This window comes from Grampus griseus, assembly GCF_964374135.1.
Source record: "Grampus griseus genome assembly, chromosome: 14".
Classification (NCBI taxonomy): domain Eukaryota; kingdom Metazoa; phylum Chordata; class Mammalia; order Artiodactyla; family Delphinidae; genus Grampus; species Grampus griseus.
In genome coordinates this window covers 31,868,841-32,011,352 of record NC_139008.1, presented here as the reverse complement: position 1 = coordinate 32,011,352, position 142,512 = coordinate 31,868,841, and the positions used below count along the sequence as shown (strand labels likewise).

Below are 142,512 nucleotides of genomic sequence, written 5' to 3'. Positions count from 1 at the left end.
CCTCAGTTTATCTGTAAAGTGGGAGTAATGATAGCACATTCCTTCATAGGCTGTTGCGAGGATGGAATTCACATGGGTAAAGTATTTATAACAGGGCCTGGCACACAGCAAGCACTCAACAAACAGTTGCCGATTTATGATTGTTTTTGTTGCCAGGGTGGGGCGGGCCACGGAGAAGCCCCTCAGCCTTCTAGAGACCCTGTCCTGGGCTCACTGTGTCGCTGACAATGCTCCAGACCTGGAGCCCTTGTGAGCAAGGACCAGAGCACTGCAGCCTCGCTGGCTCTGACCTTTGCGTCCAGCCAGCTTTCCTTCACCGACACTCTTTACGAGCTGCTTTTTAGCCACACGCTGTTGGGCAGAGGGGTTGTTTTCCAGGTCAGCTGACAGTGTGAAGTGTGAAAAGGTTAGAGTGTGGACGTGGGAGATGAGGTGTGTGTAATGGAAACGACGTGAGCTCCAGAGCGGGGTGGTGGTGTTCTGACCGCCATCTTCCCCCAATATGCATTCTGGAGTCATAATTCCTAAAGGGTAGACCAATCAGATGCTCTTCTTTCCAGAATATGCCTTGTGAATAGAGACCGTGATGGAGGAAAGTGCTTGGGGCGTAGGGTTACCCCATTTCTAAGGTAACGCCTTGAAGAAGGACGCTTTGCTTTTGTCCTAAATTTCCTGAGCTCTCTGGACCCTGTCCCTCTCAAGGTCTGGCTTTCCCAGCTTTTCCATCCTTTTGGTGTGAGAGTCCCCCTGTACACTGTCATATTTTTTAGTATATTTTAGCCATTGCTGGTTTCAGGGGCTTCCAACCAAGCCATCGGAACAGGCACAGGGCTGTGCAAGGTCAAAAGGTCTAGGAAAGCGTGCAGAAAGGATCAGACATTAGACGAGTGAATCCGTCATCAGAAGATCATCTCGGATTACCTGTTAGGGGCCTAAATCCAAGGGTCCTCATAAGAAGAGAAGACACAGACACAGAAGAGAAGAGCATGCAAAGATGGAGGCAGGGATTGGAGCAATGCGTCTACAAGGCAAGGAACGTCCAGGGTTGCCAACTGGAAGAGAAGCCTGTAACAGATCTTTCCCAAGAGCCTTCAGAGGGAGCCTGGCCCTGCCAACACCTTGATATTGGACTTCTAGGCTCTGGAACTGTGAGACTACACAATTCTGTTGTTCTAAGCCACCCAGTTTGTGCTGGTTTCTTACAACAGCCCAAGGAAACTCCTACACTTGTCTCAAGGAAGGGGAAAGGCTGTAGTACAACTTATGCTCCACAGCTCTCCGTGGGATCAGGCTGAAGCTGGAATTCCACCTGAGCCCTCTCTCATGCCGGCCTTCTCGCCTTCCCTGTCCTACTTTCCTCACTCCCTTTCCCGTTTCTCCTGGAAACCCTTGAAAAATCACTTGCATGTGAATTCCCATCTCTGGGTCTGCTTCTGGGAGAACCTGACCTGAGACATGGGGTAGGGGGCAGGGCTAAGATTGGCATCGAGGTTGCCTGACTCCAGAAAGCTGGAAGCACGTTTTAGAAGAGTCACTTTACTTTTCTGAACCACTTTTCAGAGTCAGACCCACCTGGGCCAGTCCCCTAGGAACTGAGTTACTGCAGGCAGGTGACTTCACATCTCTGAGCCTCAGTTTGCTGATCTGCAAAATGGGGCCAGTCTTGGTTTCTCCCTCTTAAGGCAGCCTGGAGAATTGGAGATGACGTGTGTGAGCGTGCTGCAGGCCCCCGACCCATGGGTGCTGTGTTCTGCACTGCTGGGTATGTCCAGACAGGTGTGAGTTCTCAGGCAAGGCAGCCTCATCCTGACTCAGTGCTCTTGAAGGAGAGCCGGCCGATGCGGACCTTCCGTGAGCCCTCTGCCGCTCTGGATTGATTAGATTTGGTTCGCCAGATGTTCCCAAGATAAAAGGAGCTGATGATGAGCCACATGGTCAAAGTGCCTTTGTAAGATCTGAAGCCTCACGGAGTATCGTCAGCTAAAAACGAGAAATTCTGAGTTGGAGAGAGGAAAAAAAAAAAAAAAGATCACAAAGGCTGGGAGCAGAATGAAAGGGGCCATCTGCATTCTGACTCTCCAACAAGAGCCCCCATTCCTGTTCGGGGGGGGTGCCTATAGGATGGGGGCACATTGCAGGGGAGAAGGCATTGGACCAGCCTATCCTGGTTCACCCAGAAAGAAGCCAACGCTCAGAGAGGACACCTGAACTCTCACAGGTGAGGGCCAGCTCCAGGTCTACTAGAGTCCAGAGCCCAGACTCTCAACCCATGTCTCCCTTAAGCTGCCCAGGGTCCCTCCTGGGCCCAATTCGGTGCTTTTCTCGCTCCCCCAGCCTATTCCCCATCTACCAAGTCCAGCATTTCAAACCACAATGTGTTCTAGGAAGTTCTTACTCAATACAGCCATGACCCCCAGAGGACTCTCAGGAACAAACAAGAAAGCATCTCTATGAGAGGAACCATGGGCATTCGTCAAGTCACCGCTTTCCTGAGTGTCGAGACCACGATTGCCCGCCTGGATGGTGGACTTCAAGGCACTCGGAGAAACAGGTAACTACAGCTCAGCTGGAGAGCTTCCTGGGGCTACAGATTGGGGGCGGGGCAGTTTGCAGGGGATATATTGGATATAAATCTCTGCACTTAACACTTAATTTTGCTATGAACCTAAAACTGCTCTAAAAAATAAAGTTTATTAATTTTTTCATGTTTTAAGAAAAGAAGGACGGAACAGGAGGGAAAGAAAAGAAAAGGGAAGGAAAGGATGTTGGGCACATGACTTAACCTGTCTGACCTCATCTATAAAATGGGTACAATACTTCACTCATAGCGTTGTTGTGGGAACTAAAAGCGATAAAACATATGAGATGCCTGGCACAGCCTCCATTCGTCCAGGAATTATTAAACAGGACATGGCTTCGCATTCCGCAGTTACTGTCCCTTACTCAGCTAGCAAAGATCAATCCCTGCCCAAGCTTGAAGAAAAGAGACATTTTAAATAAAATTAAATAGAAATCAGAGGGGAGACCCAAAGAAGCTGTTGGGCAGAGACAGTTGAAAAGCAGCTTAAAAATAATTTTAAAAATAAATAAATCAATCAAAGTAGCTAATCCTTCCCTGGGGAGATGGTGCATTCGCCTCCCCTGTGCCTCCCTCCACACTGGTCCTGCTATTCAGAGGATGTACCCCGATATCTGGATCCTGGTGATTCCACTGCCACCCTACAATAAGTGGTCAGATGCAGCAATCGGACACCTTGCTAGGAGACAGCCATAATCAGAAGAGGGAGGGAGCCTCACCAGGAAGAGAAGAGGCCATTCAAAGTCTTCCACCAGCATCCTGGGTCCTGGGGTAATCTGGGAAGAAGGAAAACAGAGCAGGCTTGGGACACTTGGAAATATTCATTATTCTCCCAAAGCCGGACACAGGAAAGAACAGGGTGACTTCTTAAGCTCATCTCAAAAGAGAACATTTTGATCCTGGTCTAAGTGTTTCACCAAAACCTCTTCTGCCCACAATGCACAGCGAGTGGGTGGGGTGTCAAGGGCCAGTTTCTCTGAAGTTACACCTTCCGCATGACATCTGGGGCAGTAGCGCCTCCAGAGGTGCTCCAAAGGTCTCCAGCCTCTCGTTCTTTCTGCAGAGTCCCCGATCACAGGTGCTCAGGAAAACAGTGAACCAGGCAGGCAAGGCCCCGCTGTCATGCATCTTACATGCTAGTGCAAGAGACAGATGATAAACACGGAGAAATTAAATAACAGGTCGTTCTGGAGAGCGACAGGCCTAGGAAGAAAATAAAACAGGTGTGTGATAGAGATCCTTGCGCAGATGGTAGGGGGCAACACAGGATGGGGCGGTGGGGAGAAGGCCTATCTGAGCAGGGAGCATTTAGACTGTGAACTTCAGAAGGAGCTGATCGTGGAGGTGGAAACCGGGCTGGGCACTGGCCTTCGGAGCCCAGGGGACACCAAAGCCTTGAGGCACCAACCAGCTGAGACCACCCGTTAGCTTCCTAACTGGGTACCACAAACTAGGGGGCTTCAACAACAGCAATTTCTTCTCTCACAGTTCTGGACAGCAGAGGTCTAAGATCAAGATGTCAGAAGGGTTGATTCCTGCAAGAGACTCTGAGGGACGCTCTGTCCTCTGCCTCTCTCCCGGCTCCTGGTGTGGCCAGCAATCTTTGGTGTCCCCTGGCTTGTAGACTGGTCACTCCAATCTCTGCCTCTGTCTTCAATCACCTTCTTCTCTCTGCATCCTCTCCTCTTTTTATTTATTTTTTTAATATTTATTTAATTTGTTTATTTATTTATTTTGGTTGCTTCGGGTCTTAGTTGCAGGCTCGTGGGATCTTCGTTGAGGCATGTGGGATCTTTTCATTGTGGTGCGCAGGCTTTTGTTGTGGCTTCTCTCTAGTTGTGGCGTGCGGGTTTTCTCTCTCTAGTTGTGGCACGCAGGCTCCAGAGTGCGTGGGCTCTGTAGTTTTGTGGCACGCGGGCTCTCTAGTTGAGGCGCGTGAGCTCAGTAGTTGTGGCGCACGGGCTTAGTTGCCCCGCGGCCTGTGGAAATCTTAGTTCCCCGACCAGGGATCAAACCTGTGCCCCCTGCATTGGAAGGCGGATTCTTTACCACTGGACCACCAGGGAAGTCCTCTTTTTATAAGGACACTTGTCATTGGATTCAGGGTCCACCCTAAATCCAAGATGATTACGTCTACAGAGACCGTATTTCCAAAGAAGGTCACATTCGGAGGTTTCAGGTGGATATGAATTTTTGGAGGATGCTTTTCAGATCACTACAGGTCCTTAATTGTGTGATTTTAACACAATTAAAAGGGTATCTGCAGTCTTGTGAGGGCCACAGCAGGCTGTGGGAGATATGAGAATTGGCTGGGTTATCCTTAAACAATTCGTAAGAACAGCAGCTGAGATACTTCACCGCATCCCTTTTTTCCATGCATCCAGGCCCAACATCTAATAGGCAGCAACAGAGGCTTACTCTAGGGTCACTCTGCTCACCCACGGCCAACCAGAAAAGCCAAGAAATTAGCAGCCCTGACCAATGACTGCGGGATTTGGTGTATAAATGCCCCAGCACCCACACCCTTTGGGTGAGACAACTCAGAGGCATGTGTTTTACACTGGTTCCAAGAGTTCCCCAATAAGACTAAACTCCAGGAAACGGGAAGCTTCATACTCAGCTGGGGCTGGAATATAAAATTATGCACCCACTTTGGAAAACAGTTTGACTGTTCTTTAAAAGATTAAACATAGTCACAAAAAGACCCAGCAATTCCATTCCTAGGTAGGTAGCCAAGAGACATGAAAATGTATGTCCACACAAAAACTTTACATGAATGTTCACAGCACCATTATTTATAACAGCCAAAAAGTAGAAACAACCCAAATGTCCATCCACTCATGAATGAATAAATAAATGTGGTCTCTCCATACCACGGAATGTTATTTTGCCATTAAAAAGGAATGAAGTACTTATAATAACTACTAATGGAGTATAACCTTTAAAAATTGTGAATCACTGTACCATACACTTATAACTTATATAGAATTGTACATCAACTATACTTCAATTAAAAAAGTATTCTCAGCCAGAGACATATGTTTAATCATATTGGAGTTTACCAACTCATGTTTTAAAAAATCACACTGGCAACTTAGAATAAATTAATTTGACAATTGATAAGACATCTCAAAAAAAAAAAAAAAGGAATGACGTACTAATACATGCTACAACACGGGTAAACCTTGGAAACATGCTCAGTGAAAGAAGCCAAGCACCAAAGAGTGCATTTTGTAGGATTCCATTTATATGAAATACCCCACAGAGGCAAATCCGCAGACAGAAAGTGGTTTGGCATTTGCCATGGGAGAGGGCAATGGAGAGTGAAACAAAACAGGACACTATGGTCCTTCCCCCGCCCCCATATCCTCCTGCCTTTTGTCTGTGGAAAAACCTTAGCCAAAGAACAAGTTTAATCAGAGAAGTGAGAGAAAGTAGAAGCAAAGAAAAACAGTCAAACAGGACGAAACGATAATAGTTTAGTCAGTAAGCAAAGTCAAGGACATTTAGTTCCCTCTCAAGGGCTACAGATAATATTCTGAGCCATATCCTGGGAGCTGTCTTATAGATACTGAAACCCTCACCAGGTGGAAGAAGTTAACTACATGATGACCAGGCTGTAGCCATGACATAAGCTGCCACAACTCCGAGAATTGGCCTCAAGGAAATGGGAACAAACCGACCCGGGGAACTGAAGGTTAACTGTATCTAAAACCATCAATATGGTGCTGGTCAAACAACCAATGACCAATTTCAAGATGACTGTCAGAGCTGACTGTGCTGTTTCTGCATGTAGCCCCCTCCCTCTGCCTATAAAAGCTCTTGCCCCCTGGTTGTCAGTGGGGGGGAGTTGGCCTTTGGACAGGACTCTGCACCTCCCCCAAGTTGCCGGCCTCCAAAATAAAGCAAACTTTACTTTCCACCAACTTTGCCTCTTTATTGGCTTTTGAGTGGCGAACAGAGGGACCCCACTTTCAGTTACAGGAGGATGCTGATGGGCACAGTGTTTGTTTTGGGGGTGATGAACATATTCTGGAATTAGACAGTGCTGATGGCTGTACAATGTTGTGAATATACGAAATCCACCAATTTGTACACTTTAAAACGGTGAACTTGACAGTATGTAGATTGTATCTTAGTTCATTCAGGCTGCTATAACCGCATACTACAGCCTGGGTAGCTTATAAACAACAGAAATTTATTTCTCACAGTTCTGGAGGCTGCAAGTCTGAGATCAGGGTGGCAGTGCGGTCAGGTCAGTGTGGCCTGTGTGACTGTCTTGTACCTCAATTGTCTTTTTCCCAAACATCCATTGATGATTCTTATCTGGATCAGTCAGCATTAAGGTGACTTTAAAGAGTGATTTTCTATTTCTACTCATCCTTCCTTCTATAGTTTCCCACTGCAGTTTTCCATCCACCACCCTTTTAAAAAGTCTTTTAGTTTCATTATGAACTCATGGAGTTTTTCACTGAAATAAAATTCACCATTCTAAAGTGAACAATTCAGTGGCATTTTGTACATTTACAGTGTTGTACAACCACGCCCTCTATCTAGTTTCAAGCCATTTTCATCACTCCCAAAGGAGACCCCGCACCCATGAAGCAGTTGCTCCCCATTTTTCCCTCTCCCCAGGCCCTGGCAACCACCAGTCTGCTTATGGTCTCTATGGATTTGCTTTTCTGGATGTTTCATTATACGTGGAATCATGCAGTACGTGTGTGGTCTTTTGTGTCTGGGACATTTCACTGAGTATCCTATTTTCAATGTCCATCCATGGTGTAAAATGTATCAGTACTTCCTTCCATGTTAAGGCTGGCTAATTTCCCCCTGTATGGATAGACCACATTTTATGTATCCATTTTCCAGTTGATGGACATTTAAGTTGTTTCTTTTTGCTACTATGAATAGTGATTTATGAACATTCGTGTACAAGCACTGGCCTGAATGTTTGTGTCACCCCCAAGAGGCCCTTCACCACAACCTGACCACGCTGGTACCCTGAACTCAGACTTCCAGCCTCCAGAATTGTAAGCATTTCTGTTGTTTATAAACCACCTACTCTATGGTATGCTGTTACAGCAGTTTCAATGGACTAAGACACATTTGTTTTGAGTACCTGTTTACATAGATTGCTTTTATTCAATGTGTCATGTTTTATTCTTGCCAATGAATATTCATTTAAAGGCTCATATTGTCCCACATTTGACCAGTGTAAGCCCCTGTGCACTTTCATTTTTAAATAAATTTCTAACCATAGAAGTGATATATGTTGCAGCCCTTTAAAAATTAAAACAAAGTCCTCTCAAACCTACCTTCATCCCAGCCCCTATCCTGAGAAGGCAACTTTCCAGATTTTTTCTGTGTATTTATATAATATGCACATATCCTGAGAAAACATATAATTTTTGAGTGTTTTCTGTTACTTAACTAATATTATACAGTATGTATGGCATCGTAACTGGCTTTTAAATTTTTTTTATTTTAATTTTACTGGAGTACAGTTGATTTACAATGTTGTGTTCGTTTCAGGTGTATAGCCAAGTGATTCAGTTATACATATATATTCATTCTTTTTTAGATTCTTTTCTCATATAGGTTATCACAGAATATTGAGTAGAGTTCCCTGTGCTATACAGTAGGTCCTTGTTGGTTATCTGTCCTACATATAGCTGTGTGTGTGTGTTCATCCCAAGCTCCTGATTTATGTAACTGGCTTTTAAAATTATTTATTTATTTTTTAAATTTTACTTTTTTGTTTTATTTTTATTACAGAGTACAAAATACACTGCATGCTACACAATACACTGCACAACCTTCTAGCAGCGGTAGATGAGCATAACTGAGTTATTTTTCATCAATCAGGAAAATGCTTTTTTTTTTTTTTTTTTGCTGTACTTGGGCTTCTCACTGCTGTGGCCTCTCCCGTTGCGGAACACAGGCTCCTGTCGCTCAGGCTCAGCGGCCATGGCTCACGGGCCCAGCCGCTTGGCGGCATGCGGGATCCTCCCAGACCGGGGCACGAACTCGGGTCCCCTGCATCGGCAGGCGGCCTCCCAACCACTGCGCCACCAGGGAAGCCCCAGGAAAATGCTTTCTTAATCAATGTTCTCCAAACCCTTTGGCACATAGTAACGATCAACTCCAGAGATGCGCCTATCTCTTTCCACCAAGTTCCACAGATACGAATAATGGGCAACCCTTTTTTCCTTGCCCCCCGTTAGTGAACCTGTGGATGCGTGCAGTGGCCATTCCCGGGATGAACAAGCACGCGGCCATGACGGCAACCCCGGGGAGAATCTCGAACCACATCGTGACACCATCACCAAGGCCAAACACTTCCTTCCAGGCCCCTTAAAGGTGACCTGGCTTAACTGGCTTTTTTTTGTGTGTGTGTGGTACGCGGGCCTCTCACTGTTGTGGCCTCTCCCGTTGCGGAGCACAGGCTCCAGACGCACAGGCTCAGCGGCCATGGCTCACGGGCCCAGCCGCTCCGCAGCATGTGGGATCTTCCCGGACTGGGGCACGAACCCATGTCCCCTGCATCGGCAGGCGGACTCTCAACCACTGCGCCACCAGGGAAGCCCTAACTGGCTTTTTAAAAATCTAACAATATATGACTTGGTAAAATTAGTGAAATTGGTGCGTTCTTTAAGATGAAGAGATACGCTCAGATCAGCTCAAGAAGCACAGGAAAGTCGTGCCTGGAACTTTCCACATTCTATTTCACTCATTCTCACAACAACGCTTCAAAGTAGGTATTATTATCAGTACTCGAGAAATTAGAAAATTAAGTTCAAAGAAGTAAAGTAACTTGCCCGAGTACCTAGCATGTGAAAAGCTCTCCACAATCACGCATCAAATGAGTGACTATGATTACGGAGTGGCCGAGCTGGGATTTGAACCCAGCTCCATCACACGCGACCGTCAGCTTGGTTTTTCTCAACGCAGTACCAGGAACCAGAGAGGCAATCACTGTGCATTTGTAGCAGCTGCTGTTAGAGGCTGGTGAGATGCGGGGGTGGGGAGGTGTAGAATTATAATCACCTGCTCTCAGCAGATCCAGGGGAAGAGCTTTCTCTCCAGGAGGACAAAATCTTCCAGGGCCGATTGGGAAAACGCATCAAGCATTTAGTAAACGCATGACCTTTGGAAACGGGGCTGCTCTGAATACCCGGGCTAATACTGATCACCTGATAGCAATTTCCTGCAAGCTGGTTTCTTATCACACATCTGGCAGGCCATCCGCTTTCCTCTGTTGCATACGTGATTTTTCATTAGCCCAGGCAGTGGGGGTGATGTACACTCCAGCATATGGGAGTTAGCCAGTAACCCTTGCATCGCCAAGCCTCGGGGGAGACTCTCAAAGGAAAAGACATGCCTGGGATGCTAGAAACGGCTTTTCACTCTAAGGCCCCATCCAACGCTGGGGCATATCAGAGACCTGGGTCTGCATCCCAGCTCTGCCACTCAGCAGCTGGCATTTTGAGCAAAGCACCTCACCTGTCTGAGCCTCAGGGGTGGTTGTGTATGTAACTGAGACTCAGGAACGCAGGGGGCGCTCTCCCCCTAATCTGCAAAGTTCTGCGAAGAAGAGCAGCTTTCCTTCCCCCTTATTCTGCGCATCTACTGCTGTGTTGCAAACTACCCCCAAATTTAGTGGCACAGACCATAATACTTTTGTTATGTTTATGGATTCTGTGGGCCAGGAATTCAGACGGAGCACAGTGGGGCTGGCTTGTCTCTGCACTACGATGTCTGGGAGTCTCAGCCGGGAGGACCCCCATAGCTGAGGTGACTCACACAGTTGAGGGCTGAAAAACTAGGTCTGGAGCATCCCTTCTAAGATATTTTCTATTATGGGTCAAATTACGTTCCCCCAAAAGATGTGTTCAAGTCCCAAACCTGTGAATGGGATCTTATTTGGAAATAGGGTCTTTGCAGGGTAAATAAGTGAAGATGAGGTCATACTGGTTTAGGTGGGCCCTAATCCAATGACTGGTGTCCTGAGAAGAGGAGGGGATTTGGACATAGACACAGAGGGAAGATGGCCATGTGAAGATGGAGGCAAATGTGTCACTGGAATGACTCGTCTACAAGTCAGGGGTCACCGGGAGTCACCAGACGCTAGGAGAAAGGCCAGAAAGGTATTACAAACTGCATGTGTCCCCCCCAAATTCATATATAGAAGACCTAACCCCTAGTGTGGCTGTATTTGGAGATGGGGCCTCTAAGAAAGTCATTAAGGTTAAATGAGGTCATAAGGATGGGGCCCTGATCTGATAGGATTAGTGTCCTTATAAGAGACACTAGAGAGCTTGCTCCGTCTCTCTATTCATGTACTCAGAGAAGAGGCCGTGTGAGGACACAGTGAGAAGGTGGCTGTCTGCAACCCAAGGGGCGATCCCCTCACCACAACCTGGTCATGCTAGCACCTTGATCTCAGACTTCCAGCCTCCAAAACTGTGAGAAAATAAATTTCAGTTGTTTAAGCCCCTCAATCTATGATAGTTTGTTACAGCAGCTCAATCTAATACAGAAGGATCCTTCCTGAGAGCCTTTGGAGAGAACCCAGCCCTGATGACACCTTGATTTTGAACTTCTGGCCTCCAGGACTGTGGTGAAAATAAATTCACCAAACTTGTGGTAATTTGTTACAGCAGCCATAAGAACCTTAATACAGTTCCATCATTCACATTTGCAGGGCCTGGCCGAATGGTGAACAATGGATTCAGCTGGACCTGTTGACCAGAGGGTCTACACCTGCCCGCCCCCTCAGACATGTCTGGGGCGTTTACCACCTGAATGAACTAGTATAAGCAATAATATAGTTGACCTGTGAACAACGCAGGGGTTAGGGGCACTGACCCTCTGCAGAATTGAAAATCCAAGTATAGGACCTACTGTATAGCACAGGGAACTCTGCTCAATATTCTATAATAACCTAAATGGGAAAATCATTTGAAAAAGAAAAAAAAAGAAAATCCAAATATAACTTTACAGCCTGCAGATTCAACAAACCACAGATTGTATAGTACCACAGTACCTGTTTAGTGAAAAAAATCCTCCTATAAATTGACCCATGATGCACAATTCAAACCCATGTTGTTCAAGGGTCAACTGTTATAGTTTATAGGTGCTCTTGTCATTTCTTGAGTGCTCACAGCATGCCGAGGATGATGCTAACTGCTTTACAAGCATTATTCTCTTTTCCTTTGTGGATACGGAGAAATCCTGCATAAGTTGCTGATGGGAACCAGCAGCTGCTCCTGCCTCCAAGGCACTCACAACCTGGTGGGGGAGTCACAGGTGCTCTGATGGAGACCGTAGAGAGGACTGGGAGGGCCCAGAGACTCATAGTCGTGAGCTGGAGGAGGGGGAATCAGGGAAGGCTTCCTGGAGGAGGTGACCCCCAAGTAGGTTTGCCACTCTGCCATAACTTAGTGTAGAGCCCTCATAGCACATCTGTTTTGGGCCTCATGAATGATGGAAGGGACAAAGTATCAGGAACCAAGGACTCCCCAGTTTCCTGCTTAAGGGAGGGTCCCGGAAACTGCTCCGTAACACTTCCCTTTACATCCCATTGGCTTAATCCCTTTGGTTTAACCCCATGTCCTTGCTATTGCAAGGGAGGCTGGGAAATAGTCTTTAATTTGAGGGAGGCGTGTGCCCAGCAAAAATATTATACAACTATAGGAGGAGAGGAGAATGGATACTGTCCGTGCCTCAGGGAGGAAAGGTTAACGGGGTCCAAGTGGAGAGTTTGAACTTGACGCTGAGGATGACAGGAAGCCTGGGATGACGTGAATTACCTCAACATCTCAGTGAGGAGCTACCCAGACCCCCAGCAGCTCTCTGTCCAGCTCCCTAACACATCCGGGCAGCCCAAAGATGGGCAGTGACATCACGTCTGCTTTTGTCTACCCTCTCTGCACACCCCGTGAGCACACATTCCTCTTTCCTTTCTTCTTTCATTTGACAAATTGAACTTTTTGAGCAGCTCCTATGCACCAGGGAGTGCCTGGGTGGGGAGAGGTGGCTTTTTTTTTTTTTTTTTTTTTTTTGGCCAGGGCCTGGGGATTGCGGGATCTTCGTTCCCTGACCAGGGATCGAACCTGGGCCCCCAGCAGTGGAAGCACAGAGTCCAAACCACTAGACCACCAGGGAATTCCCCGAGAAGCGGTTATTTTAAATAGGATGGTGTGGGAAGATCTCACTGAGAAGAGGATGATGCCTGAGCACAGGCCAGAAGGAGGTGAGGGAATGGAACAAGGCAGGTGGGTGTCCTGGAGAGAAGCCTCCCGGGTGAATAGGAGGGAGCAGAGTCGGGTATGAGATGGGGAGGGGATGACTGTGAGAATACTGACTTCCTTCTGTCCAAGGTGGGGGCCTCCAAGGGTTTGAACAGAGGAGGGACGTAATCTGACTTTTGTTTTTAAAAGATGGCTCTGCCTGCTTTATTCTCACAAGCTTTTAGACAAAAAACCCAGAGGTGTCTACACCACCTTCCTCGGTGCCCTCCTAGCACCCAGACATCCCCTGGGAACAACCCAACCAAGACTAGAACGGGGTCCCAAGATGCCCAGCCGGCTCCCCCTGTACTGTCCTGGGGAGTTCAAGAAACAATCTGTTTCCTTTAAAAACACTTATTTATGTTGCTTGCTCACTCTATTAACCACCCCCTCATGTTTTATCCATGAAACTGATGTTGACCCTCCGTATGTGCATGTAAATGGGTGCACATTTTACATCTGTGGTCCTATGTGCTTGGAAGCTTACTTGAAGTGCAACAGTTGTATCAGATTTCATTTCCTGTTAGACGCTAATTAACCTGAGGTTCTTCATTCGCCTGGTGTTGGAGACTTGACGAGTGGATGAATGAATGAAACGAGTACCAGCTATTATATTAATAAGTACTAAGAGCAGGGATAACGATAATTAGTATATAGCTAGTATGCTGGTTAACGGCACAGGCTCTAGAGCCCTACTACCCGGGTTCGAATCCAAGCCTTGCCACTTAGCTGGGTGACCTGGGGCGACCTAACGGCCCCCCTCTCGCAGACCCGTCCCACCCAGGCCGGCCACCCCATTAAACCAGGGCAGGTGAGAGCAGACCTGTGCAGGTGCGAAACTCACCTCCTCAGGGCTGCACCAGTCTGCCAGCGAGGCTGGCACGCATGCGCGATTCGGCAGATAGGCGTGGTCACGGGCGACGAGGAGGGACACACGCGCAGGGGGTGGGGCCGCGCCTGCGCAGGCTGCCTGCAATGGCGGCAGCTTGCGCACCGTGCTGAGCGTTTCGGTTGGGACTTCAGGCGGCGGCCGGCGGTGGGTAAGCCCGTGGGAGAGGCGGCGGCACGCGGAAGGGTGCAGGGAGCCTCCTGGCACCGAGCCTGGCCTTGAAGTGCGGGCTCCCACGGGCCTGAAGCCTAAGTCCCCACTCAGCCTCAGTTTCCCCTTCTAAGCCAGGGTGTTGGGAGGAGTCCATGCCTTCCTCTGGGTTTCCGTTCGCGGTCCACGCAGCCTCCTCGGTTTTGGATTAGGAAGGGAGGGTGATGCCCGAGCTGTGACTGCAGTTTGAGAGGGCAATGCTTAGCTCGCCAGCTGGAGTTAAGGGAGCGGCAAGACAGAGAGAACGAAGAGCCCCGAGGGTCGAGGACCCTGGAGCCCCTGACTACGGCTCCGCGCCGCGGCCAGGGCCAAATCTTTGCTCCACAGACCCGGGCCTCGGTGTCAGAATCCCTTCTACTTCCTGATTGTTGATGACCTTGTGACACCTGGCAGAGAGAAAGCCTGGGAGGCGGGGAGGCATTACAACCCCCAGATCCCAGCAAACTGCTTTTAGTGGGCACTCCTGACGGGGTTAGGATGACAACGTCTGCGTCTGGCCCCCACAGCCTTAAAGGAGCCAAGGACACTTGTCAGCTGCCCAAAGGAGGAAGCAGAGGTCCCATCTGCAGTCGGGGTGTCCTTTCCCTCCTCCCCAGTGAGAAGAGGGGACTGAAGCCCATCCAGCCCCAGCATTCCAGACAGAGACTGTGAGTCAGCTATTCCTAAATAGAGAAGCTATTGCCTTATTACATCTTCCAGCACATCAGTTAATAATTATTCTTATCAACACTATAATGATAATATTTTCTATTGTCATTTATTGAGCACTTACTATGTCCTGAACCCTGAAAATGATCATTGTCTCACTTAATCCTCACACAGACGCTGAGACAGGTACAAAGTGCTACTGCATTCCCAGAGGTCTGGTTCTAGGAAAAGCCCCTTAAAGGGAATCCACTTAACCTAGTACTCCATTGTAGAGTGCGTTTCCTGGGAGACCTGTGCAGGTTGGATTTTAAAATTGAAATTTCAACTAGAAATTAAGAATACGGGTTTGGCTTTTCTCAGTATTTAAGAAAATTTGGTATGCGGTTGCAGTATTTTCCCCCAGGACCTCTTTCAGTCCCTGGAGAGCCAGATCTGTCTTTAAAACGATTGGTCATGGTAGGTCTAAGCTGTATTTATACTGGATACTCTTCCTGGATCCATCCTAATTTTTCCAGTCCACATTGGTTGAGGACTTCTACCTGAGGGTCGAGCATTTCTTCTCCATTGTTTTCATTGACACCATGAAATCCTGCATCCATTTGCCAGATTCACAGGCTCACTTCACAAGCCGCTTGCTTTGTGCTGGCTTGTAGTGTTAGATAGGAAAGCCAGCCAGCAGGGGGCGACTCTTGTATAAAAATGTTTGTGTTGGTACAACTTTTGCTTCCCCGTGGAAAGTACTTAAATGTAGGCACTCCAGTTATGTGGACTCAGATTGTGGACAGCCTGGGTTATGACGATCCCATTTTCCAGTTGAAGACATGGAGGCCCGAGAGGTCTCATGACATGCGTGGGGCACACACGTAGTGCACGCACCCACCCAAGTAGGGACGGTTCCCGTAGGAGGTCAGGCGTTGTGGGCAGGTTTGGGTCAAGCATCTGAAACCAAGGATTTATTAACAATTGCTGCGGACCAAGGGCTCTGCTCAGCACTTAACACCCTTCCCTCACATATCTCCCCCCATCCCCCCACCTACTGCCAACCCTGCAAGGTGAGAATGTAGCTGAAGAAACGGGTCCAGAGAGGTGGAGTAATTTTCTCAAGGTCATGTAGCAAGGAGGTAGGAGACTGGGTTTATACCTGCTCTGCGCAGCATCACAGCTCAAGGATCTGTCTGCACGCGGCCGCTGCTGTTTAATGCTTTTTGATGAGGTGGAACATTTGGATGGAGGGAAAGCCTTCCTGTTTTTGACCACCTTGCCTCCAGCATGGTTTTCCAAATTTTAGTTACTGCTGTGTCGCCTTCATAATTTTTCCACATCTGTATATCACCTGTACAGTGATTCTCTTAGTTACTTTTCCTTTAAATCCACTCACTTTTTTTTTTTAATTTAAAAAGAAGGTTTAAAAACAAATGACATATGGGCAGCTGGGGCCAACTTCTAGTAGAAAAAGGTTATAGGGAAAACAACTTCTAAATGCAAAGCATAAATTGTGATTGAATACTGGTTTAGGAAAAACTAGCTGCAAAGGACGTTTGGGTGTCAAATGGAGAAAATTGATCATGAACTGGGTTTTAAATGGTATAAGGGAACCGTTCATTGTTTTAGGTCTGCTAATGGTCTTATGGTTATGTAGGAGCGTGTTCTTTGGAGACAGATGCTGAAGAATTATTTAGGGGTTAAATGGTGTGATGTCTAGAAGGTGCTCAGTTCAGGGGAGAAAAAACCTAGATAGATGGATTGATTGATCATGTGAAAAAGCATTAATGATCGTTGAATCTAAGCAGTGGGTATATGGCTGTTTATTATGCTATGCCCTCAACTTGCTATTTGAAAATTTTCATAATAAAAAAATTGGAAAAAATAAAAAAGGAAGGAAAACTTTATCAGTATAAATGGAAATGTAGATCTCTTACCATAAATAAACGATTACTATGAAAATGAACACAGTGAAAAACAAAATAAGTTCTAGCTGGATTCTGTTCCCTTGCCGAGGCTCTGAGACTTTCTCCTTCAGGAAGAATTAAGAGAGGATTGAAAAGGGAGCTCTCTGCCACCTGGCTGGGGTCGTTTGCACTGTTCCCCTCTGGGACCTGCTGTCCTGAGGACTTGCTCTCGCCTCTCAGGTGCTGCTGTCCCATGGTTGATGGGGAGCCCAGGCCATGGTTGCCGTCTCCCGCCCCAGCCATGGACGAGATCACCTTCAAAAGCGACACCGTGCTGTCAGACGTCCACCTCCATACCCCAAACCAGAGACACCTCATGGTGCGGCTGAGTGGCGTGGGGCAGCCCGGTAAGGTCCCTGCACCCCAGGGAGCCCATTGTGTTTCCTGCTTTCTCACAGAAAAGATTGGGAAGACTGGATTGTTTAGCTTATCCTCACACCACTTCTTAAGTGCCCTTGTTTCACTGAGCAAACCCCTGTGCTTTCCCGAGCACCTGCTCTGTGCCAGACCTGGACGCGATGCCGGGAAGGCAGAGGGAATGAGTCAAGCTCTGCCCTGGGGGAGGCCCCGATTCCAGTGCTCCCCCAGCCCACTGCCCCTACCCCCGGCTGACTCCTCCCACCAGGGCTCCCTGGTTTTTCTCCTGTACACACTCCCTCACTGCTCTCCCCAGCAGCGCAGGGGGTCCTTTGAAAAATACAAATCATACCACTGCCCTGATTTAGACCCTCCAGTGGCTTCCCTTGCTCTTAGAAGGAAATCAGAGCCCTCACTTTGGCCTGCGAGGCCCAGCTCCACCCAGCCCCTGCCCGTGTGTCCACACTTCTCTCTCCCGCCCTCTCTGCTCAGTGGCCACTTTCTGCCCCTTTCCGCCCCTCACACACTGCATGTACCTTCCTCTCTGAGCACCTTTGCTCTTGCTTTTCGCTCTGCCTAGAACGTTCATCCCTCCCTGGCCGCCCTCCCCAGCTCCGATCACTCTGTTGTATTTGCTTGTTGTTCTGGTGCAGTTCATAACTCCCCTTTCCCTCATGTCCCAGTTTGGATTCCTGGATTCAGGAAACTGAGGCTCAGAACAGATAAGCGAGTTGCCCCAGGGTCAGACAGTCGGGGGACGTGGAGGACTCTGGCCCAGGACACCCCCTGCCTTCAGCCCAACTCTCCCGGCACCCATACTCTTACCAAAGCCTGTCCCAGTGACTTTCTGGCCACCAGGTGGTAAGGGACACAGTATCCTTGTCCTCACTTCCAACCTTAAGGCTGAGCAGTGCGGTGAGGAGGGCAGAAGCGCAGGGGTTCAGTAGACCGGGTTTGAATCCTCAGCCACGCCCACAGCTGTGTGACCTTGGTCAGCTCTCGTAACCTCTGAGCCTCAGCCTCCACATCTGTAAAACAGAGTGACACTGGGACTTCTCTGGCAGTCTGTTGGTTAAGACACCGCACTTCCACTACAGGGGGTGTGGGTCCCATCCCTGGTCGGGAACCAAAATCCTGTAAGCCGTGTGGCGCAGCCAAAAAAATTTTTAAATAAAAAATAAAATAGAGTGACACTGCCACTTCCATAGCCGCTGGAAGGAGTAAATGCGGTCTTGTGGGCCGAGCGCCTGCAGCGCAGGTGCTCATCAGCGGGGCTGCACTGGAGGCTGCAGCGTCACAGCCGAATCAGACAGACCTTTGCTGCTGGTTTTATGATATTTCCACCTGGCCTTTGTTTTTTTTTTCTTTTCCATTATGGTCTATTTACCGGATATTGAATATAGTTCCCTGTGCTATATATACAGTAGGTCCTTGTCCTTTTTTTTTTTTTCCGCCTGGCCTTTAAAACTCTTCCCAGGTGGAAATTGAGGAAGGGAAATAGAAAAGGAGACGGTTTGGAAATATACTGCTTTTGTGTTTTGTCTTGCCTTTCAGTCTTCCTGTCCCAGTTCAAGCTTCTGTGGAACCAAGCCCCTCAGACAGACTCGGGGGCTGAGGGTGGCAATCACAGAGCCCATCACGCAGAGGCGACTTCTCCCGCCAGAAGCGGCTGCAGCAGTGAGGGAGTCTCCCTCCAGGCTGGGGCTGACGCCACCAGCCAGGAGGGGGTGGCAGCTCAGCTGGACGAGGATGGGGATTTGGACGTTGTGAGAAGACCACGGGCTGCCTCTCCCTCCAAGCCCTCGGGGCCTCCGAGAGACAAGGTACATCCCATGATTCTAACGCAGGAGGAAGATGACGTCCTGGGAGACGAAGCACGAGAGAGTGGCCCCTACGATGTCATCAAAATAGGTAATAAAGGGCTGCTCACCTGCCGCCAGGCGGCGCCACAGCGTCGGTCGGGGCGCAAGGCTGCTGAGCACGGGCCCATCCAGGCATCTCAGGGCAGGACAGGTTAGCAGAACCGGTGTCCAGACACTGGGAGCCAGTAGTGCCGCTGGCAGCAGGGGAGCTTGCCAAAGTGCTGTCGGGTCACCCTCCTGCTCCAGACTCTTCAGTGGCTCCCCATTGCCCTCGAGACACAGTCCACAGGCTCAGCATAGCTCCCGGGCCCCTGTGTGAGGTGGCTCCGCCCTCCTCTCCAGCCTCAACTCACACCAGCCTCACCCGCTCAGCCTCTGTGCGCTTTCTCCCTGCGCACCTCTGCTTCTGCCTCCTTCTCAGAGGGCTCGCTCCCTAACACATTCCTGATCGTACAAGTCCCAGCTTGGCCGTCCCCTGCTCCGGAAGCTTCAGTGCTGCTGCCTCCTGCATCAGTACTCTGATCCTACGTAGCATGCCAGGGTGTGGGTCGGGGTTGTTTGTGGAAGATTTGGCCCACAGGAGCCCGCAGCAGGGAGCCATGGCAGATTCTGGAGCTGGAGCAGGGCAGAGGGGGAGGGAGGGGGAGGGAGATCCAGAGTTAACCTGGAGGAGTGTGTGGGCCCATCAGATGGGCTGGGAGCTAGAAGCTGGGGGCGTGGGGGGTGGAGGAGGCAGGGATGCAGTGGCAGGAGAGGTGGGGTGGAAGGAGGTTTCAGCAGGCACTCAGGCAGGGCTCAGAGGGTCCATGCCCGGGTGTAGGGGCAGGCAGAGGGCTTTGGTGAGTCGGGGATTTTGATGTCTGGAAATGCCAGGAGTGGAGAGCAGCCAGGTCAAGAAGGAAGCCAGCCACGATGAGGCACCTGTAGTGCTTTGATGTTCACCTTCATCACCTCACATAGTCTTCTCAGCTTCTCTGAGGGGTGCTACAAATGAGGAAGTGACGAGCCCAAGGCCGTGCCGTTTGGGGGCAGGGAGGAAGGTTCTGAGTCCGTGTGATCCGTCTCCACAGCCAGGGCTCTGGCCATCCCCAGCACTGCTGTGATGTGAGTCAGTTCACTGAGATGCAGGGTCCTGGATGGTGCCTGAGGTCCCAGGTAAAGGCCTCCCCCAGCACTGGCCTGGGTTGCGCATATGGGGTCCACTGTTCTGTCCCAGACGGAACAGCAGCTCTGATAGCCGTGTGGTCATCCGTTCAGCAGACGGTTACCGAGGGCCTGCTGGGTACCAGGCAGGCTGGTTCTAGACCACCCTGGTGGGGACCCTACCCTGTTTTCTGTGGATTACCTCTGGTCCTCATGGCCTTTCCAGGGATGAGTATTCCCATTTCACAGAGGAGGGAACTGAGGCTCAGAGAGGTTGAGGAACTTGCCCAAGATCACACGGCTAGTCAGTGGCAGAGCCTTGACTCACACTCAGGTCCATCTGACACCACAGCCCATGTTTCTTACCCATGTCACGTGATCAGAACATTGGAAAGTGTTATTCTTGGGGGTCGATGACTGCTCCTTTCCCTCAGCCGTCACTTAACTGGCCTCCCTGAGGAGGGGAGCAGCAGACTTCACAGCGAGCTGTTTGGCCTCCAGGGCGCATGTTTAATGTTCCGGGAATTTCCCATCCTGCAAGCTGAGAACAAAGTCCCACAGGGCAGGGTAGGGTCAGTGCGCCGCCAGCTCTGCCTCGCTGTGAAGCCCCATCTCACAGCGCCTGGAAGTTCGCCCTCCTTTTCGGCTCACTGTCGCTCGGTCCCTACCTGCCCTGAGGGAGGAGAATAGAAAGGTCATTGAATACCTGAGCTTAAGCAGTAACTCCTAACTATTCCATCCGCAGCTGTACACTCACATCTGTAAAATGTGGCACAGGGGAGGGGGTCCTGGTCTCAGGATCCTGTAGAGCTCCTCCACCCCTCACAAGCCAGGGGACCCTGGACAAGTATCCTGCCCACCCAGAGCCTCAAGTTTTTGGACCTATGAAAGGGGGTCGGGGAAGCTGCCCTCCCTGGGTTTTGGTGGTGATTTCATAAATACTGCCCCGTAAGTGCTCCTGCAGGGCCTGGTGCAGAGCAGGTGCTGAGCAGGTGTCCCTCCCCTGGCCACCCTGTTCCTCCCATTCGTAAGCCCAGCCTTTTTTTAAGGTTATAGACCCATTTGAGAAACTGATTAAAATCAAATTCTCTTAGCGGGAGGAGAATGTGTTTTCCAGACTACTTCCAGGGATTGTCAAAAATCTAAAGTTTATCCACGAACCTGCTAGGAATCCACAGACCCAAGGTTCAAAGTAAATTATGATCATTTTCCCCATTTTATAGATAAACTGGGATGCAAAGAGAACTCAGAGGAGGCAGGGCTAGAACCTGGGCTGTCAGATCCCGAGTCACGTGCCTTTTCCATTGGCCTGTGACTTGGGCAAGTACGTTAACCTCTCAGAGTTCAGTTTTCTTGTCAGTAAAATGGGTATGGTCTCTGGTTGTGGGGAACTGAGAGAGATGGCACATGTAGAGTTCTTAACACAGTGCTTGGTGCGTAGTAGGTGCTCAAAAAACATGAGCTGCCGTCAGCTTTCATTCCAGGGGACGATCTGAGCGTGGAGGAGGGAGACGGACTGAGGAGGAGAGTCTGGGTTCCTGCAGGTCTAGAGACAGTCCTGGTAGGGGCAGGGTACAGCTCAGATACAAAGACTGTCTGTCTAAGCCCATTTGCCAACCCTGGAGTTTCTCGTGTGTTCCTCAGGCTGGGCTTTTATGTTCTTAAGACGCCACTGGAATTGTTTAAATATAAAGTGTGACTTTCCCCTGGGGCAGGAGCTCCCTGCCCTTGACCCTGTTTAGGGAGGCCATTGAGCCCATGAATGAGGTGATGTTATTTCTGTATCTTGTAAAGGAGCAAACTGTGGCTCTGGTGCTGAGAAGTTCAGTGACTCACGCCACCGGCCAGACTGCGTGACTGAGCCTGGCTCACACGCAGGTCTTTCTGAGCTCAGTCCATGTTCTCACTCAAGGGAAGCTGAGCACCCCTTAAATGCAGCTGGAGGCAAAACTTAAGTCCACGGGCCCCCTCGGAGAAAAGACCGGGCATAGACGACCGAGGTCCCCGTGGGAGGGCACCCCTGGCTCAGCCAGGCAAACTGGAAGGAGACAAAGAAAGATGGGAGGAGGGGAGACGCGTGCCCCAGCCGGGGGCCAGTGGGCCAGGGACAGTGTGCCGTGGGGCTGCAGCGGGGGGCCAGTGGGTCAGGGACAGTGTGCCGTGGGGCTGCAGAGACTGGGCAAGAGGGATGGGCAGGATGGGGGAAGCTGACACTGAGGGTCCAGAGCAGGGCTGGAAAGCAAGGAGACCTCTTCTCTCAGGCACGTGCACACTCACACAGACACAGACACACACCCCTTCAGCCTTGCTGTCCCCTCCCCCCGCCATCCCCACTCCCTGCTCCCGGTTTGAGGTGAGCCTGGGGTTTGATGTGAACTAGTCTGCCGTGCGTGTGTTGTGGTGTTTTGATGGCCGTCACCATATCTCGTATCTTGCTTAAAGATACGAGAGCCGGTTCTTATTTAACAGGAAAAACGTTTGCCATCATTCCCTTTTCTCCTTGATCTCATAGTTCTGTTCTCCACCTCCCCCCCAACAACCAGCACCAGATTTTGTCCTAATGTATTTTGTGCTTGAGAATACTCCCTAACATACTTATTTTTCATCTAAAAAGGATATAATCTGAAACTTATTTTGTTAACTTCTAGTGTGGTTCTGAGTGTAAGAAAGTATTTTGGAATGAGTTGTGATTATTATTCCCATACAGTTGATCAAAAGAACGTAAATATATTATGATCGTAACATGCAGTTACTGAACATGAAAAAGTGGAGTGTGGGGTATGTGTGTTTGATTAAGTTGGGCCAAGTCCTCCTGTGACCCGAGTCTCCGAGCTGCGGGCACAGAGACCCAGGGATCTGAATGAGAGTGACGCTCACACGCCCCCTCCTGACTGTAGCCTGGCCTGTGTTTCTGCTGCCTCCCCCGCACCCCGTCTGTCTCTGTTCTATCCATCCCCGTTTTCACGGTGGCCCTTTCTCTCTCGGTTTCCGTCCCGTGCAGAGCACACCATGGCCACCCCCCTGGAGGATGTTGGCAAGCAGGTGGGTAGGTCCCGTCCGCTTCCCACGGCCCTGAAGGGTCTCTCGGGAGCCGCAGGCCACCTTTGTTCCTGGTCCCTCTCCCCTCCAGGTGTGGCGGGGCGCCCTGTTCCTGGCGGACTACATCCTGTCCCAGCGGGACCTCTTCCAGGGTCGCACGGTGCTGGAGCTCGGGGCGGGCACCGGGCTGGCCAGCATCCTCGCGGCCACCATGGCGCAGACCGTCTACTGTACAGGTAACGCCCCGCCGTCTCACGCTGAGGGGGAGTAGGCTCTTCACAGGGCGTGTGCTGACTAGATAAAAAGTGAGGCGGGAAACTGGACACTGGACCTTGGCTGCTCTCGCCTTTGCCCTCCTCTTTCACTGGTTTTCTCCACCCTTCGTTGTTTTCTCAGCAGCGTGAGGATGACCCAGCAGGACCGGCAGGTGCAGGACCAGTGGTTTTGCTGGTACCTCTGTTCACAGCCCCTCAAAAGAGTAAACATCTCAGAAAACCATGAGGAATATGCCTCTCATACGGCTTAAAAACAAGCTTCTTTTTTTTTCCGATTATGGAAATCTTGCCTACTCTCTGTGGAAAATTTGTAGAACAGCAAATAACATTTCCTCATAATTTTACATTTCCCATATAAATTCAAGAATATGCAGTTCATTGCATGCCCACTACGTGCCAGACACAGTTCCAGATGCAGGAGACCCAGGAGTGAATGAAACAGATCAAGTCGCTGTTGATCTGATCAAGTTTTAGAATCTATTTTTTAACGTTCGTATATATATTTTTTACAAGTTTTTCCTTTTCCTTTGTGTGTACCTATTCCCAAACAATAGCTAAAGTCAAACTGTATATATTCAGTGCTGTATCCTGCCAAAAATGTCAAAAAAGGGAAAAAGCATTTTCCACTGTCGTTAAAAATTACTTATAAATGACTTTCAATGACCAGGTAATGTTTTGTCCCTTTTTTTTTAACCATTCTTATATTACTGGACATTTTGGCTGTTTTCGTATGTTGTGTTTTGTTTGCATTTGTCTGTTGCACTGCAACAAATACCTTTGTGCCTCATTGTCTGATAATCCTTAAACTAGATTCCTCGAAGTGGGTGGGACCTTTCTTAAGCTTTTGATACTTATGGTCAAATGATTGCTTTTTAAATTTTTTATTTTGAAATAATATTAGGTACACATAGAAGTTGCCAAACTAGTATCGAAAGTGCCATGTACCCTTCACCCAGCTCCCCCGGTGGTAACATCTTCTACACCATAGTTTGGGGATCACACCAGCAAATTGACACAGTGCAGTACTGTCAGTTACACTCCAGATTTGCCAACGTGCTTTTTTAGGGAGAGTATACCAGTTTATAAGAAAGTACAATAGTATCTTATCAGGTAATTATTGTTAGTGTCATTATGTTTTAAATCTTCGATATCTGCTAGGCAGGAAGTGGTGCTGCTGACGTGCTTTGCGTTTCGTCGATTCCTAGTTGACGTTTTCGTGGCGCACGTCTTTTGCTTCTGAGCTAGGAAAGGGGAAGCTAGGGGTGGCCTGGGAGTCGGGCGTACTTTTCAGATACCCTGCGTAAGCCACCCTGTTTACGCCTCCTTGACGATTCAGTGTAAATCGCCAGTGAACTTCTCAAGAGACAAGCTGTAAAGCAACAGTGCCTAGCACCTGACAACAGCATCTAATCAAGTTATCTTACCCCTGAGAGAGATTTACTGGAGAGGAAGAGAGCTTGCATCCTGTCAGCACATTCCAGTTAGTAGAGCCTCTTCATGAGCATCAGCGCCTTTAATCTCACAGTGACCCTGGGCAGTCGCCGGGGAGCCTGTCACCATCCCCTCCATCCAAGTGGGCAGGGTAAGGCTGAGGTCAGGGGGCTGGGCGAAGGTCACATACATGGCCGCTGGCTCACAGCACGGTGCCTCTCATCATGTGGGGGGCTCAGGCTGTTTTCTGTGGAGCAGGGTTCTGTGGGCTCCCTCGGGGGCTGGCCAAGGGGTGGAGGCGGGGGCAGCCCCAGGGCTCTGGGTCTCCCACCGCCGCTCAGCCATCGCTGCTCCTCTCGTATGTGCTTGGTGTGTTAGAATCCCGCACAAGATCTGTTTTGACAAAAAGTACCATAAAGGCTTAAAAACTGCTGACCCAGTCCTGTGTTGTCAGGCACATACATCAGTATTCTCTTTACCCAGTGGCCCAGGAGAAGGGACAGGTGCGGCCCTTCGGTGAGCAGAGTCCCACACACACACGTCCCCGGCTCTGCATGGTCCCTGAGGTGGAAACGATGGTCCAGTCCCGGGAGGTCTGCAGTGGGCGGGCGAATGCCATTCACAAGACCCCCTGTGCCCTCCATATGCATGCTCTCCTAATGGGAAGTTAATTTTGGCAAAGCACTTCCCCCACTGCCGTCAAGAATACACTGTGCTACAACTCAGATCTGCTCGAGTGACAGGAACCCCCATCTCATCAGAGCAGCAGGTGGCTCGGGAGACGTGATGGCAGGACGGTGAGTCAGGCACCAGGGTGCCTGCCTCCAGCCTGCCTGAATGTGCTCTGTCTCCACCGATCACATCCAAATGCCCTCCTGGCTCCAGTCAGTTTTCTGGGGTGTCAAAGAGCGAGGCTTGTTGGAGTCAGAGACACCTGGGTTCAAATCCCAGCCCTGGCTCTGCCCAGCCACGTGGCTGCCAGAGTCGCTTTGCCTGTGACGGGACCGTGACACCAGCTCAGGTTCATTAGAAATATGGAGGGTGGATTCGGGAAGTGTGTGCATGTGTCATATGCTCTAAAGATGCTGGGAGTTCTCACCCTTCCCTGGAATGCAGAGTCTGTCCCCACCAGGACAGTCTTCTCTGTTTTAAGGCAGAGATCATTAGAAAGAGCCTTAAGGTGAACATATTTCATTTTAGTGTAAAACACGCAGGAGAAACTTTTGTTTCAATTTTGCACGTTTCTGCAGCCGTGCTGTTGGTACCAGCTCTCTCCAGGCAGAAGCACAAAGATAAAAGTGTCGTCACGGCCGGCACCTTATGACTTGCTCTTCTGTCTTTCCAGATGTCGGTGCAGATCTCTTGGCCATGTGCCAGCGAAACATTGCCCTTAACAGCCACCTGACTGCCGCTGGAGGTGAGGCCCAGAAGGTCCCCGCCCGGGAGGGAGGTTTCCCTGTTTCGCAGGTGAGACAGACACCCAGAACCACGACACTGGGAAGCGGGGTTCTCCCTGCATCCCTGGACACCCCGGTAGCGGAGGGAGCGGACGTCTCGCTTCGTGTCACTTCAGATGCTGGACGGCTCTGTCCTCGCCTCATCTCCTCCCACGCCCACAGCCACGTCCTACCTCAGCTCTCTCCTCCCTGCAGGTCGCAGGGCCCTACCTGGTCTCCCCAGCTCCTGTCTGAGCTGCCCAAGTGTCCAGAGCGACCTTTCTAAGATGCAGCCTGACCCCTTCACTCCCCACTGAGCATCTTCCGGGGGTGAAGTCCAAGCTCCTCCTCTGGCTCCAGACCTCCTGGTCTGGCCCTGGCCGGCTTTTCCTGTCTTCGTCCTGGCAGCCCCGCTGTCCAGCCCTGCATCCAGCGAGCCCTGGGCTCACTTCACATGCTCTCCCCTCTGCCCAGAGCGCCCCCGCCCTGTCGGCCTGACCATCAGATTCCTGCCCCGCCGCAGGAGTGAGCTGCCATGATGGAGGAGCTGCCCAGCCAGGCCTTCTGCTCCAAGCGCGATCTGGGGCGCTCTTCTGGGCTCCCACCGGGTCATCTGGCCCCCCAGGCGTCAGAGCCTTCAGAGGTTTCTCATTGCTCTCGGAGTACAGACCCAACTCCTTGGCCTCTCCGGACCCCGTGGGGCCTGGCCCTCGCCTGTCGGCAGCCCCTTCCCCACAGCGGCTCCCTCCGCTCTAGCCTGGCCTTGCTGGAGCTTCCATCCGCTTGGGGCCTTTGCTCTGCTCTCTCCTCCGGCCTGTTTCCTCTCCCTCTTCCCCCGTCTGTTCCTAATCATGCTCAGACGTCCAGGCAAGATCACAGTCCCCTTACAGGCTCTCCTTACACCTTGAACCATGGTATTTTGACATTTGTTTATGGGACTAGTTGATTGGCATCTGCCGCCCCACTAGACCACGTGCTCCGTGAGGTCAGGGCCCTGTCTGATCCCCTGTGTCATGTTTGTTGAATGCCCAGGGCACAGCAGGCTGTCAGCAGGCCTGGAAGGAAGGAGTGGTGTGAAGTGCCTTCTCAGAGCCTTCCCTGACGCCCATCGACACGAGAGCCCTGTCCTCCCGTGCACCTGGCGCGTCCTTTTCATAGCAGTGTCTGCTCCCTGCCTGTGTCCCAGGACAGGGACGTACCTCACGAATCTCTGCCCCCTGGGCCGACACCGGGCCTGATGCTTAGCACTCAACAAATGTGGGATGGATGGATCTTGGTGTGTAGTGGGAAGTTTTATCTTCTTTCCTAACTGTGTTCAGAGTTTGGGGAGTTCCACTTGTGTTTGTTTTGCAGGCGGTGTGATTAAGGTCAAGGAACTGGACTGGCTGAAAGACGATCTCTGCACAGGTGCGTGGCCTCCTCTGTCGTGTCCCAGTTGATTCATTGGTTCCTTGGGCTGCCCCCAGGCCATCAGCCCTGTGGCCTTGACCGCCCAGCAGCGTCCTAGCTCCGTTGGCTGAAGAGTGACAGCTGCCATTCTTGGTGCCGCATGTCAGGCACCCTGCACTCATTCTGTCATTCAGACTCACAGTATCACTGTCCAGTCGGTCCTAGAGTCCCCAGTTCCGGGGAAGACTGATGCTCAGAGAGGTTCAGTGCCTGCCCAGGGTCACAGGTACCTGGCAGGTCAGGGTGTGAACCCAAGTCTGGGACTCCAGGGCCTAGACCGTTTGCCTGCCAGGAAGCAGCTTCCCGCTTAGCACCCGTCCTCTGCCTGCAGCAGGGAGTCGGCCCCAGGGGTTCAGGGGCTGCTGGGTGGGGAACATTTCTAAATTTCTTATGCAGACTGTTTCAGACCTGCACCTTTGCTCTTTCTTTGTACAAGAACTTTTCTTTTCCCTGTCAGATGTCAGGTGAGGAAAATCATTGCTTGTTGAGTGCCTGTCACCTAGCAAGCACCTAGCACACTTGAGGTCCTTTGGTCTCCCCGACAGTCCTGTGAGGGAAGCATTGTTATGCCCATTCTAGTGCAAACACTGCAGCCCAGAGAGGTGAAGCACCTTTCCTGGGGTCACACAGCAAGTCCACGGGGGCAGGAATGCCATGGACGGAGGTGTAGATCGTTTTCTGCACAGGCTACTGGCCGAGTCAGCAGGTCAGACCCCCATGGATAACGTAGCCGCCCCGGCAGAAGGGGCACCTCCTTCCCTGAAGTTTTCCACGTGGGTGGCGGAGGCACTGGGATTCGGGGCTGCCTGGTGGCGCCCACTGCACCGAGCTTACCCGACCCCATTTCTTTTCCTGAAGCTTCTTTCAGTCTGTCTCGGTGAGAGCTGGTGGCCCGCAGAGAAAGGGCTGAACCCAAGGTGTCCTTCCCCTTTCACAGATCCCGAGGTCCCCTTCAGCTGGTCGGAGGAGGACATCTCCGACCTGTACGGCCACACCACCATCGTGCTCGCGGCCGAAGGTGAGGGCGCCTCCGCGGCACAGCCGGTGTCACCGCTCGTCGTCACGGGCCGGCTCCCACCACGGCTCCGTGCCGCTTTCATTCTGAGCGCTGTGGCTGTTATGTTTATCAGAGATTCCGTCCATGGGGCCCGCTGAGGACTCATTTCCTCTGATATTTGCCTGTTTTCTTCCCCGCAGTGTTTTACGACGATGACCTAACTGATGCTCTGTTTAAAACACTGTCCCGACTGGCTCACAGGTTGAAGAACGCCTCCACCGCCATCCTCTCTGTGGAAAAGAGGTGAGCTCCTCGCGGGGCCAGACTCTCACCTTCCAGATGCGTCCTCACTGGTGTCGTCCTCATCACTTGCTTATCCAGCACCTGCTGCGGCCGGGCCCGCTGGTCCTTTACACACGTGGCCTCGTTTAATCCGCTCACCAACCCCGTGTGCAGGCACTGCCATCCCCATCGCACAGCCGACGGGAGGAGGGCTGAGGCATCAGGGACCCGTCCAGGCTGTAGCTGGGCAGTGAGTGCGTCAGAGCCCAGACACATGTCCACTCTGCACCCCGGGCCTCTGCCCTCACCCTGACACAGAGCCCCTCCGGGGCGTTTCTGCCCGGATGTCCTGAAACGTTAGGGCTCTTGTTGATGGAGTGACCATGTTGTGATAGACTCAGTGCTGGGCCCCCTGCACACATTTTCCTCTAATTCTTGTGATAACCCACAGCTTTTCTGAAGGCAATTTAGAGTATATAGCAAAAGCCATAAACCCAAACACACTGATTTTTTTTTATTGGAGTATAATTGCTTTACAACGTTGCGTTAGTTTCTGCTGTACAGCAGAGTGAATCAGCTATGTGTATACATATATCCCCTCCCTCCCACCCCCCGCATCCCAGCCATCTAGGTCATCACAGAGCACTGTGCTGAGCTACTGTGCTGTACAGCAGCTCCCACTAGCTACCTGTTTTACACATGCGAACACACTGATTGACCCAGCAGTTCAGCATCTGGAACCGGCCCTGAGGAGGCGATCCCAGCCGTGCACGGAGCCGTCCAGATGGACACATCTGTTGCAGCGTTGTTTACACCGATGACCTCCAGGACCCCCTTCAGGGTCCACGTGACCAGTGGCAACGTGTGGACCCGATCACTCGGGTGGAATCTTGGGCACATGCCTTCCCCTCTCTGAGCCCCAGTCCCCACCTGAGCGGAGGCCGTAGCCGGCCCCACCTCCCAGGCTCTCCTGCAGATGCCAGAAGGCCGTGCACTGGCGCCCAGCATGCAGGAGGCGCTCAAAATCCAGTGCCGTGACGGGAGGGAGCCGCAGAGCCTCCGGTGGTGACAGGCAGTGTGTGTGTCGCGGCTTGTGCGCAGGCTGAACTTCACGCTGCGGCACCTGGAGGTCACGTGCGAGGCCTACGACCACTTCCGCTCATGCCTGCGGCGACTGGAGGGGCTGACCGGTGGGCGCCTGCGCTTCGCGGTGGAGCCGGTGGACGTTTCCTTCCCGCAGCTCTTGGTCTACGAGCGCATCCAGCAGCTGGTAGGTGTGCCCGCCCGCCCGAGGGCAGCTTGCTCTGGCGTGAGGCTGTCGGCTGGAGGAGGTCGTGAGCCAGCCTCCAGGTCCAGCCCGGCCCGCGCTCTCCCCGCTGACCCCGACGCTGGGCTCTCTCCAGGTCCAGGAGGGCCTGCCTGGCCAACGGTCACTTGGCCTTAGAGCACTTCCTCTTGCCGCGGGCAGTGCAGACTCCAGGGGAAGCGGGGGGGGGGGGGGGCGGGCATTGCGTGTGGGTTGCTCTTGACTGGGCTGAAGATCTTGACGCAGGAGCCCCAGTGCCGACGGCCACGTCTTCACTGTGAAAGTGTGTGGCCTCGTGGCCTAGGCGGGCTTGCCTGATGGCCGGTGGCCCATCTGACGGGGCAAGTGGGGTCCCATCACATAGGCCTCTGAGCAATAACCCCAATGACATGCTCTAGGTGCCGGCTGTCTCAGCGAGAGACAAGGTGAGTCCCAGCCAGGAAAGGGTGGGACTGAGGTTAATCACTTCCTATTACAGTTTTAAAACCAGCACTAGGGGGAAATCTGCAAAGTCAGAAGACCCTTTAAAATCCCTTAAACTTTGTAGGAGCTGGATTCATATAAGTCCCAAGGTCTTTCGTTCTCTTGGCCTCTTGTCTGCAGCCGCCCTTTGTCTGGGTCTTTGGAGACCCGGCCTGGCTCTTAGGAGGAGGGGCCTGCTCAGCTCGCCCCCCGGTCCCTTCCGCCAGCAAGCACGGCATTGCGTTCGTTCGTGTGTGGGGTTCCATGTGCGAGGAGGGCCTTCCCTTCATCGCTCCGCGGCCTCTGAGCTTCCCGGGCCCCTCCTAGTGAGGGTGCCAGGCTCCCACTAAGAACTTGGCGCGTTTTGTACCTTCTCCACCTACCAGCATTAAGAGGAGCATCACACAGACAAGAAATCAGCTCCTCACAAAATCCAGCAGCTGTGCTGCATGACTCCCAGAATGGAGAAGGTGTGCGACGTGTGGCCGTTCTGGTCCCTTTGACAGTGTGGCAGCCTCCTGCCTCTCAGATCAGTGCCAGGACTCAGCATCCAGCTCCGCCTCCACGGAGCCCAGAGCAATAAAAGCACCGGGAGAGGCTCCCTGCTCTCGCGGTAGCTTTCATGCTGCCCGTTTTTCGCGTCTTGTTTGGGGCTTCTCTTTTGCTGATTACGTCCCTTTATGAAATCGTGAAGTCTCATTTGCACATCTCGGAATCTCCCCCTCTCTCTGCTGCAGGAGCTCTGGAAGGTCTTTGTGGAACCAGTAACAGAACCCATCGTGTCTGCAGACACAGCTTCTGGACTGTTCTTGTGATGCTTCTAATAAAATTGAAAGCTCACAAAGTAATGTGCTTGAGATTTTATTGTTTAAAAAATACGGCAGGTGGGCCTTGTGTGACCCAATGCGGTTTTCTGCTTCCCGGCAGCAGCCAGAGAACGTGACTGCCCTAGGCTGGGAGTCCATTTGGTTGCATGTGGTTTTTGTGCTGCCGGCTTGGAGTAGGTGTTGCAGGGTGTTTGAGAGCTGCTTGGTCAAGTTGGGCGGTGTTCTCAGCTTGGTTCCGCTGGAGCTGATGACCTTACCCAGGTGCTTCCCTTGGAGCGGGGGCCCCAGGCTGCACCCATAGTCTTTTATGTTCTCTTCTAACTGCTTACAAATGAGTTTAATACCATCTTCACAGTTGCCGTAGTACCACCCCGCAAAATGGGGCACAGAAGCCTCCTTGCCTTCCACGCTGCGTGTGCCCTGTCCCTGTCCCTCTGCTGGGGGCCCCTTCAGAGAAGGAGGCAGGAGCTCCCAGACTGGACACCTCTGGCGGTGGCCCTTGTTTTATGTTTTAACCCTTTGTAACCAAAATTGGGTGTGCGTAGAACAAACATAAAAGCCACTTTTTTGGGCCCTGCAGCTGCCTAGGGTTGGGGTCCGCGCAGCCACCTGCCTCGCGGGCATTTCCCTTCCTCAGCCTGGCCTTGTTCCCCCTGTCCCCTCAGTCTCTCCACCATGCGCCACCTGTGCACTTGTTTGTCTGTCTGTCTGATTTTGATCTTTTTGTCTGTGCCTCTGCTGTATCTCACCCCCTCCTTCTTGCTCTCCCCCTTTACCTTGTCTCTTTATGCCCCTCCCACCCCCTCTCCCTCCTTCTCCTTCTTTCCAGTTAGGGTCCCTCCCACCCTCCCGGAGGCTCCATTTCCCCGCCTCGCTGCTCCTGCCCGCTTTCCACCAGGGGCCGGCATGCCCCTTCCCTGGCTGCCCCTGCAGCTGCAGCTCAGCTGCTCCTGCCCACGTCGCTTCTCCCCAGGCACAGGTCCGATTGCCAGGCCCGTCATACCCCCCACCCCGGTCATTGGCTTATCCTGACACCGTGGGCTAGGCTTTTGCAGGTCTCAGTTCATTTCATTTTCCCAACAACTCTAGGAAGTCAGCAGCCTGGTTAGACCCACTGAACAGTTGAGAAGACTAAGGCTCCAAAAGGGAAAAAGCTCCATGAGGTCAGGGACCCTGTTTGTCTCATATACCAGTGTATTCCCGGCACATGGTCCTGGCCCGAAGTAGGTACTCGGCACATGTTGTTGGTTTTTTTTTTTTTTTTTTGCGGTAGGCGGGCCTCTCACCGTTGTGGCCTCTCCCGTTGCAGAGCACAGGCTCCGGACACACAGGCTCAGCGGCCATGGCTCACGGGCCCAGCCGCTCCACGGCATGTGGGATCTTCCCGGACCGGGGCACGAACCTGTGTCCCCTGCATCAGCAGGTGGACTCTCATCCACTGTGCCACCAGGGGAGCCCTCGGCACATATTGTTGAATGAATCGTTAGTAGGAATTACTGCTTAGGATGGTGGTTTTCAGTTGTGGGCAGTTTTGCTTCCAGAGGCATTTGGCAAAGTTTGGAAACATTTTGGGTGGTCACCATTCGAGGAGATGGGCGCCACTGGCCAAGGAAGCTGCTAAACATCCTGTCCTGCACGGGAGCCCCCCCAACAAAGAATGCTCCAACCCAAAATGTCAGTGGTGCCAAGGTGGAGAAACCGTGACCTGGAAGAAGAGAATTAGCTACTTTAGGAAAGAAAAGTGGGCCTCCGCCGTACCTGCCATGAAAGCAGTGCAGGAGAATGAGTCCCAGCCCTTCCCTCTGGGAGTGGAAGGAAGTCTACACACATCATCTCTAAATCTTACAAAGATCCCGAGAGGAGGAAGTATCCCCATTTTAAATGTGAGAAATCTGGGACTTCCCTAGTGGTGCAACGGTTAAGACTCCATGCTTCCATTGCAGGGGGCATGGGTTCGATCCCTGGTCAGGAAACTAATATCCTGCATGCCACGTGGTGTGGCCAAAATAGATAGATAAATGTGAGAAATCTGAAGTGCAGAGAGGTTAAGCAGTTTGCGCACCATCACACAGCTGCCAAGTGGCAGAGTCGGGCTCCCAGCCCGGCCTGTGCTCTTCCCACATCCCCACAGTGCGGTGCCTGGACCGGCCGCACCGGCGCCAGTGGCATCACCTGGGAGCTTGTTAAACATGTAGCAGCAACACGAGCCCAGGCCGGAGTCAGATCTGCATTCTGACAAGACGCCGGGTGATTTGTGAACACAGTGGTTTGAGAGGCATAGCATTTGAGCTACTCCCACTTTCCAAGGTTCCTACACACACAAAAAAATCCCTGATAGACTCGCCATAATCAGGCATAATCCCCGATAGACTCGCCATAATCGTGCAGATCACGATGGGATTTATTAATAACAAGTCTTCGAAATAGAACCCCCCCCCAGACAGAGCCCCAGCTGGTGATGTATCAGCATTACCGGTGACATTTTCCTCGTGCTCCTGGGGACAGGCCTATAAATGTAATTGACACCAAGCAATAGAGTTTGTCACGCCTTTCACCTGGCGCGTTAGGGCAAGTGCTTTAATGTCCAAACCACTTGGCCTGAAAGCTTCCTCTAAGTGGAGCCTGGAATTAATCTTGATTCACTATAATTCAAGGCATCATCAGATTTTCACTTCTCAGAGTGGAAATGCACCCTTATCGCCGTGTTTTAAGGCTTTGCTCGAGCTTCTGTAAGCGCTTGTTTGGCAGTACTATTTCAGAATCATCAAACCATCAAGGTGTTCTGCTAGAGAATTAACCCAGGCCATTGGACTCAAATTTTTTTTTTTACATATTCTAACATTTTCAGAGGATATATGGCCCAGGGAGGGGACTTGACTTGGTGGTTCAAGCCTACACGGGAAAGATTTGGTAAAACCAACAAATAGTAACGCTGTGGGCCCAGCACTTCTCAGATTCTATGCACGTGAATCACCCAGTGGTTTGTTTTTTTTTTAAATTAATTTATTTATTTTTGGCCGCATTGGGTCTTCGTTGCTGCGTGCGGGCTTTCTCTAGTTGCGGCGAGCGGGGGGCTACTCTTCATTGAGGTGCATGGGCTTCTCATCACGGTGGCTTCTGTTGTCGCAGAGCATGGACTCTAGGCGCGCAGGCTTCAGTAGCTGTGGCTCGCAGACTCTAGAGCGCAGGCTCAGTAGTTGTGGCGCACGGGCTTAGTTGTTCTGCGGCGTGTGGGATCTTCCCGGACCAGGGCTCGAACCCGTGTCCCCTGCATTGACAGGCAGATTCTTAACCACTGCGCCACCAGGGAAGCCCCTTACCCAGGGTTTTGACAGACGCAGATGCTGACTCAGTCCCGGGTGGGGCTCGATGCTGCAATTTACCAGGCTCCCAGATGATGCTGGTGCAGGGACCACATTGTGAAGAGCAAGACTGTAATGTGTCATCCCTGGTTAAGGGCACAAACTTTGGGGTTGGGCAGACCTGGGTTTGATCCTGGATCTGCTACAGACCAGCCAGATGACCTTGGACAAACGACCTAGTCTCTCTGAGCCTCAGCTTCCGCATCTGTAAAATGGTAAGTCTCCCCCTCTTCATGGAGTTATTGTGAAGATGATACTAGATAATCTGAGTAAGATGCGCCGGGGAAGTTTTCAGTAGATTGCAGGTATTGTCCTAACGTAGAGTTGTTTGGTTTGGGAGCATCTTCAGTTTGTACACCGTGGCCTGGGTGATTTAAAGGTCTGGTTGTCTGTCATCATCGCCTGCTAGAGGAGTCACTGAGAGCCATCTCTACCTCTCTGTGTACATAAAACGGATCCTGGGAATTCCCAGGCAGTCCAGTGGTTAAGACTCGGTGCTTTCACTACTGTGGCCCGGGTTCAATTGCTGGTCGGGGAACTAAGATCTCACAAGCCACAGTGTACAGCCAGAAAAGAAAACAAAACAAAACAAAAAAAACCAGATCCTGTGTGTTACCTATCCTGCCACAATAGCTGGGCAGAGAGCAAATTTGAAAAGTCATACTGAACAGGCCTGCCTTAAGTTCCAGGCTCCGTGTTACACACAAAGGTCACTTTGGAGGACCTGAGTGGCTCTCAGAGGAATAGGCAAGTCACCCTCAACACCACTGGTGGGGGAGACCACTGCCTGGGGAAGCGATCTCAGGGTCCAGGTATCTCATACAGGGTGGAGCTGGAAGTGGGATGTCGTGTCTGCCCCATCCGAGGTGAAAACTAGTGCATGGGGCTGACCCTAAGTCGGCAGGCAGACCCTGGCCCTCCGTGACTCTGGTGTAAAGCATCCTGGTAGAAGCCCCAGCTTGCTGTGTCTCTGCATCAAGGTGACCTGTAGGCCTCTGGGCTCTGGGCTGCAGCAGCCGTACTGGGTACCTGGGCGCTGGTCCTCCCGATGGGATGACGACACTGTGCGTGCTATGCTCCCTGCCCTGCAGTCTTCTAGAAAGCTATGCAAGTGTGGTATTAGATCTCGGGAATGTGACTGCAAGGTCGAACCCACCTCGGCCAGTGCACGGGCTGAGGTGCTGAGCAGGTGGTCACACTGCAGACAGTGGAAGAAGGCAGGGGTTCACCCTTGGTCCCAGCTAGAACCCAGGACACCTCCCAGACTGTGCCGTTCCCCACCCAGGGTGGCAGCCCCGTGCCCCAAAGCAGGTGTCAGCCAGGACTTGGTGACCCAACACTGCTGAGTGGTTTTTCTCCACAACACTGGGGCAGCTAGCTGGTGGTTCTGAAATCCATGAACTATTCAGTGATGTTACAGTCTCTCTACCAACAGACTGAGAAATCAACCTGATGGTTTTGTGCATTTTAACCCTCTGTTAAAACCACAGGGAATTCCCTGGTGGTCCAGTGGGTAAGACTCCATGCTTTCAATGCAGAGGCCCGAGTTCAATCCCTGGTCAGGGAACTAGATCCCGCACGCATGCCGCAACTAAAAGATCCCTCATGCTGCAACTTAAGACCCAGCGCAGCCAAAATAAATAAATAAATATTTAAAAAATAAATAAAAATAAAACCACAAAGGGGCAGGGTCAGCCCCACAGACCAAAAAAAAAAAAAAAACCTGTGGGCTTGGGTGATGGAAGATGCCCTGGACGCTTGGGGGCAGCCCTGACCTCTGTCCCCACATGGACACTGTTCTCGTCAGAACAATCTGGCATCCAGTGAATGTGAGTTCTGTGCTGATAGGAAAAAAATCGATGGGATGATTGGAAAGAGCATAAGAATCAGAGGAAGAAACAGTACCACCATTGGTGATTAAACCTGTGGGAAATAAAGCTAAATGCAGTGCAGTGGACAAATAAATGAGTAGAAACACCAGTCTCTACTGATTGATAAATGCCTGGTCAAAATGGGTCTTGAATTGGTTTCCCATGGGAAACACTAGGTGATTTTAAGCAGCAGAGTTGTAATGATTAAAATCTAACTTTATTCTTAAGCTGCCGTATGTAGTAAAACCTTAATTAACTAGAACTCAATTCATTAAACCTGCTTCCCCATCACTTCCAAGGCTCAAGCCACTGGGAGAGTTAAGCATAGGAGGGAACTTGAAGAAGGATCACAGCACATCAACATCCTCCCCTAAGCACCTGGGCAGTGAGGAACCACCTAGAAAGATGATGACCTCAGGGGAGAAGAAAGCCTTGCTTCAAAACCAGGCCTGAGTACGATGCTGCTGTGGGAGCCCTGGAGTATCAAGGTAGTAAAAGCCAACTGTTCTGAACACTTTGGAGGTGTTAGCTCAGTAAATCCCCCGGCATGCACGTGAGGCAGGTAGTATCAACCCCACTTTATGGCTGGGTAAACTAAGGCATGGGGGCAGGCCAGGTAACCCTCCCAAGGTCACATAGGTGGTAAGCGATGGAGTCAGAAATTGAACCCAGGCAGTCTGGACCTAGAGTCTGAACACACCCACAGGCCATCCACCTCTCCAAGTAATCTGCCCACCACGGCACTGCTTATAAATGGCAACTCTAAGGTATGTGTTTCTACGTGGAAAGTTACACACTGCACCACGGGCTTGGGTTAATCCTGGGGCGTGGGATTGAGGAAGGAGTTGATAAGAGACTTTGCCTTTTGTACTGTGTACACCTACACCTGACCTTTGAACAGCACAGGTATGAACTGCCTGGGTCCACTTATTCTCGGATATTTTTCTATAGTAAATACTACAGAACCTCACAGTCCATGGTTGGTTGAATCCGTGGATGCGGCAGGACCGCGGATACCGAGTGCCGACTAGAAATTAATTATACTTGGATTAATTCCCACATTGTTCAAGGGTCAACTGTACTTTGTTTTTACAACCAGCGTGGGGTATTTTTGTGTTTTTCTTTTTTACTGCAAATAAAGATATAAACTCACACACGTGCACCCACGCGTGCGTGCACACACACACACACACACACACCCCCGCAAATGCTACCTCCACCAAGAGACACATTTGAATGCAAATGGGTCAAACCATGCTTTTGGAATGTGGCTCAGTAGCCAATCTCGGAAAATAAAATCAATTTTGACCCAAAGGCTCTAGAAAGACTTAGAGAAACAGTTACCCGTGTGGAGGCCAAATCATGCCTCAGGTGGCTCTGGGGCTGCAAGTCCCTGTGCTCCGTCCTCCTCCAGCTGAGACCCAGATGACAGTGACACAGAAGGAGAGGACTCGGGGCCATTTAATAAAGCTCCACGTTGTCCGGTTTTCCTGTTTGGGAACTTGGCATATCCAAGCCCAGGAGAGCATGGCCGCCGTCTGCGCTAAAGGCTGGAGTCGCGCCATAGATTTTATCCACATTTCTAGCCCATTACTTTTTCAAGGAGAGCCCTCACGGACATGGCAGCAAACTGAAGGTGGGCGTAAATCCAGCCACCACAGGGGGAGTGACTCAGACCTCTGAGCCTCTGCCCAGTGGCTGGAGAACTCTAATATAAGCGAGGCCCTCTGCAGAGAGCACAGAGGTTGTATTAGTTACCTATTCACTGCATAACAAAATACCCCCAACACTTAGAGGCTTAAAAGACAAACATTTATCCTCCTACAGTTTCTATGGTCAGGAATCTGGGTTTGGCTTAACTGGGTGCCTCTGTCCCAAGCTCTCTCACAAGGGGTTCAGTGCCTTTGCTCTATAGGACATTAACCAAATTTATGTCTAAAATGGCAACTTCATCTCACCATTTTCCCAACTTACTCTGAAAATCTCTGGTTTTCGTATCCTCTTTTGAACCAGCTCATCCTGCTTAGTCCCTCTTTAGTGAATTAAACAAGGTTCTGCAGCGTGCTTGCTATCAATTTGAAGAGAATTACCTTTTAATGCTTTGAGAATTATAACGTCCACGGGGTTGATAAGCGCTACGAAGAAAAGTAAAGCCATCTAGTAGAGCGTTAACGATGGGGGAGGTGATGGGGCGGGTCCTGAAGACAGAGGAGCCGGCAGTACAGAGAAAGGAACGGAGGAATGAACGAATGAATGAACCGCAAGGGAACCAGAGCTCTTCGTCCTCCTTGCTCTGCCCCAACCGGAGGTGAAGACGGGGGCTGGAACTACTTCTTAGAGCCTGCAGGTCCTTTTCTCCTCCCACCTCACCTCCAGGCCGGCTCCCCGGAGGACTCTCGCCGCGAGGTGGCGCCTCAGCCTCATGAATCGACAGCGGGAACTGCAGCGAGGAATCTAGGGCATAGTCATCTGTCCGCTTGGCCACTCCGCTCCCAAGTGGACCCTGGGAGTCACGAGGGACTCTCTACCCAACCTGCGCTACATTATCCGATGGCACATTAGTTCTGAGAGCCGCCAGGGCCTAGTTAGCCCCACACCCTAATTCAGATCAAACCCACGTTTATTAAGTACTTACTACTGCTCTCCTTTATCAGTACATCAACCCTGAACCCATTTTAGAGGTGGGTAAGCTGAGGCTCAAAGAGCACACGTAGGCTGTCCGAGGTCCCAGGACTCGGAAGTAACAAGGGTGGGATCTAAGCCCGGGTCTGCCTGGCTCTGTAGTCAGCATTCTTACAATTACCCCCTGCCCAGGGTGGGGACTGTTTGTCTGGAGGCAAGCAGGAGCCCTGTGGATCAGAGAGTTTGCTATGCTATTTTGCTGGGATAGATCCAAGGGTTTGATATGCGAGGAATGAGACACCTGCCTTAGGCTTTAGGAAGCAGTGCACACTGGAGCCATACAGGACCGTTTCTTTGGGGGCAGCAACGTCTGGATCAAGGAGTTAAGCTCACAAATGGGTTGCATGGGCAATTGTGGAGTTTCCAGCTTCCAGCTTACCAAGAAGAGAGCCTGGAGCTAATGGTTTGGATGCTGGGGCCAGGGACAAAAGGAACTGAGCTTTCCCCATACACCCTCTTCCACTGAAGGCTCCTGAAAGGCAATAAAGCCTGGTGGTTAGAGCATGGCACCAGGTGTCTGAACTGGGCTCAAGCCAGCCCTAAAACTCACTTCTCCAAGCCTCGGCATTTGTGTCTGTAAAAGGCTGTACTTGATAATGCATATAAAACACGCGGCACATGACCTGGTTCAGGAGAGATGCAAGAGCTGGTGGTCATCATCATTATCACTTGCATCACCACCGCCATCAGCATCATCGCCATCACTATTATTAATTGTTCACTGTTGCATTTCTACTAACTGCCTGTCTCAGTGGGGGATGGAAACTCCCCCAAGCAGCCGCCTTGCTCAACAGTTAACGATGCTAAAACAATCTCACTTGCCTAACCACTTCGCCTAAGTGTTATTTGACTGACAGGATGGGTTATTTTGGGGAGAAAAATAAATCATAGGAGCTCTTGAATGCACCATCCCTGAAAGGTTTCCATGACAACCCACACCTGGATGTTCCAGGGAGAAGGCAGCCATGTGGGGAAGAGTGAGAACTAAACTCGAGAGATGGGGAGGGGGTGTCCCCCCAGTCCTATTTTTCTGGCTGTGTTTGTACAGTAGGACTCTTTACATAGGTTCTCTCTTTTAAACCTCACCACAATCCTATAGGACTAAGTACTATTATTCTTACCCCCATTTTACAGATGAAGAAACTTCGACTCAGAGCGGTTAAAACTTGCCCAAGGTCGGTCTTGTCAAACTAGAGGAGTTATACTAGAGCAGGGTTTCTCAGCCGTGGCACTGTTGACTTTTTGGGCCAGATAACTCTTCGTTGGGGCCTGGCCTGTGCACTATTAGATGTTTAGCAGCATCTCTGGCTTCCACTCAATTGATGCCAGCACCTCCCTCCTCCCCTGGTCATGACAACCCAAACCGGCTCCAGACCATGGCCAGGTGTCCCAGCTGGTCACCCCCAGGCTAGGTTAATAGTCATTCCTGACACTTGTAGGGCGCTCTACATGTATAATGCTCTTTCACAGGACCTGTCTCATGGGATCACATGTAATCATGTAACTCTGAGGTCCTTAATGGCGAGGATCCTGGGATCCTGGGACCCAGGGTGTGAACCCAGTGGCCGAACTAGGGGAGGGACCTGGGAAATCAGGGTGAAACTCAACCGTCTAACCTCCTCACTGAGCAGACACATCTTGCAGTACCACCCCTTTTTATGGGCAGGGAAAGGAGGGTCAGAGAGGAGGGGGAGCCCCCAAGGATCCCGGGGCCTGTGAGCGGCAGTGCTGGGTGAGTGGTTTCCACTGTAACCTCTAAGGACTCCAGATCCCAAAGGTCACATTTGTTCAATAGGCTTGCCCAGCTCAGCTTGCTGTGCTGTATCACAGACTTGAGGACGGACTGAAGCAGCCTAGAGTCACGGGCACCCCACTCAGGACCCAGCGTGGCAGACGTCAGGCCCTCGGTCACACATAGGACCGTGGCATGGGGGGAGGGCTGTCACCTGCCTGCGGTTACAGAGGAGAGTGGAGGATATTTCAGTGAAAGTAGCTTTGGTTCGGTGGTCCTCATAAAGAGGGTGGGACCTCACGTGATGCGAACACTGATTTCCCAAGCTGTATGCACAAGCTACCACATTTAATCCTCTCAACACCCAGCGAGGAGAAATCATCATCCCCACTTAGAAAGCTGAGGCTCAGAGAGAGCCAGTGACAAGCTCAAGGTCACACAGCTGGGAAGTAACAACCGGTCTGGGACTGGAACCCTGGTGAATGCAGGTAAGGAGAGGCCCGGGAGCTGGCATGTCATCTGGTACCTTCCAGGCAAGGCTCTTCCCTCCACTGCCTGTGAATTCAGCAGGAGAATGAGTACTTGCGTGTACTTCATGTCTGCAAACTCCCAGGGACCCCCAAGATTCGTTTTCATGAAGACCTTTTCTGTGGGAAATGTATTTGAAACATCAGTCAACCAAGTGTCCGCTTTCCACAAACCCTGGATTTTTTTTTTAAATTTATTTATTTTTGGCTGCGTTGCTGCACGTGGGCTTTCTCTAGTTGCGGTGAGCAGTGCGGGGGCAGGTGGTGCTACTCTTCGTTGCGGCGCACGGGCTTCTCATTGCGGTGGCTTCTCTTGTTGTGGAGCACGGGCTCTAGGCGTGCAGCCTTCCGTAGTTGTGGCATGCGGGCTAGTAGTTGTGGCTCGCGGGCTCTAGAGCACAGGCTCAGTAGTTGTGGTGAACGGGCTTGGTTGCTACATGGCATGTGGGATCTTCTTGGACCAGGGATCAAACCTGCATTGGCAGGCAGACTCTTAACCACTGCGCCACCAGGGAAGCCTGGATCTTTATGGCCATGTTCAATTCAGGAAGAATAAAAAGTAAAAATGATACTGTTTCCTCTACTTTGTTTCAGTTCAATTAGACACATACTGAGCCCTGCTCTGTGCTCAGTAAGCCAGGCCGGCTTCTGCGTTCCCCAGGGGAATGCCGCTCTGCTTGCCCGTAGAAACCTTTTTATCATCCACCTTTCCTTCTCTATCTCACCACCCCACCCTGTACTGGGGTCTCCTGGGATCACTTCCCAGATAAAGCTATCAAATGCTGGTTCCAGGAGGAACCCACACGGACTGTGATGATTTGATGATGTTCATAATAATGGCTAATATCGTGGAGTGCTTACTGTGTGCCAACCATTCCACTATGTGCTCTGCAGACATTTCTCCCACTGAACACTCAGGGGACCCCAGTCATGCAGGCATCATCATCATCATCCCCATTTCACAGATGTGGAACTGAGGCTGGGAGAACTTAAGTTGTCTACGTAAAGTCATACTCCTCTTAACTGTCAGAGCCAGGATATGAACCCAGATCTCTGTTGAGATTGGCTGGGACCTGGGACCTGGGACCCTTAACCAGAGTGCTTGCACTTGCAGGAGCAACTAAAAATAACTGCATGCATGCGCGGTTGGGGCAATTAGGAACAATAAGGTACAAAAAGGCCACAAACCAACTGTCATTTCTGAGGTGCTGGGTGCAAAAGCAGCATACTACCCATGATCCCTGCACAGCACCACTAAGAAGGTGAGCAGAACACCTAAGGCCACACCCCTCTGGCCCAACCCACCGATCCACCCCTACCCTCACCTCATTTACAAAACCAGCTCCCAGGGCTTCCCGGGTGGCGCAGGGGTTGGGAGTCCGCCTTCCAGTGCAGGGGACACGGGTTCGAGCCCTGGTCCGGGAAGATCCCACATGCCGCAGAGCAACTAAGTCCAGGTGCCACAACTACTGAAGCCTGCGCGCCTAGAGCCTGTGCTCCGCAACAAGAGAAACCCACCGCAGTGAGAAGCCTGCGCACTGCAATGCAGACCCAACGCAGCCAAATAAATAAATACATACATACATACCTAAGAATTTCACAAAAAAAAATGAAACCAGCGCCCTCCTCAGGGAATGAGCAAGGGCACATGTTCCTTGGGGTTTTTTTGCTCCCTTGTGCTGCAGTCCCAACAAAGCCTGGCCTGAACTTCTTGTCTGACCTCTTATCAATTTCTATTGATTAAAGAGTCCAAGGACCCGAGTCAGTACCGAGGGGAGGATGAGGGGGAGAAATGACTTTGGAATTGCTGGTCCTGCGGGAAGTTGGTTCTCACTTTGGGTTTTCTCCTCCTCATTAGGGAGTTGTCAGGGCCAGGTATTAATAGAGTGCCTACTGCGTGCCAGGTACTGTCCTCAAAGACCTCAGGAAAGACCTAAATGCTTAGCTATTTTCTCCAGCAGTGGAGGTTAGGGGGCAGCCACACCCCTCCATCTGACCCCCAGACATGCCCTTGTATGTATCTGCCAAGAAGAATTGGGATGAATAGGAAGACGTCTCCAGCCACAGGAGGAAGGGACCTCGTACACAATACGTTCCTTCCATATTCTGGGAACGACATAAACATCACCTAGTACTAGGTTTCTCAGCTTCGGCACTGTTGACATTTGAGCACGATGATTGTTCTCAGGGGCTGCCTTGTGCATTTCCTGCCTCAGGGAAGCTCTGCAGGGCATGGGGCGGTGGGGGGCACTAGGGAATGACACAGTCCCCCTGATGTTTCAGCGTGGCCGGAGCTACCAGGGTAACTGCACTGTCGTGTCTCTTTCGGGCTGGCAGCTCTGAAGGGCCCAGACATCACAAAGGCAGCAGAATAAAGCATGTCTGTGACATAGCAGATGTGGCAACTGCTTCTGTTGGTTGTGGCACACCTCCCCACACTGTCCCCGTTTTACCTGTCCTTCAGGTAAGGAAAGTTGCAGGCAGCCCTGGGTCTTCCAGGAGCCCAGCACAAGGAACAAAATGTATGGGAATCAGTGCAAGGAAATCCCATCCAGGTTTGCATTCAGGCGTCCACTTATGTCCCAGCCTTCCAGGTGACCTCTGGCCATCATGGCTGACGTACCTGCTCCCACCCTGGGAACATCATCCTGTGTTTGCTTCTAAGAGTTTTATAGTTTTAAGACGTATTTAGGTCTTTGATCCATTATGAGTTAATTTTTTATATGGTGTGAAGTAAAGGTCCAACTTCATTCTTTTACATGTGGATCTTGTGGTAGATAGTTTAATTACCCAGTTTACAGATGAAAACACAGAGGCTGAGGAGGGGTAAATGACTTGTCCAGTGTCACATGGCCACTGGAAGGTGAAACTGGAAATCAATATCAAGTCCCAAACTGGTCCCCTTTCCCTTATACCCAAATGCCCTCTATGACACCCCTTTATTAGTTTGTGAGCAGGGAGCATGGAAAGCACAGACCTCAGAAATAAGGCACACATTTTAATCTGTCTCTGGGCAAGTTCATCCTCATCTCTGAGCCTCAGTTTCGTTTTCTGTACAGTGAGTTGCTGATTGCTGAGGGTCTTTCCTGCTCAGAGCCCCAAGAGCCTCAGGCTCCATTGTCCTCATTTCTCCTCTCAGGAGGTGCAGTGGGAACCCTCACAGGCAGAGCTGCTTTTCTGGCAGGAGTTCCCATCCTGGGCCTCAGCCAGCCTCTGGAAGACATTCTCAGCATCCCCTGGAAGACACCTGCAGCCCCACAGGAAAGCCTCAGAGCTGAGGAAAATGCAAGCAAAAAAAATGCTAACGCGAGCAGGGCTTTCTCTACCTGCTGACAGTTTTCTCCATAAGTGTTACAATGAAGCTATTTGAGAACCAGCTTGCAAAGCCCCTCGCTCTAAATATCCCTCTCACACCCTCCCTGAACCAGAAACAACGCGGCACCTCCTTGGATGCCCAGCACCAGGGCCTAACCCACAGCGGATGCTCCGTACACAGACGCATGAATGAATGAACAGATGAAGATGACTCCACACACTTTGTCTCCCCTGACTGCCTTAGACCAGGGCCTGGCAAACTTTTCTAAAAACGCCAGATGGTGAATATGTTTGGCTTCGCAGGCTGTGTGGTCTCTGTCGCCAGTAGTCCTCAGCTCTGCTGTGGTAGCACAAAGACAGCCACAGACATGCAGAAGTGGGTGGGAATGGCTGTGTTCCAGTAAAACTTTAGGCACAACGAAATTTGAATTTTACACAATTTTCTTGAGATACAAAATACTCTTCTTCTTTTGACTTTTTTCTACTATTAAAAATGTAAAACCTATTTTATAGCCTAGCTTGCAGGTCATATAAACAGATGGTGGGTTGCATTTGACTTAGACTTTTGCCTTTTGTTTTTCATTTTAAATATTTTTTTCTTAGCACAGAAGCAATATATATTCATTATAGAATAATTAGAAATTAGTGACATGCAGATAAAGTAAAATTATAATCATCCACAATTTCAACATAAAGAGGGAACAACTTCTGGGCATTTATTTTTTCAGCCTATCTGTCTATCATCTATCATCTATATTGGTGCTGTCCAGTGTGATAGCCACTAGCCATGTGTGACTATTTAACTTAAAACTAAAATTAGGGAATTCCCGGGCGGTCCAGTGGTTAGGATGCATGCTTTCACTGCCGAGGGCCCAGGTTTGATCCCTGGTTGGGGAAACTAAGATCCCACAAGTCGTGCGGCACAGCCTAAATTAATAAATAATAAAATTAGATAATATTTTAAAATTCAGTTTCTCATTCGACTAGTGACATGTCAAGTGTTCCGTACCTACCTATGGCTGGTGGCTACCATATTGAACAGCACAGATAAGAACATTTCCACCATCACAGAAAGTTCTATTGGATAGCACTGATTTATCTGTATCTATATAAATTTACCAAAAATAGAACAACACCAAATAAACTTTTTAGGTGAATATCTTTTACTCACTTAATATTTTGAGTCAACCATTCAACATCCAATACTATGTTTTATTCAATTCCATACCATTCAATATTCAACACCTATGCTTTATTGGAGGCATTCAGTATCATGTAACAGATGTCCCTTCCGAGTCCCTGTTGTACATTTAAGCTGTTTCCAGTTTTTTGCTACAAGAAACAAAGTGACAGTAAATCACTTTATCACTAAACTTATGCATCATTCATTGTTTTAGGATAAATTCATAGAGGTTTAACTGCTAGTTCAAAGGGTAAGCTCATTTTTAAGATTTTTTTAAATAGGAGTACTCAGTTTCTTTCCAGAAAGGCTTTGAACATTGATACTCCCAACAGCAATTTATGAAATTGTCCACTACCTTGAAACCTCCACAAATAATGGTTATTATAATAAAAACGAGGCCATTTTTGTAGATGAAATTTTCCATCTCTTTAATTTGCCTTTCTCTGACAAACTTTATTTCCTCCCATATTTACTGATCATTTTATTTCTTTGAGTGTGTCTTGGGCAATAAAAGGGATTACCTGTGTGGCTTAGGTTTTAAGGAAAAATTGCTCGATTTATACCCCAGGCCTCATAAAGTTCTGCAAGGTGACAGGATTAACATACCAAAGAGACTGGCAAAGCTCAGTTTTAGTAGAACTGTAGATCAATTATACTTTGTCTATTCCTTCGTATTACTCTTATTATTTCTTTGGGTCCCTACAGTCACAGACCACACTAGGGGGCAGGTGATTTGTTTGAGTTGGGTTTTTTTTAATATTTATTTATTTGGTTGCATGAGGTCTTAGTTGTGGCAGGTGGGCTCCTTAGTTGAAGTATGCATGTGGGATCTAGTTCCCTGACTAGGTATCGAACCCAGGCCCCTCGCATTAGGAGCGTGGAGTCTTATCCACTGCACCACCAGGGAAGTCCCTGTTTGGCGGTTTTAAAATGTATTTGTTTGCTTTATATTTATCTTAATTCCTAGGACTATAGTCCTGCTCACCTAATCAGAGATAGGGCAGCCTGGATTCATGGAAGGCAGGAAGGAAGGACCTCAGGGTTTTGCAAGATTCCAGCAGACTAAGGAAATAGTTACCTGATCATGCTGAGTGGGAAAACCCAAGCTGTATTCTTCCGTGGCCTTTTAAGTTCTGGAATCCCCATTCATCCATTCATTATGAGCACTTGGTCATCTCATGTTGTTCTGATGGGTAGTTTCTTGTGTTTTGATTTTACCATTGAATGAACGCATCCTCTTTCTAAATACCTTTAGAAAGCTACCGGGCTATCAGTCATTCACACTTTAGTATTAACTAGTTTTCATACAGCATTTTAATTTTTATAAAAGCACCTTTATCACATCTACCACCTCTCTTATGCCCATGAAGGAGGTACTATCACAGCTGTCTCCACTTACTATTGAGGAAATTGAGTATCAGGGAGGCGGAGTGACCTGCCCTAGATCGTGCAGAATGAACCATGGACTCCTAGTCCAGTGATCTTTGCATTGACCCCAGGATGCACTAGCTATTCGTCTTCCGGAGTTGATGGGCTAGGAGGTGTTAAGTGAATGGCAGCTCTTAGTGCAGAGAATGAGAGGGCCCTGAGCACCTGCAAGGGTAGGGGGGAGCACGTGAGGCGAGGCGGGGTGGGGTAGGGGGGTACGTGTAGGCGGGGGAGGGCCCGATGCTCTTTCCCCTCCCTTTCATACGGAACCTTGTCTGACTCTGAATCTAGGTTTCCAGAGCCCGGAATCCGGGCCGCAGGGTGCAGATGGGGCAGCTACACTAGCCCGCAGCCGCGAGGGTCCAGAAAATGGTCAGGGGGTAATTAAAGTCTAGGTGAAATCAAACTATAGAGCCACCCCGCTTTTAGAGACGGGCTCCCCACCCCACCCCACCCCCCATCAGATAGGCTTGGTGGGGGCTCCTCGCGGCAGCCGCCACAGCCCGGACCCTCGCTCCCGGCCCTCGCAGTCCCTCCTCCAGGCCCCCAGTTCTTCCGGCCCCGGAGGCCGGACTGTGCCCCCGTCCCTCCTTCCCCCTCCCTCCCGGGGGCGGTGGCCCGTGGCGGACGCGCTGATTGGCGGCGGTGCGAGCGAGGGCCGGAACCGGCAGCGCTGATTGGCCAGAGCCTCTCGGCGGAGCCACGGAGCCCGGCGAGTCGCTGGGGGAAGCTGGGCAGAGACCGGGAGGAACCGGAGCTCAGGGCGCGGATCCCTCAAGTCGGTGCCTGGCAGGTCGGAGTCCGAACGTTGAAGCAGGGGCCTGGAGGTAAGGACCTGGCGCCGGGTCGCGTGAGACGAGCCCTTCCGCGGGAGCTGAGACGGAATCCTTCGGCCCTGCCCCAGGGAGCAAAAACGGGGCATCTTCTCACAGAGACGGAGCCCTCATCTTCCCGAGACGCGGGTCCCCACCCCACCCCCCGAAAAGAGAGGGTCTCTCACCTCCCAGAGAGCAAAATAGTTTCCTTTTCCCTTCAGAAATGGGCCTTTCCTTCCTGGCCCCCAGCTCTAGAGATAGGATTCCTCTTCCTACTTTACCCCTTGGAATGGAACGTGCCCCCTCAAAGTGGGTTCCAGCCTCCCCAGGTTTCTAGGGCCCCTTGATCTCTTTGGAGACCCATGCCCCTTCCCCTTCCCTAAAAAACTAAGTTTGGATTCTTCTCCCCACCCAGCCTTCTCAGCTCATAGATAACAGTGTGTTTCCTCCAGGAGGGGAAATAAGCCCCTCCCTAAGAGAAGGATATCCCTCTCCAGAGATTCTGCATGTCACCCTCAAACGCGATACAGACCTCCCTGGGCCCCCCAACTCAGAAACTGGACTCTGCGATTTGCCTTCAGAGGTGGATGATTACCTACCTCCTCCCACCCCCCCATCCGTAAGAGAGAGACGACGGTTGGTTGCCTCAGACACCTCCACACTGAAGGCATTTGGGGGATTTCCCCTCTTTCTCCAGTCAAGATGTAACAGAAGGGGTTTTCATACTCAGAAACAGGGCCAGGGTCTGGTCACCAGTCTGCACCAGTCACCCACCTCAATCCACCCCTCTGTAACCCTTTTACACAAACCCCATCCCACTAACAACCCCCCCCCCCCCGCCCCCATCCACCACTCCCAGTCCCATCCTTCCCACCTAATTCCATCTCACCTTTCCTCACCCACCCTGGCCAGAGGTAAGGCCAGAGGATGAGGTTTAGTAAGACTGAAACTCTTAAAGCTGGGATCCTGAGCCTAGAGATCATTCCAGGAGCCTCCAAACTGCCAACAGAGATGGGCTCTGAGGCAGCAGGACCAGCAGGAACCACCCCCCGCCAACACACACACACACACACACACACACACACACACACACACACACACACACACACACACACACACACACACACAAAGCACTGTGTTCAGAATATCCTCCCCTGAGGCAGGCCAACCCCTCTTCTAGAGAAGACGGTGTCAGTGCAGACAGAAGGGCCCCAATTTGCTCCCTGGGGCTGCCCCTCCCCCAGCTCCTGTGGGCATTGCCTGGTGGAATTCCCTAGGCCCTTGGCCAGGGGAGATGCTGCAGGAACCATCCGTTGGGCTGGCTTCAGTGAAGCTGGACTAAGGGACACGATGTTGGTGACCTGAGCGGGGCTGGGCACCGCTGTAATCTGGCAGGCCAGGATGGGGGCGGGAGGCAGGGGAGACGAAGGCAAGGAGCTTTGCTTTGCTCTTTGGAGTTCACCCTAGAGGTGGAGTAGGAGAAGCGTGTGTCCTGGACGCCCAAAGAGGTCAGCCCTGGAGAGAGAAAAATGGCCCAGTCGGGAGTCCTTAGACCTCCCAGGGACTCCAGATCAAAGATCTTGCTCCTTCATTTGACAGTTGAGCAAAGAGAGGCACGAGGAGGGGAAGAGACTTGCTCAAGGTCACCTAGCCAGTGGGTAGCGAAGCTGGTCACAGCCTCTCCGGGACTCCTGGGCTGCCGGGGTCCTGGACACTACCTCTTGCCCTCATATTTAGAACCGGGACTTCTGGGCACTGTGGTCCCCACTTACCAGAGGTGGTACAGAGGCTCTGCCAATGTCACGCAGCTAGGAGCAGACCGAGCTGGAACCCAGCGCCGTCCCCCAACAAGCCACCTTGTAGATCCATTCCCAGGGCTTTGCACTTCACCACTCAGCCCTTGGGATCTTTGTATTGAGCCCGCTGCCCAGTCTAGGCTTGCCAGAATACAAATGGACTCGGGATAGCAAGTGAGATCAGTTGCAACAGTCTGGAGCCCACGCTGCTGCAGGAATATCTGCTGCAGGTGAGGCTTGCTCCAGGCACTTTGGGCAGAGCTCCCCCCAAGACCTGGAAGTCACGGCCCCTCCCTCCAGGGCCCCCCACCTCGATCCCTGCCTTTTCCCTCCGACCCCGAGTTCCCTGCCGCAATGTCGCGCCCCAGCTTAGAGCCTGCTCCTTTTCCTGAGGCATTGGATACCCACCAGCCCACTGGGTCAACAGCAACCAGGTCCCTACAAATGGGAGGGTCTTGAGGCAGAAACTCCCCCTGCCTCCAGCTAAGGGGTTGGCTATTGTGCTCCAATGTAGAGCAGGGATCCAAGTCCAAGGTGCCGAGGTGAAAGTTCAGAGTATGAGGGAGAACTGTAGTGCATGGGGGTTGAGAGATGGGTCTCTGAACCCCTCTTATCAGGGTCTAGAGCCCAAATCTGCTACTTAGTATGTTTCTTGGAGGAATTATTAAATTCTCTGTGACTCAGTTCCCTCAATGTCCTTATCAGGGTAAAATGAGTTAATCTTTGTAAAGTGCATGGCACAGGGCAAGTGGGTGGAAGCAGTGATTATGATTACAAGTCATAAAACCTCTAAACCTGGGTAGGGAGGTTGTGCTTTTAGGTAAAACTTATGACTCGCTGTGTAGATAATCTGTCAGGGGTAAAGGCAGCGAACAGTCAGCCCCTGTTTGGAGACAAGGGTGATGTCTTCCCAGAGAGACCGTACAGTATTTGGAATGCACCGCAGACCCTAAAGTCAGTTGGAGCCGGCAGTCTACTCCCATTACTGCTGACGGGGGACCTTGGGCAGGTCATCCAGCTCTCTGAGCCTCAGTTTCCTTATCTTTGAATTGGGTTTGTTGGGGGGTAGGCATCAGATAAGAGAGAGGTCTAGAGCAGGGTTTCTTATCCTCAGCAGTGTTGCCGTTTGGGACCGGATCATTCTTTGTTGCGGGGGGCAGGGGGCTGTCTTGTGCACTGTAGGCTGTCTAGCAGCATCCCTACCCTCTACCCAGTAAAGCCACTTGCAACCATTTCCATTTATGACAACTAAAATCATCTCCAAGCATTGTCAGATGTCCTCCCCCCTTGAGAACTGCTGATCTAATACAGGTGCCCCACTCATAGTGGATGATTGACATAAGAGAGCATCCTTCTCATTCAGGTTCCTCGTTCTGGTTTGTGCATCATGGAAGCGGTGTGTTCACCTGCTGAGCCTGCCGATATTGAGGGCAGTATTAACCCCTCACGTTTCAGCAGGAAAGTCTGGAGCACCTCCATGTATGTTACTGTAGGTTTCCCATTTTACAGGTGAGCAAACGGAGGCCCACAGAAGTGAAAGGACTCTTCTAAAGGCATTACCCCCTTCCCTGCTAGAAGTCGAAGAAACATCCATGCAAGAAACAGTTTTAGAAATCACGTAGTTCTGGGCCTTCTCAGATCCTTCGGCAGTCTCTTTCAGAATTTAAACTGCGTGCCCTTGGGCCCGGCCATCCCACTTCTAAGAATCTCCTGTAGAAATGCTCACACAAGCACACAGTAGAAGGCAGGAATGTTCGCCTAAGGGCTTGGCAATCCAAGATGGGAAGGGGTTCCATTACATGGGAATATAAGCCGTCTTTTTAGAAGAATGGGGGAGAGCTACATTCCTGACCTGGAAAGACCTCCAAGACATGATTTAGTGAAACACTAAAGTTACAGCATCAGTATATACAGTATTTTAGTAAGTATATGTAAATACATATAGGGAAGCAAGGAGCATGAAATGGGCCTGTGTGTCTGTGTATATACCTATACATATATATGTAAATGAATCTATCCAGGGGGAAGGAGACGAAAAGGAATCCTCTAGCCAGCTTCCTGTGCATTACAGATGAGCCAAGCACAGTCCCCAGAGGTTGAGGCTTGCTCAGGGTCCCTCAGCCAGGAAGGATGGCAGGGGGACTGTAGCCCGAGTTCTACAGCCCAGGCTGGGGCTCTTTCAGCTGCCTGGCCCCCAGGTCAGTGTGGCGGGCGGGGTCTGAGGACTGGACATTCCTGCACACCCTGGTCCCTCTCTCCTGGGAAGTGGTCAGGCCAGAAGCTGCCAGTGGCTGAAACTCAGGCCTTTGAGCTTCCTAAGAGTTCTGGGGCCAGGAGACAGGAATCTGAGGCCTCACGTCCACAGGCCGAGCCTCTGCCCTGGCCACAGCGGATTCTTTCTACCAGCATCCCAATGGGTCTTGAGGTCACACTGACCAGAGGGAGGGAGGGAGGGAGGGAGGGAGGAAGGAAGGAAGGAAGGAAGAAGGAAGGAAGGAAGGAAGGAAGGAAGAGGGAGGGAGGGAGGCAATGGTAGAACCTACCTCTGGGTTACTCTGAGGATTAGCTGAAACCCTGTTCAAACACCTGGTACCTGGTCCCCCTTAAGTAATGTGAGCGCTGGCTCTCTCCATCTCTGTCTGCTTGCCAGCCCCCCTTGCCAGGATGCAGGGGAAAAAAGCCTCGTGGGAGCCTGAGGGCTTCAAGAACGCCCAGGCTGAATCACCAACCCCCCTCCCTCCACTGCATCCCTGCAGAAAGTCCGGGAGGGGTTTCTATAGGTGTCTGCACTCCTCCCTCTCCCTTGTGTCTGACTAGCCCAGGCGTCTCAGGCATTAAATTGTCTTACCCATCCCCGGAATGGCATAACGGGATATGGCCTCTAGTCACACATTCTTTCCATAGTGGGCTCGACTCCCCAAGGGCAAATTGCCCTCCTTCTTCAAAAGCTCTCTCCCTGACCCTCCCTGGCCCCAGCCTGGAGATCGATTTTTCCTCGGAACTCCCAGCACTTACATCTGAGGCCTCCTTGGGTCCATGACTGTTTGCTGTCTTTTCTCCCCTTCCGTATCCCTGGGGAGTAGAGAGCATACAGTCAGGTCTCATTCCCTCCTGTCCCAAGTACAGAGCACCTTTCCTGGCACACAGTAGAGACTGGACGAGCATTTATTGTGCAATACATATAGCATAAAATTTGCCATTTTAATCATTTTAAAGTGTACACTTCAGTGACACTAAGTACATTCACAGTGTTGTGCATCTCTCGCCACTCTCTAGTTCCAGAACTCCTTTATCACCTCGAAAGGAACCCTTGTCACTCTCCCTTCCCCCAGCCCCTGGCGACCACTAATCTCTTTTTTGATTCAATAGATTTGTCTATTCTGAATATTTCATATAAATGGCATCATCCAATATGTGGCCTGTTGGGTCTGGCTTCTCCACGTTGTAGCACGTATCAGTACTTCGTTCCTTTTTATGGCTAAATAGTATTCTGTTGCATGGCTATACCACAGTTTGTTTATCCATCTGTCAGTCGATGGACATTTGGGTTTCCAACTTTTGACAGTTGTAAGTGCTGCAGCTCTGGGCATGTATGTACAGCTTTCGGTTCCCAGATCTGTCTTCAATTCTTTGGGAAGTGGAACTGCTGGGTCATATAGTAATTTTTTGCTTAACCTTTTGAGGAGATGCCAGACTACACCATTTTACATTCCCACCAGCAATGTGTGAGGGTTCCCATTTTTCCACATTTTTATCAACACGTTATTTTCTGATTACTGTTATTACGATGTATTATTGTCATCCTCGTGGATGTGAAGGGGTGTCTCATTGTGGTTTTGATTTGCGTTTCTCTGACGATTAGTGAAGCTGAGCATCTTTTCATGTGCTGGTTGGCCATGTGTATGTCTTCTTTGGAGAAAGGTTCATTCAAGTCCTTTGCCCATTTTTGAATTGGGTCGTTTGTCTTTTTGTTGCTGTTGTAAGACTTCTTTATATACCTAAGTATATCTTTGTGTTGCCATTTCCTCTTGCATTTAAACATTTGCTCAGCTCCTGGGGGTCAGGCACTGTCTTGTGACCTCGGGATGTCAAGGTGACTACAATATAGTTCCTGCCCAAAAGGGGCTCCCAGTTTATTTATTTATTTTTATTAATTTTTATTGGAGTATAGTTACTTTGTGTTAGTTTCTACTGTACAGCAAAGTGAATCCGCTATACGTGTACATATATCCCCTCTTTTTGGGATTTCCTTCCCGTTTAGATCACAAGGGGCTCCCAGTTTAGAGCAAAGTTTCTTGACAGCACTAGTGCCGTTGCTGGGGTGCGTTTGGGGGTGCTGTCCCTGCACTATAGGATGTTTAGCAGTATTTCTGGGTTTTACTCCACTCGGTGACAGTAGCATACTTCCCCCCAAGCTGTCACAACCAAAAATGTCTCCAGACATTGCCAAATGTCCCCTGGGGGGCCACTTGTCCCCTGGCTGAGAATCATTGGTTTAGAGGCTTAGACAGTTGTGTGTATCTACAACTTCAGTCATATCTCTTGTGCCTAACAGGGTACATAGTGGGCATTCAGGACTTATTTGTTGGATGTTGGATGGGGGGATGGATGGATGGATGCATGGATGAAATAATGAATGCAATTTACAGGGTTTGGACATGTGCCTGAAACTCTACTATGTGAAACAAAACACTCTTCTTCCGACTGGAATATTCTACCCCTTTCTGCCTAGCGCAATGGTTCTCACACTTGAGCATCAGAATCCCCTGGAGGGTGTGTTAAAACAAAGATTGAAGGGCCCCACCACCAGAATTGCGGTCCCACCACCAGAATTACGTTGAATCACTGCCCCCCAGAATGCTCCCAACCCAGTTTCCACGTCCCTTGGGAACCCTGCACCAGACTTCTCCCACCTCCGCCAGCCTGTCCATCCTCAGAGGTCTCACAGCTTAACTGCCAGCATCTCCCACTTGGGTGCTAACATTTATTGCTTTGGACTGTCAGCAACATGCTGGACATCTGTCGCTCAGCCACTGCATTGAGAATTCCTTCAAAGCCGGAACCCACCATGTCCTAGCACCCCTAGAACCCTGCTACCCAAGTGTGGTCCAGTGCCCAGCAGCATGACATCACTGGGGAACTGGTTAGAAATTCAGGCTCTTGGGACCCCGTCAGGCCTACAAAATGCAGTCTGCATTTTAACACTATCCTGGTGGGATGGGGGGTTCATGTGCACATTCGAGTAGTTTGGGAAGCCTGTCCTAGGCCGTCTCTATAACCCTCACAACTCAGAGCTAATCCCTTGCAACTTCGCTGATGTGTTATATTGACAGCATCTGTTACACTGTACATGGTGTCTGGGCTGGAACATCATTAGCGCGTTACTGGCCATTCATCTCTTTGCCTGATGTATTTTATCTCTTGGAATGGCTAAACTGACCTTGCTTTACCCACTGGAAAACCGGAGGGGCAGCGTCTCGCTCAAGATCAAATGAAGACCGTGAGGCAGAACAGAGAGACGGCCATCCATTCCTTAGAGGGGAGCAGTTGAAGCACCATGGTGGTGACACATGAAAATATGGGGTGGGAGGGCAGCATTCTGAGGCTACTAGGTTTGCTTTTCAAACGTGGAGAGCTGGGAGATGATTCAAAAGTAGGCCAAAAACAGGGGCTGAAGTGCTATCTTGCCATTTATTCAACAAGTATTTATTGAGTACTTCGTAGATGCCAGACATCGGCATCACGTGTGTGGTATTAACAAGGAATACGAGGTCTCCCTCTTAGTGGCTTCTGTCTAGGTGGGCAGTCTAGCCATCTGCATTCATTCATTCCTGTGAGTGTGCCCATTTATTGCACAACTTCCATGTGTCCTGACAGAACTAGTGGTGTGTGTGTGTGTGCATGGTGAGGGAGAGATGAACACCCAGCTACTACACCAGAGGATCTTCTAGGCTAGCTGTCAGGGGACAGGCCTATAAACAACCGTTCAGAGAGATGAGTGCCAAGTGTGTGTGTGGGAGCGGATAGTGGTCAGAGCTCAGAGAAGGAAGAGGTTCCCTGTCCCTGGGGACGCTGGGAAGGAAATTTCAGGGGGAAAAGTCAGAAAAGCCAGGAAAGATATTCTCAACAGATAGAACATGAACGGGGGCTCAGAGACTTCATGGAAAACTGTTAAAAGAAAATCTTCAGGAAAAAGGTGCCGGGGGGTGGGTGTGGGGGGAATAAAATCATGGTTCCAAATACAGATGCAAAAACAAACACTTGTCAGTGATTTTAGTAAGCTCACTCAATGAGAGAACCAAGCAGATGTTGGAACTGGTTCAAAGGAAAAGTCAAATAAAGCACAATTGTCTACCGAGTCAAGGAATGCTTAAATGCATTACAAATGGAGACAAAATAAAATGGTTGGACAAGACAGAATTGGCTTCTCTTTCAGATTCCTACAACTTACAAAGAGTTGAAAAAAATAGCTCGAAGATAATGAACAGGGCTAGAATCAGATATCTTAAAAGTTTGTGTTGTATGTAAACGATGCATAGTTTTCCATTGAGATGCAATTTTTTTTTCTATAAAACCAATGTTCAGAGGATGGGGGAGGCATATGGTGGAGCCCACCCAGGGTGGATGGGCGAGGAGAGGGAAGCTGCAGGGGGGCCAGATCATGGACAGCCTGGTGACCCTAGGTAATGAGTTCAGACTTGACCTAGAGACTCCTGGGGAACCTGGAAGGGTTTTAAACAAGGAGGTGACCTGATTTGATTAGCACTTGAGCAATATCCTTCTGGAAGATTCGTGGAGAGTGGACTGGTTGTAGAAGGAGCAGACAGAGAAGCCTGTTAAAAGATGAGATGGTGGGGGCTTCACATAGAGTAGGGCTCGGCAAATATTTTCTTTCAAGGGCAGGTAGTAAATATTTGAGGCTTTGTGGGCCACACAGTTACGATCGCAACTGCTCAAACTGTACCGTGAAATTTAAATGAATGGACGAATCTGTGTGCTAATAAAACTTTATCTACAAAAACAGGCTGGGGGGCCAGATGCCCCCCCCACCACAGTTTGTCAACCCCTCATCTAGAGCAGCGTCAGAGAGGCTAGAGCTGTCCATGGTTTTGACAGGCCTCCTGCATCCCTTCCTCGAGATGTTTAGAGGCCATTGGCAGCTGTTGGTGGGAGTCCAGGGACACTGCTCCCCTCCCTTTGAGTGTGGGTTCCCTGAGGGAATCAGACGATCCCTGGGGTGGATCACTGGCCTTCTAGCAAAAGCTTTCAGGACCTCGAAGCTCCTTCAGGGCAAGATTGGCCAAACAGCCTCTTAAAGCAGCCAAAAGAGCAAGCCGTCACCTCAGCAGGGCTTTCCTGCGTAAGATCAGAGTCTGCCTCCCCTCTTTGCCCAGAGCTGTAAATAGCTCTCTGCTGGCTTTGCAAGTGCCATTCTGGGGACAGGCTGGAAATGAGCACACCAAGGAGCATTTGTGCAAATTACTGCCTGCATGCGAATTTGCATGCTTGGCATCCTGCCCCAGCCCTAAGTGCACAGTCCTCCCAGGGGCTGAAAGCAAAACTCAAAGAAGAGCCACACACAGAAGAGCATGGACGTTCTGACCTGGGGACAGCGTCCAGGAGCGATCCAGGGTTCGGCTGCCAGGGTAATGATAAGCTAGAGGGACAAGAGGAAACATTCAGAGGACCCTGGACGGAGTTTCAACTCAGGCTCTGCCCATCCGAACGCAATGACCCATAAACAGTGGCAACTCATATTTGCTGAGAATTTGGTGGGTGCTAGGGCTATTCTGAGGGTTTTATGTGTATTTTGTTCGTCCCATTGCTCACAACAACCTAACGAGGAAAGACTGATCAGGTTACAGAGGTAGAAAATGGAGGCTCAGAATGGATGACTGACTCCCGGGCTCTCATAGTAAAAGCAGCAAGTCTAGAGAGAAACCCAGGCTTACAGACCCCGACCCCTATTGTCTAACACTAAGCCACACGGATGCCTCTGGGTATGCCCACTGCTCTTGCTGGCCTCAGTTTACTCATCCATCAATAGGAATAATAATGTCTTATCCCTTGATGATCACAGCAGAGTTTGGGAGGACCAGCTGCCACAGCAAATGAGAAAGCATGGTTCGAAAGTCAAAAATGCTGAATAAAGCTGGTGGTGGGTGGAGAAAGCCCAAAGCACTTCCAGCAGCAGCCGCCCACCAGCAACTCGGATCATTTGCGTAATTGATAGATTCGACCCTGTGCAACCCCTCAATGTCCTGCTGTGGGCTTGGGGTGGGGTCTGTTTCTTAGACCCTCCTATGGGGTCAAGGAAGAAGTCCTGTATTTGGAAAGCAGCTGTGTTGCTGGCCCCCTGAGTGCCCTGGAGGTTGTGACTTCTGGGTCTCAGTTTGTTCATCTGTAAAATGCCCACAATACTGCCCTTTGAAACAGCGTATGGGTGGTTATTAGATTGGATGATAAGGGTGAGTGGTTGAATGCTTTCTACCTGCCAGGCACTGGGCTCTATTTGGATTATCTCATTTAATGCTCTCAATAGTTCAGATGGGGTTGACCTTTCTGTGGACATGGAAACAGAATCAGAGAGTTTTAAGTTTCTTGGCCAAGTTCACAGAGGTAGGAAGGGCCAGAAACTGGACATGTGAGACATAATTCAGTCTATAGCAAGACTACTATAAATTGTGTTGCCATGAACATTCTAGAACAAAGTGTTTTAGACTCCACCAGCAGTGTGTATGAGGGTTCCACTTTCTCCATACCCTTTCCAGCTCCAGCACCTCGACTTGCTATTATATTTTAACCATTCCAGGGGGTGTGTAGTTGTGGGGGGTTTTTTTGTTTGTTTGTTTTATTTTTGGCTTCATTGGGTCTTCGTTGCTGTGCACGGGCTTTCTCTAGTTGCGGCGAGCGGGGGCTACTCTTCGTTGCAGTGCGCAGGCTTCTCATTGCAGTGGCTTCTCTTGTTGCATGCAGAGCACGGGCTCTACGCACGCGGGCTCAGTAGTTGTGGCTCGCGGGCTCTAGAACACAGGCTCAGTAGTTGTGGAGCATTGGCTTAGTTGCTTCGTGACATGTGGGATCTTCCTGGACCAGGGCTCGAACCCGTGTCCCCTGCTAACCACTGTGCCACCAGGTAAGCCCCTGTAGTTGTTTTAAAAATTTCTCTACTAACTGAATTCTATCACCTTTTCTATATGTCTGTTGACCATTTGAAGTTTCTATTTTATGAAGTGCCTGTTAAGATCTCTTGTCCATTTTTCTTTTCTTTTCTTTTTTTTTTTTTTGCGGTACACAGACCTCTCACTGTTGTGGCCTCTCCCGTTGCGGAGCACAGGCTCCGGACGCGCAGGCTCAGCGGCCATGGCTCACGGGCCCAGCCGCTCAGCAGCATGTGGGATTTTCTGGGACCGGGGCATGAACCCGTGTCCCCTGCATCGGCAGGCGGACTCTCAACCACTGTGCCACCAGGGAAGCCCTCTTGTCTATTTTCTTTTTCTTATAGCTTTGGACTTGTCTATTTTCTTTTTCTTATAGCTTTGTAGGAGTTGTTTAATCATGCTGGATAGTGAACCCTTTGCCAGTTATATGTTATGTATATTCTACTCTGTGGCGTGACTTTAGTTTTCAATGGTGACTTTCGGTTATTGGAATTTTTAATTTTTACATATTTCATATTCATCTTTTTTCATGGTTGAGGCTTTTTGTGTTCTATTTAAGAAATTTAAAGTCATTCATATTGCCCCTTCAATTTTCTAGTAGCTTTCACATTTTGCGTTTCATATTTATCTCTATAGTCTGCCTGGGGTTGACTTTTAGGTATCGAATGAGGCAGGATCATTATAAATTTTTCTTTCCATGTGGATAATCCCATTGACCCAATATCACTGACTCTTTATAGGAAATCAAGCATTCATATAAGTGTAAGTCTGTTTTTCTGTTCTCTATTTCATTTGTGAAGTGTGTTTCTTTGCCCCACGCCACATTGTCTTAACCACTGTAGCCTTAGAATATGATGGAACATTCCAGATTGCCTCTAAAGAGGCTGAACCAATCAACACTTTTACTAACAATTCAATAACGGTATAATTTATGGATGTATGATCCTAAGCATAGACACAGCTTAAAGAAGTTTACAGTTTTATAAGTGACCAGACATGACCCAAATAATTATACAACAGAGGTGTCCTGTAAATGGGGTGCCACAAAGAGGGAGGTATGTGGGGCTGAGTGTGCATGGGGTGGGCAGGGGCTTGGGGGAGGTTTCATCTGGTGGGAGAGAGATCAGGGAAGGCTTCCCAGAGGAGGTGTGTCATGAATCAAAATTGAGGGTTAGTAGGAATTAAGAAATCAGAAACAAGGGAAAAGCATTGGAGGCAGTGGGAACAGCAATTGCAAAGTTGCTCTGGCACAGAAACCTACACAGGATGGACACTAGATCCAAGTGGCAGAACCTAGAGAGAAGGGGAAGTTGCGGTATGTGAAGGTGGGAAAGGTCAGAGGATCCAGACCTCAAGGCTTTTGAACCACATTCAAGAGCTGGTTTTTATACCAAGAACAACTACCCTAAGAAAAGAACAGGAATCTTCCAGATTAAGGGCAGTTCCAAGCACCTTCTCAGTGCAGCTAGAGTTGCTTCTTTGCAGGAGAATCTGTGTGACAACCTCTGTAGTAACACATGGGTCCTATAGCCTCATCCCACAGTTCCTGGCACTGAGCGTCTGGGTTTTCCTGGAAGTGACAGTTTTTCCTTGCAGGCAGCCCGAGTTCTGCCGGCAGCAGCATCTGCCCAGCTCCATATCAGGTCTGGAACCCTTCTCTCCCCAGCCTGGAGAGTGTATCCTGCCTGCTGGGCATTTGTGGGATGCCAGGCCCTGCGCCATGGACTTGAGCCATTCCTCTTCATTCATCATCATCTCTACTCATCACCCCACAGATGAGAAAACAGCAGCTCAGAGAGCTCAAGTCACTTGCCTAAGACTACACAGCTTCCAAGGGGCAAACATGACAGTTTTCAGCTCTCTATGAATTTTATTTTCTAAACTTAAATGGTACTTTTTCTTCCTTTTCAAAATAGTGGGTGAGATTCTTCAGGAATTTCACCTGCAAAGTTCCAACACTGAGTCTGGATTTTAAAATATCCCCAGATCTGTGCCCTGAACTGAACCGATGAATACCCAGGCCTAAGACCCCTCATTCTGCCCTTGGCACTGCTTTTTCAATTTGGTAGCCAGCATGGGGTTTTGGTTCTTTCTGCACTGAGTAGAATAATTGAGAAGGTTTTAATACGTCAAGATATATGTCTGCTGGGGTTTTACAGAACTGGGGGAGGGGGAGAGAGCTATATCTACACCAGCACTTAAAATCTCATCAAATGGGTCCGTCCCTGTTTCAGGATGGGAAATCCAGACAGGGCCGACAAGATTGATGATGTTTTCATGAATCTGGGCATCTGTTGTGTTCCTTGTGGGTTTTCAAGGCAGGAATTTGCTGGCAAGAGAATGAAGAAGCCAGGAGCGTCAGAGAGGTCTCAGAGCCTGGAGAGATGGTATAGTTTTGGAACAAGGACTGGCTTTCCCCTCCACAGTGGGGTATGCTGGGGGGTGGGGGTGGGAACAACTACGGATTTCCCTTATTCCCTCCCTTTGCAAGCCGCGCTCCCCGTATTGGCTGACACTTCTGTTTACTGAGCACCTTCTGTGCACGGCAGTGCGCTGAGTGCTGCAATTACCCTCTCTTGGGACCCCATAACAACCCTGGGACGGGATTTCAGACCCATTTTACAGATGAGGAGCTATTAACAAAACTTGCACCAACTCCCAGAAACTGACTGCGGGAGTTGGGATTTGAACTGAGTCACCTGACCTGCTGCATTAGTCTGTCAGTGGTCAGGAATCCCCTTGGGGCAGACATAGTTTTGATTGGCATTTCTCTGTTAATTAGCGATGTTGAGCATCTTTTCATGTGCCTGTTTAAGAGTAGGGGATTTCCAGTGGGGCAGTTGTGGCCCCACAGGGGACCTTTGGCAAGGTCTGAAAACATTTTGGGTTGTCACAGCTGGTGGAGGGGATAGTACTGGCATTTAGTAGGCAGAGGCCAGGGACGCTGTTAACATCCTGCAGTGCACAGGACAGCCCCCAACCCACATACAGCAAAAAATTGGCTGGCCCAAAAAGTCTATAGTGCTGAGGCTGGGAGACCCTGCTTGAGAGCACGCCTTTTCCACCCCCTTTCGAAGGTTTTCTTGGGAAGTTTCTGTAAGGGGACGCCTCTCTCTCTGACACATTGTGCCTTGGGACTGGTTCTTACCGGGTCTCTGGGTGTTTCTTCTGCTAGGATGGCATGGCCTAGGCTCTGCATTGGAGTCAGTAAAATGCTTTAGATAACATCCAAGAAGGAGGTGGCAGCTGACCTCGTGATGTTCAGCTCAAGATGGGTTGTTGGTTTTTTTTTGGCTGTATGGTGCGGCTTGCGGGATCTTAGTTCCCCGACCAGGGATTGAACCCGGGCCTCCTCCTGCCGTGGAAGCGCCAAGCCCTAACCACTGGACCGCCAGGGAATTCCCACAATTTTAAAACCCACCATTCTGGATCCAGGGCATTTCCAGTACTGCCAGTTCACCCCTGTGTTGGTAGGGGGTTAAGAGAAAAATCCCCCCATGGGGGCCTGAAACTCAGGATACTTGCCATATTATATTCTTTTCCTTCTCGTGGGAACGCAGCACATGAATGCATTCATGGTGAAGCTACTAAACACGTGTGCCCGGGGTCACCGCACGTGTCCGGGTGAGATCCTGCGTGTTTATCCTGGGGGATGAGCAGCTGTGCAAACTCTCGCCTTTTGTGTGGGGTTTTGCTACGTTGCCCAACTGAACAGTGGAACACTTGGGCAAGTTAGTTAGCCTCTGTGCCTCTTCTGTAAAATGGGGTTAATAATCACATCTGATGAGGCATCAGACAGATTGCTTGTCTTCTCTGAGCCTTGTTTTTTTGCTCTGTTAAATGGGAGGGTTGGACAAGATCTCTGAGGTCTTTATCCAGCTCTGAAAGTTTTATATTTGAGATGCCCAGTTGCCACTGCCACTTTGCTAAAAGAAGAGCTTCCGGTGGAATAGTGGACTTGGCCGTGACAGGTGCACCCCGAAGGCTGAGCCATCCCTGGAGTAACTTTAGAAAGCTGGTCTCGGCCCATGTCCGGTCAGGCACTCACGGGCAGAGAAGGAAAAGGAAACTCGAGGAGGCCACCTCATCCTGACAGAGTTCCAACTGGGGGCTCTCGGGGGTGAGTCCCCCAGAGCTCCATGCCCCCTTCCCCACACACACGCTGTGCATCCCCAACCTCCTTCCGGCTCCCCACGTATTTCCTCACATGAACACAAGGCCCAGTAGACGGTGTTCTGTGGGAGCCGCTGAGCCCGGGAGCCGAGCTGGTACCAGGAACACCGGCATCCAGCCTTGTCTGACCAGAGCCCATATCTCCGTGAGCTCTTTTTTCTGCATCTCTTCAGATCTGTGAAATGAAGAGTCCCAGGTTTGCTTGGGGATGTCCTTTGGAAAGAAGAATGGCATGTCGACGCCACATGGTTATTGGGGAAAGTTGCTGAGTCTACAAGACATCTCTGCACTTGATAGGCATTGGATGAGAGACAGGAGAACTCCTCAGAGATTTCTGTTGAAAGACCAGAACGAGAGGCAGATGGTTCATAGTGGCTGCGATAAGAGGCCGGTGACTTGGTGTACTTTTCATTTTCTGCAGGAGCCAAATGGTGGTAGAGATTGCATTTCTCCGCACCTGTAGAATCGCCCCATAGCAGCATGCTCGTGAAAGCCAGGCAGCCAGACAGATATGGGTTCAAACCCCAACTGTCAACTTATTCGATACAAGAAGGGGGGTGAGTTTTACTTAACCTTCTGTGAATCTGTCCCCCCACCCGCAAAATGGCTCTGCCGTTGCGTCGCGAGCTGTTTAACTGCATCAGTGATCAGAGAGGAGAGGTAAAGCCTGGCCCACGAAAGGGCGCTTCAGATTTCTTTGCCTGGGTTCTCTTATCCACTAGATGGGAAGACGTCTTCCACGTGATGGAGCGGTGTTTTGTCTCAAAACAAACAGCACTCGTGGTGACAGAGAGACACAGGGTAGTTACTGGTGATAACCAAGCGGAGCAGTTTGCCCCAGGACACCCGTCGTTCCTTGGACAGTGGACCCGGGGCAGTGGACAGTCCAACAGGGCACAGAATCTCAGAACCTGGGACCAGGAGGAATCTCTGAGCTGATCCAGTCTAACCGTGATGCTTGAAACTCCTCTCCTGCATCCTAGATGAGAAGACGCCCAGCCTCTGGAGTCGAACCCACTCCAACACGAGGAGCTTCCTTAGTTATTGGCCTGAAATCTGCCCGTCCTGGTTATTTCTCTCTCGTTTTGTGACTTACCCAAGACGGCAGCCATCGCACAAGGCACAGCCGGCACATGAACCCAGGTCTCTGTGCTCAGCTCGTGCCCATAGCCCCCATGTTATTCGGGATCCTATTGCGGCCTTCTGTTCTGCCCAGGTTTCTGGGCACACAGCAGGGCTGGTGTGACTGTGCAGGGGGACTCCCGGGGAGAAGGCTGCTCTCTACCTTGAGAACTCTTGGGAATTTTGGGAGTCAGCAATCTGACTGTGTCCCTGAGACCTGGTCAGCCCTTCTCATCTGCAGGTGCTGACCGGCTGATGGGACTGTCACAGGAGAGACGGGGGAGTGTTCCCAGCAACCGGGTGCGCTGGGGGCAGACCTAAGGAACACTGGTCTTGGATGGCTTGTCCCAGCTGACCCAAGGCCACCTACTTCCCCAGGAGAAAGCTGCCTAGGTTGAGGAATCATTTGTTCTCGCTCTTTTTTTTTTTTTTTGGCCTCACAAAGCTGCAAGATCTCAGCTCCCCAGCCAGGGATCGAACCCTGGCCCTGGCAGTGAAAGCACTGAGTCCCAACCACTGGACCACCAGGGAATTCCCAATCATTTGTTGATTTTAGTTTTTCCTCCTACAAAGTCAGCATGCTGCCCCCGTTCCCAGAGGTGTCCACATCCCAAGGACTTAGCAACATTCAACACATAAATTATATTTCATGTCCATGATGAAACAGAGGTGAAGAGGAGCTTGCATTCCAGGGCAGGGAGGCGAATGCATCAATGAACAAATGGGAAACTGTGAAGGGCCTCAACGAACATAAAATTTGGCAGGGTGAAGTAGTGGAGTCTGGATGCCCTCTCTGAAAGTGTGATTTCTGAGCTGTGGAACGTGCCACCCATTCAGAGACAGTGAAGTATGTTGGCCGGGGCCGGGGGGGGGGCGGGGGGGGCAGGGCTCTGTACAGGAAGTGCACGCAGGACCCAGGTCCAGGGACTTTGAGGTTGTAATGAGAAGGTTGCGTTTTATTGTCTTTGCAATCAAACACCATTGGTAGGCTATTAACCAGGGAGTGACATTGGTCTGTTTTGGCTGCCCCATGGAATGTGGATTGAACAGGGCCCCAGGGAAAGCTGCTGTGACTTGGAGGTGGCTTGGATTCGGGTGGAAACAGAGAGAGAGGATGTCCTGGAAATGTCTGGAATGATGTCAGGACCTGAGGGAGTGGCATCAGTGCCTGGGTTCAGATCCCAGCCCGAGTGATGAGCATACGAGCTTGAGCCTTCCTTTCCTCGTGTGTAAATTTTAAATGGGAGGAGCTGACAGTTTGTGAGTTGGAGGTGATGAGAACAGTGCCTATCTGTCGTGACTCAGAAACATTCATTGAGAGGATGCTGTCGTAACAAAGTATCACAAACTGGGTGTCTTGAAACAACAGAAATTTATTCTCTCACGGTGCTGGAGGCCCGAAGTCCAAAATCAAGGTGTCAGCAGGGCCACGCTCCCTCTGGAGGCGCGAGGCCTCCGGCTCGGTCTGCCCGAGGGAGAATGGAAGCAGCTGAGTCCACAGCCGGGAGGTACCTTCAGTCCCCTCCCCCCAGGGCCCCTACAGGCGACCCCATCATGGTCTCTGAGCGAGGAGAGCCAAGAGGTAGGCAAAATGGGACAGTGTCCCAGATAGATCTTCTCTCCCTAGAACCACCTGAGAAATGAGGTGTGCCCAGGTTTGAAGGAAACTGAGGTTCAAAGAGATGGCACTAAGCAGATATTGACTAGAAGAGCCAATATTTGAATTGCAGCATCGTGACATAGGGCTTGTGTACTTTCCTTCCGCCCTTCCTCACCAGGGCTCTCCCTCCATCACACTAGCTCCAAAAGTGCTGAGACGTGGACAGAGCCTCTCAAACTGAGTGTGGTTAATACAACAATTGATCATTCTCTTCCCCACTTCTGTGGGTTGGCTGGGCTCAGCTGGGCGGTTCTGGCTGTGGGTCTCTCATACAGTGGTGGGTCAGGTGCAGACGGGATGGGAGTCATCCCAAGACTTGACTGGGCTGGGTGTCCAAAGCACTACTTCCCTCCCAGGCCTGGCCCTGTGGTGCTTCTGGCCTTTCTCTCTGCACAGCTCTCAGCCTCCAGAACCTCTCCCTGTGACTTGGGCTTCTCATGCATGGCTCGGAAGTCTCAGAGAAGTCCGTTTGCTTCCATGGAGGCTGCTTCCAAGAGGTAGGAAGAGGATCTGCCTGGAACTGGCACAGCATCACTTCCGCCATATTGTTTTGGTTTGTTTCCTGGAGGCTCCATTAAGATATAATTCACATGCCATACAATTCTCACATTCATTTCACAATTCAATGAGTTTGGGAATATTACGTTATTAGTGTTTTTTAATTGTGGTAAAATATATATAATGTGAAATTTGACATTTTAGACAGTTTTAAAAGTACAACTCAGTGACATTAATTACATTCACATTGCTGTGCAACCACCACCACTATCTAGTTCCAAATCCTTTTCATCCCCCCCAAACAGAAACTCTGTAACCAATAAGCAATAATTCCCTTTTCTCTCCTCCCCCCAGCAACTGGTAACCTCTAATCAACTTTTTGTCTTTATGAATTTGCCTATTCTAGACATTTCAAATAAGTGGAATCATATACTATCTGTCCTTTACTTGACTCCTTTCACTGAGCATGATGTTTTCAAGGTTCATCCATGTCGTAGCATGTATGAGTACTCCATTCTTTTTTATGGCTGATTCATATTCTGTTGTATAGATAGACCATATTTTCTTTATCCATTTATCTGTTGATGGGCACTTGGGTTGTTTCCACTTTTTAACTACTGTGAATAGTGCTGCTATGAGCACTGGTTTACAAGTATCTGTTTGAGTTGCTGCTTTCAGTTCTTTGGGGTATTTACCTAGGCGTGGAATTGCTGGGTCGTATGGTAATTCTCTGTGTACCTTTTGAAGAAACAGCCAAACTGTTCTCCCTAACGTGCCATGCTGTTTTGGTCAAAGTAGCCACAGTAGCCTTTCCAGATTCAATAGGTTGTAGAGACAGACCCCTACCTCCTGAGGGCGGAGCAAGGTCACAGAGACAGGATGTGCAGCAGGGGAGATACTGCAGTAGCACCTTTGCAACAAGCAAACTGCTGCACGGACGGGGCATTGATCAGTCCATTTATTCATTCCTTCAGTGAATATTTATTGATGTTGTCTGTGCCAGGTGCTGTGCCATGGTGGGGATACAGGGCATCCAGTGTGTGGTTCTTGCCATCTCAGAGCTTACAGTTACTTGGAGAGAGTCCTGAACTAAAATTATGCAATTGATTTTGGAGGAAGGGACCTGGGTTTTCTTGATATTCCTTTTCTCCTTCCTTTCACCCTTTTTTATGTTTTAAATTGTTATGATCATCTTTAAAAAAATTTTTTTATTAGAGTATAATTGATTTACAAATCAGTACACCTGATTTACAGGTGTATGGCAAAGTGAGTCAGTTATACATACACACATATCCACTCTTTTTTTAGATTCTTTTCCATATAGGTCACTACAGAGTACCGAGTAGAGTTCCCTGTGCTATACAGAGGTCCTTATTAGTTATCTTCTCCTTCCTTTTACCTTTTTTAAAATGGATGAATAGCTTAATATGGCAAACTGCACTAAACTTAACATATGGCTCCATGAGTCTTCACCTATGTAAACACACACGGGACCAGCACCCAGATCACAATACGGACCATTCCCAGCCCCCAGAAAGTTCCCTCGTGCCCCTTCCCAGTTAATAACCCCCAGAGGGTAACCGCTGTTTGACATCTATCAGCAGAGATTAGCTTTGTCTGTTTTTGAACTTCATCTGAATGGGATCTGCAGGAGATGCCCTTTGGTGTCGGGCATCTCCCTCCTGCTTGTGAAACCCTGCAATTAATGCTTTAGTTAAAAGCTGCAGTAGGGCTGTGAGCGCGTGCAGTAGTGAGACAGAACCAAATCTGGGGAGAATCATATCAATACTGACAACAGAAGAGCTTGCTTCTGTTATTTATTATGCTTGCATTGGCAAGCATAATAAATGCCTGCGAAGCATTTATTATGTGCCAAGCCCTGCATGAAATTATAATGGGGGCAGAAGTCAGAAGGCCATGGGCTCTGGGACAGTTCCCAACGGGGTTGGACTCCCACCTCTGCTGTTTATCATCGGGTGTGACTCTGGGCAGTTTACTTTAATCTCTCTGTGCCTTCGTTTCCCCTTTTGTAAAATTAGAATGACCATTGCTGTATCATGTCACATATCTCAGTGATCAAAATAGACACGAAGCTCTGTATTTAGGGAGCTCGAATCCTTATGGGGATGTGGGGAAGATAGACAGCTTTTTTTAAAATTGAAGCATATTTGATATACAATATTGTCTTCATTTCAGGTGTACAGCATACTGATTTGGGTTTTTTGCAGATTATGTTCCATTATAGGTTGTTACAAGCTATTGGGTATAATTTCCTGTGCTATACAGTAAATCCTTGTTCCTTATCTCTTTTATGTATAGTAGTTTGTATCTGTTAATCCCATACTCCTCCTAATTTATCTCTCCCCTGCTCCCTTTCCCTTTTGGTAACCATAAATTAGTTTTCTATGTCTGTGAGTCTGTTTCTGTTTTGTATATAGACTCATATTATTTTTTAGATTCCACATATAAGTGACATCATATAGTATTTTTCTTTCTCGGTCTGACTTTACTAACATAATATTCTCTAGGTCTATCCATGTTGCTGCAAGTGGCATTATTTCATTCTTTTTTTATGGCTGAGGAATATTCAATTGTGTGTGTGTGTGTGTGTGTGTGTAGACTGCAAATGCTGGCTCTGGAGAAACACGCACCTCCAGTGCTGCCTACGTGTTAGCAGGAAAGGAAACAGCGTCTGCTGCAAAGAGTGGCTCCACCAAACCAGGGTTTTCGCACTTTCTCTAAAGACTGCACTCTGGACGTGGATGCACATGGGTCACTGTTGTGTCGTTAGGAAGATAGGACCGATCCGTGGTTTCAAGGCTTGGAAAGCCTAGATCAGCGTTCAGCAAACTTTTTCCGCAAAGGGCCAGATGGTCAATATTTTCTGCAGTGTGGCCGTGTGATTTCTGTTGCAGCTACACAGCTGCCTTTGTAGTGCTTTGTAGTAGCCACAGTGGCCGGAAATGAACGAGCAGATCTTCATTTGCAAAAATCACGCAACTGGCCACACTGTGCAGACTCATAGCTTAGAATTTGAATCCCTGGGCAGCCAAGCCTCAGAACATCCTCTTTCCTGGCCTTCCAGGAATTCTGGGCTTCCTGACTCCAAGCTTCCCTTTCCTCCTATGTCTTGGGATGAGTCGAGAAATTTCACTTTGTGTTGACCACAGGTGCCCTGAGCTCCTTGACTGTGCTGACCTACTTTCAACTTTCAAGCATTTACAACTGGGATTGGAATCCGGTTTGACCTGGTTCAATGCCAGGAAACAAACGTCCCTTTTAGAGTCCATTTGAAAGCTCACCTCCTCCTCCCACATCTTCAGAAACCAAATCGAACACAGAGATCAATGTTCCAGTGTCTGTGAGGCTCTCTGTTAATGCCGTGTCAATTTATTCAATACTTGTTTTCCTGTAATTAAATGTCTAGACACATTTTGCTGCCATCAGCTGAGGCTACCCTAGCTCTCTGTTATCATTTCTCTGTATATTATTAGAGAGAAAGGCTGCTTTCAGGTCATTAGCAATGATTCAGAAAATACCAAAAGGTGGAAAAAAGTAGACTTCCACTCCATAGCCCCATATCCAAGACAAAATGGTGTTGAACAGAAAATCCATTTCTTTCCAGCCTTCCTTTCTCGTGTATTGGTTTATGGGTTTGTTTTGGCACCTCTATGAAAGTATAGCCAGACTGCATATAAAATTTTACGGTCTTTTCTCTCTCATTACATCACTTCAAAAATCATTCCTCTGGGGCTTCCCTGGTGGCGCAGTGGTTGAGAGTCTGCCTGCCAATGCAGGGGACACGGGTTCGTGCCCCGGTCCGGGAAGATCCCACATGCCGCGGGATCCCCCATGCCACTTATTGAAGAGGCTGTCTTTTCTCCATTATATATCCTTGCCTCCTTTGTCATAGATTAGTTGACCATAGGTGCATGGGTTTATCTCTGGGCTTTCTATCTTGTTCCATTGATCTATGTTTCTGTTTTTGTGCCAGTACTATATTGTCTTGATTACTGTAGCTTTGTAGTATAGTCTGAAGTCAGGGAGTCTGATTCCTCCAGCTCCGTTTTTTTTCCCTCAAGACTGTTTTGGCTATTCAGGGTTTTTTGTGTCTCTGTACAAATTTTAAGATTTTTTGTTCTAGCTCTGTAAAAAATGCCATTGGTAATTTGATAGGGATTGCATTGAATCTGTAGATTGCTTTGGGTAGTATAGTCATTTTCACAGTATTGATTCTTCCAATCCAAGAACATGGTGTATCTCTCCAGCTGTTGGTATCATCTTTTTTTTTTTTTTTTTTTTGCGGTACTCGGGCCTCTCACTGCTGTGGCCTCTCCCGTTGTGGAGCACAGGCTCCGGACGCGCAGGCTCAGCAGCCATGGCTCACGGGCCCAGCCGCTCCACGACACGTGGGATCTTCCTGGACTGGGTCGTGAACCCGTGTCCCCTGAATCGGCAGGCGGACTCTCAACCACTGCACCACCAGGGAAGCCGTGTTGGTATCATCTTTAATTTCTTTAATCAGTGTCTTATAGTTTTCTGCATACAGGTCTTTTGTCTCCTTAGGTAGGTTTATTCCTAGGTATTTTATTCTTTTTGTTGCAATGGTAAATGGGAGTGTTTCCTTAATTTCTCTTTCAGATTTTTCATCATTAGTGTATAGGAATGCAAGAGATTTCTGTGCATTAATTTTGTATCCTGCAACTTTACCAAATTCATTGATTAGCTCTAGTAGTTTTCTGGTGGCATCTTTAGGATTCTCTATGTATAGTATCATGTCATCTGCAAGCAGTGACACTTTTACTTCTTCTTTTCCAATTTGTATTGCTTTTTCTTCTCTAATTGCCGTGGCTAGGACTTCCAAAACTATGTTGAATAATAGTGGTGAGAGTGGACATCCTTGTCTTGTTCCTGATCTTAGAGGAAATGCTTTCAGCTTTTCACCATTGAGAATGATGTTTGCTGTGGGTTTGTCGTATATGGCCTTTATTATGTTGAGGTAGGTTCCCTCTATGCCCACTTTCTGGAGAGTTTTTATCATAAATCGGTGTTGAATTTTGTCAAAAGGTTTTTCTACATCTATTGAGATGATCATATGGTTTTTATTCTTCAGTTTGTTAATATGGTTTATCACATCGATTGATTTACATATATTGAAGAATCCTTCAATCACTGGGATAAATCCCACTTGATCATGGTGTATGATCCTTTTAATGTGTTGTTGGATTCTGTTTGCTAGTATTTTGTTGATTTTTGCATCTATATTCATCAGTGATATTGGCCTGTAATTTTCTTTTTTTGTAGTATCTTTGTCTGGCTTGGTATCAGGGTGATGGTGGCCTCTTGGAATGAGTTTGGGAGTGTTCCTCCGCAATTTTTTGGAAGAGTTTGAGAAGGATGGGTGTTAGCTCTTCTCTAAATGTTTGATAGAATTCACCTGTGAAGCCATCTTGTCCTGGACTTTTGTTTCTTGGAAGGTTTTTAATCACAGTTTCAATGTCATTACTTGTGATTGGTCTGTTCATATTTTCTATTTCTTCCTGGTTCAGTCTTGGAAGGTTATACCTTTCTAAGAATTTGTCCATTTCTTCCAGGTTGTCCATTTTATTGGTGTAGAGTTGCTTGTAGTAGTCTCTTAGGATGCTTTGTATTTCTGTGGTGTCTGTTGTAACTTCTCCTTTTTCATTTCTAATTTTATTGATTTGAGTCCTCTCCCTCTTTTTCTTTTTTTTTTTTTTGCGGTACTCGGGCCTCTCACTGTTGTGGCCTCTCCTGTTGCGGAGCACAGGCTCTGGACGCGCAGGCTCAGCAGCCATGGCTCACGGGCCCAGCCGTTCCACGGCATGTGGGATCTTCCCGGACCGGGGCACGAACCCGCGTCCCTGCATCAGCAGGTGGACTCTCAACCACTGTGCCACCAGGGAAGCCTCAGGGGTTTTATCTTGTTCCTTCATCTGATACATAGCACTCTCCCTTTTCATCTTGTCTATCTTTCTGAGAATATGGTTTTTGTTCCACAGGCTGCAGGATTGTAGTTCTTCTTGCTTCTGCTGTCTGCCCTCTGGTGGATGAGGCTGTCTAAGAGGCTTATGCAAGTTTCCTGATGGGAGGGACTGGTGGTGGGTAGGTCTGAGTGTTGCTCTGGTGGGCAGAGCTCAGTAAAACTTTAATCCGCTTGACTGCTGATGGGTGGGGCCGGGTTCCCTCCCTGTTGGTTGTTTGGCCTGAGGCAACCCAACACTGGAGCCTACCTGGGCTCTTTGGCGGGGCTAATGACAGACTCTGGGAGGGCTCACGCCAAGGAGTACTTCCCAGAACTTCTGCTGCCAGTATCTTTGTCCCCATGGTGAGCCACAGCCACCCCACCCCCGCCTCTGCAGGAGACCCTCCAACACTAGGAAGTAGGTCTGGTTCAGTCTCCCCTGGGGTCACTGCTCGGTCCCCTGGGTCCTCATGTGCACACTACTTTGTGTGTGCCCTCCAAGAGTGGAGTCTCTGTTTCCCCCAGTCCTGTCGAAGTCCTGCAATCAAATCCCACTAGCCTTCAAAGTCTGATTCTCTAGGAATTCCTCCTCCCGTTGCTGGACCCCCAGGTTGGGAACCTAACGTGGGGCTCAGAACCTTCACTCCAGTGGGTGGACTTCTGTGGTATAAGTGTTCTCCAGTCTGTGAGTTGCCCACCCAGCAGTTATGGGATTTGACTTTACTGTGATTGCGCCCCTCCTACCGTCTCATTGTGGCTTCTCCTTTGTCTTTGGATGTGGGGTGTCTTTTTTTGTGAGTTCCAGTGTCTTCCTGTCGATGACTCCAGCAGCTAGTTGTGATTTTGGTGTTCTCGCAAGAGGGAGTGAGAGCACGTCCTTCTACTCCGCCATCTTGGTTCCTAGTCACAGATGCTATTTCTTGAGTATAACTGTGTGCTAGCGAATTGGCCACATTTCTTGGCAGAACGTCTAGACCCTCTGGATTAGAACTTTGCATACACGAGGATGTCAATAATTTTTTTCTTTTCCATTATAGTTGATTACAAGATATTGAATATAGTTCCCTGTGCTATATAGTAGGACCTTGTTGTTTATCTATTTTATTTATTTATTTATTTTTATTTTATTTTTGGCTGCATCGGATCTTAGTTGTGGCATGCAGCATCTTTGTTAAGGCAGTCAGGATCTTTCATTGCAGTGTGTGGGCTTCTCTCTAGTTGTAGCATGTGGGTTTTTCTCTCTAGTTGTGGCGCGCAGGCTCCAGGGTGCGTGAACTCTGTAGTTTGCGGGATGCAGGCTCTCTAGTTGAGGCACACGAGATCAGTAGTTGTGGCACGTGGGCTTAGTTGCCCCGTGGCATGTGGGATCTTAGTTCCCTGACCAGGGATCGAACCTGCCTCCCCTGCATTGTAAGGCGGATTCTTTACCACTGGACCACCAGGGAAGTCCCCATCTATTTTATATATAGTAGTTTGTATCTGCTAATCCCAAATTCCTAAGTTACCCCTCCCCCCCCTTTTCCCTTTGGTAACCGTAAGTTTGTCTTCTATGTCTGTGAGTGTGTTTCTGTTTTGTAAAGAAGTTCATTTGTATCATTTTTTTTAGATTCCACATATAAGTGATATCATATGATAGCTATCAACAATTTTTTTAATATAGTTGTGTCATTTGGAGAAGTTTCTTTTCTTCCAAGCCCTCAGTGCTCTCATCTATAAAATGGGAATAGCAAGAATTCACTCAACAAATAGTGAATGTGCGCCTTGTGTGTGCCATGCACTGTGCTGGGTGCTCACCCCATCTCTGGGGAATGGGGAATATCCTGGAAGGCATGGAATAAGAAGATACACAAATAAATGTATAAGTGCAAGCTGTGATAAGTGGAAAGGAACAGTAACACAGGAAGCTGTAAGAAATTACAGCAGGACAAGCATATTTCCATGAGGTTCCATGAGGAGATAACACGCAATGATTGAGACCTGAAGGATGCACAGAAGCTGGCCGAGGAGGCCTGAGGGAGAATGGCCAATGCAAAGGCCCTGAGGCCACAGAGCTCTGTGCTTTCCAGGATTCAGAGGCCAGAATGGCTGGAGACAGTGAACAAAAGGCAGTGGCAGGACATGAATTAGGAGAGATAGACAGGCGGCTTCGTGAAAGACTGGGAACCAAATTGTCCTTAGCTGCGGCGGAGTGACAAGCTGAGAGCGTGGAATTAGGAAGATGACTCTGTCCCTGCAGTAGACCTGCCGAGAGATGCCCAGGCTGGAGCACCTAATGGAAATGGAGAGAAGCAGATGAGTTAGAGGCAGATTAGAGTTGCCTTTCTTCCTCCCTTCTCTGGTTTCATCCTCAAGCTGATGACCAGGTAATTCTGGTCACATTCAAAGAATCAGCACCAAGGTGTGGTTGACTTTTATGCCGGTTTACAGCCTGCATTTCTGAGGCAGCAGCCACACCATGGAGCCAAAGAGCTGGCTGGACTGAACTCCGGTGCATCCTCGCCAGGCATTAGGGATGTTGGCAGCCCAGGTCAGGTATCACTTGTGCTTCAAACTGGTCCAGGATCATCCAGGACCAGTCATAAAATCACCACCACCATCCCCATCCCCAGTAGAATACAGCCAATCTTTGCATGTCATAAGTAAAACCAGGGGGAGGAGCAAGCTCTTATGATCTCACAAAAGAATGAAGCCACCATTGTGTCCGACAGGGAGCTGCTTTGAGGGGTAGAAACTTGAACTTGGTCATTCCCTCTAATTCATATCCCATCGAAACAAAAGGAGGCATGCTGGTGGCGGGTTCACGGTCTGGTTTGCTATCCATTTTTTTTTTTTGAGGTACGCAGGCCTCTCACTGTTGTGGCCTCTCCCGTTGCGGAGCACAGGCTCCAGACGCGCAGGCTCAGCAGCCATGGCTCACGGGCCCAGCCGCTCCGCGGCATGTGGGATCTTCCCGGACCGGGGCACGAACCCGTGTCCCCTGCATCGGCAGGCGGACTCTCAACCACTGCGCCACCAGGGAAGCCCTCCATTCTTAAGGTCCCACGTTGGTTCGGAGTTCAGAGTGCGTTGCATACTTTTTAATGTTTATTTGATCGTATATATTGATTAATCAGATTGTTTAAAATTAAGTGCCGCAAGTCAAATCCTTTTTCTTGGGAGTTTAATTTTTACAGACTGATATGTGGTAGGAGGAGATCGGACATTAGCGGGTGGCCGTGAGGGGCCAGGTTTCCTCGGATAATTAGCTCCATGGTCTTGGGCTTGTCACCTAAACTACCTGACCTTCATTTTTCTCCTCTGTAACTTGTAGGAGCGCCTGCTTTCCGGGGTGGAGAGAATAGTGGAGTTAATATATGTGAAACACTTAGAAGAGGGCCAGGCATCTAGCAGGTGCTCAGTAAATGGTGACCAAAAACATTATTGAAGGTTTAGAGTCATTCTAGGTATGTAAAGGCACCACCTAAGCTGCCACACACGACTGCTGAGCACCAGAAACGTGGCTCACCTGAACCGAGATGTGCTGTAAGCGATTCTAAAGATGCAGTAGACCCAAAAAATTAAAATGCCATTAAATTGTTAAAAAAAAAGAAAAGAAAAAAAAGAAAAATATGCCATTAATTAGTTTTTACATCGCTTATGTGTTGAAATGATATTTTGGATGTATCAGGTTAAATAGAACATACAACTAACATTAAAATTTCACTTCCCCTTTTTTGATAACGTGTTCAGTAGAAAAAAATTTTTAATGGGAATATTCAGTAATTTGGGTATGGCTCTGGTCTTTTTTTGTTTTTATTATTAGAGAATAGTTGATTTACAATGTTGTGTTAGTTTCTGGTGTACAGCAAAGTGAATCAGTTATACATATACATATATCAGTTCTGGTCTTTATCCAGTCCTATTTTGGATGTTAGGTGATCCATGAATTTACCAATGGCTATATCCATTTTATTTTTTTTAATTTTATTAAAGTACAGTTGATTTAATAGAAAATTTTAAATTGCATACCTGACTCGCATTTAGAGTTGACCCTTGACCTACACGGATTAAACTGCACGGATTGTTTTCAATAAATGTAGTACCTACAGGGACTTCCCTTGTGGTGCAGTGGTTAAGAATCCGCCTTCCAATGCAGGGGACGAGGGTTCAATCCCTGGTCAGGGAACTAGATCCCACATGCATGCTGCAACTAAGAGTTCACATGCCACAACTAAGGAGCCCGCAAGCCACAACTAAGGAGCCCGTGGGCCATAACTAAGACCTGGTGCAATCAAAAATAAATAAATTAATTTAATTAAAATTTTAAAAACTGAGTCTATAAATATATATGTGTGTGTGTGTGTGTGTGTATACACACACACACACACAAATATATATATAGTACCTATATTTCCACTTTCCAGATCTTTGGATTAACTAAGTGTGACAGAGAGTTTGTGTTGGATTTAGAGATCACAGTATGTGGAATACAAAAAACTAGGGTTTGAGTCCTGATTCTATTCACGCTGTTTCAGCTTCCTGCCCTTGGGTGAGTCATTTATCAATTCCTTTGTTTTTGAGGCAGAGAGAGCAGTACTCGGATTTTGGACTGTGGAGGGTTGATGCCCCTAACCACCACGTTGTTCAAGGGTCAAGTGTATATTTTCAACAACACTGGTCTAAAGGTCTGATTTAAGAAGGTGGAATGATTAAGAAGTGGGAGAAACATGAACTTTGCAGTCAGAAAGATTTGGGGGTATCTGGGTAGCATCCCTCTGTATTTTATCAGGGAAGCTACTTAACCTCTCTGTGCCTCTTTCTCATCTGTAAAATGGGAGCAAAAATCCCTACTACAGGAGAGTTGTTTTGAGGCTTAAATGAGATCATACAAGTAAAGTGCTTACCTCAGTCCTAGGCAAAAAATAGGCACTCAAACAGAAGCAACAAGTATAGCTTTTGTTCCAGGCACTTAAGGGGTGTTTAGTATTCAGAAGTGGGCTTGAGGGGCTTCCCTGGTTGCGCAGTGGTTAAGAATCTGCCTGCCAATGCAGGGGACACAGGTTCGAGCCCTGGTCCGGGAAGATCCCACATGCCGCGGAGCAACTAAGCCCGTGTGCCACAACTACTGAGCCTGCGCTCTTGAGCCCGTGAGCCACAACTACTGAAGCCCGTGTGCCACAACTACTGAAGCCTGCGTGCCTAGAGCCTGTGCTCCACAACAAGAGAAGCCACTGCAGCGAAAAGCCCTCGCACCGCAACAAAGAGTAGCCCCTGCTCGCTGCAACTAGAGAAAGCCAGCGCACAGCAGTGGAAGACCCAAAGCAGCCGATAAATAAATAAATAAAATCTAAAAGAAGTAGGCTTGAATACACTATGGGAAACAGTATGGAGGTTCCTCAAAAAACTAAAAATAGAGTTACCATATAATCCTGCAATCCCACTCCTGGGCATATATCCAGAGAAAATGCTAATTCAAAAATACATGGACCCCTATGTTCATAGAAGCACTATTCACAATAGCCAAGACATGGAAGCAACCTAAATGTCCCTTGACAGATGAATGGATAAAGATGTGGCACACATATAAAATGGAATATTACTCAGCCATAAAAAAGGATGAAATAATGCCATTTGCAGCAACATAGCTGGACCCAGAGATTATCATACTAAGTGAAGTAAGTCAGACAGAAAGACAAAAACCATATGATATCTCTTATATGCAGAATCTAAAATATGACACAAATGAACCTATCTGCAAAACAGAAACAGACTCACAGACACAGAGAACAGACTTGTGGTTGCCAAGGGGGTGGGGAGAGTGGGAGGGAGGGGAAGGGATGGAATGGACTGGAAGTTTGGGATTAGCAGATGTAAGCTCTTAGATATAGGATGGATACACAACAAGGTCCTACTATATAGCACAGGGAACTATATTCAATATCCTGTGATAAACCATAATGGAAAAGAATATTTTAAAAGAATATATATATGTATGGGCTTCCCTGGTGGCGCAGTGGTTGAGAGTCCGCCTGCCGATGCAGGGGACACGGGTTCATGCCCCGGTCCGGGAAGATCCCACATGCCGCGGAGCTGCTGGGCCCGTGAGCCATGGCCGCTGAGCCTGTGCGTCCGGAGCCTGTGCTCCGCAACGAGAGAGGCCACAACAGTGAGAGGCCCGCGTAACGCGAAAAAAAAAAAAAAAAGAATATATATATGTATGTATAACAGAATCACTTTGCTGTACTGAATAAATTAACACAACATTGTAAATCAACTATACTTCAATTTAAAAAGAAGTGGGCTTAGTAGATCTGAAGATAAACTAATAATAATGACTCTCATTTGTGTAGCAAGATGACTTTGCCATGCTGTTTTCACCTCCATTGCCACCTTTGATCTTCAGAACCCCTCTGGGAGGTATGGTCAGCCCCTTGTAGATCTGGGGAGACTGAGGCACGGGGACCCTGCGAGGTTTGAGCAGGACCTAGAGCCAGGCGCCTTCCTGTCAACCCCATCATGCTCCCTTGAAACTTGCCATGCCTCCAAAGTGTGTTCCAGTTTTTGCTTCACCCTCCGGTTAGGTATTTTCCACAGTCATCCCTGGAACAGGGGAGAAGACCATCACCTAGTACAACCAGCCCCTACAGGACTGACCTTACCTAAGGGTGCTGCTGGGGTGCTGTGTGTTACCTGGGGAGGCTTGAAAGGCTGGAAAGGTATTCCTGGTGAAGAGCTAGTGTTGATACTTGTGACAGAGAAGAGGCAGCTCATAAAAGCACGTTCCCTGGACACATTGGTCTACTTAAATCTCAAACCAATGTGATACCCAAGTGTAGGAACTGCTGGGGACTTAGGAGACATTGCCCCATACATGCTCCTTTGCAAATTCTTTGACTTAGATTTTGATAAATTGCTCTCCGAGGTATTTGTATAAATGTGTGCCCCCACCAGCATGGCCAGATATTTCATGAAGATAAATCAGTGTGGAGAAAGCAGAGGGAGAGTGAGATGGCAGCCGGGAGACCAGCCAGGAGGCTGGGGCAGCTGTCCACCTAAGACATGACAGGTACCAGAACTGGGACAAGAGGAGAGGCTGGAGCCCAGAGCTAGTGTGGAAGTAAAATCCCAGGGCATGGTACCAAGTGAAGGTAATGGGAGGGAGGAATCAAGGGTGTGTCTCGAGTTTCTGGCTTGAATAAATGGGTAGACAGTGGTTCTGCTTACTGAGGTGCTGAACACAGGAAATGGAATAGGTGTGGTGAAGGGAAAAAATGATGATATTTAGTTGAGAAGGTATTGAGCTTAATGTGCAGGACCTCCTGTTGGAACAGGGAGGAAGATTCAGGGATGGTGAATCATTCATGGAAACCATGAGTGTGCATGAGGTCTCCCAGGGATGCACGGATGGGTGGATGAGTGGGAGGCTGGGTGGGTGGATGGGTGGAAGAGAAGGTAGATGGGTGGATGGATGGATGGATGGACAGCTAGATGACAGAAATCTAGATTTTGTTCTACTTAGATTGAATCAAATTAAATTGCTGTTTTGTTCTTAAAAATGATCAAATATTTAATTTTATTCACGCTGAAGTATTTGAGGGGGAAGGGCACTGATGTCTGCAGTTTACTTTGAAATGCATCAACAAATCGGGAGGGTTAATGGATGGAAAGAGGGGTGGATATGTGAGAAAGCCATCATGGTAAAAATGTTAACAGCAGAAGCTAGGCAGTGAGTGGACAGGTATTCAATGTCAAATTCAACTTTGGTGTACGTTGGAAATTTCCATAATAAATTCAGGGGAAATGTTTTTCAATGGTCAGATGTTGACATTTTTCATGTGGTTTCACCGAATGTTTACTCTTCATTTGGCCAAAAGATCCTTCCAGGTTTCCTTTCTGTGGCATCAACAGATCTGCCTTGCTGAGACTCCTTTGGCCTTACTCTTCCCAGAGATGGGGGCTGGGGGTCAGCGATCCCCACGCCACTCCCAGAGTTCACGTTAAATTGCCCCAACACGCTGATTACCGCGCCAAGTTCGCCGGTATCTGGCTTGTAATAATTATAGATTTCCTCTGCGATTTGAGCCCATTGGTTGCCACGGCAACGGCGTAATAGCTCAACTGAAGCGCTGTCACGATGATTTAGAACCAACTCGTCTCTCTCGCAGCCTCCAATCTGGGTGCCCCCACCCCCTTGCCGTCGTCATAGCAACTGATGAGCAGCATGTGACCAAAAGCTCTGTGTCCTCCGCCCACCACTTGCCCTCCCCATCTTGTGACCATTCCCACTTCCTCTTCTGGGCCCCCTGTGGACAGGCATTGACCCCAGCTTGGTCTGTAATGGGGAGGCTAGAGTAATCCCCGAGACCCCGCCCAGAGAGGGGGTCAGAGGGACTGGAAGAGACAGGGCAGCCCGTCAGCCCCTGGAGGTCTTGGAGATGACCTGGCGCCCCTCAGAGTCCCTCAGGGCTGTGGCCCCATCATAGGCTGGATCTGCTGCCGCCGCCACCGAGTCCTGGGGAAGCCATTTAGGAATCTGAAGCCTTGGATCTCTGCTTTGTAGCTTCAGGAATTCCCGAGCCTGTTAGAGAAAAATCTAGGGAGAGACCCCCGACGGGTCAAGGGGAGAAAAACAGTCTATTTCAGAAAGTCCCAGAGCAGGTGTTTCGTGTGGATCTTTTCCTTTCTGCTTCTGTCTGGAAAGCTCTCTCTCTCTCTCTCTGAATCCATGTCTCGCTCTCCCCGCCCCTCCTCCTCATCCCTTCTCCCTCTAAGCACTTGCTGGGAACCAGCTGAGCGCATCCTTTTCCAGATCTGCTTTGCTTCCTTTTCCAGATCTGCTTTGCTTCCGAGGAGCCCTTTTCTCCCTCCAGTATCTGAGCCCATGTTCTGGGGACGGACGGCCTGGGAGTCTGGAGCATCCTCCCGAGGGGGGAGCTGGTACCCGGTGGCGCCTCTTAGGATGAACCAGCTGGCCGCGTCCCTGGGACTCTGCAGGATGGCATAGAGGAGGCATTTTAAGCAGGCGGGAGCTGGGCTTGCTGCAGGACCCTGACGACCAGGCGCTGTGAGTGTAGACGTGTGTGTGCGTGTGGGTGTGTGTCCATGTGTTCGCATGTATCTGCTGACATGTGGAGGTGTGTCACTGATATCTGTGGTGTTTGGCGTACAAGTGTGCCTGTGTGTGACTTTCTGTCTGAAGGACACACAAACCTACATGACAGATTTTTCAAGGATATTTTGTGGAGAGAACAGAGCAGGATGAGCCCCACCCCTTTTTATTTAATTTAATTTTTTATTGAAGTATAGTTGACTTTTTAAAGTATGGGCCCCTTTCAAGTGGGAACAAAATGAAGACAGATGTTAAAATGACAAGTAAGGAATTTGCATTTATCAGTAGGTTGGCAGAACCACTTCCGACATGCGTCTGCCTCCTGGCCCCAGGAAATGAAGTGTGGGTCACCTTGAAAGGACATTTTCACTCAAACCCCCCAAAGAGATCCTTCCTTTCTGTCCTAAGGGTTAAAACAGCGCACACACACACACACACACACACACACACACACACACACCTTTCTCTCTGAAACTCTGGAAAAATGGAAGGCTCACGGGGCCCCATCAGCGGGCATTTCACTTTCTTCCGCCACAAGACGGAAGGATTTTGCTTGACAACCTGGAGGGCTTAGTCAAGGAGACGTGAGGAAACTTTGGATGGCAACCTCCTCACATGGTTTACTTCCGCGGTCAATTAGAAGTCCATTTTGAATTTTTTGAGCGAAGCAGCCCAAGCCCCAAGAACCAGCAAGAGGCAAGCAGGTGTAGAAAGGGAAATTTCACTTGCAGGGCAAGACGTGGGAATCCTGGTGACTCGCCGTCACCCCTGGAAGGGAATCCTTTGTGCTTTGCCTGTCCCTGAACTTCTGGGAAGCTTGGTGGCCAGTCGCTCTGGATGAACACTGCCTGTGGGCTGGGCAGTGCCCTTGGCATCTTGGAGGAGAAGACAGATCCAGAGACAAGGACCGGCCTCAGGAAGGTTCCGGTCCACGCAGGCACAGACCCTGCTTATTCAGTGCGGTGCTCTCACCCTCAGAGGCGTTGCTGCCACTGGTAATTCCAAGATGCCACTCTCGTTCCCTACACTATGGCTTCTGTCTGCAGTGGCCCCGCCACCTTGGTCCACCTGCTCAAAGCTCAAATCACCTTTAAACATCCTCTGTCATTGCTTCCGGGAAACCTCGTACTTAGACCCAGGTAGAGCTGATGCTGCAGGCCCTCCTCTGCCCCGCCCCCAAACCCCCTGTACCTCTACCCTATAGGGCACTTTCTCCATTTGCCCGTGGGCTACAGTTTATTTTATAAGGACTTAAAAATATATAAAGACTTTCAAAGCGACTGGCCTAGACTCTTAAAATGTCAATGGCATGAAAAGCAAAATGGCTGAGAAATGGTCCCAGGTTAAAAAGAGATGAAAGAGCCTTGCACACAAATGCAATGATGAGTGATCCCGGGTTGGAGCCTGGAAAACAGAAACAGCTGCCAGAGACATTTTGGGGACAAGTGGGGGAATCTGAATACAGAATATATTAGATAATACTATTATGTCAATGGTGAATTTCCTGAAGGTGAAATACCTTGTACCTCAGATAATTTGTGCTGAGGTTAATATAGGACAATGTCCCTGTTCTCAGACTATACAGGCTGAAGGATTTAGGGATGAAATTCACAATGTCTGCAACTATCTCTCAAAGAATCCAGAAGAGAGATAATAAATACATAGACTGATAAATAGATGGGTTAGGTACACATGTGGCCAAGTATTAACAATTGGTGGTTCTGGGATTATGGGTGGTTGTTGAGCTATGCTTGCATCTTTTCTGTACCGGCCACATGCTGGGCACTCTGCCTAGCTCGGCACGTGGATTGCCTCATGTAATCCTCAGAGCAGCCTCGGGATGGAGGAACTCTATCATACCCATTTTCCAGTTGAGAAAACAGAGGCAGAGCCAGATTCCAGCCCCAGCCAAAACCCACATGATGTCACTGCTCCACTGCCACCCTTCTTGTGAAATTACGAAGGATAACTCAACAGTCTTGCCCACTTCCAGTTTGAGTCTGAGTGACTTCACCTCTTTACTGTGGTGTAGAGGTTAAGAGCGCTGGATCTAGAGCCAGCCTGGGCTTGTATCCTGGCTTACCTACTTAGTGGCTGTGTGTTTCTGGGCAAGTCACTTAACCTCTCTGTGCTTCCAGTTTCCAGCCCATCCCCCCCTTTTTGCGGGGGTTGGTAAGAGAGGAGGATCATTGTAACTGCTTCAGGGGATTGTTCTAAAAATTAAAGGCACTATTATATGGAAAAGCTTAAAAGAGGGTTGGCCCGAAGTAAGAGATCACTAAATACTGTTGTTGCTGTTATTCTTGTAATCCCAGCACCCCTGCCTCAGCCACTGATGGATGAACCTGGAGGGTCTTTCCCTTCTGCACCCAAGGCTGGCTTTCTAGAGCTGGCCTCTGGGCAGGTGGCCCCTAGTGGGTACTGCAGAGATCTTGGGGTGTGGGGTATGGTAAGAGGCCTCCCTATCCCACCTCTTCCCAACAGAACTGCCCTCCTGCCTTCGCCAGGCAACGAGTTACTCAGGTGCGCTGTAAAGACCTCCAGGGAAACACACGTTTAGTCAGAGCCCATAAGCCCACGAGCTCACCAGAGCCTCCGAAGTCCATCCCAGAGGGCTGGAAACAGCCTCCTGTGTTTTGTCTGTTTTGTGTTGCTTTCACCCCTTGACGTTATGGGGGTGACTCTTCAGGGTGATCAAGAAAGAACCCAGGTAGGGAGTGTTTATCAGTTCACTCGGCCTTTTGGTTTTGTGAACCAGATGTTCGCACACTTGAAAAGTCATCCTGAGAGCAGACTGTGGTGGCCAGCGGGTGCGGGGGTGGGGGGAGCTGTATCTCAGTCCTGAGCAGCTGGGGCGGATCCTCAGTCATCCTGGTCTACATCCACTGCCCCCTTCCAAGGGGTTGGAAAGGGAAGGACTGTTGCCATAGTGACCGCAGAACCCAGGCTGCCTCGGTGGAACCCTGTGCTCAGAGCATCCAGCTCTGGGAGCACACAGATGTTTGCTGGGCCTCCTCTGCCTGTGACATGTGCTCAGTGCTGGAGGTGATGAGACAGGCGGGTTGATGGCTGTCAAGTGATGCTGATGACCCTTGTCACGATGTGAAATTGTCTTCCTTGTTTACTTAGTTGTTGTCTGTCTCTTCCGCCGGAACAGAATGCAGGGACTCTGCTGTCTGGTCCCACCATCCCACCTGGGTCCTCAGGATTTAGTGTTGTGTCTTCAGGCCATAGGCTGTCAGGACATAGCGGTGCCTGCTGGTGGACCCGTGAGTGAATGAATGAGTGAATACATGAATCTCACAGGCTAAAGGCAGAGACAGAGATGTGAACAGATAGACAGTACAGGTGAACAGGAAAAGAATATGCGTATAAATCTGTGGCTAATCTAAACATGACAGATGTTGACAGTTGGAACAAGGTGGTAGGTAGAGTCAGATTCATCTTGTGTGTTTGAAATTTAATTATTTATTTATTGGCCATGCTACGCAGCTTGTGAGATCTTAGTTCCCCGACCAGGGATTGAACCCGGGCCCCAGCAATGAGAGCGCCGAGTCCTAACCACTGGACCGCCAGGGAATTCCCCTAAAATATTTAAAAAATAATAATAAAAGGAAAGATTGCTGGAGAAATACAGATGAGTGGCATCTAACCCTGAACTGAGAAGCAGGAAGGCTTCTTGGAGTAGGTGGCCGGAGGTGGCCACTCTGAAAAGGTACACAAGAGGCAAGGGCACAGGACGAGGGGCAGAAAGGACACTTCAACAGACAGGATCATGTGAGTGAAAACCCGGAGGCAGCGAAGAGCAGAGTATGTACAGGCCAGCGTCCAGAGGGCAGGACATACAGGTTGGGGGCAGGGGGTACCCAGCCAAGCAGCTGGGCTTTATCCTGGGGGTAGCAAGGAGCCAAGGAATGTTGGGGCATTTCACATTTTTTAAATGTGAAAAAATAAGATGGTTTCAATAGGAAGCCCTCAACTCATTCCTGAAAGCCTTATCTTTTTGCCTGGAGGATGGCTGGGGGTTTTGTACATGTCTCAAGGAGTATCATTTTAGAGATTTTCTTTTTTTAATTAGCAAGTTTGTTTTCCTAAAACTATCAAAAAGCCATAAAATGGAGGCATTTTTCTCAACAGGAGGGAAGGCAGAGAACGCTGTTGATGAGAGAAACCCGGGGAGGTTTGGGCACCTGGGTGGGTTTCCCCTCCAGGGAGGATGCCAACCAGGAAATATTCCATGCCAGTTTTATTTACTCTGCGTATCTGGCTCTGTGTGGACAAAACACCGTGGAAGTGATGGATGTTTTGCGCTAGATCAATGCTCCAGCCTCACGTGTTGATAATCACCGGCAGCTGTGATCAGCCTTCTTCCTCAGATTCATGTCCCAGCTCTTTCTTTGGTGCTATATGTTGTCCTCCGGGGCCCACTCCTTTCAATAAACAAGCTAAACAAGGCATTGTGAGCTGTAGGGTTAAGGGCTCCAGCCGTCTGCCCTCTGTGGTCCCGTGGGAAGACTCCCTAAACAGACAGATTACGTTTGATGTCTCAGATGCTGCTAGATCTTTGTGGGGGGGGGGGGGCAGGTAAGGCTGGCATGAGGATCTTGGAAATCAACACACAGTGCCATCCAGAAGGCCTGACTGTTTGGCCAGGATCATATGACTGATGGCCGTTGTGCCACATCAACAGCAAGGGGTGAGCCTGCTTGATTGGCTCAGAAGGCGGCGAATCGGCTGCTTTTTCATGACTCTATCTTTGGACCTCCCCTCCCCTTCGCTGTCTCTCCTGCACCAAAATGTTTAAAGCGTTGGCTAGAAGAATTAGGTTGCAAGAAAGGTAGGCAAACTCTTGGGTCACATATTGATGTTTAAAACATGCAGTTAGCATTCTCTGTTACCTGGAGCTGTCCTAAGTGCCATGGAGTCATAAAGATGCTGCTTCTTCCACGCCAAGGACCTTACATGCCATAGGGTGGGATGGGGCGCCTCGTGGAATTTGGGCCTCTGCACCCTGGAAGGGACTGTGGGACAAGCTTTGGGGTTTAGGGAAAGTGCCACGTGTGGGCTGAGGTTGGAAACGAGTGTGTGGCTAAAAGATGAAGGTCTTGGGACTTCCCTGGCGGTCCAGTGGTTAAGACTTCATGCTTCCAGTGTAGGGGGCTTGTGTTTGATCCCTGGTCAGGGAACTGAGATCTCACATGCTGCAAGGTGCGGCAAAAAAAGAAAAAGAAAAGATGACGGTCTTCAGGAAGGCTGCAAGCAGCGGTAACTGTTGAAGTTTTTTGTCCCTGTAAAGGAGGTGTATGTATGTTGGTCTCTGTTGATTGATGAGCTCTCTGGGTAAGGATCACAACCACCAAACTGGTAATATACCCAGATCTTAGTCTTCAAGCTCAGAGGGCCGTGGTTCTAACACAGCTCCACTATCTCCAGCTTTGTGTCCTTGCGCAAGTGGCAAAACCTCTCTGAGCCTATTCCCTCACCTGAAAAATGGGAGAGTAGTAGTTGCCTTCCAGGAGTAGATGAGATAGTGTGGGTAACGCTTGGCACAGGAGGGATTCGTTCATTGAATTGTAGCAGACCCTGCATCACGCATCAGTGAAAGATCCTTTGAATTTCTGAAAAGTTAAAATATTTCCAAGGGATCGTAGGAATACTGTCGGGCACACACTGTAACTCCAGTCACCAAAAATGTGCTTCCAAGTCACCTGTGGTGCAGACCTGGAAGGAAATAAATGGCTCATTTGTTATACGCTGTGGTATTTGCATACTTAGCAGTTCCTGGAGTCCTTAAAATGATTTGGTTTCTCTAAACAGGAAGCACGTCTCCTCTCATCACACTGACCTTATCTGTTGCTTGTTGGCCCCCCGCTTGGGAACACTGGATCCTGAGGACAGAGCAGGGCATGTGCTCGCTCTGCAGCACGTGCTGGCTCAGTGCAGGCGCCCCGTAAACATTTGTGAAATTGAGCAGACTCGCATACGTTGGCCTGGGTCAGCTTCTTCAGTGCTGGCACAGCATCCTTCCCAGCCCAGATTCTGCTTTCTCACTCCTGCTCCCTTGTGGGGTTGGAAATCCAAAACTAGCCCAGCCATTCCAGGATGCGTCTTTATACCTGTTTCCTGCCCCCAGAATAAAGCCTGTGTCTCTCCCATTCAGAGGACTTGGACTTGAAGCCTTGTCTGTTCTTTCCTCCCTTCACTCTGTTCTAGTGATGCCGTGTTCATGCTGCCTGCATGCATGATTTAAGTTCACCTTATGCTTCCTGATGGAGCCTGGCGGGCTGGGGCAGGCAGGTGAACTGGGAGACAGGAGCCTGAGGATGGGAGATGTTGAGGCAGACCAGCTTCTGTCTCGTGGAAGCTGGATGTTCAGGCTCAAGCAGAGCTAGAGATTTGCACGTGCAAATGGTCCCTCCCAGCACTTGAGGCTGTAGAAGAAATACCTTCCCTGCAGAGGAGGGGTCTTTGGAAACTGAGAACATGGCCTGCGGGGAGCCTTCTCTTCTACATCTTGTGTGTCGGCTTCAGTTGGCCGGAACCAAATTCTGTGCCTCGTGACCACATGGGTAGGTTTTATTCTTCCCACTTTACAGATGAGAAAACTGAGGCCCTGGTGAGCTGAGCAATGGTTTTTTTTTTAATTAATTAATTTTTAACTGTGTTGGGCCTTCGTTGCTGCATGTGGGCTTTCTCTAGTTGCAGTGAGCGGGGGCTACTCTTCGTTGCAGTGTGCAGGCTTCTCATTGCAGTGGCTTCTTTTGTCACGGAACACAGGCTCCAGGTGCGTGGGCTTCAGTAGTTGCAGCACGCGGGCTCAGTAGTTGTGGCTCCTGGGCTCTAGAGCGCAGGCTCAGTAGTTGTGGTGCACAGGCTTAGTTGCTCTGCGGCGTGTGGGATCTTCCTGGACCAGGACTTGAACCCATGTCCCCTGCATTGGCAGGCAGATTCTTAACCACTGTGCCACCAGGGAAGTCCTGAGTGACTTTTTTTTTGGCCATGCCACACGGCTTGTGGGATCTTAGTTCCCCGACCAGGAATTGAACACCAGGCACTCACCTGGGCCCTCGGCAGTGAGAGCGCAGAGTCCTAACCACTAGACTGCCAGGGAATTCCCTAGTTGAGCAACTTGCCCAGAGTCATCAAGCTAATAGACAGCACATTTGGGCCCAATTTCTGGCTCACGTTACTTTCTCAAATGAACCCTTAGTCTGTCTTAGGAGTCAACACTTACCTGTTTCTAAGAACAATATTCCTCTCTCCTGATACAAGCCACTGATGATAGTATCATGCTCCACGAGGCAGGTTCTTAAAGGAAATCATGAGTGCAGGGTGGGAGGTCCGGGGTCTATTTTGCAGAGAAAACCAGGGAGGAGGAGTCACAGGAGTCGGGGCCGGAGGAGGGAAGCCAGGTCTGAGATGAAACCTTCTGTCCCAAGGCCACCGTCACAGGCCCATGAATGGGGCCCTGTTAGCCATCTGTAAAGGCCAGGCCTCTGGCTTTATTGGTTGCCATGACGACCCCTGGCCTTGACAATGGAGGCCCACTTAGCTGAACGTGTCATTGTGTCCCCATTGAGTCTGCAGAAAAGCCGACGGCTAGGGCTGCAGATGGGAAAGGAATGTCCCCAGCCTCTGCCAGCCCCTTTGTCTCTGTCCCTAGAGCAGATAGAAGAATGAGAAAGAGCATCTTCAGGGCCTCAGAGAGGTCTGGGGCTTCTATCTCTAGCTAATGACACGTACAAAGATTTGGTGTTCATAGGGCCTGAGAGGCAGCATGGTGGAGAGATGAGTCCATCTTCGTAGGATGGTTCTGGAGTGTTTATTATTTATTCAGTGATTGTTCTCAGCCGGGCACTGGGGCTGGGGATACAGCAGGGACCCGAGTCCCAGGTCTCAGTTCACCCTCTGCTAGCGCATGAGTTAGGTGCAATTGGTATTGTCCCCATTTTACAGAGGAGGAAACTGAAGCACAGAGAGGTTACTTAAGGTGCCCAAGGTCACACAGAAGGCAAAAGAGGCTGGTTTCACATCAAACACCCTGCATACCACCTCCCCAAAGTGCCACCTTGATCTTCTTCTTTCTCTTCTTTTTCATCTTTGGGATGTTTAACTTTCAAAGTCGGAAACCATTTCCAAGGATTTGGGGGCCATGCAGACCTGGGTCAAGTGCAGGGTCCACCGTTTACCCCTTAGGAAGGTGGTTCCAACCCTGCCTCGGGAGCTTCACCAATGCCCAGGTCAGATCCGTGGGTGTGCCCAGGGCGGGGGTGGGGGGTGGGCGTCGTAGGTGGAGAGCTCCCCTGATTCTCACGAGCAGCATGGGGAAGAATCACTGGCTTCTGAGACCCCAAAGTCACTGGCTTTTGAGCTTGGGAAGCCATTCACCTCTGAGCCTGTCACCTGAGGTGGATACGAAAAGTAGTATAGAAGATACAGGGCACACAGTAGGTGAGCCTTAAACAGCAAGGGAGGGGATATGGTGATATATGTATACATATAGCTGATTCAGTTTGTTATACAGCAGAAACTAACACAACATTGTAAAGCAATTATACTCCAATAAAGATGTTAAAAAAAAAATCCAGCAACCAGTACTTTTGACTTTTTATTCTCCCTCCAAAGCAAATTGGGAAGGTTCCCCCCCACCCCCGCCGCCGCCCCCCCCCCCCCGCCCCGTTCACCTGAATTCCTCTCCCCCTATTGATTTAAACATTGCTTTCTCCCAGCCCTGCCCACCCTTCAGTTGCACCAGGCAGATAAGAGGGAGCAGAGAGAACTAATTAGCATTTTAATTAGAGGAAAAGGGATAGGGAGCAGTGGGTGGAAACCCAAGGGTTTCAACTTGTTTTGACTGAAACGCACAGTAAGAAACAGCATTTATTGTAGGGGCTCTGGGTGTCTGAAACAAAGATCGCCCCCATCTGCCGCGTACTCTGATGGTTCCTATTCTGTCTAATTTATTGATTGATTGAAATTTCTCTTTAGGTTCTGTCAAGGAGAAAAGTCCCTGTCCTCCTTTAACACCTGTCTAAGAGCTGGTGGTCTCCATGCCAGCAAAAATAGGGGGCCTGGCCGAGGCCGGAAACCTTGGGTAGTCAACTGCATCCAGCTTTTAATTTAACAACCTGTCTTGATTTTCTTACATTCTTTCCCCCATCACCTTTATTTGCCCCAGATGAAACTTTGAGGAAAAGGGGCTGGGGAGTGATTAGTAAGGGTTGTAGGAAAATAGCTTTATAAAGTTTAGAAAGCAAGTTGATTTCTGGGCTTCCCTGACAGTCCAGTGGTTAAGACTCGGAGCTTCCAAAGCATGGGGCGCGGGTTTGATCCCTGGTCGGGGAACTAAGATCCCAGGTGACTCTCGGCACAAACAAAAAGTTAAAAAAAAAAGATATAAAGCAAGTTGATTTCAAGAAGTACGTTAAGTAAATACATGTTGTACGAGATTAAGAATGTGAGGGAGAAGTAGTATGCTGGGAAGAGGTTTGGAAAACACAGAGGGAGACGGGATTTTAGGGACCAGGGGTGCCTGCAACCAGCTTGTTTCCATTCAGAGTCTGGGATTTCTCCAGCCCCGCCTTGGCCACAAGCCTCAGGGTGTGCCAGTGCTCAGAAAGTTCGCCCTCAGGCCCGGGATCCTTCAGGTCACCTCCTCCTTTTTCCAGATGTGCCACAGATGGCAGAGGGCATGGCGGGAGGAACAGGGTGATGCTGGGACCCCTTCTGGGGTAAGAGTGGAGGTGGGGAGTAGTGCTGCCAGGTATTCTGAGCAAACTGCTCGCCACATGCTTCTCGGGGTCAGAAGGGGCCTTAGAAACCATATGATCCAACACCTACATTTTACACACGAGGAAACCGAGGCCAGGAGAGTGATGTGTCTTCTGTGCCCGAGCCAAACAAGGGCTGTGGTGGACAGTCAGTGACACAGTGACTTTAGATTTGAGGGGAGGGGAATGTTATTGTTAAATTGTTGTTTTAACACAAATTTCAGACCTGCTCGCTAATTTTAAATATGATCTACCTTAAAAGGTATGTGGGAATGTCTGCCTTTCACAGCTCGAATGCGATGAGTCCGGGAGCTGTGCTGAGCTCCGGGTACCTGGTGAACAGGAAAAACTCCATCCCCACTCTCTCGGGGTTTGTATTTTTCTAAGTGTGATTGGAGGGTTTTAGGCAGGAGAGTGATGTGAGATGAATTGTCCTTTAAAAAGGTCAGAAACCAATTAGAAAACAGAAGGAGAGGAAGAGAGAAAGCCAGGAACCCCCTGAGGGCATCATTGCCCTGCCAGGTGAGAGACGGGCATGACTGGCCCCCAGCAAGACCCCTGGGCACCCAGCTGTCTGCTGTCACTGTTGCTGCTTTGAGGTCTCCGCCCGGGAAAGGGAGCCCCTCCTGTGACTGACTTGCATCTGAGGGGCCCCAGAGTGAGTCTGCAGGGAGAGTCTGCCTGTAGGCTGTCCCCTTTCCTCAGTGACCCCAGAAACCTCCAGGGATCTCAGACCACAGAGCTCTAGAATCAACGACTGCACTATTACAGTGCACGTGACAGACATCACTAATCTATCACAGCTCTTTTAAAGCTGGGTCTTGCTCTGCATTTCATCAGAGTGCCTATGCACGGTGCCTGGCGTATCACAGGGGCACAGGGACACCTGCTAAGTGAATGAATGAAGCAGATGGGTCAAATGACAACTTGGGATCACACAGCCTGTAGCGGCAGGAATTCAAACGCAGGCCTCTATGATCAGGATGTGTCATTCCCCTCTATGCCCTTTTCTGGTCCTCTCTCTCCCCTCTGTGAAAGAGGAGGGATCACTCAACAATTCTCTTTCTTATTGAGGTCAAATTCACATAACAAAATTAACTATCAACCATCTTCAGTGAACAATTCTGTGCCTTTTAATACATTCACAATGTCGTACAACCATCACCCCTATCTAGTTCCAAAATTTTTCATCACCCAAAATAGAAACCCCGTGGCCATTCATAGTCACTCCCACTATCCTCTCTTCCCAGCCCCTGGCAACCACTGATCTAAGTTCTATCTCTTTAGATTTACCTATTCTTGAAGTTTTATATATAAACAGAATCTTACAATATGTGACCTTTGACGTCTGGATTCTTGCATTTACCATAATGTCTTTGAGGTTCATCCATGTTGTATCAGTGCTTCTTTCCTTTTCATGGCGAATAATACTCCCTGGTATAGACAGACCGCATGGTGTTCATCTGCTCATCCATTGATGGACAGTGGGTTGTTTCCAACTTCTGATGATTGTGAATGGTGCTGCTGTGAACGTGCATGTTTATGTATTTATTCCTATTTTCAGTTCTTTTGGGAGTGGAATTGCTGGGCCATATAGTCATCCTACGTTTAACATTTTGAGGAAGGCATAATTCTTAAACCACCATCTCTAAGGCTGAGGGTTTAGGAGCTGGTCCCTGGCTGCTTCCTCGCCCTCATCTCCCACCTTGGTTGGTGCCCTCCACTCAGCTCACCCCAGCAAGCCCCCCTCCCCAGCTCAACGATGACCCCAGCATCTCATTGACATGCTGAGTACTCATTCCCTCCCTGTCCTCTGGGACTTGACTGAACAGGATCCTTCCGGATAAGACGAGCAGCTGGCACCCTCCCTCCTTGAGAGGGTCTCCAGAGGGTTCCATCTGGCGATCAGCTGTTTCTGCCCCTCATCTTCCCTTCCACTCTGTGATTTCTTGCCTGAATCCTTGGCCATTCCATGTCCTTTCATGCCTCCGAGCATTAGCTCAGGCCTTACCTCCCCTTTCTTCTGTGACTTCTGAAATCTCGCAGCCTTTCAAGGGGCAGCACGCCCCCCAACCCAGAATTAATTTCTCTGTTCCCATGGTACCTTGCTTATACCAGCAAAAGTCAGGGTTCCATTCTGTCTTATACAGAATTAGTTGTTGACAGTGAACTGGAAATTTTTTCACCTGCATATCCTGCCAGGTTATTTTAAGAATTTATCAACATGATGCGTAAAGCAGCTAGTACATTAAATTCTCCCATTTTTTCTCCCTTCATTCCTCTGACACTAAATTATGAGCTTCAGAAAGAGAGGAGCATTTTATCCATCTTCGTTTTCTCCTATGCCTAAATAATGCAGTGCCTTGCCTGAAACAGGTGCCTAATTAATTTTGTTGATTGAATTAGTGGGCCAGGGACAGTGAATGAATGACATTAATTCTTCTGATTGTTGGAAATATATTGTGCTAAGAACTAACGTCTGATAGAGATCAGGTTTCGTTATAAGGTCAGTTTCAACTGCGGGCCACTGAAATATCACTGAGATATATTTCCCAGTGTGACATTTTGTAATTGAAAGTGTATAGATGTGACTTTCACTTTTGCAGAGCATTCAAATGTTAATATGCTAGCTCTCCGAGATTCTCGCATTTTCAAAAACACATCTAGCATTTTCAAAAACACGTCTACTGGAAATTGAACTGTGTGGAGTCTTAAGTGCTCCCGTTTGAGACCAATGCTCTTAAATGAGAGACAGCAACTACTCTTTCTACCTAGTTACCAGGCTGCTAAAAATTAACAGGCTTGCATTGAGTTGGCTGTTCTGGAATAGATCAAATATCCATTGAGTTATCAAGGAAAGAGTCTGGTTTCTCAGTTAATTTAAGGTTGCACCTTCCAAGCCCATGCTTTTCTCAATAATATTTTCTCGGGTGAAAAGCCATAAAATTTCCCCTCTGAACTAGATCATTTGTATTCATCAAGCCCCGTTGCTTCTACAGTAGGTGTTTTGTTATTCACTGACTTAATCGATGCTGTAATGAAGGGTTTGGGGTCAGGCAGTCCGAAGCAATCCTATGACCAAATCCAAATACCATAACTCCTCCGAGCTTCCATCTCGTCGTCTCTGAAACGGAGAGATACACTACTGCTGGTTGAGCAGATTGAGGGGAACAAAGTACCCTTCAGAACAGTCACTTCCACCCTGGAGGAATCCCGATCCCCCACTGGGCAGAGAAGGTTTGCCGCCCAGAAGTCTTCATCCTTAGCCACCCTGCAGGGCCTTGCTCCACCTGCAGTGCTGAGTAGAAGCAGCCTTATTATGGTTTTGTTTATCATTTTCTTTTTCTTTTATTGGCTGTGCCGTGTGGCGTGTGAGATCTTAGTTCCCTGACCAGGGATCGAACCTGCACCCCCTGCAGTGGAAGCACGGAGTCTAAATCACTGGACCACCGGGGAAGTCCCAGAAGAGGCATTATTATTCCCAGTGCACTCCCAAAATTTGGGGCTCTGACGCTCTAACCATGCTGTTAGCTAGGATTCTGTTTGCAAGCAACAGAAATCCATTCAAAGTAATGCAAGCAAGCCCCGAAAAGTGGGGAAGGGGGAGGCTTTCTGGACTTTCTTACCAAGGCACTATTAGGATGGGAACACTTTTCCCTCACTCCTGATGTTTCCTCCCACGTGGAGGGACATCTTTGAGCGTAACACTCCTGGCTCTCCCCTGCCCCCACCCACTCACCCCCCGGGAAGGTAACTCAGGTCCCCCCAACAGGTTCAGAAGTGGGTGCTGCACTCATGGCCGAGCTGAGCTGCAGGCTTGAGATGGAACCAGGGAGTCCCCCACATGCTGGACCCACTTTCTCTCTCCTGTGGCTGCTTCTCTCTAGTGCACAGGCCACATTCTTCTCCATGAAAAGACCCTGTTTGGGGACTTCTCTGGTGGTCCAGTGGTTAAGACTCTGCTCCCAATGCATGGGGCCTGGGTTCAATCCCTGGTCAGGGAACTAGATGCCGCATGCCGCAACTAATGATCCCGCACACTGCAACGAAGATCCCGCATGCCACAACTAAGACCCAGCGCAGCCAAATTAATTAATTAAACAAAAGACCCTGTTTGAACGCCAGCTCCTCTTACAAGGTAGATAGTGGCTGACCCAACAGCTCCCAGGACTCTGGCCCAGCCGGGACCAGTCAGGTATGACCAGTGGGGCTGGGTCACACAGAACAGACCTGGCTGCCATGTCTACACCCCTGTAGATGGAGGGAGAAGTTTCTGAGAATGGTGAATGGTGACATTTGCTGACCCTGGACTCAGACAGCTGAGTTCTGTTTTCAGATCCACCATTAACATCTATGTACCTCAGTTTCCTCATCTGTAAAAAGGGTGTGATATAGCATTGTTGTGGGTGTTAATAATAATAATAAATGTTAATAATACTGTATGTAAAGTGCTTAGCACAGTGGGCAGCATGTAGAAAGGACTCGGGAAACAGTAATAATGAGAAGCGAATGCTTCCGTCGTTGTTCTGAGAAACAATACAGGTCTATACCCAGTATTGTAGGTACACAAGGAAAATACATGTGCCAAGTAACAAAGCATGTATTTAGTGAGAAGACCCACAAACAAAAAGATGCACAGGGAGTAGTTTGAATGGTGGCCTGGGGAGAGGGGGATGGAGGGGGGAGAGGTGATAAGAAGAAGCAGATAAACAATGCGGGAGGGAGGCTTTGCTCCAGGCCTACAGTGCAAAGGCAACTAACAGAGCTAGGTGCCGGGATTTGGGATCAGGGCTTAGGAGCAATCTGGAGAGAATCAACCAACACACCTGTAAAGTGGGAGCTGGGAACCCTGATTCCCTGGGGCTGCGTAGAGTAACTATCCACTGGGCTCTGGGCCTGTTCCAGTTTCAAAACTGAAAATCCCACATTCCAGGGACCCCTCTCAGTCCAGAACAAACTCGGGAGAAGTACAACCCCCAAAATGGGCCACCGGATACGCCTCTGGATCTGCAGGATTCCCAACCACCGATATTCTGTATGTGAACAGGGCAGAGGGAGCTCCCCGCTTCCCACATTGAGCAGTCATCATGACGTCTGCTGTGAAGTTTCGTCCGTCTGGGTCTTTCCATCGTGTAGAACACAGGCCTGCCTTGCTTATCCCAGGTGGACGATGCCCTGAGCTTGCCAGCTCACCTACAGAGAGCTCTCAAGCCAACTCTGTCCCCTCTCTTTGTTTTTCCATCTAGAAAATGGGCATAATAATCCTACCTGGCTACAAGGTCAAATGAAAACATGGGAACAGGCTTTGATTTAAAGTGTATATTCTGGGGAATTCCCTGGAGGTCCAGTGGTTAGGTCTCGAAGCTTTCACTGCTGTGGCCTGGGTTCAATCCCTGGTCCAGGAACTAAGATCCTGCAAGTCACGCGGTCAAAAAGTTTTTTTTTTAAAGTTTATATTCTGGGCTTCCCTGGTGGCGCAGTGGTTGAGAATCCACTTGCCAATGCAGGGTACACGGGTTCAATCCCTGATCCGGGAAGATCCCACATGCCGCGGAGCAACTAAGCCCATGCGCCACAACTACTGAGCCTGCAGTCTACAGCCTGTGAGCCACAACTACTTAGCCCGCGTGCCACAAATACTGAAGCCCGCATGACTAGAGGCCGTGCTCCGCAACAAGAGAAAACACCGCAATGAGAAGCCCGTGCACCAAAACAAAGAGTAGCCCCTGCTCACCGCAACTAGAGAAAGGCCACACGCAGCAATGACCCAACGCAGCCAAAAATAAATAAAATAAATTTATTTTTTAAAAAAGTTTAGGGCTTCCCTGGTGGCGCAGTGGTTGAGAGTCCGCCTGCCGATGCAGGGGACACGGGTTCGTGTCCCGGTCCAGGAAAATCACACATGCCGCGGAGTGGCTGGGCCCGTGAGCCGTGGCCACTGAGCCTGTGCATCCAGAGAGGCCGCAACAGTGAGAGGCCCACGTACCGCCAAAAAAAAAAAAAAAAAAAAAGTTTATATTCTGTATAAAAGCAAAGGATTTCATATTAGAAGAACCTTCTCCACTGTGTGGGGAAATTGTGGGGAGTGGGATACTTGGCCAGCAAGGGTGTGGTCTTGGTTGGCGTGACTCTGTGCTTCTGTTTTCTTTCAGGGCAGGAGCGTGTGACGGGGGTCTCTGTTGCCGGTGGAGGTGACCATGGCCTCCATGTTGCTCACCCGGCGGCTGGCCTGCAGCTTCCAGCACAACTACCGCCTGCTGGTGCCCGGTAAGCCCTAGGGAGTTCTCGGCAAGAACTGGCCCTAATGGAAGACACAATCCAGACTAGGAATTCGGGGTCTGAAAAAGTCCTTGGGGTTAAAGGGATCCACTGTCCCACCCACCCCCATAAAACTGTCCCCATCGCCACACCTCCCATCTCCACCATGTGTTCCTGTCCCCGAGTGGACAGCTCTGCAGTGGTCAGGGAGCTGATCCATCCTGGAGCCACTCTGCTGGCACGGAGGTGGTGGTCCCAGCAGCCAGAAGGGCCCAGCTGGCTGCATAGGGATTGCTGGAGAAAACATAGCTGGGTTTACTGCGGAGAAACAAGAAAACTACAGAAGTCCTTGTAATTCACCTGAAAGCTTCAAGGGCACTGGGTGGGAGGCCCCATCCCAGGAATGTCCACCCCACCCTCTCCCTCACCTCCACTCACCCTGCACCTAACCGGCCAACAGCACTGGCTCATTCTGCCGCCGTGGTCTCTCTCAGATGCTTCTACTTCTCTCTGTCTCGCTGAGTTCAGTGTAGCCCAGTGAGCACCCTGCCCGCGTGATCTCAGGAGACCTCCCTCCCTATAGTCTAATGAGGAAGGAAAGGGTGAATCCCATTTTACAGATGAGAAAACTGAGGCTCAAGAAGCAAAGTCACACAGCCCCTTGAATGCAAGTCAGTCCGGCTCCAGACACTGGGTTATCATCACCACTCCCCCACGTGCCTCCCAGCAGCTCTGGGAGAGGGAGGCTTGCAGTAGCCTCCTTTGGACGCCAGCCCCTCCAGGCTGTCCCCAGTTTTCAGAGCCCCGTGCTTGCTGTCACAATGTCCCCTTCTTATTGTCAGTCCTGTCTGCCTTCTGAAGACAAATTGTTTGCCGAGGCCTTGATTTGCATGTTGAATGTTGCAGGTGTTTATATCCTGAGTGCGATAAAAAGCAGGAATGTTCTCTCCTCTCCCACAGGTTTTATTTTTAAATAAACATTTTCTTTTGGAATATTTTAGGTATGCAGAGAAATTGCAGAGGCAGTACAAAGAGATCCCATATGCTCCTCACCTAGTTTTCCCCAGTGTTAGCATCTTACATCACCAGGATGCGTTTGTCACAACTGAGGAACTGACCTTGGTACGTTGCTCTGAACCAAACTGAGACTCAGAGAGGTTATGTAAGTTTCCCAGAGTCTCAGAGCCTGCCAGTGACTGAGCCAGGCTTTGAGCCGAGCCAGGTTGCCCCAGGACCCACACCCTTAACTACATATTAATTATCTATTGTGATATAACAAATACCTGCAAACTTAAGAGGTTAAAATAATGCACGTTTATTATCTCACAGTTTTTGTGGATTATGAATCCAAGGCTTGGTGGATGCTCTGGGTCCAGGTCTCTCATGAGGCACAGCTGAGCTGGTACCAGGGCTGTGGTCCTGTGTGAAGGTTCATCGGGGGAGCCGGGGATCCACCCTCAAGCTCAGTCACGTGGCTGTGGCTGGCTTCAGTGCCACGTGGATGTCTTCATGCAGCAGCTCACAGCACGGCAGCTGCTTCCTCAGGGTGAGGGAGAGAAGTGGGTGCCCAAGTGGGGAGCCACAGGCTGCTACCACCCTCACTGTGTTCAGATGCTTCCGTGCAGTGCCTCCACCCACTGGATCACTGCAAAGCCATTAAACATGCTGATAGTTCATGGCCTGAGGCAGTGTTCCCAATGGCATCATGCAAAGCGTTTGTAATCTTATATCAGCAGGTAGAGCACAGAGACCCGGAGACCAGACAGCAAAATGGTTCTCTCAGGGTGGTGAAATTAGACGTGTTTGTTTTTTCATTGTTGCTTACTGATATTTTCCTAGTTAAGAGTAAGTGGGGTGGACAGTTGAGGGGAGGGATAAGGTATGTTGTTTTGTTTTTAAACAAAAGCAGAGCAAACAACTCCAGTGGAACGTGACCTTGATTTTGGCCAGGCTCACATACAGAACCCTTGCTATTTGGGAAAATGACATTCATTTATTACTCTCAGCAGAAGACTAAGAGGACGTTAAAAACATTGGATGGCTGCTTTTACAGTTTAGAGTTAAAAAATGACTGTGTGGATTGGCATGGCCACAGAGGGCTGGGCTGGATTTACCCGCTGTGCCTGGTCTTGTGCGTCAGGGCACACCCCTGGCTTCTGGGCGTAGTGCTGCTTTATTCATGAATGAAAACGCTGGATCATTCAATATTAATGCAAACATTTTTTGGCTTCCTTGTACTTTTGATAGTAATTTGCCTCTGGGGGAAGTGAGTCGTTTTGCTGCAAACGTTTCATTTGAAAGACCCACACTAGATGAAATGGAAGATACATCAGTTACATTCACAGTATCTGGGAAAGGAGAGGTCCAGCGGACAGATTTCCAGCTTAGCCACTCAACAGATATGTGACTTTGGGCAAATTAATTGACCTTTCTGAGCTTTAGTGTCTTCTTTAACATGAGAATCATAATAACGTTTACCACCTGGGGGTTGTGAGCATTACATGCAGTAATCCATGTAAATTGCTCAGAATAATGCCTGGTATGTTCACCATTAGTGCTCAATAAATGGACATCTACTCATGCAACTTGGTATAAGCGATCCCAGAAAAGGCTTCCTTGAGAATTTAAATCTTGTTCTTTTTTTTTTTGTGGTTTATGGCATTATATATCATCAAGAGAAAATTTATCATATTGGTATTTGGTTACTTTCCTCTACAAAAAATCAAAATTGAGATATAGTGGGAAAAGCACAAGTATTCTGGATTTAGGTTCTGGCCTTGCAACTCACTAGCTGTGTGACCTCAGGAAAGTTGCTTAACCTCTCTGATCCTCATCTGTAAAATGGGGACAACATCATCTCACAAAAAGTTTGTGGATTAATTAAAACAAGAGGTGAGTGTTTGCCTAGGTAGGGCCTGCCTAGCACAAAGTAGGGACTGAAACTGTGTTAGTTTCCCCATCTTCCTTTTTCCGATAGCACAGTTGCCAAAAAAACTCACCAGACTCTGATTTTCAGGATTTCTGCCCAGAGGTTTTGGCCCTCTTCCATCCACACCCACAAAGACTTGGCACATGGTAGGAACCAGTGCAGTTCTTGACCCAGACCCATCCGCCTTGCACCTGGCCATGGCTTCCCCGCCTCATGCCCCATTGATCTCTGCTCCCAGTAGAAGGATCCTTCCCCTCTATCCACTGCCTCTCCTAGCTCCTACCCCAACCCCACCTCCCAGTCCTGTTTACTCATGGTCTTGGCATGTTCATAACCGTGACTCCACATGACCCCACACGCTCCCTGTCATCAGGATCCTTTCAGCTGCAGGTCCCACTGCTAACTCCCTCCATTCCTGGTATTCCTGCTTTCCAACCTCCAAGAAGTCTGATTCCTACAATGCGATGTCAAGACATTTTCTGGAGAAAGGAAGGGAGGACTTGTGTATCCTCATGAGAGGACAACTTACTACTTACAAATTTTTCACTTTCCCCCTTTGCTGGAGACAAAGCAAGACCAGCACTGGTTAAGAGCTCTTTTTATCCCAATAGACATCCCTGTTGAATGCAGGTCTAGCTGGACTCAGTCTTGACCAGTAACCCTGAGCTCTGGAAGAGAGAAAGAGTTTACAGTTTTCTTAAAAGTCATCAGTGTGTTCCATGACCTTTAACTCTCTGCTAATGGAATAAATGGGAATTCACTTTTCATTGTAAGATCAAACAAAAGATAATAAAAGCTGGTACCTTCATGCCTCAAAATAAGGGTAGTTTTGGATTTTAACTGGATTTTACGTTCAAAGGGCTACACTTTATTGCATAATTAATTCAGACACCTTCTTTGATATTCAAAGCAATTATGAAAAATTAAGAATGAATTTAAATATGTTTTCTAATATCATGGCTTTTTATAGTTTGGCAAGTTGTGTGTGTGTGTGTGTGTGTGTGTGTGTGTGTGAGACACAGAGAGAGAGAGAAAACAGAGAGAGATGCTAGCATGTTTTAGTGTTAGTTTCCTTTCCTATGTAATGCAAACAATAACAACCTACCCCTCAGGGTTGTGGAAAGATAAAATAAGATCACACATATGATTTATATGAAGCATCTAGAGATTCCCTAGTTTGATGCAAGTATGGCAACCCGTGTAAGAGGAACTCACATTTGCCAACCACCAAATATGTGCCAGGAAGATGAAAGATGAACAGGGACATTAAAAGGATTTCTAGGGGTTACTGATTATAAATCATTACACACTTATCTTGGATTCCGCACAGCCGTCTTTTGCTTAGCGATCAGTGAGACTTGGAATTGAAACTACCCTTGATTTCAGCAAGATGCTGAGCTAAAAAGTTCTGTGAGGTTAGCCTGGGAACTCAAGTTTATTTAACCCTCTACAAGTTTATTACTATGCAAAAAATGTGAAATCAGTTTCAAGCAAATCACTTGTGCCCCAAATATTTTTTAACCAAAAAAATCTATAAGTGAGGGCCACCTGAATTTAGACATTTGCTTATTCTCTCCTGGATGATTTTTGATCGATGCAACTAGGGGCACAACTCCTGGGTGGGTGCTACTGGCATCTAGTGGGTGGAGGCCAGGGAGGCTGTTAAACATCCTGCGGTGCCCAGGGCAATCTCCCACAGCAGAGAAGATACAGCCCACAGTGTCAATAGGCCCGAGGCGGAGAAACTCAGGTCTATATATACATATGGATATAGATTAAATTTTTTTACAAAATTTGGATAATTTTTATTATGGGTACATAATATTCCCAGTATTCCGCTGTCTGTGAAATGGTAGAATGTGGCATATTCTATTCAGCAACTCTCCATTGTTGGACATTTAGGTTGTTTCCTCTTTGTTGTTAGAAACAATACTATGACAAATATTTTTTTTGTGTTTTTGGTTTTTTTCTTTTTTCTTTTGGCCTCCCTGTGCCGTATGCGGGATCTTAGTTCCTCGACCAGGAATCAAACCCATGCCCCCTGCAGTGGAAGCACAGAGTATTAACCACTGGACCGCCAGGGAAGTCCCAATATTTTTAACCTATATCTTTGTGCACTGGTCCCGTTATTTTCTTGGGATGAATCCTAAACACTGAGATTGCTCACTCGAAAGGAATAGGAAGCCGGCATCAGCTTATCCTCACACCAGCAGGACGTGAGCATGCCTTCTTGCTTACAGCTTCACTGGCACCGGGCTTTCCCGTTTCTTTAAATCCTCAGGGTTCTTGTGGTGCCCACGTGGCCACACTCAGAGTTCTGGGGCAGTCTGGCGGGGATGGGGCTGAGGTACTGGCACTGCCTCTGTTAGGGACATTGGGTGTTATAAGGGCAGGAGTCTCACATCTGCTGTCCCCAGGGGTTCTCACCATCTTTGTTTACTGCAGGATCCAGACACATCAGTCAGGCCGCAGCCAAAGTCGACATTGAATTTGATTATGATGGGCCTTTGATGAAGACGGAAGTCCCAGGGCCTAGATCTCTGGTGAGTTGAGCACAGCTGAATGGTGTGTTTCAGAAAAGAGCAAAAAGTGTCCATGGGGCAAGAACACAGCCAAGCTGAGGGCCCCGTATCCTTAGCTCCTTTCAGAGTTCACCATTAGAGATCCTGAACCTTAAACCAAGCCATTCCTTCATAAGAAGCCAAAGAAGTCTTCTCAGAGGAGATGTATCAGTTGTCTATTGCCACAATAATGCTGTGTAACAAACAATCACAAAACCTCAGCAGCATACAAGTTGCTCATGCATCCAGGGTTAACTGGCAGTTGGGTAGGCAGCTCTCTTGGGCTCATCTACATGCCTGAGGGATGACTGGCTAGGCTTGTCTTGGGTCACTGTGGTGACTTGGCTCTGCTTTGTGCATCTCTCATGCTCCAGCCAGCCAGGCTGAGCTTGTTCTCACAGTGACCGAAGAGGAGAGCTTGCTGTAGGTCTCTTGAGCTAGGCTCCACACTGGCCCACCATCATTTCCACTTCATTCTGTTGGCCAAAGCAAGTTACATGGCTTGCTTTGAGTCCAGAGTCAGGGGCTGGGGCACAGCATTCCAACAACAGTGAAGGAACATGACGATGTGATATGGCACAGGGCGTGTATAGCACATGCCCCACTGAGCTTGATCTTAAAGGGCCACAAGGAGGAATTGGATGAAGGAGTGCATTCTGTTCTAGGCAAGGGGAATGATGTACAGAGAAGCCCTCAGGGTGACAGTACAGGGTGTATGAGAGTAGCTCTGAATCCCTGAAATTGATGTTAGCCTGTGAGATGGAAGAGACACAGGTGAGTGAGGGGTGTTGCTGCTTGTCCTCAAAGAAGCTACAAAACCTGCATACAACACACTTTGGAAGGCTGGTTAACCTTGATTCTGTGTTGTAATGTGCAATACTATTTCTAATGTTTGCACCTAAAATATAACAGTGTAAACCTTTTTAATACAAATTTATTTTCTTTGCATATTTTGCAGATTTTATCCACAGTGTCTTTTTTTTTAAGTCAAAAGCTGTCTCTTTTGTCATTGAAACTATTTAATAAATACAGAAATCTTTGTACCGATGTAAATGATTGTAGTTATTTTGCATAGTCTTTTGCTGACAAAAGACTTTTTTCATGCATATTTGTTTTGGGGAGGGTGGATTTTAATTTAATAATCGTAAAATACTTGGAAAAAATTTCATATTCTTGTCATGAATATTATTTTGTATTTTTACGTGGAAATACATAGTTTTATGACACTAATTGCTAAAGTTTACTTTATGTTGACTTGTTTTTAAAGAAGAAATCCTTGTAATAGTAAAACCACTAGTTTGTAATTCCCGGTTTCTATGTGGAATTGTACAAGTGGGGTGTTCAGATTATAATTATAAATGGTTCTTTGATGTGCAAATTTCTATTTTCAGTTAATTTTATTTTCCTAATGGGATGTTAAAGCCTTTTTTTTTACCCCTTAATAAAAAGAGAGCCCATGCTTTTCTGGACATTAGATAAATATCTTCGGCTTAAATTTTTTTGTTAAATAGTTTATTTGACTGTAATCTTTGAAGTGTCTAAACCTCCAGCCTGTCTGTTGTACTGGTAATTTAACTGGCAGGAATTGTTTCCTGCCCACTAATTCTTTTAAGCAATTTAAAAATATTTATAATATTGGGAAAACATGAAAGATTTTAAGCTGCTCTGGCAAGCATGTGTCCTTGCTCTAATGCATTTCTCTTCTCTCCTGCAGGAGTTAATGAAACAGCTGAATGTAATTCAGGTGAGTGGGGATGAAACAGCTGAATGTAATTCAGGTGAGTGGGGATGAAATAACAATCCTTCCATTGCTTCTTTGTTACAGTTTCACCAAAGGAGGCAAACACTTAATCTGTGCTGGCTCTTTTTTAAAAACATGCAGCTGACTTTTTTTTTTTTTTGCGGTATGTGGGCCTCTCACTGTTGTGGCCTCTCCCGTTGCCGAGCCCAGGCTCCGGAAGCGCAGGCTCAACGGCCATGGCTCACGGGCCCAGCCGCTCCGCGGCATGTGGGATCTTCCCGGACCGGGGCACAAACCGGTGTCCCCTGCATCGGCAGGTGGACTCTCAACCACTGCGCCACCAGGGAAGCCCATGCAGCTGACTTTTGATCTAAACATTTTTTTTCTAATTTCCCTTGTGATTTCTTCTTTGACTCATTGGTTATTTATGTGTCGTGTAATTTCCACATTTTGGTGAATTTCCCAAACTTCTTTCTTTCTTTCTTTTTAAATTTTTTAAAATTTTATTTATTTATTTATGGATGCGTTGGGTCTTTATTGCTGTGCGCGGGCTTTAGTTGCAGTGAGCGGGGGCTATGCTTCTTTGCAGTGCACAGGCTTCTCATTGCAGTGGCTTCTCTTGTTGGGGGGCACGGGCTCTAGTCATGTGGGCTTCAGTAGTTGTGGCACGCAGGCTCTAGACTGCAGGCTCAGTAGTTGTGGTGCACAGGATTAATTGCTCCGCGGCATGTGGGATCATCCCGGACCAGGGCTCGAACCTGTGTCCCCTGCGTTGGCAGGCAGATTCTTAACCACTGCGTCACCGGGGAAGCCCCCCAAACTTCTTTCTGTTATCGATTTCTAATCTCATCTCATTCTGTTGGGGTTGGAAACTTATTTTGAGTGATTTCAATCCTTTGAAATTTATTGAGCCTTTTTTATGGCCTAGCATATCGTCTATTCTGGAAAATGTTCCACATGCGCTCGAGAGGGACATGAACCTTACTGTTGTTGGGTGGGGTGTTCCATGCATGTCTGTGAGATCTATTGATCTGGAGTGTATTCACATTAATCCTCTGTCTGTTTGTTCAATCCGTTGCTGAAAGCCAGGTACCGAAGTCTCCAACTAGTCTTATAGAATTATTTTACCCTTCAATTCTGTTGGGTTTTGCTTCTTGTATTTTGGGGCTGTGTTAGCAGGTGCTTATATGTTTATAGTCGTCTTAGTGGATGGACCCTTTTGTCATCATAAAATGCCTCTCTTTACCTCTAGGAACATTTTGTTTGTTTTACAGTCAATTTTGTCTGATATTAGTAGACACCATGGCATCTTTCTTATGATTGCTGTGAGAATCATATATCTTTTCCCATATTTTTACTTTCAACCTCATTTGTATTCTTGAATCTAAAGTATGTCTCATGTAGACAGCATATAACTGAATCTTATTTTTTAACTTTTTTTTTTAACTGAATCTTTTTATCCAGTCTGATGGTTTCTGATTTTTTTTATTGAATTGCTTAATCCATGCACAGTTAATGTTATTATTGGTGTAGTTGTATTTACAGCTTCCGTTTTATTTTTTGTTCTCTCTCTGTCTCACGTCTTTTTTGTTCCTCTCTTCATTTTCTACTAATTTTTTGTACATATAGTGAATATCTTCTAGTGTACCATTTTCATTTCTTTCATAATCACTATATATTTTTTAGTTTTCTTAGGCCCTAAGGCTTACTATATACATTTTAACTTTTCAGAATCTTCTTCAGAGTTATATCTCCATCTTTTTTGTTGTGATATATAAAACACATACAGAAAAAAATCATAAAATACAAATCCACAGCCTAATAAACAATTATAAAGCAAATCACCCATGTAATTACCAGCAGGGCAAAAAATCCAACACTGCCAGCACCCACAGATACCGTCCATGTGTCCATAAATGGGCAGGACATGGCTTACTTCATCAATTCAAGCTTAATCCTGAAAGACTGAGGGTCTAAGGAATTGCAGTGAGCCTGATCCAGTCTCTCCTTTCCCCAAGAACGCAGAAGCTGTGCACTTTTTCTGCAATTACGAAGAGAGCCGAGGCAATTACCTGGTGGACGTGGATGGCAACCGGATGTTGGATCTTTATTCCCAGATCTCCTCTGTCCCCATAGGTAAGAGCTGGAAAATCAGTCCCTGAATGTAGCCTCTGTCTCTGTGTAGTTGTGGCTCTCCAGGCTTCAGCCACTCCTTCCAAGATGTGCATCCTTGTGTGCAGCCAGACACTTCCCTCAAGGGCAGAGAAAAGGAGCAAGTCATTCGTAGAGCGTGTATTACTAGGGACTTTACATGTCTTTTCTCATTTACTCCTCCCCCAAACCCCACAAGTATGGATCTGGGTACATATGCCCATTTTGTAGGTAGATGAGCAAAGCTTGGAGAGGAAGCATAGGTAGAATGTGAACCCATGTCCAATGTCAGCAGTCTGAGGATTCCTGGAAGAAGATCCTGAGGCAGGGATTTGGTGCAAGTGGTTAACTGAGGGAGAGCTCTTGGGAGAAAGGGCAGGGAGGGAGAGAGCAGAGGGCAAGGGGAAATTAAGAAGGATGAGGTCTCAGCCACAGACCAGCCACAGCCTGATTCCACGGGGGTCTCTGAAGCGGGCATTGCACCCCAGAGTCGGTCCCAGACCAAGGCAAAGAGGCTGGCCTTTTGGTACCCCTGGGCCAGTCGGTCCCTGCCCATCAGCTGCCAGAGGGAAGGACTTGTGTCATCTCTTGGGCGAAGCAACTTCCATTCACCAGGGGCAATTTTCCAGAGAAGGAGGCAGCTGGAGCCATTAGCAGCGCTGCCCCCGCCCCCCCCCCCCCCCCCCCCGCCAACACACACACACAGAGCAGCTGGGAGAGGGGTGGCTTGCCCGGGAAAGGTGACCTGGAGGGGCACCAGTAGCCTCTGCCTTACCAGGCTCCCCTCCTGGCCATCCAGAGCGAGGCTGTGCTGCTGCAGGAGGACGTGGCAGACGGGACAGACAGGGCTGATTGGCACGTGCAGGTGGCTGCTGTTGGTAGCTCGGACGGTCGATGCTTCTTGGGGCGATGGATTACCCATGGCATCCGCTGGTTTGTAGGCTGAGCGTCGGATGAAACCTGTCCCTTAGTGGATGATGGCAGACATCCTAGGCTCCCCATCAACAGCTCCCCACCCCCCTCCAAGCCCCTGCACTCAGCCGCCTGGAGTCTTTCCCCTGAGACCCCCCTTTAGGTCCCCATGCCTCTTCTGCTTTCCCCCTGCCCAGTCCCTTGAACCTATTTATTTCCCATTAAGATGAGATTCTATGGGAAAAGAATCTTAAAAAAAAAAAAGGGAATGGATATATGTATATGTATAACTGATTCACTTTGCTGGACACCTGAAACTAACACAACATTGTACATCAACTATACTCCCATAGGGGACTTCCCTGGCAGTCCAATGGTTAAGACTCTGCGCTTCCACTGCAGGGGCGCAGGTTCGATCCCTGGTTGGGGAACTAAGATCCCACATGCTACACAGTGCGGCCAGAAAATAAAAAATAAAAAGAATCATACCAAAAAAAAAAAAGCTATACTTTTTTTTCCAATAAAATTTTTATTTTCCAATAAAAATTTAAAAAAAAAAGAGATGTGGGGAATTCCCTGGTGGTCCAGTTGTTAAGACTCAGCACTTTGACTATGGAGGCCCAGGTTCGATCCTGCTTGGGGAACTAAGATCCCACAAGCTGCACGGTGAGGCCAAATTAAAAAAAACAAAAAGGATGAGATTCAACAGTTGGCAGATGACTCATTGTTTGGGGGAAGTTCATCATTCGGAGATCCCTTGGCCTCTGAAGGCGTTTTGGAGTCCAAGATTTACAAAACCCTCTCTCCATATCCTGTTGGAGTGAACGGGATAAGATCTCGAGTTTTCCTGGGACTGTGGGCCAGTCTCTTCCCAGCTAACCTCTGCATCCTTCACACCACCCCCCACCACAACCACCCAGGGCTCCTTCTGCTTCAATCCCCAGCCAGCCAGTATCTCTATGGGGGGGTGGGAGGATCAGGCTAGCAGTAGCTGTTAAAAGACCAGAAGTTCTAAAAAATTCCCTCTCTGGCCACCTTTTTTCCCACATCTGTAGTCAATGAGATGATTTTTTTTTTTTGGGGGGCGGTACGCGGGCCTCTCACTGTTGTGGCCTCTCCCGTTGCGGAGCACAGGCTCCGGACGCGCAGGCTCAGCGGCCATGGCTCACGGGCCCAGCAGCTCCGCGGCATGTGGGATCTTCCCGGACCAGGTCACGAAAACGCGTCCCCTGCATTGGCAGGCGGACTCCCAACCACTGCGCCACCAGGGAAGCCCGAGGTGATTTTTTTAAACTAATAATTATTGAGAAATTACTGTCTGCCTTCCATGTTATCTCAGGTAATCCCTAAGACCGTCCTATACCATCGGGTCTTTCACTATCACTTCCAGTTTATTGATAGGGAGCCAGGTTTCAAGGGGTTGCAGCTTCCCCCAGCTGTCCAGGGAGCCCAGGATTTGAACCAATGACTCTGCCTCTCAAGCTGACTTCTGTAATAGCAGCCTCCCAGACAGCCGCCCCTGCCCTGCAGTGCGGGGGCCCATGGCATCAAAAGCCCAGGCATAGGATTTCCTGATCAGAGGGCCAGCTCTGCTTTCATCTCTCCTTCTGAAGCCAATAGGAAATGCTGCATCTGTGGCTTAATTTGATTCCCTGAAACTGCCTTATCTACTGAGGCAGAAAAGTCATAAATACCCAGGCAGCGTGATAAAGAGTCAGAACTGGAAGACCTCTAGCCAAAGGTCAGTTGGAAAAGCCCCACAGAGTGTTCCTTCCTTGAGTACTGAGCACTCCCCAGCCTTGGTCCCAGCACAGCTGTGAGTGGGGCGGGGAGGAGTGGAGTGGAGAGGCAGAGGAACAATGTTAATTACTCTCTCCCTTGGTCCCCACATCACTGCCCCAACCCACGCTCCCTGCATCCCGCAGAGTGAAACCACAGGCTTTTCAAATCTGTTCACTCTTTGATTCCATCAGGAGAGAGTCTCCCCTGGGTGATGCTGGGTCTTTAACACCTGAATCTACACTTGTTAATCTCTTGTTATGGAGGAGATCAGGCCCCAGGTTCAGAGCCTTGGGCAGCTTTCTTACCCTAGTGATAGAAAGTGTCCGTTCAAAAGTAAATCTTTTTTTTTTTTTGGCTTCTCTGCAAAGCTTGTGGGGATCTCAGTTCCCGGACCAGGGATCGAACCGAGCCATGGAAGCAAAACCCTGGAATCCTAACCATTAGGCCACGAGGGAAATCCCAAAGTAAATCTCTTTAAATTAAAAAGTTAATTGGTTTAAAGAAAGTAGGTGCAAAATATGCATGATAAAAAAAAATGTGATACTTGAAGACTGGGGGTTTTTCTCCAAAGTCTGCTTCCTGCTCCAAGAGTCACTGATGTGTTTTCTGATCTGTAACAGTTTTGAGTTCTAGCCTGTGTTACTGTATCTCCACATTGTTCCATCATTCAACCAATATCTATCGGGCTGAACACTTGGCATCTGCCTTTGAGGGTCCTGCATCTGGTCTCCTGACTTCAGTGCCTCCTACAAACTTGGCCTTCCTGCGCAAGTTGTTGCCAGGATTAGCAATAAGGAACAGAAAGCCCCCTGCACACAGATGCTCAGTAAATGGCAGTAAAGGCTCTGCAGAGCCCAGGACATCTGGCTCCAGTGCTGTGTGGGCCTGTCTTACTCTTCCCTCCTCTATAATATCCCATTTTATCGAGCATCTACTATGTGCAAGAGACTTTGTGTTCAGTATTGCTAATCCTGGCAACAACTGATCTGCTGTTGATGGACGTTAGGTTGCTTTCAAGCCTGCAGATGTTGGCGAGTCACCATGAAGATAGGTATACACAGGTTTTTTGGGTTTTGTCTTTTTTTGCCATGCCACCTGCGGCATGTGGGATCAGAGTTCCTTGGGCAAGGATCAAACCCACATCCCCTGCAGTGGAAGCACAGGGTCTTAACCACTGGACCCCGAGGGAAGTCCCTACATGGGTTTTTATCCACGTGTAGGATAAATTCGTAGAAGAGCAATTTTGCGGAATCAAAGGGCATCCTCGGCCTTGTCGCGGGGTGGCAGGCCCAGGCTGGACATGAGCAAATGTGTTCAGGCAGCACCGGTTGTGCTGGTCGCAGAGTGCAGCCAGCATCCTTCCCTCCCTCAGTCCCTGACCGAATGCCTGTTGAGATTTGACTCAAGCGGTGGACACCGGCGGGGAAGGCAAGGACCACGTTTGCAATTCGTCACGCAGGCCTGGGGAACCCTCCCAACCCTGGTCCCGAGTTAGCTTTAACCTTCATTCACTGTCTGTCTAGTCCAGTGTGTCTCCCACCTGAACATCAGAGTCATCCAGAGAACTAGTGGAAGACTTGGGGGCCTCACCCTGAGTGATTCTGAGTCAGGGGAATCTGGGCTGGGTCCCAGGAATGGGCCTTTGTGTGTAAAGAGAGTTGCAGGGTTGGAAGGGAAGGGAGGGGGCAAGCAATGGGAGGGAGGGGCATGGGACCCCCGGATCTGATGCTGGTCTCTAACCATATCTTCCTCTCCCCAGGTTACAATCATCCTGCTCTCATGAAACTCATCCAACAGCCTCAAAATGTGGTGAGTCCCCGGGTTATGCAGTGTTCACAGAGATTCAGAGGATCACTGGGGCAGCCTTTGGAAATAGTCCATCCCTTCAGTCATCCCTTAAGTTTTTATTGAGCACATACTATGCGCTAAGTGCTTGGTACGCCTTGGGTGAGCCCTGCTCCCATGGAGGCAGCCAGTTAGCCACACACATAAGTAGAGAATTGCAAACATACTAAGTGCTACAGACCGAGGCAGTCAGTGTTATGTGGGCATAAAACAGTGATAATGATAATAATGAACAATAGTTACGAGCATAATATGTGCAAACACTGTGGCTGGCACTTCACAGATTGAATGTTGCCAAGTCTATGAGGCAGCTACTGTTGTTATCCCTGTTTTACAGAGGAGGGAACTGAGGCACAGAGAGGTTAAGTATTTGTCCAAGGTCACACAGCTAGAGGAGGTGCTGGGAATAAAACCCACAGGAGCTGGGCTTTCTGGGGATGGAGGGGCCGGGGGTCAGGGAAGAGTGGTCCCTGCAGGGAGAGGAGGGTGGGAGGGAGAGGAGCAGAGAGCTTCAGGAACAAAAGAGGACAGCACAGCCGGGGCAGAGAGGGCCAGGAAGGATCCAAGTATGACTGGAGTGGCAGGCAGGGGGCAGGTGACACACAGTTTCTCATCCTCGGCACTGTTAACATTTGGAGCCAGATTCTTCTGTGTTGTGGGCGCCGCTGATGATTGATGACACTGGCTGTAACACACACGTGGAGACATGCCTACATGCTGAGTGTACTGCTGAATGAATTTTCCCTTGTAACCCAGTGTTTCCCAACTTTCTTTTTTCAATTATCATGCCCTTATGGAGCCTTTTTAGACATTAGTTTCCTGTTGCTGCCATCACAAACTGCCGCCAGCCTAGGGGTTTAAAACGTCACACATTTATGGTTTCACAGATCTTGTGGGTCCGGAGTCTGGCCGGCTCAGCTGAGTGCTCTGCCTTGGGGCTCACGAAGCTGAGGTCAGCTCTTAGCTGCAAGCTCTGGAGGAGGATCCGCTTTGGGGCTCGGGCAGGTCGTTGGCAGGGTTTGTTTCACGTGGTCCTTCCGTCGTCAAGCCAGCAACGGCTGGTCCAATCCCTCTCTCTGCCGCTGCCCTCGGCAAGGGGCTTGTGTGGTTGCACGAAGCTCATCCAGAAAATCCAGAACAGTCTCCTTTCTGAACTGAATACGAAGCTTACTTACGTCTGCAAAGTTCCCTCTGCCGTGTGATACTGGGTTGACCAAAAAGTTCATTGCGATTTTCCCAGAAAAACCCGAACGAACTTTTTGGCCAAGCCAATATATTCACAGTCCCGGGGATGGAATGAGGGTTGGGACATCTTCTTGGGGCATCTTCATAATTGTGCCTACAACACACCTATGGTGTGCGGTATATATGTATACGATGTGGTACATACGTAGATAATAAGCACCATAGAGATGTCTGTGCTTTCTATATCACAAGGGTAAGATGCTTTTCACCCCACTGAATTCAACATGCCCTGACCCAGTTCCTATTCCCCCAGACCAAATTAGGCTGACCACTCCCCTTACTTCTAACGGCACATGAGTAGAATTGTACCGGCTGTGCCCTTTATCACGTCTGGCTTATTTCACTCAAAATCCATCTGAAGATGCATCCTTGGTAGCTGCAGAGGATCCATCCTCCTGGCTCTAATCATTCCATTGTGTGAACACGCTGCAATTAACATCCTACCTACCGCTGATGAGCATCTGGGTCGCTTGCTACTGTGAACCTTCCAGTGTGTCTTTCAATGGCACATTCACGCGTCCCATGATACAAGGCCAGTCCGTCTCTGGCCATAGTGAGCGCACACAGTTGGCCTCAGCAGATCCCGCCGGACAGTTTTCCAAACTGGGGTGGGAAATCTTCTCCCTCCAGCAGTGTGAGAGCTCCGGCCGCTCCCCACCCTCCCGGGCATTGCCTGTCATTGGGGCTTTCATTTTTCTCAGGTGTGACATACGTGTCCACACATGACAAAGAGTGTGATTCCTAAAAGGAAATCAAAGAAAAGCAGGGGGCCTGAGAGCCCGACCACGTCAGGAACCGACTCTCCAGTCTTAAACGTTTTCCCTTGAATCTGAACAGCAGAAGATAATAGGAAAGAACTCGGGTCCTCTTTACCTATGGGTGTGCCCGCCTGGGAGGGGCCTGGACGTGGTTCTCACCTCCAATTAGCTGACAAGTCTAGGGGCTGCTCCAGCAGAAGCCGCGTCCTCTGGAGGGTGTCTGGCGAGGCCCGTCGGTGGCTCCAGGCGTGTGTTTACATTCAGAGCCCCGCTTTGTTTCGAAACGTTCTGCGGATCCCAGATGCCTCAGCAGTTGGTGCTAAAAAACTATGTCAACAAACACACCAGACACATTTGCAGTGTCAGCTGCCTCCGGAGGCACAGTTGCCCAGCAGCACGTGACTTCCAGGCCCAGGGATTCTGATTTCGGGGGATGCCCTGCCCCCACCCATCCTGCCCGGAACCTGGACCTGGATGCCACCCCCCATCCTCCCTTCTCCCACCCAGTCCTGGGCCTGTCCTGGCTCTGCCCCCAACTTCCACTTGGAGTTTCCTCAACAGCCCCTCTTCATCACTCCCTCCCACCTCCACGTCTATTCTCACCTCCTCCAGACCACCCTCCAAGCTGCGCTGTGCCTGGAACCCTCTCCTGGTACCTACTGCCTTCAGGATGCATCCCAGCTCCTCCACTGCAAGTGTAAAGCCCTTTGTGATCTGGCTTCTGCTTCTTCGGCCTCACTTCTTGACATCTGTTTGCTTACTGATGGATGGAGTGCCTACTATGTGCTGGGCACTGTCCTTGGTGCTGGATTTGATGGCGAGATCACAGATTACAGTCCAGAACAGTCTAGACCACAGTCTGGATCACAGATTAGATCCGTCTAGATCACCATCTAGACCGTAGTCTGGATCATGGTCTAGATCACAGTCTGTGCTGACGTCCTGCAGAGGGCACGGGGACCGGCACAACCTTAGAGAAGTGACAGCTGACCGCCACAGGCTCAGCAGAGTATATCTGGGGCATCAGACCAGACGACCGTTGATTGACATCTTGGGTCTTCCAAACTCTTAGCGGGAAATGCGCTCAGGTGGTGGTCAAGGTATTTTACCTGTCCTGGGCAGGCTCCTGCCAAGTCATTGAAGTTCTGAGAAGGGCTTATCAACCCTTTTGTACCCCAAACACATCATCCATTATTCATGTGCCATGTCACCTGGATCCAATATCTGGGTTCCAGTTAGAACTTCTTATGTCACCAGGGCCATCTCATTACATTGCCCACAGGTTACACAATAATTATTGGGCATTGCACATGCCCCGCCATTGCAATGTGTGATGAGTGCCGACTGACATCCGTGGCACCTTGTCTAGGCTGGCTGGAGGGCAGCTGGCCTGGTCAGCTGAGACATCAGTGTGACCTCCAGGCCTTTTCACCTGCGTGATTCTGTCCTTCAAGACTGAGCTCCTGCCTCATCTGTATGTTGTGTTTTCCCACTGGCTCCTTCTGAGCACCCAAGAAGGGATCCTCGTTTTTGCAAATGAGGACTCTAAAGACCAGAGAGGTTAAGTGACTTGCCTCCGGTTGCACAGCCACTTAAACCAAAGCTCATTCTCTTCCCACTACAGCAGGTCTGATGGCGAGGATTCTAGAAACCTGTCCTCAATTGATTCTGCTACCCAAAGTCCCAGGTATCTTCTGTTCTTCATGAATATCACGCTTTGCCAAACAGGAGTACCACCTCCACATCTTCCCTGGGCCCAGATAGGCAGTCACGCTGCCAGCCCGGCCATCCCCTCTGTGAGCCGCTTCCCCCGCTGCCAGTGATGGCAGTTGGCCTCCACCCTGATCTCGTGCTGTGCTTGATTTCTTTGGAGCCCCATTAATAACTCGAAGCCAAAACAAAAGGCCCCTCGGCAGCCCCCACAGGCCACCCAAGGTCTCTGGGCTGTGCCAAGTAAACTCGTGTCCGGCACTGACATTTCGGGTGGAGACTGCTTGCGGCATCTGGCAGAGGGTGGGATCTGAAGTCAGCAAACCTGGGTTTGAGTCGTGGTTCTGCCCCTTCCCGTCTGTGTGACTTGAGGCAGGATGCTTGACCTCTCTGGGCCTCCGTTTCCCCAGCTCTACAGTGAAAACGGTTAACTCCCTCCACCGCTTATCCTAGACCCACCCGGCTGGTCACAAAGAAGAAGAGGCAACAGAGGTATGAGCCTGCCATGAACTCTAGTGGGCCACGCCAAATCCCAATGCCACCAGAAGGATGAGTGCTGGGGCCTCCTATCCTTGGGTTTCCTCCGATGGAGTGATGCCCCCATTTGGATTTGCACTGAGTTTATTACACGATTGAGTCCGAGAGAGAGAGGGGTGCCTGAGAAGTTCCCAAATCCCAGGCTCAATCAAACCTTCCATACTTTTTAATTCGATGTTTTTATTTTTATTATTTATTAGGCTGTGCCTCTCGGCTTGCGGGACCTTAGTTCCCTGACCAGGGATTGAACCTGCACCCTCGGCAGTGAAAGCGCCGAGTCCTAACCACTGGACCGCCAGGGAATTCCAGACTCAGTGTTTTTATTTTTGACTAATTTCAGATTTACAAGTTGTGAAGATAGTTCCCATCTACCTTTTACCCAGTTTCCCCCAAGGTTAACACCTCACCTCTCTATGGTACCCTTGTCAAAACTAAGAAATTAACATTGGTGCATTACCTACCACAGACTTTATTCAGATTTCCCCAGCTTTTCCACTAGTGTCCATGATTTTGGTCCCTAGAATCCAATCCAGTACGCTGCATTGCATTTAGTACAATCCCTTTCTATTACCCAAATCCACTTCCTGATGACCTCATTGCTTGTCCATTGAGCAGACAGACCCCTCCCAGACTCTTACCAAGCCTTCCAGGGGGCACTGGCTAGACCTGGAGGGACTGGACCGCTCTATTCTTATCCCCATTTGCATTTCCATTTGTGTCTTTTCCATAATGGTGGACACGTGTCATCATTATACATTTATCAAAACCCATAGAAGGTACAACACTCAGCGAACCCTAAAGTAAAATTGTAACATTCTTTTTACACGACATTTTTCCGGCAATACAACATCACCTTCAGTTAATGCGCCTTCATTTACTTAACCTAATGTTGGCATTTAGAGTGGTTCTCTTTTTTGTTGTAAATAACACTCCCTCTATCCTGGGTATCAGAAGCAAGTGTCTGTTTAGCGTCAGGCTTGCATTGTTGATTTCCTCACAGAGGGAAATCCTTCTCTGGACGCACATCTATCAAAATGGTGCGGGGCGGGGCGGGGCGGAGGAATTTTTCTAACACTGCTTTTTCATATGCAGCTCATTCATTTATTAACCAGCTCCCTCATCAGATTGCTCTCCTAAGGCTCATTCTATTTAGAAATTGCAGAGATACTGAAGCCTCTTTTTTCCCCGTTTTTTTTTTTTTTTTTTAATTAAAGTGTAATTCACATGCAGTCAAATCCATCCTTTGCAGGTACAGTTCTGTGGTTTCAACAAATGCATAATCTGGGAATTCCCTGGTGGTCCGGTGGTTAGGACTCCACGCTTCCACTGCAGGGGGCACAGGTTTGATCCCTGCTCGGGGAACTAAGATCCCACAAGCCACGCGGCCAAAAAATAAATAAATAAAAATTTAAAAAATTAAAAAAATGCATAATTGTACAGCCACTGTCAAAACCCGGACATTTGCACACCCATATTCATACTGTTCACAGTAGCCCAAAGGTGGAAGCAACCTAAGTGTCCATCAGCAGATGAACAGATACAGGAAATGTGGCATATCCATACAGTGGAGTATTATTCAGCCTTAAGAAGGAAAGGAGGAAAAAAAAAAAGGAAAGAAAATCTGCCGTATGCTGTAACATGGATGAACCTAGAGGACATTATGCTAAGTGAAATAAGCCAGTCGCAAAAGGACACATAATGTTTGATTCCACTTATTTTTTTTTTTTTTGATTCCACTTATTTGAGGTGGTTAGCAGCCTCAAAATCAGAGACAGGAAGTAGAATGCTGGTGGCCAGGGGCTGGAGGGAGGGGAGAATGGGGAGTCAGTGTTTAGTAGGGGCAGAGCTCCAGTTTTGTAAGATGAAAGAGTTCTGGAGACGGATGGTGATGATGGTTGCATAACAATATGAATATTCTTAACATTACTGAGAACTATATGCTTTGAAATGACTAAGATGGTAAATTTTATGTTACTTGTTTTTTAACCACAATCCAAAAAAATCCAGACACAAACCATTCATCTCCCCAAACATTCCCCTGAGCCCATGGGTAGCCGATCGCACCCCAGCCCCTGACAGCCATGAGCTGTTTTCTGTCCCAATAGTTCTGCCTTTTCCAGAATGTCGTAGGAATGGAGCCCTGCAGTGGGTGACCCTCATTCCAGCTTCTTTCACTTGGCATCGTGACTTTGAGATTCTCCCGTGTTGTTAAGTGTGTGGGTAGATTGTTCCATGTCATTGCTGAGCAGTGTTCCATGGTGTGCATATACCACGGTCTATTTATCGTTTCCCCAGTGGAAGGACATTTGGGCTGTTTCCATTTCTTGGCAACTGAAGATAAAAGCCACAACAAACCTTCATATCCGTTCACATCTTTGTCTGACATATGCTGTCATTTTTCTCTTAGGTAAATACCTCAGAGCGAACTGCTGGGTCATAGGGTGTGTGTCTGTTTAACATTATAGGAAACTACCAACCTGTTTTCCAAAGTGGCCGCACCACGTTACATCCCCACCAGCCGTGAATGAGAATTCTCACCAGTAATTGTTATCGTCCATTTTTTGTTTTTCAATCATTCTGATTTTTTTTTTTTTTTTTTTTTTTTTTGCGGTATGCGGGCCTCTCACTGTTGTGGCCTCTCCCGTTGCGGAGCACAGGCTCTGGACGCGCAGGCTCAGCGGCCATGGCTCACGGGCCCAGCCACTCCGCGGCATGTGGGATCCTGCCGGACCGGGGCACGAACCCGTGTCCCCTGCATCAGCAGGCGGACTCTCAACCACTGCGCCACCAGGGAAGCCCTGATTTTTTTTTAAGATTACAGATTTAGAGGGAGGTGCAAAAAATAGTACAAAGAGGTCCCATGTATTTTCTATCCAGTTTCCCCCAATGGTAGCATCTTACCTAGTGATAGTGCAATATCCCAACCAAGAAATTGACACTTTGTTTTAAACCCAGAGCAATCCTAGTGGATTTCTCTAAAAACGCAGGGAAGTATTTATATCATTCCCCACAGCGTGGAACACATCCACTCTGAAAAGCATCGCTGGTGGGTGGGAGCTGGGTCAGGTCGAGAAGTCACTGCTGGTCTCCTGGCTTTTTTGCAGAGCACATTCATCAACAGACCTGCCCTCGGAGTCTTTCCTCCTGAGAACTTTGTGGAGAAGCTCCGGGAGTCCCTGCTCTCAGTGAGTCTGTGGGGACAGCTTGCCACCGTGAGAACCCACCTCTGCCCTTCACCACGCTGGCCCGCAGCTCTGGTCTCCAGGAGGCTGGAGCAGCAGGGAAGGAAAGAACTGAGATCCATAATGATTAAGGATGGGATGTTTCTACTTCAGTCTTGCTCTTCGTGCTGTTTCTTTCATGAAGAGTCTTTTTAATTTTCCTTTGCAAGAAAAGCTGGGATCCCTTGTGTGCGGGAAAAAGGGAACCCGGGGAATTTAGTATTGATCCCACGACAGGGCCTTTGCCTGTGCCCTTCAGTCCTCCTCTGGGTTTCAGTTGCTACAAGGATTAGAGTCCTTCAGAACCCCGAATTCCCACCTGTAAAATGTGGGTGTCTCTGGGCAGAGGTTGCGTCAGGAGGGATGTCTGGGCTTTTCTTCACCTTTTTTCCTGTCTGGCCTCCAACCTGGGGCCTTTTGGGGCCTCTCGTCCACCCCGCCCCAGTCAGACTGCCTCCGGGACTGCATCCCTGTTTCCCTCCCAGCCTCCCACAGCCTCCAGGGCCCAGTGTGCAGCCCCTGCAGAGGCCCCGCTCCAGCTGAGGGGGTGGGGAGCCCACAGCTGTTTCCCTCCCACAGGTGGCTCCTAAAGGCATGTCCCAGCTCATCACGATGGCCTGCGGTTCCTGCTCCAACGAAAACGCCTTCAAGACCATCTTCATGTGGTACCGGGTGAGGTTTGGGGCTTGTATGCATGCAACGTGCACACACACACACACGCCCCCCAGCCCCCAGCCACACACTCAGCCCTTGTCCGACTGTTCATCCCAGCTGGCCAGAGTACTGGACATCAGTGGCCATGGTCGAAATCCAAGGAGGGCCACTGCCTGGACCGGGTTTTCCAAACATCCTGGCAGTGTGTAGTGTAAAAACCTCGCCAGTGTCATTATACTGTGTTACCTGAAATAACTACCATCTCTTCATCTTCATTGTTGCCAGTAGAATAGTAAAGCAACTTATTCATCCATCTATTTATTTCATCACAAGGACAATGAATGGTCTCATGCTTCAGTCCATACGTGTAACGTCGACACGTATATGATCAGCTTCTGAGAAAGCATCCCCTCGTTGACTAGATGTTGGTTTGGGTGGAAAGTGGGAGCCCTTCCTGCCCCAGAGCATCTCTGAGAGTTTGTTCTGTTCCATTTTATCAGAGCAAGGAAAGGGGCCAATCGGGTTTCTCCAAGGAGGAGCTGGAGACGTGCATGATCAACCAGGTGAGCCCAGCATCCCCTCCTCCTCATGCGTGGGGCCCTGTCCTCCTCAAGTAGGAGGGTGTCTTAGTTAGCGCAGGCTGCCATAACAAAACCCCTAGACAGGGTGGCCTAAGCAACAGACATGTATGATGTATTTTTCTCACAGTCCTGGCGGCTGGAAGTCCAAGGTCAATGTGCTGGCCAATCCAGTTTCCCAGGGCAGGCTCTCTTCCTGGCTTGGGGATGTCCACCTTCTCACTGTGTCCTCCATCTATCTCAGGGAGAGGGATCAGGCTCTCTGGTGTCCATTCCTATAAGGGCACTAATCCCATCACAGGGCCCCAACCACATGACCTCGTCCAACCCCAAGTACCACCCAAAGACCCCATGTTCAGATACCATTACACTGGGGGTTAGGGCTTCAATATATGAACTTGAGGGTGACTTAAACATTCAGTCCACAACAAGGGATCCTCAAGCATTCCAACCCCCTAGTCCATTCCCTTGGTTTCAAGGCCGGCCGAGTGGAACTCTTCCGACTAGCACTCATCAGTTTCCCAGGACAGCTGCCTGTATTTGACCCATCTAAAGTGGCATTTCATGTATTCTCTAGAATAATCCAAAATGTCATCACAAATGTATGTGCAAGGGTGTTCACTCGTTGGTGTTTAGATTGGCAACCACCTGTATATCCAGTAATGGGGAAAGATGGATTAAGTGTAGGGGTTCCAAGTGGAACCCCAGCAGTTCAGGGAGGCACCAAGGGTGCCAGTGTTGGGGTACAACAGTCGGGGGTGCACGGGGAAGACCAAGTAAGGCTCCAAGATTCCCAGCCAGCTTCAATCAGAGCAGGCCAGTCCTTCCCCTAAATCCCACTATGATTGAGGCAGAAGTGTATACCGCTTAAAAAAAGGGGTGGGGGGGCAGGTGTTTGCAGATCGAGAGCCACTGAATTCAGTTACCCACTGTGTCCAGACACAAAGTTCTGCAGCCAGAACAATCACAAAGGGTTTCTCTTGGCCTGGAGACACGTGTACTATAATTTAGTGAAAACAGTGGGATGTAAGTTGCATAGGCACTGTGCTCTCAACCATGTAAATCAGCATAGGGGCACACCTCAGAGATACTGGGGGTTCGGTTCCAGATCACCCCGCTAAAGCAAATGTCGCAATAAAGTGAGTCACATGATTTTTTTTAGTTTCTCAGTGCATAGAAAGTTATGTTTTTACTATACTGTAGTCCATTAAATGTGCAATAGCCTTAACGTCTTAAAAAAATGTACACACGTTAATTCAAAAATACTTCATTGCTGAAAAATGCTAACCATCATCTGAGCCTTCAGGGAGTTGTAGTAGCAACATCACAGATCACCAATCGCAGGTCACCATGACAAGCAGAATAATAACCCAAAAGTCGCAAATATTGTGAGAATTACCAAAATGTGACACAGAGACACGAAGTGAGCAAATGCCATTGGAAAATGGCCCCAGAAGACTTGTTCCATGCAGGGTTGCCACAAACCTTCAATCTGTAAAAAAGTGCAACATCTGTGAAGTGCAGTAAAACAAGTTACGCCCTATATATCACATTTGGAGACTAACAAAGGCATATGACAAGAGGGCATTCTGGGATTTGTGGGAAGAGGTCTTGGAGCTTTTCCCGGGGGTCTCAGGGACCCAGTGGAGATCAGCCGGCCTGAGAAAATGCCATACAACCTCCCAGAGACTCAGGGGCCCCCAAGGTGGCCTCTGCCATGTCCCCAGCGGCTCCTGAGTCACTGGAGGCAGGTCTGATTCCCTTGCCAGCTGGAGGGTCAGAAGGCAGTGCTGCTGTGCCATTCGCTTGGGGCTGGAAGAAGACTGGGGTTCATGAGTCCCTCCTGAGCTCAGGGGCAGCCCCGTGGGGAGAGGGAAAGCTGGGTGTCCCACCCTCCCGCTCTGGCCCAGCAGACCTCATCCAAAGCCTGGGCATGTCCTGTGTGGGGCCCAGCTCAACCTCAGGTCACAGGAGGCAGGTACCACCACCAGCACCTGGCCCATCTGTGGGCTGTGGGAGCAGTCGGGGGGGCAGGGGGACTGAGGCAGGGGAGTTTGAAAAGCCTGCGGACGCCTGCCAGTGATGGAAAGGAGAAAGGTGGGTGGTGAGGGCCAGCGTGCCCGCCCACCTTCAGGCTTGACCGAGAAAAATGGGCCCACGTGGTGCAGAACTTGTGAGAAGACAGAGGTTCAGGATATCTATTTCATGAAATCTCTTGATAAAAAACAAACAGAAAACACCATGTGTGGGCTGGATACAGACCTCTGGAGTCCAGTTTGTAACTTCTGCCTGAGAGGGGATCCCGGTTCTCCTGAGACTTTCGTACTCCTCGAGGTTCGTGGGGGCCACCATGTGGGTCCCCAGCTCACAACGCTGACTGACGGCTGTTTCTTGGTTCCAGGCCCCCGGGTGCCCCGACTACAGCATCCTCTCCTTCATGGGTGCCTTCCATGGGAGGACCATGGGTAAGGAGGGCCGTGAGATCCCAAGGTGGCAGGTAGAGTAATAATAACAACAACAACAATAGTGACGGCTGCCTCTGCTCTGGCGCTGGCGGCTTCCACGTATTGTCTCTTTGATTGCATACCGTTCCCTGGAGACTGGGGACGGCTGTTGCCACTTTGCAGATGTGGAAACTGAGGCTGGGTAAGGGAAGGAACATTCCAAGCCCATGCAGGGGCAGAGCTAGGATTTCAATCCTTGTCTCTCTTCCTTCAAAGTCTGTGTTAGTCTGTGATAGATCAGAAAGCAAAGACACACACACACACACACACACACACACACACACACACACACACACACACACACACACACACACACACACACACACACACACACACACACACACAGATTAAGACACATGGGTGCCACTTCAGCTTCAGGATGTTCCCAGAACTGGGGTTCTGCAGGCACCGGGCCTCCCTGGGCTGCCCCATCTCCTCCTCAGAGACCATCCGTCCTCCTTCCCTGAGCCAACCTCTGCTCTTCTGTTGTGCTGGGCTTAGGTTGCTTAGCGACCACGCACTCCAAAGCTATTCACAAGATCGACATCCCTTCCTTCGACTGGCCCATTGCACCATTCCCACGGCTGAAGTATCCTCTTGAAGAGTTTGTGAAAGAGAACCAACAAGAAGAGGCCCGTTGTCTAGAAGAGGTAACCCCCAGGTCCTCCCCTCACCCCCCCCTCAACCCCTCACCCCAAGACTTAGCCCCGGGGAAGAGGAACACACAAAGAGTTTATCCAGGGACCCGCGTGGCGCTCCCTGGGTGGGACGGAGGGACGGGGGCGCTTCCTGCCCCAGTGTTCCATGTTAGGAAAGGTACTGAGACATTGATTTTGCACCCAGCCTCCATCACCCCGCTTCTGGTACCAACTTCTGTATCATGTGAGTTTCTTTGGGGACAAGCTTCATTGCCTCTGGAGTAAGAGAAAATGAATTGAGGGAAAGAATACAGGGCAGCTCATAGGAAAAACAATTCCATGGGATCCTGTAGTCCACTGTGTGTCAGTCTTCTCCAGAATCCTGGGACTTTTTTGGGAGCCCTGGAGGTTGCAGTGGGGGCGGGGAGGGACTAAGGATGGGCAACTCTGGTCCCCGTGCCTCCACTTCAACCACAACAGCCCCCCTTTGATCTGTCCCATATATTGGGGGTCCATGTAAGACATTGGAAGGATTCTGTTGCAGGGTGGGGGGTGGCGGGGAATGGCCATCACTCTTCAGATTTGGATTTGAGCTCACATAAGGCTGGTTTGCCTCTTAAGCTCATCATTCTTTTTAATTAATAGTTAACACCTACTAGGTGTAAAGCAAGGTGCTAGGCGCTGGGTATTTAGTGGTAAATAAAAGAGACAAGGTGATGCAGTCCAAGCAAAATAAGGCAAGCTAAATGTCACTACAGCTTTTCTAGTAACTACATTTTTTAAAAGTAAAAATAATTGGGTGAAATTAATTTTAATAACATTTTATTGAACCCAGTGTATCGAAAATATTGTGTCATGTCATTAATATTTAAAAATTATCGATGACATGTTTTTATAGTCTTTTTTCTCGTGTTAGATCTTTGAAACGCTGTGTGTATTTTACACGTAGAGCACATCTCAGTTTGGACCAGCTACCTTCCAAGCGCTTGCTAGCCACATGTCTGTCCTGCATCCTATCAGAGAGTATAGGGTAGTCAGAAACACAGCACTGGACAAATAAGCAAGAAAATAGCTATATGATGACAAATTGCAGATGACACTGATTGCAAAGAAAAGCATCTTAGAGCTTCCCTGGGGCAACTGGTGAGACCGAGGCTAAAACTGTCTCGTCCAAATAGGTTTTTCCTTAATTCTGCATAACAGGGAAAGATTGTACTTGTTACTCTATCCAGGTGTATGGTTTGGGTTTTTTCAATTATGTGTAATTATTAAATTATTTAAAAATTATCACAATTTTTTTTTATTTTTTATAAATTTATTTATTTATTTTTATCTTTGGCTGCATTGGGTCTTCATTGCTGCACGCAGGCTTTCTTTAGTTGCGGTGAGCGGGGGCTACTCTTCATCGCGGTGCACGGGCTTCTCATTGAGGTGGCTTCTCTTGTTGCAGAGCGTGGGCTCTAGGTGCGCAGGCTCAGTAGTTGTGGCTCGGGGGCTCTAGAGCGCAGGCTCGGTAGTTGTGGCGCACGGGCTTAGTTGCTCCACGGCATGTGGGATCTTCCCGGACCAGGGGTCAAGCCCGTGTCCCCTGCATTGGCAGGCGGATTCTTAACCACCGCACCACCAGGGAAGCCCCAAGTATCACAATTATTAGTCTTTAATTATCTGTAAGAAGATGCCCATTTTAGAGCAAAAGTTCAAGAAATATAACCTCTTGGGGAAAATAAGATGCTTTTCTCACTGTTAACAGTTAAATTTTTTTTCTTATAATGACCTATAATGGAGGAGAATCTGAAAAAGAATATGTGTGTGTGTGTGTGTGTGTGTGTATGTAACTGAGTCACTTTGCTGTACACCAGAAACTAACACATTGTAAATTAACTATACTTCAATTTAAAAAAATAGTTTAAAAAAGTTAAATTTTTATTTTTATTTTTTGGCTGCGTTGGGTCTTCGTTGCTGCACGTGGGCTTTTCTCTAGTTGTGGCGAGCAGGGGGCACTCTTTTTTGCGGTGCACGGGCTTCTCATTGCAGTGGCAAAGTGATTCAGTCATATATATATGTATGTATATATATGTATATATATATTCTTTTTCAGATTCTTTTCTATTATGGATTATTACAAGATATTGAATATAGTTTCCTGTGCTATACAGTAGGACCTTGTTGGTTATCTGTTTTATATATAGTAGCTTGTATCTGCTAATGCCAAACTCCTAATTTATCCCTCCCTCCCCACACTTTCCCGTAAGTTTGTTTTCTATGTCTGTGAGTCTGATTCTGTTTTGTAAGTAAGTTCATCTGTATTTTTTTTTCATTTTTTTTTGGCCGCACCGCGTGGCGTGTGGGATCTTAGTTCCCTGACCAGGGATCGAACCCATGCCCCCTGCAGTAGAAGTGCAGAGTCTTAACCACTGGACCACCAGGGAAGTCCCTGTATGGTTTTTTAGATTCCACATATAAGCGATATCATATGACATTTGTTTTTTTCTGTCTGGCTTACTTCACTTAGTATGATAATCCCTAGGTCCATCTATGTAACTGCAAATGGCATTATTTCATTCTTTTTTATGGCTAAATAATATTCCATTGTATATTTATACCACATCTTCTTTATCCATTCATCTGTCAATGGACATTTAGGTTGCTTTCACCTCTTGGCTATTGTAAATAGTGCTGCTCTAAACATAGGGGTGCATGTATCTTTCAAATTAGAGTTTTCTCTGGATATATGCCCAGGAGTGGGATTGCTGGATCATATGGTAACTCTATTTTTACTTTGTTAAGGAACCTCCATACTGTTCTCCATAGTGGCTGCACTAATTTACATTCCCACCAACAGTGTAGGAGGGTTCCCTTTTCTCCACACGCTCTCCAGCATTTGTTATTTGTAGACTTTTTAATGATGGCCATTCTGACTGGTGTGAGGTGATACCTCATAGTAGTTTTGATTTGCATTTCCCTAATAATTAGTGATGTTGAGCATCTTTTCATGTGTCTGTTGGCCATCTGTATGTCTTCTTTGGAGAAATGTCTGTTAGGTCTTCTGTCCATTTTTTGATTGGGTTGTTTGTTTTTTTGTTATTGAGTTGTATGAGCTGTTTGTATATTTTGGAAATTAAGTCCTTATCAGTCGCATTGTTTGCAAATATTTTCTTCCAGTCTGTAGGTTGTCTTTTCCTTTTGTTTATGGTTTACTTTGCTGTGCAAAAGCTTATAAGTTTGACTAGGTCCCATTTGTTTATTTTTGCTTTTATTTCTATTGCCTTGGGAGACTGAGCTAAGAAAACATTGCTACAGTTTATGTCAGAGAATGTTCTGCCTATGTTCTCTCCTAGGAGTTTTATAGTGCTGTGTCTTATATTGAATATTTAAGTCTTTAAGCCATTTTGAGTTTATTTTGTGTATGGTGTGAGGGTGTGTTCTAACTTCATTGATTTACATGTGGCTGTACAGCTTTCCCAGCACCACTTGCTGAAGAGATTGTCTTTTCTCCATGTGTATTCTATGTAATGATAAGACACTATGACATTTTCAACTTAAATTCCAGGGGTCCACAGCACCCCACATGCCCATCCTCCGAGGCTGCCCAAGAGCCTCCACGAATCCTTGTCATGTCCCCCTTTGGAATCCAGGTGGAGGACCTGATCGTGAAATACCGGAAGAAGAAGAAGACGGTGGCGGGGATCATAGTGGAGCCCATCCAGTCTGAGGGTGGAGACAACCACGCATCGGACGACTTCTTCCGGAAGCTGAGGGACATCTCCAGGAAGGTCAGCACACAGGGCGAGGGCTGGATGGGGCCATGGGCCATTTCCAGTTGGTTTTCCAGAGCAAAGGGTTAGCCTGGGGTCCTTGTAAACTTCCAGATGTTCAGAGGCTGCCTGTCGGCCTCATGGGTAGAGAAGTTGGGGGTGAGGGCAGGACGGGGTATTCTCCCCTAAAATCTTATTCCAAAGTCAGTCTCCAACCTGCCGTCCTAGTCGGGGACATTCCCAATCACGAGAACATCCTGGGGAAAGCCTAAGCCTCCTCCCTTTTCCTTCTAGGGACCCCACCTCATCTTTCAGCCCATTGTGGTCCACACTGAACAGAAGCCAAATGAACAAACTTCATGTTAATATCATGTCTATTTTAACGTGTCTTGCACGTATAACTGGCCTGTCCAAGCAGTCAGTTCACGGATAAAGGTGACATGACACAAGTTGATTTAAACACAAATGCTAAGTAAATAATAGTCCGGGTGATGAGCAGAGTTGGCAAACACTGCACCGGAAGTTTGGGAAATGGGGCTGCCTTACAGTTGGGACACCCTTCCTTCTGAGCAGGTCAACTTGCTCAGGGACCGAAGCCGATGGTTCAGGGAGCATTTGATGTTCCGGTTTCATACCGGCTGAGCAGTTTGAGGCCACGTGCAGACACAGCCCTGCTGGAACTGCCCTCCTGCAGCCTTAGTTTGGTTTTGCACAGCCCAAGAACACAGGCTTGGTTTGAGGTTCAGAAAGCAGTGGCTCTTGGGCTGGATTTGGGGGTCCGAGGTGGGCGAGTTGCGCTGGGTGTTTATTTCTCCTTCATTCCATGTCTGCAGCACGGCTGTGCCTTCTTGGTGGATGAGGTCCAGACCGGAGGAGGCTGCACCGGCAAGTTCTGGGCCCACGAGCACTGGGGCTTGGATGACCCAGCAGACGTGATGACCTTCAGCAAGAAGATGATGACCGGGGGCTTCTTCCACAAGGAGGAGTTGAGGCCCAACGCTGTGAGTGTGGACCCTCTCCTGTCCAGGGCAGGGGAGGGAGGCGGGGCAAGGGGCATCGACTTCTCATTACTGCTTCTTTCTCACCAACAAGGAACTAAGTGAATACCTAATGTGTCACAGAGGTTTCCTAAAGCCTAGTTCTTATCAATTTAATTTAAAGCCAATGATTACGATTACCCCAGCTCTCTCTGCAGGGCTGACTTCATAGCAGTCCATTGTCAGGCTTCTAATTTTTTGCTTTGTGCACAAGCAAAAACATTGTTATTAGCTGCTGCTCTGAATGGAGCATTTGCTCTGTGCCTGGCCCAGTTCTAAGTATTCCTCTTGTACTTTTAATCCTTACAACAGTCTAACCAAGTAGATGGTATTTTTCTCTCCCGTTTTGCTAATGAGGAATCAGGCACAGAGAGGTTAAGTAAGTTGTCTAAGGTTACACAGCCTGTTAAGTGACAAAGTCAAGATTTAAACCCAGAGCTCATACTCTAAACCATTTTACTGTACTGCCACTTGTACGTATGGATTCTCATACACACACACACACACACACACACGCACAGAGTCATCAAGGGCCCAGGATCGTTCCTTCCACCATTCCTGCATGTAGCTTCTACCCTCAAGGTCACTTCATGATCCAAAATGGCTACTGGAGCACCGTCTCAATTTGACGCAGTAGGAAAGAAAAAGGAGGGAAGGATAAAGTGGCCCCCTTCTCGTCTTTAAGCAGCCTTCCCAGAAATCCCACAACATTTCTGTTTCTACCACTTTTGACTAAGATCTGGTCACATGGCCACTCCTAGCTGCAAGAGAGGCTGGGAAGTGTGTTTTAGTTGGCTGCATTGACACCCTGAAGGGGGAGTAAAGCGGGTGGTCTTTGAGGGTCAGACTGCCACCAATCCACTCCTGACTCCACCACCTAAGGGGCCATATTTTCACAGACAAATCACTCAACCACTCAGCACCTCAGCTTCCTCCTTTATAAAATGAGGATTATGGTAATTAGGGGCCAACTGTCTTGGTTTCCCCAGGACTGAGGGATTTCCCAGGACCTGGACAAGTTGGTGTCCCTAATAGTAGTACCTGCCTACAGGGTTGCTGTTACGGAGCGATTTTGGTGAGACCATATGCGATATCCTCCCAGCACTTAGTAGCTACTCGCTGGGTTAGTCTCTCTCCTCTTAAATGGGGAGGAGTGTGTCTGGGGTGTGCCTGGAACCCTTCTGATGCCCTGTGTCTTGTTCCAGCCTTACCGGATCTTCAACACGTGGCTGGGGGACCCGTCCAAGAACCTGCTGCTGGCTGAGGTCATCAACATCATCAAGCGGGAGGACCTGCTGAATAACGCGGCCCATGCTGGGAAGGTCCTGCTCACGGGACTGCTGGACCTCCAGGTACTCCGCCCGGCTCTCCCGGATCCCCATCCACGGCTCCCCACGGCCCCCGCGGGCAGCAGCTGAGCTCTTCAGTGTAGCATCACACCCGCTGCCCCAGCAATTCTGAATAGGCTGTGCCATTTCTGTAGGGGACGCCTTCCCACCGCTCCGTCCCGACCCCGTTCCCAGTTCCTGAACTCCCGGTTTTCTGCTGACACTGAGTTCAGGCATCCCTTCTTTGAGAAACCTCCCCAATGTTCCCTGTCTCTCGTTCCCACCCATTTGCCCACTATTCCCTCCTCTGGACCACCTTCTACATCCTGATCACTCCGTAGCAGTGCTCTCCAGGGGAACAGATTGCTAGCTATGCACATAACTTCAAAGGTCCTAGTACCTATACTAAAAGTGAAAAAGAAGGAGCTGAAATTAATTTGAATAATATATTTTACTTAACCCATCATATCCAAAATATTATTTCAACATGCCACCAATATATAAAATAATTCAATATTTCTTATTCTTCTCACAATAAGTCTTTGAAATCCAGTATGTACTTTACACTTACAGTGCATTCCAATTTGGACTCACATTTCAACAGCTACATGTGGCCACCTCATTGGACAGTAGAGCTCTTTATTATAATTATTTGTCTTTGTTATGTCTACTCCCTGCCCGACACGCTCTCCTAGATTTGGGGACGGGGGATGCTGCTGGGAGGAACCAGTGTTTCCAGGACTGGCCAGCCCAGCCCAGGAGTTAGGAGGAGAGATGACCCTAACCCCAGAGGGCTGGATACAAAGAGCCCTTCCTTGAAGCACCCAGTCACCAGTGAGCTGAGCAGATCCACTGATGGTGATGGTGATGGTGATGACGAAGCGAGGAGGGATGGTAGTGATAACAGCTTCCATTTACTGAGAGCCTGCTCCTGCCAAGTTCCGTAATAGGGGATCTCATACACTCTTAAGTCCAGTGGTAACGCTGTGGGTGTAGACACCACCATGATCCTTATTTTACAGATGAGGAAACTGAGGTGTGGCGGGTTATTAACTTGTCCAAAGTTACACAGCTTGCACTGGGGTTTGAACCTGATTCTTGTAGCCTTCAAAGCCCATGTTCTTTTTTTTTTCTTCTATTTTTTGACGAGATCTGTTCCCCAACTAGGGATCGAACCCAGGCCCCCGGCAGTGAAAGTGCCAAGTCCTAACCACTGGACCGCCAGGGAATTCCCAAGCCCATGCTCTTTGCCAGCGTTTACCTCTCTGACATGATCAAGGACATAACAATAATTATTATTATTTATTATTATTTCCATTAATTGAGAACTTGCTCTGTGCCAAGCATTATGTTAGGTGCCTTATCTCATTTAATCCTCAGAATAGGATTGCTGCATTTAGGGGGAAAAAAAGCAGGTCCCCCCCGCAGTTAAATTTAAATTTCACAAATCTGAAGCCCAGGAGGGAAGGGCAGACACTGGACTTGGTTCCAGTCACAGGGCAGAGGCAGGAGCTTCAGGGACCACCGTCTTCCTCTCCCAGGTAGGGATGCCAGGACACCCGGTTAAATTTAAAAGATGGCAACTAATTTTTTTTCTTTTTAGCGTAAGTATATCCCATGCAATGTTTGGGACATATTTATACTAAAAAATTAGAAGTTGCTTATCTGAAATTTAACCGGGTGTCCTGTTTTTCTTCTGGCACCCTTAACCCAGAACAACTTGAAGTTAGGAAACTATAATTCTCCTCATTTTCTGGAGGAGAATGGGGAGAAACCCAGATTTAACCCAGATCTGCCTGATTAAACCCAGATCTGCCTGATTGCAGACTCTGAAGGGGCAAGTGTGGCTGCTGAGATAGCTGAGAGCCTCTAACTGTGCTGTAGCTCTAGGGGGAATTTCTTTTTCTTTTCTTGGGCTGGATTTGCATTTAGACTGAGGCTGGGCAGGGGTAGGTGCTAGGAAAAGCCTCTGGGAAGGGTGGAAGGATTGGGCCCTTCCCTCCTGCCACAATGTTCCTTCCCCTGTCACCAGCGTGGCAGGAGAAATGTCAGGCGCTAACTTATGTCCCCTGGGGGGACAGATGCACCCTGCTTGCAGTTGGTGCTGGAGTATGGGATGCGCCAGGGCCGGGCTCGGCAGGGATCTTGTTGTTCTGAGGCTCTCACAAACGCAGGCCGCCCCTGTCCTGAGTGGCCATGAGGTCCACGTGGGCTGATGGCTGCCTTCCTTGGCTTTGATGCCGGCCTTGTGTCCCCACTGCAGGCCCGGTACCCCCAGCTCATCAGCAGAGTGAGAGGACGAGGCACCTTCTGCTCCTTCGACACGCCAGATGAATCCATACGGAATAAACTCATTTCAATAGCCAGAAACAAAGGTAAGGCAGCCAGGGGTACCCACATTTCCTGGTGGGGGGCCTGGAGGGAGGGGGAGGGGAAGGTGATTCACAGGACTAAAAATAGTCTGAATTGCCTTCTCAAAAGAAGAGAAAGTTACCAGGGAGCTTTCCTTATACATTTATTCATTCAACGATATTCGCCGAGAAGGTGAGCAGAAGGTGAGAGGTACCAACTCTGGAGAGGGTCAGGAGAGCCAGGGTCCCTTCCTTCAAGGAGCTTGCAGTCTAGCAGGAAGGGGTGACATCAAAGAGAATATTCCATAAACAATCTATTACAGTTATAAGTCCTAGAACAGAGGAAAAGGAGTTAGAGAACAAATAGCTGGGGAAAATGTCCAGGAAATCAGGGAAGGCTTCCTTGAGGAAGTGGCATTTTACCCTACATCTCGCCGGATGAATAGGGATTGGCCAGGTGAAGAAGGTGAGAAGGAGCATTCCAGGCAGGGGAAGGGATGTGTGCCTTTAGCTGGGCAGAATGGGGCATACAGAGGGAGAAAACAAATGCACGGAGTGGAACGAGGGACAGACGGGTGGCAGGGGGTGAATCAGGTTCACGTCAGCCTAGGGATGAGGTTCGAGATTGTGGACTTTCTCCTAAGAGCTATAGGAGCCATGGAAGTTTTAAGTGGGGCAGATCAGAGAGCCTACTATGTGTCAAAGCTGGTGTCTTTCACCTGGACCATCTTAGAGAATCCTGCAGCAGCCCTGAAGGGCAGGGGTAATTCACCTCCTCTTGAGAATGAAAAAACTGAGTCTCAGAGACGCTATACAACCCAGCCAAAGAGCCCCATCTAGTCAAAGGTGAAATCGCCCTTTAAAAGAAGCAGATTCCGAGAATTCCCTGGCGGTCCAGTGGTTAGAACGCCACGCTCTCACTGCCGGGGCCCCAGGTTGGATCCCCGGTTGGGGAACTGAGATCCTGCAAGCCGCAAAGCGCGGCCCAAAAAAACACCAAAACTCAGATTCCATCCTTCGTAAGCGCTGCTGACCTGCCCCCACTTGTGTAACTTACTTCTTATTTTCTTTCCCTGCCACACCACGAGTTTCTGGAAGGCCAGGACTTTGTGTCAGGACTTCTCAATCAGCAGGCCTAGCTCAGGGGCAGCAGAGCTGGCCTTCAAAGTTGGAAGGGAGGGAGGGGAGAGAAGGGCGGCTGAGCGGCCGATGAGCGAGAACGGGAAGGAGGGCTGGACGGGTGGCTGCAAGGAAGGACAGAACGGTTCGGACGGATGGGGTAGCCACCGTGTGTGACCCCGCCCGGCTCCCTGGCCCGTGACTCCGAGCCCAAGCCCCTAACCCACCCCCGCCTCTCCTTTTAGGCCTGATGCTGGGGGGCTGCGGCGACAAATCCATCCGCTTCCGTCCCACTCTGGTCTTCAGGGACCACCACGCACACCTGTTCCTCAATATTTTCAGCGACATCTTAGCCGACTTCAAGTAAAGAAGCCATTTCCTCCACGCTCTGAGGAAGCCCTGATCTCACCCCTTGTCAAATTGATTAGTTTGCCTAATTCATGTTTTCACTTAAAGTATCAGAGGTGAATGCATAAACTGGAGGATTATTTGTGGGGAGGGGATGTTTTTCGTGGCTTGGGGGGAGGGGAGGGGCTGGTTTGCTCTCTCCCTGCAAAGCCAATGGTGCACATTGGTTTTAAGCCCAGAAATTCTGCTTGAGCCCTGGACATAGTCTTAGGTTGGGCCCCGAGGGTCCTGGCCAGGTTATCTGCCACCCTTGACCCCAACGATACCTTTGGAAGCCAGTCAGGGGAATGATACCTGCTCCTGGGGCTGGTGGCTGGGACTCCTGGGTTCCGTCCCTCTCAAGTGACACGTTCTGAACGGGGAGGATGCTGGCTCCCCCTGCCCTATGCAAACAGACATGCTTCCCCCTCGTGCCCAGGCCCCGAAGCTCTGAGCATGTCCCATGCACAGTCCAGTGACGGGCAGGACAGAGCATATTAAGGCAGGAGAGTAGGGACACGGCATTGAGCTTGGGGGTGTGGGAAGGGGTCTTCTGGCCTAAAGAGTAGGGCCACTCCCCTGATCCATCCGGGGATTCCTCTCCAAACTGTGAATTCTCGCCTTCATGGGGCTTCGTCCTGGGAGAATCTCTGGGTGGCATCGCCAACAGGTCTTACTCACCACCCTCGTTCCCCAAATCCCCTCCCTCCCGTTAAACGTCAGCCCAGACCTCTGTGGAAAGCAAGCTGCACCTGATCATCCCAGGGACACACGCCCAGGAGTGTAAGCCCAGGCCTGGGGCAGCAGAGACCCCTCCTCCTGTCCCCACGGCACCTGGGGTCTGACTTTGGACCCCTCGCCCCGGGACCCTGTCTCTAGCTCTGCTCATCCACCTCTGCTCCACTTCTGAGCCGTCCCAGGAACGGCTTTACTGCTACATCAAAGCTGGACTAGGTGTCTTCTTGCAGGAGGTATCATGAATTGAGGGCGCCACAGTTCCATGCAGGAAGAAGTAGCCTGTTGGTGCAAGGTGGCTTCCTTGTCGTTACCCCTGCAAGTCAGAGATTTTCCTGCCATGAGTGACTGTGAGATGACCAGGCAGGTGATACTTAGAGGCTTAATTGGATGAAGGCTGAGGCTAAGGGGGTCTCTGCTGGAGGCGAGACCATTTTGGAACTGATTTGACCTCAGATGCTCCTAAAAAGAGCATTTGGTCGTCCTCCAGCAATGAGTGTTGTTTAGCGGGTAGATGAAGGAAGTCTGTCCAAAAGGAAGCCACTTGGTCTCCTGGTGCCTTGGTTGACTATTTTGGGAGCCGGGCAGATCAAGATTCTCAATTCAGCACTTTTCTCTTTTAATAACTAACCATCCAAAGATCTCAAAGTGGTTTGGTTTTTTTCTGCTTCCGCTTTTCAGCAGATTCGGTCATCATCCTATTTTTGCCAAGAATGAAAGGCAGTCACGTGTTTAACAGACGAGGGGGAATCCCTGAATCCCGGTTCACCCTGCATTCCTGCACTCAGTGCTAATCCGTTGCTTTTAAGGAGCTCTGCCGTGTCCAAGGGCGTTCGCACTGCCAACTAAATGGAGCCTTCCTCTCTGCAAGCTTTCGCTCATTTGTATATTCATTTATTTATCCAGTTATTCATTCATGAAACTTGCATTAAATACCTGCTCTGTCCCAGGCCCAGTGCTAAGCACTAGAAATCCAAAGGTGAAATAAAACCTAGTCCCTGCTCTCAAGGGACTCACATCCCACTGCGGACAACAGAATCCTAAACCAGCAATTAATGCCATAATAGTCGTATGTGTAGGAACATCAGGAAATCAGAGGGAGTGGCCCAATCCACCTAAGGGTCAGAGGAGGTTCCAAGGAGAAAGTGACATTTGAGCAGGATTTTGCAGGATGAACAAGAGTTCACCAAGTAGACAAGACAAGGAAGAGTGTTGCAGAAAGGGAACAGCATATGCAAAGACACATGAGTTCACAGCCTCACACTTTTCACCGGGGATCCAGATTCCACAGGCAATATCCCAAGATTCAAGGCCTTATTTAACAAACAAGCAAAATGCAAACCAAACCATAATTCATGTATGCTTTCTCCTGAGAACTTTAGCATTGGATCGAAACATACAATGAGATTGCTGGAGTCCAAAAGGTTTTTAAGCCAGGGCACAACCAGAAACGTTGGCTCTCTTTGGTGGAGAGAGTGGCTCCAATATTTTGTTCTCTCCCCACAGGGCACAGACAGAGAAATGAAATCTTTTTTATCTGGAAAGTCATTTCCAGACTTATTCACTCCTTATCAAGGGAAGTTACTTATAAAACTTTTTAAGCCATTTATCAGCCAGTCCTCGTTGACTCAGGGCATAGTGAGTTCCTGAGACGTTCTCTTTTGGAAGTGGAGGTGTAGCTGTGAGAATTTCAAGGAAAACCTTCTCAGCAGCGCTCAAGAAACTTGCTAGAGGTTGGTGAAAACATAGGGAGCCCAGAGGACAGGGTGCTGGCTCAGGCAGAGCCCACGCAGAAGAACTTCTGTGGCCGACGGTCCGGAAACGAATCCATCACACATTAGTGCCATAGAGTTTAGTAAATGTCGCCAGCAAATCTCATCACTTTTACAGAAAACAAGGTCCAGTCATGGCAAATCTTAGCACATCCTCACTTTTACTATAAATGGGTGTTTTTTAAATAATTTTTACTGACACTCAGTAACCATGCAAAATCGTGCACAACATTAATATAATCTGTATATCTATACCTGTCTATATCTATCTGTATATCAGCTCATGGTAGAAAACCATAGCTAGGGAGCCTTGCCAACTTACGCATACAAAGTGATCTTGTTTACAGTATTCTGTTGACAGTGCCAATAAATGATCAAGAAATAACACGTCACAGTGTAACTGATGACCATATGCGCAAGTCCATGAACTCAGTCTGTTTCCTGTGTTAATCAGTATTCTTAAATTAAAAACAAAATATTTATAATGGAAACATCAGAGTAAATGTGGTCTTTTTGGTTGGAAATGGTTTTGGTAAGGACTTCTTTCACAAGTTCTTATGAAGCGCCTATGATTAAGCACCTCTTAGGGATGTCTTGGGGGAATTCTCTTCCTGCGTTAAGTCTGCCTTGGGCTGAGAAGTCTGGTGAGGCCATTCAGTTCATCAGAGTTCATCCAAGACATGCCATGTAATGGGGATGGACAAGGTGTGGTCCTTACCCTCAGCTCACCTTCCAGTGGGGCAAAGGTCACAGCAACCCAGCGTAAGGACCAGGATACAGGAGGATATTGTACATGAACAAAGGATAGGCCCAAGTCAGGGTGGAGGTTAGGCCTCTGAGTTTCAACTTCAAGGTTGAGTGGGAACTGCTCCAGTGACTCAGAGGAGGGGTGGAAGGCATTCCAGACCAAGAGGACAGCTATAGCTGAAGGCACGAAGGCAGGATGCGGCAGGGACTTCTACAGCGTTCAGCATTACTAGATCACAAAGACAAGGAGAGCAGAAGAGCCTGGAGACCAGGCCAAAGAAACAGGCAGGGCTCGGACCTGGAGGGCCTCCTGTGCCAGTCTGGGCCTTCCATGAACTGATGGAGCAGGGTTTGGAGCAGGGGGGTAATCCAACATGCATTCTAGAATGAATGTCCTGATTGTCCACTGTGAACAAGAGAGACTGGGTGATCAGTCGGAATCTGTGGCCATCGAGATGACCAGGTGGCCCAACCAGGACAGCGGTAATGGGCTGGATGGAGAGGGAGGGAAAAGCACAAAATCCACTACATCCAGGACAGTGACATTCAACACTGGAGGCACTTTGGAGTTGCCCTAAAGAACTCTGTAAATATCCTAATGCTCAGGCCCCACCCCAAACCAATTAAATCACCTTCTCTCCCTCACGGATGGAGGTGGTGAGCTGATGACTGATGGGAATCAGCCGGGAGGCAGGTGCAGCGTGGGAAGGCACGGAAGAGATGCTGAGTCAGCACCTGTGGAAACGAGCTGGCTCTTTGGTCCTCCTGCTATCCTGACCTAGAACCGCGGGCCGTGGGCTCCTGACTCACCTGCACCCAGCTGTCTCAGTGGCCCTCCATGGCCCTTCTTTTTCTCACCTGGAAAATGTATGGTTTGGACCACGTGATTTCCAAGGTTCCTTCTGGCTGGGACACCGAACAGGTCTATGAAATAACTGACTAGGAAAGCAATATCTACCATCAAATATGCTTTTAAGAATAATCACATATAGTGATAATATTTATCATTCGTTGAGCATCTGCTATGCACAAGCACATTCTGCTGGGGCTTTGTCATGTTCACAACACACCTATGAGCCGTGTATGTGTCTGCCTGTTTGTGAGATGAGGAGCCTGATGCTCAGAGAGATTGGGGAACCCGCCCGGCATCACACAGCCTGGAGGCCAGGATTTGAGACACACGGGTGTGTGTGAATGAGCACATGCAGTCAGCATGGGGTTGGTTGAGGATCAACCACTCAGGACCCTTCTCACCACCAGCCTGGCCACTGGCCTGGGAAAGTGAACTTGAACTGGTCAGCATTAGTGTGAGCTCCTAAGCGTATATCCCTAAGGCAGGTGGGTGGAAGGTGCCAGGACCTTTGTTAAAAACAGTCACTGTTTCCATTTTCTGTCCTTCTTCCCCCTTCTCCACCCCCCGGGGAGGCAGGACAAGGCAGTGGAATGACCTAACTCTGCGGCTTTCTAGCTGGGTGACCTTGAGTAAGTCACTTCACCTCTCTGAGCATCACCCGCAGAGAGTGATCACAGTAAAGCAGCTGACACTTACTGAGGGCTTCCCTGGACCAAGCGCTGTTTTTAAGTGCTTTTCATGTAGTAAGTCAGCCCCTTCAACTACCCTCGGTGGGTGCCTTTATTATCATTAATTCACAGATGAAGAAACCAAGGCACAGACAGTGATTATATTACTGGCCCACAGTCACAGCCTGGGAGTGGCAGGGCTGGGGTTCAAGCAGGTAGGAAGTCTTGCTTCCAAACCACGTGCTTCACCCTACACCTGCGACCTCTCTCCGGTTCTCCAACTCCAACAGCTGCTGGGAGGATTCAAGAAAATCTCGAAATCAGGACTTCCCTGGTGGCGCAGTGGTTAAGAATCCACCTGCCAATGCAGGGGACACAGGTTCAATCTCTGGTCCGGGAAGATCCCACATGCCGTGGAGCAACTAACCCCATGCACCACAACTACTGAGCCCGTGCTCTAGAGCCCAAGTGCCGCAACTACTGAGCCCACGCAACACAACTACTGAAGCCTGCACGCCTAGAGCCCGTGCTCCACAAGAGAAGCCACCGCAATGAGAAGCCAGTGCACTGCGACGAAGAGTAGCCCCCGCTCACCGCAACTAGAGAAAGCCCACGCACGCAGCAACGAAGACCCAACACAGCCAAAAGATAAAAATAAACAATAAATAAAATTTAAAAATCATGTAATCATCTCCTGACTCGTGGTAGGTGCTTAATACATGATGGTTCCTTTTGCCACTCGATCTCTGTGAACCTGGCTCACGTATAGTTCTAAATGTTAAACCTACTTCCCAACACGGGGACAAGTCCCACCAGATCCCAGAGCAGATTACAACTGTTAATCAGTAAAACGGATGTTTGTCACTAGAGTTGGTACAAACGTGGCCAGATGGTATTGACCCTGCCTGATTAACCCTCATCAGGCATGATTTTATAGTTGAATGAATGCTGCAGGATCAAAACAGGGCCATAAAAGTTGGACTCTGCCCAGGTTTCAAAGGGACCCGGTGGCTTTCCATCTGGGGACTCACAAGACCTGAATTCTTAAAGCAGCCAAGGGCAAGCTCCTAGTTATTTGGCTAACTCACCCCAGGCTGGCCCCCTGCAAGCAGCTAAGCCCTTCAAATCTGTTCTGGGAAGTGCATTAAACATTTTTATTTATGATGGGCTGGGGGTGGGATATCTGGGCCTATGACCAGGTAAGGCTCAGTTCTGGTAACCGGTGTAGGAAGGACAACGGCTCCCAGCCATGCACACTGTGAATGTCCCCAGTTGGAGCAGACCTCACCATGGTCTGGAGGACTACCTGTCTCAGCTCAAGCTGCTCTAACAGAATATCAGAGATGGGGCAGCATAAACAGCCAACATTTATTTCTCACTGTTCCGGAGGCTGGAAGTCCAGGGTTGGGTCCTTGGTGAGGGTCTCTTCCTGCTTGTGTCCTCACATGGCACTGATTCCATCGTGGGGGCCCCACCCTCATGACCTCATCTGACTCCAATCACCTCCCAAAAGCCCCATCTCCAAACACTATCACATGGGGGGCTATGGTTCAACATATGAATTTTAGGAGGGGATACAAACATTCAGTCCCTAGCAACTACCATGTGAAAATGGACGTGCTACAGGTCACCCCATTTCCTGCATCTAAATAATACACAGCCCAGGGCAGGTGGGGTGCCCAAAGTCCAGATGGTTCTCAGCAGATGGGAATGAAAACCAGTCTACAAAATACAGACACGGTTGTATCACTAATGCTTTTAATGACTGTTTCCTACTGTCCACCCAGCTTCCAAGTCCAGAATGGAGATTCATGGTTGAGAAACTTTTCTCTTTACCTCGAAAGCTGGCAGGAGGGGGAAAGGATGGCAAAAGAGATTGTGTTTAGTACAGCATTTTACTTCATTTGTTAAGATGGATGACATGATCATTACGGAAATTTTAAACAATACTAGAAGGCCATAAAGTTCAAAGTAGACGTTTTCCCTCTGTCTCATCCACCTGAATCTTCTCCCCAGAATTAACCACTGTGAAAAATTTGGAATGCGTTTTTTTAAATCACAAATAGGATCATACAGAACTATATTGTTCTCTGATTTGCTTTTTCCACCTAACACTACCCCATGATTATCCTGTCACATCAGCAGATATGGTTCAACCTCACTCTTTTTAAGGGCATGTAATATTCCATAGCTTATTTAACTGTGTTGCCTACTAATGGCAACTTAGTTTACTTCCTGTTGTTGTTGTGTGTTTGTTTCACTATTAGAAACATTCAGTGAACATCCTCATATACATGCTTGAGTATTTCTATTAGATGATTATTTTGGAACTGTTTTCCAAGGGGGAAATCACCAATATAACCACACACCACCTGAATCTAAAGACCGTTTCCATTTTCTGAGAAGCTGCTTGGCCATCAGAGAGGCATGGCTCTTGGGAAGGCCCAATCCCACACAATGATTCTCAAAACCTGGGGTGCCTTGGAATTACCTGGGAAGCATCAAAATACAGATACCCAGCTTCTGCCCAACCAGAATCTGCAGGGTTGAGCACAGGCGAGTTTTGTTGTTTTTGTTGTTGCTGATCTGGAGCAAGGGAACTGGGTACTACTGCCCTGCTGGTGCACTGCAGAAACCCTAAACTGTTTCCCTTGTCACATGCAATTTTAGCTTGGAAATAAAGGGATAGAATAATGCATTTGCTCTGTGTGCCCTCTGCTGGCATGAGCAAACCACACATCCCAGTGGAGGCTCTTTTGTGCCAGAGCCGGTGAGAACTGGGGCTGTCACCTCCCACTGAACTGACACTTCTGGGCAGTAATTGTCAAATCAGGCTACGCATGAGAATCCCCTCTAGGGAAACTGGTCATGGGCCTGGGCAACAGTATTTTTTAAGAGGTGTCCAGGAGATTCTACACACGGAGCCCAGGCGGACAACCTATTCTGTAGGAAAAAAAAAAAAAAATTGGCCCAGGGACACAGAGGCATGTGTCATTCTGGTGTTGTCCACCCTGGTCATCTATTTCAGAAATTCCCAGCATGGCTGCATAGCAGAATTAGCCTCAAGCTTGACAAAAAGACCGATTCTGGGGATCCACCCCAGACATAATCAGAATCTCCAGGGGGTGAAGCTCACTCAGGTAAGTGCTTACAGGTAGCCCAACAGGCCTACTTAACTTTTGGTTTTAATAAGTCAAGGTCAGATCATTAATCCCTCTTAAGACATTTTATAGGCACAGACTGTGTCTTTGGGAGAAGAGGTTCACAGGAACTGAAGTCACTGACAAGCAGGTGAGGGAAAGGTAGGGAAGGGAACCAGCAGCTCTAAAGATTATATAATCGAGTCTTCTATATAATTGAATCCTCAGTACAACTTCTTGAGGATAAATAGTAACACCCCTGTTATACAGAGAGAGAAACTGGAGACAGACAGATAGACACTTCTATGTAGATACCTAGGGAGAAAGGCTTTTAGGCAGAGGAACTGTCAGTGCAAAGGCCCTGAGGCTGCGGGGTCCTTGATTATTGGAGGAAGAGCAAGGGAAATATAGCTAACTGAAGTGGTAAATGCAGAGTCGTGGATGAGAAGAAAGCTGGGGGTAGGGGCGGGGCCAGGCCATGCTGGGCCCTGTAGGTCACAGTAAGGACTTCAGCTTCTACAGCACTGATGTGATTCTCTTTTTTAAAAGGATCACTTTGGCAGGACTTCCCTGGTGGTCCAGTGGTTAAGACTCCGTGCTTCCACTGTAGGGGGCATGGGTTCGATCCCTGGTCAGGGAACTAAGATCCTGCAAGCCACAAGGTGTGGCAGGAGGGAAGGAGGGAAGAAAGAAAGGAAGGATCACTTCGGCTGCTGCGAGAACAGATTCTAGAAGGGCAAGGATGGAAGCAGCAGGTTGCAATAATCAGAGGCTATGAGGGCAGCTTGGATCGAAATGGCAGGGCTGGAGCAGGTGAGAGCAGTCAGGTTCTGGTTGTATTTTTAGAGTAAAGTTGGTATAAAATTAAGTCAGTGGAACCACATGCCATTTACCCTAAGAGCCGGCACTTCTAAGTGGGTCTGCGGCTCTCTGGGAACCCCCAGGCCCACAACCGGGCTCTCGGTCACACCGTCCACGGCACGCACAGCCCCTCTATC

At 48.9% G+C, this 142,512-nt stretch overlaps 2 protein-coding genes and 1 pseudogene across 9 annotated transcripts; 2 read left to right on the top strand and 1 right to left on the bottom strand.

Annotated features, from left to right (window-relative positions):
* Positions 1 to 8,676: 8,676 nt before the first annotated feature.
* On the bottom strand, positions 8,677 to 8,943 carry LOC309832970 (NADH dehydrogenase [ubiquinone] 1 alpha subcomplex subunit 1-like; annotated as a pseudogene). The gene has a single exon. The product of its transcript is annotated as an NADH dehydrogenase [ubiquinone] 1 alpha subcomplex subunit 1-like (transcript).
* A 4,881-nt stretch (positions 8,944 to 13,824) lies between these two features.
* On the top strand, positions 13,825 to 31,444 carry METTL22 (methyltransferase 22, Kin17 lysine). 7 transcript variants are annotated; one of them, XM_082670811.1, is made up of 12 exons: positions 13,825 to 13,910; positions 14,476 to 14,616; positions 16,747 to 16,913; positions 18,478 to 18,834; positions 22,930 to 22,970; positions 23,059 to 23,203; positions 26,019 to 26,090; positions 27,463 to 27,516; positions 28,496 to 28,576; positions 28,756 to 28,858; positions 29,939 to 30,107; positions 31,343 to 31,444. In XM_082670811.1, the coding sequence occupies exons 3-12, from the start codon at positions 16,760 to 16,762 to the stop codon at positions 31,418 to 31,420; spliced, it is 1,254 nt and encodes a 417-aa protein (XP_082526937.1). In that variant the 5' UTR covers positions 13,825 to 13,910; positions 14,476 to 14,616; positions 16,747 to 16,759; the 3' UTR covers positions 31,421 to 31,444. The 7 variants fall into 7 exon arrangements, with proteins under 7 accessions (XP_082526937.1, XP_082526936.1, XP_082526935.1 ...); XM_082670812.1 differs by having other exon boundaries at positions 13,839 to 13,906; XM_082670810.1 differs by lacking the exon at positions 14,476 to 14,616 and having other exon boundaries at positions 13,831 to 13,910.
* Positions 31,445 to 48,240: 16,796 nt separating this feature from the next.
* ABAT (4-aminobutyrate aminotransferase) lies at positions 48,241 to 136,576 on the top strand. Its single transcript, XM_082670885.1, has 16 exons — positions 48,241 to 48,359; positions 97,751 to 97,865; positions 103,231 to 103,328; positions 105,061 to 105,090; positions 107,106 to 107,223; positions 111,692 to 111,741; positions 119,132 to 119,212; positions 119,828 to 119,920; positions 120,403 to 120,465; positions 122,882 to 122,945; positions 123,486 to 123,634; positions 127,258 to 127,395; positions 128,211 to 128,378; positions 129,620 to 129,766; positions 132,006 to 132,117; positions 133,458 to 136,576. The coding sequence occupies exons 2-16, from the start codon at positions 97,796 to 97,798 to the stop codon at positions 133,577 to 133,579; spliced, it is 1,503 nt and encodes a 500-aa protein (XP_082527011.1). The 5' UTR covers positions 48,241 to 48,359; positions 97,751 to 97,795; the 3' UTR covers positions 133,580 to 136,576.
* Positions 136,577 to 142,512: the final 5,936 nt, after the last annotated feature.

Excerpts from the sequence above, each read along its gene's own strand:
- METTL22 (XM_082670811.1), top strand. The coding sequence starts at position 16,760 with ATGGTTGATGGGGAGCCCAGGCCATGGTTGCCGTCTCCCGCCCCAGCC. Across the intron at positions 18,835-22,929 it reads CTACGATGTCATCAAAATAG|AGCACACCATGGCCACCCCC; the intron begins GTAATAAAGGGC and ends CGTCCCGTGCAG. Across the intron at positions 28,577-28,755 it reads CATCGTGCTCGCGGCCGAAG|TGTTTTACGACGATGACCTA; the intron begins GTGAGGGCGCCT and ends TCTTCCCCGCAG.
- ABAT (XM_082670885.1), top strand. The coding sequence starts at position 97,796 with ATGGCCTCCATGTTGCTCACCCGGCGGCTGGCCTGCAGCTTCCAGCAC. Across the intron at positions 105,091-107,105 it reads AACAGCTGAATGTAATTCAG|AACGCAGAAGCTGTGCACTT; the intron begins GTGAGTGGGGAT and ends CCTTTCCCCAAG. Across the intron at positions 123,635-127,257 it reads AGGCCCGTTGTCTAGAAGAG|GTGGAGGACCTGATCGTGAA; the intron begins GTAACCCCCAGG and ends TTTGGAATCCAG.